We start from the raw sequence: 144,179 nt of genomic DNA, 5'->3' as shown, positions 1-144,179 counted from the left end.
CTCAAAATTGTTGTGAAAATCACGAAGCGCAGTGATGCCAATTTTGACTCAGCATCGTTGTTGGAAATGGCCCTTTTTGCAGGGTTATCCCCAAACTTTTTGCCTTCTTCCTTCTATTTTGTGAGGTCTGTTTTTGCTGGCTTATTGTCTCTGCGCACTTTACCACTGCTAATCAGTGCTAAAGTGCAAGTGCTCCCTATAGAAATTGTACTGTTGATTGGTTTATCCATGATTGGCATATTTGATTTACTAGTACAGTGCACTGGAGGTGCCCAGGGCCTGTAAACCAAATGCTACTAGTGGGCCTGCAGCACTGGTTGTGCCACCCACTTTAGTAGCCCTGTAAACATGACTCAGACCTGCCATTGCAGTGTCTGTGTGTGCAGTTTTAAACTGCCAATTCGACTTGGCAAGTGTACCCACTTGCCAGGCCTCAACCTTCCCTTTTACTACATGTAAGGCACCCCTAAGTTAGGCCCTAGGTAGCCCCATGGGCAGGGTGCAGTGTATGTTTAAGGTAGGACATATACTAGTGTGTTTTATATGTCCTAACAGTGAAATACTGCCAAATTCGGTTTTCCCTGTGCAAGGCCTATGTCACTCATAGGTTAACCTGGGGGCTGCCTTTAAAAAATATCCTTAAAGTGTAGATTCTCTTTGAGAGCAGATACAAATCTGGAGTTTAGGGTCTCTGAGCTCACAATTAAAAAATACATCTTTTAGTGAAGGTGGTTTTTAGATTGTTAGTTTGAAAATGCCACTTTTAGAAAGTAGGCATTTCCTTGCTTATTCCATTCTGTGACTGCCTGTTTGTGGTTTCCCCGTCTGGGTCAGTTTGACAGTTGGGCTGTTCACATCTCTCCTCTAGACAGTGACACAAAGGGGGCTGGGGTGTAGCCTGCATATCTTGATTAGCCATCTGTGCTGGAGGGGATGGGAGGAGTGGTCACTCACACCTGAAAGGACTGTGCCTGCCCTCACACAATGCCGTTTCTGACCCCCTGGTGAGTGTCTGGGGCCTGGCCTGGACAAGGAACAATCTTGCAAACACTTGAGACTTTGCTTTGAAGTTTGCCAACTTCAAAGGCAGAACAGGGTATAAGAAGAAGACCCAAAACCCCAGACTTTTAGAATCTTTCTGGAATCAAGAGGAACCTCTGCCCAGGAGGGCTGAAAGGAGGAGTACTGTCCCTTTGCTGTGTTGCTTTGCTGGACTGGCCTGCAGTTGCTGCTTCTGTCTGAAAAGAGTGCAAAGGGTTAACTTTGCTGTGTGTCCTGCTTGAGAAAATTCTCCAAAGGCTTGGAGTAGAGCTTGCCTCCTGTTGGAAGTCTCAGGGACACCAAAGACTTCAATTTCCTGCAGCACTGGGAACTGTGTGTTTTGTGCTGTTCAAGAGGAGAAACCGCTGCGACACCGCCAACGACGCCGCTGGCCTGCACTGTGACCTGCCGACGCCACACAGAGTCGCATTGCCCCACTTCGCACCGCGACCCTGGTCTCCCTGACGCTGTCATTGGACGACTTCACCGAGCCACTGCTCGCACCGCGACCTGTGTGCCCCGCACTCTGGCATCACCTGCTCACACCGCAGCCTGGGCATCCCCAACGTAGCCGCTCCTGCAGACACCGGCGCCGCTGCCTGTACTGTGGCCTGTGGACACTGCTCGTGAGGTACACAAAGCACCGTCCCATCCCGCACCGCAGCCCCCGTCCACCGACATCAGCACCATTGACTCCTGTGTCGTCACCAGGCATCCTGCCTACACCGTGGCCTGTGGACACCGCTCGTGAGGGTCACGAAGCACTGTCCTGTCCCGTACCGCTGGCTTGGGCTTACCGATGACAGCGCTTCAGCAAGGACAACGCCGCTGCCTGCACCATGACCTGTGGACACAGCACGTCGCACCGCCCCACTTCACACTACAGCCCTGGTCTCACCGACGCCGCTGGACACCGTCACCGAGCCGCTGCTGTCACCGTGACCTGTGGACACCGCACGTCGCATCGTCCCACTTCACACCGCAGCCCCGTCACCATCCACGCCGGCGCACCTGACTTCATCAGCCTGGAGTTCGATCTGCAACGCGTGTGACCTCAAGGGCCCGACGACTCCTGCACCGACTCCGGAACCGACACCGCGACGTCAGTGATGCCGCTTTCCAGAGCTCACCGCGAGGATCACAACGCCCTGCAAATCCAAGGTACTGTTTGAGGGTTCTTCCTGACACCATAGCTGTCCCGCAACGCCACGGCCGGGCTGAAGTGTTGGTTTTGTTGATCACAACACCATCATAGCCCCAGGTGGAGCTATCGACTTTAAGGAACTGAAGTTTTGAGTAAATCTTGCAGAATTCATATTTTTCTTACTGTATGTTGGATTTTTATCGTATTTTGGTCTTGTTTTATATAGATAAATATTGGCTATTTTTCTAAAACTGGTGTGGTGTCCTTTTGTAGTGTTTTCACTTATTATTGTGTGTTATGTGAAAATGCTTTACACATTGTTTTTGAGATAAGCCTGACTGCTTGTGCCAAGCTACCAAGGGGGTGAGCAGGGGTTATCTGAGCAGGTATCTCCCTTATCCTGACTAGAGTGAGGGTCCCTACTTGGACAGGGTGCAAACCGACTGCCAACTAGAGACCCCATTTCTAACATTGGTTGTCAGCCGTGTGGATAGGACTTGCATTTGCACTTGACCTACAGTGATTGGTGCACACTACTACCATATCGCAGACCATTACGTGCCACCTACAGTTTTTTGTTTTTGATTTTTTTCTCTTTGACCTATTTTTGATCTTGAGTTCAAGTGAGCCCCAACGACATCATGTCTCAATCAAGAGCATCTTCAGTTGCATCCCAGGATTTGGTTTTGGAGGAGGATAGGTTGGAAACCTATTCTATGAAGGAACTGAAGGCAGTTTGTAAAAACCTCAAAGTTCACATCAGAGGCCTCACCAAAAAGGAGGAGCTACAGAAGGCGCTGAGGGCCTGGGTAGCAGCCAGAACTGACAGTGGGCAGTCTGAGGATCCAAATGGAGAGTCTACTGACACAAATTCTAGGGAAGATGCACTGAGGGTGCAGGAGCTGCCGGGGAGGAGTTACCCCCTGTGCCAAGCAGCAGTGGTGGATCAAAAGGACTGACTCCAGAGGAGCTGGAGGACAGGAGAGAAGCCAGGAGGCACCAGATTGAGTTGGAGAGATTAGAAATGGAGGCTCAGAAGGAGCAGCAAGCCATGGAGGAAAGAAAGATGCTTTTGGACCATGAGCTTAAAAGTGAAAGAGCTGGATGTGAGGAGCAGGTCCAGCCAGGATGGTGGCAGCAATTCATCAGTGCAGTCATACAGAATTGTGCACATTCCTAAAAACGTAGGGAGAAAGTACAAGAAGGGAGATGACATAAAGAGGGGGTTTCAGGGATATGAGGCGTCCATCCACATGAATTGGGTCCCTGAGAAGAATTGGGGAGCAGGATTGTGGAACCACTTCACAGAGGAGGGAAGGAACACTTTTCTAGCTTTGGGTAAGGGGTACAACCTCACTTACGCTGACATGAAGGAGGCCCTTCTCACTCGGTATGGTCTCACTCCTGACAAGTACAGGGATCAGTTTAGGCAGAGTAAGAAAACTGAGTCCCAGACCTGGTTAGAGTGTGTAGATTCGTTTTGCAGAGCACTGGATGGTTGGGTGAAGGGCAGTAATGTGACAGATTTTCAGGGGCGTACAACTTAATTGCGTGGGAGCACTTGTCTAGTCTGTGTTTTGCAGAGCTGCGCCAGCACTTGACTGATAGTAGGCTGACTGACCCCAGGAAGCTTGCTATGGAGGCGGACCGCTGGGTGAGTACCAGGGTCCACAAGAAGGTTTATGGGGGAGACTCCGCCAAAGGTGGGCAGGGTTCCCAGAAGAAGGAGAGGGAAGTCAAGGGAGACGCAGACAGGTCCCAGGATAAGGAGGGAGAAAAAGGGTCCCAGGTCCCTTCTGACAGGAAGGAGGGAGGTTCTGGTAGGCAGTGGCCCAGGGCACCCCATTTTCAACCCCGGTGCTTTGAGTGTTCCCAGTTAGGACACATGAAAGGGGACTCTGTCTGTCCTAAGACAACCCACATTGGTGGTCCCTCTACAGAGGTGGCTAATGTGGCCTCAGGGGGAGGTAGCCCTCAGGGGCAGGTCATAGACCATGCCATGAAATCCCTTAGTTGGGAGGTTGACTCAGAGGGTGAGTTGGTGATCCCTGAGGGTGGGAGTCGTCACTTCCACCAGGTAACAGTGAATGGGGTCCCAGTCTCTGCTCTGAGGGACAATGGGGCTAGCCATAACATGATGGTGGAAAGGCTTGTCTCCCCAGAGCAGTACACCGGCCAGGTGTGTAGGGTGACACCAGCCCATGGGCAGGACTTCTTCCGTCCTATGGCCCTGGTATCCCTAGAGTGGGGTGGGGAGGTGACCCTGAGGTGGGTCATAGTCAGTCCCCGGATGCCCATAGACTGCCTTCTAGGGAATGAGTTGCCCCAGGTGTCAGGGGAGCTGGGAGGGGTGGCCCCTAGAGGCACCCTCACAGTTCAGTTGTCTAGGGGTACCACTCCAAGGTGGAGGGTACTGGATCCCAGCAAGAGGGACAGGAGGAGGGAGAGCCCACCCCTGTCCTCTACTAAGCCTGAGGGTACAGACCCAAGGGTGAGTGCCAAGTCTCAGGACACCACTCCTGAACTCGTGGTAAGGGAGGTGGAAAAAGGGTGCAAGTCACATGGGGTAACTGTCCCCCACTTTTTAAAACCACAGAGGCTAGAGACCCTAGCATGGCCTGTGTCCTGGCTCTTGACACTGACAGCTGTCAGTGGCCTCTGTTGGTTGTTGTCCTTGAGGTCAGAGTTTTCAATGGGAGGGAGACTGAAGTCAGACCCCAGGGGTGGAATGGGCCACATCACACTGTTGGCCCTGGTGGTACTGTCTGCCTACTGGGATGCATCTGTGAGCAAGGTAAGGTTAGGTGGTGCACAGATGGAGTTCTCAGATGAGGAGAAGAAGTCCCCCAAGGTTAGTTCAGTGGGCCCTGAGAGTGTTGACCGAGGGATCAACCTGGATTCAGAGAGGTGTAGAACTGGCAAGAGCTCCTGCAGTAGTGGACCATTGTCCAGGTTCTATTACCCTGAGCAGGGAAGTCCAGCATGGTATTGATTGGCCGACACTGGCTTTAGGCTGGGAGGGGTTTGTTTTGGAAATGGCCCTTTTTGCAGGGTTATCCCCAAACTTTTTGCCTTCTTCCTCCTATTTTTTTAGGTCTGTTTTTACTGGTTTATTGTCTCTGCGCACTTTACCACTGCTAATCAGTGCAAAAGTGCAAGTGCTCCCTATAGAAATTGTACTGTTCATTGGTTTATCCATGATTGGCATATTTGATTTACTAGTACTGTGCACTAGAGGTGCTCAGGGCCTGTAAATCAAATGCAGCACTAGTTGTGCCACCCACATTAGTAGCCCTGTAAACATGACTCAGACCTGCCATTGCAGTGTCTGTGTGTGCAGTTTTAAACTGCCAATTCGACTTGGCAACTGTACCCACTTGCCAGGCCTCAACCTTCCCTTTTACTACATGTAAGGCACCCCTAAGTTAGGCCCAAGGTAGCCCCATGGGCAGGGTGCAGTGTATGTTTAAGGTAGGACATATACTAGTGTGTTTTATATGTCCTAACAGTGAAATACTGCCAAATTCGGTTTTCACTGTGCCAGGCCTATATCTCTCATAGGTTAACATGGGGGCTGCCTTTAAATATCCTTAAAGTGCAGATTCTCTTTGAAAAGCAGATAGAAATGTGGAGTTTAGGGTCTCTGAGCTCACAATTTAAAAATACATCTTTTAGTGAAGTTTGTTTTTAGATTGTTAGTTTGAAAATGCCACTTTTAGAAAGTAGACATTTTCTTGCTTATTCCATTCTGTGACTCTGCCTGTTTGTGGTTTCCCCGTCTTGGTCAGTTTGACAGCTGGGCTGTCCACATCTCTCCTCTAGACAGTGACACAAAGGGGGCTGGGGTGTAGCATGCATATCTTGATTAGCCATCTGTGCTGGAGGGGATGGGAGGAGTGGTCACTCACACCTGAAAGGACTGTGCCTGCCCTCACACAATGCCGTCTCCGACCCCCTGGTGAGTGTCTGGGGCCTGGCCTGGACAAGGAAGGATCTTGCAAACACTTGAGACTTTGCTTTGAAGTTTGACAACTTCAAAGACAGAACTGGGTATAAGAAGACTCAAAACCCCAGACTTTTAGAATCTTTCTGGAATCAAGAGAAACCTCTGCCCAGGAGAAGAGCTGAAGGAGGAGTACTGTCCCTTTGCTGTGTTGCTTTGCTGGACTGGCCTGCAGTTCCTGCTTCTGCCTGAAAACAGTGCAAAGGGTGAACTTTGCTGTGTGTCCTGCTTGAGAAAATTCTCCAAGGGCTTGGAGTAGAGCTTGCCTCCTGTTGGAAGTCTCAGGGACACCAAAGACTTCAGTTTCCTCGACCTGCAGCACTGGGAACTGTGTGTTTTGTGCTGTTCAAGAGGAGAAACCACTGCGACGCCACCAACGACGCTGCTGGCCTGCACCGTGACCTGCTGACGCCACACAGAGTCGCATTGCCCCGCTTCGCACTGTGACCCCGGTCTCCCCAATGCCACCATCGGACGACTTCACCGAGCCGCTGCTCGCACTGCGACCTGTGGGACCCGCACTCTGGCATCGGCTGCTCACTCCGCAGCCTGGGCATCCCCGGCGACGATGCTCCTGCTGACACCGGCGCCGCTGCCTGCACCGTGGCCTGTGGACACTGCTCGTGAGGTACACGAAGCGCCGTCCCATCCCGCACCGCAGCCCCGGTCCACCGACGCCAGCACCTTCGACTCCTGTGTCGTCATCAGGCATCCTGCCTGCACCGTGGCCTGTGGACACCGCTCGTGAGGGTCACAAAGCACCGTCCCGTCCCGCATCGCTGGCTTGGGCCTACTGCCGACAACGCTTCAGCAACAACGACGACGCTGCCTGCACAATGACCTGTGGACACCGCACGTCGCACCGCCCCACTTCACACTGCAGCCCTGGTCTCACCGACGCCGCTGGACACCGTCACCGAGCTGCTGCCTGCACCGTGACCTGTGGACACCGCACGTCGCATCGTCCCGCTTTGCACCACAGCCCTGATGCCATCCACGCCGGCGCACCTGACTTCATCAGCCTGGAGTTCAATCTGCAATGCGTGTGACCTCAAGGGCCCGACGACTCCTGCACCGACTCCGGAACCGACACCGTGACGTCAGTGACGCCGCTCTCCAGAGCTCACTGCAAGGATCATGACGCCCTGCAAATCCAAGGTACTGTTTGCGGCCCGCAACGCCACGGCCGGCCTGAACTGTTGGTTTTGTTGATCACAACGCCATCATAGCCCCAGGTGGCGCTATCGACTTCGAGGAACTGTAGTTTTGAGTAAATCTTGCAGAATTCATATTTTTCTTACAGTATGTTGGATTTTTATCGTATTTGGTCTTGTTTTATATAGATAAATATTGGCTATTTTTCTAAAACTGGTGTGGTGTCCTTTTGTAGTGTTTTCACTTATTACTGTGTGTTATGTGCAAATGCTTTACACATTGCTTCTGAGATAAGCCTGACTGCTCGTGCCAAGCTACCAAGGGGGTGAGCAGGGGATATCTGAGCGGATATCTCCCTTATCCTGACTAGCGTGAGGGTCCCTACTTGGACCGGGTGCAAACCGACTGCCAACTAGAGACCCCATTTCTAACAATCGTGCTCCGTCATTTTCCCATGTATATGGGCCTTATTATATATCAAACTGTTGTATTAAATTTAATATTTTTATAAACGTATTATATATTTTTTAAACATAATGTAACTATTTAAAGTTACAGTAATGTTTGTTTTGGCTTTAAGAGACTTACAAGAAAATAATCAAATGCTTCCTTTTATTAGCAGGCTGATCAGAAGAGATTGATGGGGAGGAAGTAGGACAACTCTATGCAGTTCGGTCTAGTAGAAAGCAGCAGTGGCTATGCCAGGTGATTCAGGGGTAGAGAGGAGCCAAGGGTCTGGCGTGGTGCTAATATCCAAAGCAGAAGTTGAGTTATGAAAATATTCAGCATAAACACGATGCTGCACACTCAGTGCAATACCATGAAAAACTCTTTACCTTAAAACGATTGTATTTCACTTACGTTAGACTATATCACTGCATTGACTGTGTGAACGTTTCCCCACCTCCAATGCCCTGCAAGCTCTGCCGTGATTGCACCAAGGGATGTCACTTTATCCTTTGTACTTCATATGTGTTAAGCCTTGTTTCTGTATCTGGAGCAACATCATAGTCTATTAAGGGTGTTTTTATAAAGAACATATCCTGAACCGAATTTCTTCAAGGTGGGCCCAGATTTGACATGCACTTGCAATGGGTTACAGTGCAGTATAATGATTTGCGTAGGAGCACACAGTTTGGTCATGCGGGGAAGCTGGGATCTGAATCTAGTTTTCCCAGTTGCACTTTGTGCTATTCAGTCACTCGAAGAATTTCTCCTTCTTTGTCTCTTTACCACCAAAGGACAATGTTTTATGTTCAGTTGTTTCCTGACCTATATTATGCAAAATGCAAACAGCATGTTAATGAGATCTCCCTCGTTATATGTATGATATGTTAAATTGTCTTTCTTGAAGAGAGCTAGTCCTAAGGGAAGGCAGGAGGCTATTTCATGTTAATAACACTGCTTTCTCCTGACCTCCGAGAGATTAATGCGGATGCAGACAGGCACAGCAGAAAAGCACCCATTTAGATTTGGTACACTCATATGTAATGCGTTTAGAATAATGTCTTTTAATGCTGCAATGGGGAGGGGTGCATTTAGGGACCTGTTTACAAGCCGTTAGCGCCACCGGAGAGTCACATTTTGTGTGCCCTTCTACATGTTTACAAGGTGACTTTAGGCCACTTTTTGTGGCTTAACACCGCCTTGTAAATATGGGCCCCCGATGCAGTTTCATGCGGCAGAGGGGCGTGCAATGGGTGTTGCTGTGGGTGTACCCACGCAAAAAGGATTGCTTTTGACACTGCCCCAGGAAACGTAAATCTGAGGCAGCACCAAAAACTAATGCCACCCTAGGGGTGACGTTAGAGTGAAGCAACGAGGAGAAATACTTTTATTTCTTCTCGTTTTTGCTTCTTCTATGTGTGCTGAAGCACCCGTAGAAAGAGCAAAAGGCCATTAATGATTGTTTATTTGCAGGAAGGTGTCCCTTCCTGCACATAAACAATCATTAAATAATGATGATTTGCTACTTCTATGGGTGCTGCGTTCTGCAGCACACATAGGAGCGACAAATCACCATTATTGATTGTTTATGTGCAGGAAGGGACAAGAGCCTAGCCAGAGCCAGTCATTTACTCTTAGCTAGGCTTGGCTTGCCCACTTCTAGAAGAAAACAGAATTATGGAAAAACAGGAAATAAGAATGTATTAATGTGAGTTGCTTGGGAGGTAATCTATATCAGTGTGCGTTCACCATAACACCGGGTAACTGATACCAAATATGACTGGTGGAATACAGAACTTAATGGGGATGTACCACTTCTGGTCAGGGGGTGCAACCAAAGAATATCGGATACAACCATTCTCCCTACCTGAATGGACCCTACCCCAGTCATCCTCAACTATCTGTATCTGCCACCTGTATTATCGCCCTCAAACAACCGAGAGTTTGCAGGCAGTGCCTTTCAAAGTCCAAATAAACCCTTAAAGAATGTAAAAAGCTGAACGCACCAAGCCCCTCCCATAAGTCTGCACCAAATAAGTCCAACACAGGCCCTGGCAGGCTTTGATTGCTTAGTTTCTCTGAAAAGCTTAAGGGATACTTGCTCCTGGCATCCCTGGTTCTTGATCACTTGGACGCACGCCTGCTCGGGCCCACACTTATCAACTGAAAGTCGGTGTTTTGTCACATATGCTTGTTCCAGACACATTATTCCGTTAGATTACTAGGAAGAACCGAATGGTAATAACTCCTGTTGGAGCTATGAAGGGCCAGAGCTTCTTCCTCGCACTGCTTGCAGCTTTTTGTGCCTGTTGGAGACTGAAGGCTCAATTTACAAAACATATGTCATAAATCTGCAGTCAAAGAGTAGCAACTTTTTCCACTTCACAAATGTTTCCAGAGATATGTCTGGAAAGCTGTGCCAATTGCAGCTTACTAGATGTTTTCTTTGGAAGGTTTCATGAACTCCATTTTCTGCACAGGTGCTGATGTTTTGAATAATGAGCAATTGTAGGGTATAGTTGTGCACCTTCGAATATCGGTATCTTTGTGTCAAAGGACATTTTGTGCCTGTAGAGAAGCGCCTTCCTAACCTCCACCACCTCGAGAAAGTTGTCTGATGCTCATTCCCCATCCCACACTGGAACAAGATCTACTACTGCCCTTGCTGTGGAAAAGGATCAGTGAAGAGATTGTAATTATCCACAAATTCACAAGAGTTACATTTCAGAATGTGAAGGACAAAAGCATTTCGGGGCCAAAATATCTGAACAGAAAGGGAGATAAATGCATGCAAATGAAAAAAAAAACCATAATAACTAAATAAAATTCACAGCCAAAAAGTGAGTTATGAATCTGGCTCAAGCACGACAAACCACTAAGATATGGGGTTCTGCTTACTAAAGCACACAATGCACAACACAACTTGCGTTGACTGCCATGCTCAAAACACTAATTAGCAAACGGTACAGAAACAAAGCGAGGGTTAGAGGAGAACTATATGGCTGGTTGCAAATGTTATGTTGTGTGTTGTGGGAGTTGGTAACCATTTCAGTGTGGCTTGTCATGTTTGAGCCACAACCTTAACTCACACCTGAACTGCGTTTTTTCAGTTAATATATATAAAGGCCATGTATAGTTATAATTATGTCAGAGTTTCCATTGGAAGAGTGTTTTTTTGTTTTGCAAATAACTTTGGGCCTTCTGAAGAATGTTCACAAAACTTTCCAAAAGAAAGTTCATCCAGCTCACCTCCTTTATGGAAAGTTTTGGGCAGATCCATCAAGCAGGAGCCAAGAAAAGGAGGGTGGTGGGGTGTTTTCTGGGTCTCAAAGCATTGATTTCCCACATTAATTCCCATAGGAAATTTGGGGGAACCCTTTCAGAAAAAATGTCTGAACAGATTTACACCAAGGCCCAGATTTACCATTTTGCGTCATGGTAGTGCCACGTTTCTGGCACAGCTACAACACCAAATGGTAGTTCAGATTTACAAAGCCATGCAAGGGCCTTGCATGGCTCTGTAAAAACAAGCATGGCAGTCACCACAAGTAAAGTTGGTGTGTGCTGCTTTGCATTACACTGCATTGAGTATGTGTTACAAGGGTGGAGAACGGGTGTTCCTATGCATCCACCTATGTACTTTAGTTGAAACCCAGATTTACTAAAGGCAGTAAACTTGGGTTTGCGCCAAAATGGTGCGCCTCCGTGAGAGAGGTGTAGTGAGAAGCAATATCTTCATTTCTCCTTCTTACTTCATCTTTCCAAATGTGCTATACTCTGCAGCATAGATAGCAAGAGGACTATGCCTCCAAGGACTGCTTTTATGCAGGAATGGATACCTTAACGCTGAAAAATAATCCTGCTCATGATGCAAGAACTCCTGCCCCAAGAGCGGCCGGCGTTGGCACTAGGCAGCCAGAAGTGCGAGTCAGTAGATATATCACATCTCTGCTTTCTGCCTTTCACACCCCGTGGCGCAGGAAGTTGCCTTGGCAACACACACATACACACACACACACACACTCACATATATATATATATATATATATAAATATATATATATATATATATAAATATAAATAAATATATATTCACTTAAAGAGCAAAGATTACAGGGACGTTATAGTGAGGTTTTGCATTTACTCATACAAAACATTAGAAGTTCAGCAGTTATAATTAGAGTTATTTCAAGTAACTATAACTCGCACTCTAAGGTAACTATAACTTGCGCACCTGCCATGCACAGCTTTTTCTTCATTGATTTAACTGCTAATGCTTCGCTGACATTTTCAATGACGTTATAAAAGTTGTCATGATTGCTGTAATATCTGTGGTAATTAGCAGTGCATGGCGAGGGCGCGCGTTATAGTTACCCTAGGGCGCAAGTTATTGTTACTTGAAATAACTATAGCTATAACTGCTGAATTTCTAAAGTTCTGTATGAGTAAGTTGAGAACCTAAGTATAACATCCCTGTAACCTTTGTTTTTTTTAAGTGAATTTCTAATTTTGTTTTAAGACAACGTAATTTTGATTACTACACATTAATCCGACCACCGCCACGCACAGCCAAAGGCTGTGCACAGCGGGGGTTTGCCGCAGCCAACCCCATATAACCACCCTTTCCCGTGACACGCACAGCCTGAGGCCATACCTTGTCATGCAGACCAAAGGGTCCGCCTCTCTGGGAGTGAGAATAGGTGTGAGAACGTGTCCCTGGGTGTGAGAGCGGGTGTGTGAGGGTCTGAGTGGTTCTGTGAGTAGATTTGTGATGGTTTGAGTGGGTCTGTGAGTGGGTGTGCCAGTGTCTGAGTGGGTCTGTGAGTGGGTGCGTCAGTGTCTGAGTGGGTCTGTGAGTGAGTGTGTGAGGGTCTGAGTGGGTTTGTGAGTGAGTGAGTGTGTGAGGGTCTTAGTGAGTTTGTGAGTGGATGCATGAGTGTCTGAGTGGGTCTGTGAGTGGGTATGTGAGTGGGTATGTGAGGGTCAGAGTGGGTCTGTGAGTGGGTGCATGAGTGTCTAGATGGTTCTGTGAGTGGGTGAATGATTGTCTGAGTGGGTCTGTTAAGGGGTGCATGAGGGTCTGAGTGGGTCTGTGAATGGTTGTGTGCTGTCTGAATAGGTGTGTGAGTGGGTGCATTAGTGTTTGAGTGGGTCTGTGAGTGGGTGCATAAGGGTCTGAGTGGGTGTGTGAGTGGGTGCGAGAGTGCCTGTGTGAGTCTGTTAGTGGGTGAGTGAGTGTCTGAGTGGCTCTGCCAGTAGCTGCATGAGTGTCTGAGTGCTACTATGAGTGAATAAATTAGTCTATGAATGAGTTTGTGAATATTTTTTTTGCTGATATTCATGCAGTGTGAACAAAATGTTTCAAGGGCATGATTTGACTCTCAAAGACCTCTATATCACAACCCTGGGGTCAGGGTACCTTCTCCCTGACCCCTTGTGTCACTAAACAAATTTATTTTCAGCCCTGGGGACCATGTCCCATAACATGAAATGGTGGCTGCAACTTTCTATTCAGGTGGAGGCCAGCCAATTACAGCATTCTTGGTGGCGTGCGCATTTGCAAATTCACTGCGATCTGCGTGAAAATGGCGCAATGGATCTGCAGCACGAGATATACAAATGTATTTTCCTTTTAATATCTCGAAAACTACGGAACGTATTTACACCATATAACCAAAAGCACAATCTTTGGAACAAAATCTGGCTTTCTACTAAATTTGGTGTAATTCTGTCCAACGGTTTGGGCTGTAGTCATATTCATTTATGACTGCTCCCTTTTTTTGGGCCCCTGCTTGACGGATCACCCCAAAACTTCCTATGCGCAACAAGAATCACCGGTACATTTAAAAAAAAAAAAAAAATTGTGAAGATTCGGCAAACGGTGCCAAAGAGATAGGAAAGTCAAAAAATGCTTTTTCTATGGAAACCTATCCTAACTATAACTAACTACTGGCGGCCACCACTACGGAGCTCAGCTAGAGCAATGTTACCTTGGTCTCCCTTACTGCATCTCCGCAGGCAGGGAGACAGAGGAAACCTCCGCTAGCAGTGAGGGAGAGCTGATTGACAGCTCTCCATCGCTGCGAGCAGTGTTTGCTGTGAGGGTCCGGGTGACTCTACCCTGGCCCCTTTTCTTACTTTTTTACTTTTTTCCTGGGACTTGCCTTCAGCCCAGTCCAAGATGGCTGCCAACACTTCCTGGTTTGAAGTGTTGGCAGCCAATCAGAGCTCTGCAGCCCCGTGCACGAGCTCATATTCTCTGCAAAGTCATCGAGGAGGATCTGTGGCCCTAGATATACACATTTATTTTCCCTTTAATTTCTCAAAAACTACTGAATGGATTTACACCAAATAAGCGAAAGTGTAATCTGCGTACTGAAAGTTAGCTTTCTACCAAATTTGGTGCAATCCATCCAGTGGTTCAGGCTGTAGTCTTGTCTAAAGGTCCCATGGGTATCAACATGAGAAACGCAACCTTTTTGACCACCCCTTTTTCACATCCCCGCTTGACAAATCACCCCCAAACTTTCCATGCGCATCAAGAATCACAGACACACTCTTTTTTTGGAAAATTTCATGAAGATTCGTCAAACAGTGGCAATGATATAGGCAAGTCAAAAAACACTTTTTCTATGAAAACATGGTCCTAACTATACCTACCTACTGGCGAATATATATATTAATCAAATATTAATCAAAAAAATCTTCACTAAAGATTTTGAGGTATTGCAGTGTTGAATAATGTAGACTATAGAGGTAGTTTATGTCACACTGGTGTTGTAAGAATGGCCATTGTGCCCAGTTCAGGGATGTGTGTAGTGTGAATTACTAAGCTATGGAGGGTTGTCCAATACTGCCTAAGAGAAGGTGTGTTTTCAGTAGCAAATGTATACCTGTCAACCTCATTACTTACAATTGCGGGTCATGTGAGGTCTTTAAGAAGGCAAATTGTCCACCCTACAAGATGGTGTCCCAATGAATGTATAATCTCATCTTGCATGTGATTTGTATTTAGGAGACACCTGCTAGTACATATTTCTACATGCAAATAACCATCAAGGAAAAATCTGGTAATATGCGTAATTTTGTGGAAATTACCCATATTACATATACATAATTGTTTGTGCCTACTTTCATTTGGCACTAGGACTTGGTGCAGCTCCTGTTATAGTATAGATCTGGCTCTGTGTGGAATCTTAGGGTGTTTGTGATGTTCCCACTACACCCTGTTTGCCTACAATCCTGGGAGCTTCTCACTACATGAAACAAAGTTGCTTTGGGTTTTATCATTTCACATTTCCAGCTAGCACAACAATCTTTCATAAGAAAGGTAGCCCAGTTTACACCACTTTGCATGATGCAGCATGATCTTGGAGTCACTCAAGTGCTGGCACAACACAGTAATAAACCTGGACCTTATTGCGCATTCCCCATTTTTCCCAACTTCTGATCATTGTGATAACCTTTGAATCAATAGTCTCAATTGTCTTCAGCCTAACTATCAGAATGTTCTTGGAGTTGCATGCAGAATTGCTTGTTTCATCGGCACAATGTGATTTAAGATTGCTTGTTTGAGGTGTTACAGATTACTTAACTGTTTACCTTTGTCATTGATAATCTGTACTGTGACCTCAATTAAGCTACTACCACCAAAACAATTTGTATTCCTCGCCAAGACCCTTCTGTGTAAGACCCTCTTCCATTAATTCTGGATTTCCTATACCAACACTGACAAACCCTCTTCATTATAGTAAACACCTTCCCCCTCTCCAACTTAAGGCTGGCTAATGATATACCCTCTGTGACACTAGGTGAGTAGTTTGCTATATGGTCTGTTTTTTCTTCATTGATGAAGTCATGATGAAGATCCTCATTTACTGATGTATTCGGAGAGGCTGCCCAAACAGGGGTATCTCTTCCGGTGTTATTTCCACCGGTCAAGCCAGTACGCCTGTCAAGCAACCATTAAAGCCAAGGCAATCCAGTACATAAATACTTTTATGAGCCCTGTAAAACGTCAGTCCTGGAAATAGTCTATCTAGAAGATTTACAGAAGGGACAAAACATTGCTATTCCACTGTGGCATGGCGGACATGCTCTCAAAATCTTTTTTCGTCAACCTGCTCCTGCCATGCTTGCAAGAGCCATGTTGGGTGGAAAATTGCCTATGTCTGTGGAGGCCATCTTTAAATTGTCAGTCACCTGCCTCCACCGCAATGGCTGTTCAGTGTCTGAGGCTCCAACCTTAAAATGGCTCTGAAACTTTTGTCATGTTCAAAGCTTTCACTTCCACCACAGGAAGACATCCATTATACTAGACTTTATATGTAGACTGCTGTTATCTAATGCAACATTGCAATCAGATCCAATGGATAGTGAGTTCCTATTTCAATGTCATATAAGTGAACTTAATTTTAAACCCCTTTTTTGAGAGCAAAATTGTCAGAGTATTCCTATTGCTGAAAACATGAGTAGTGGAAAACATTCTTCAACAGGCCAAAACATGTGGTCTGCAGTGTGGCCAAATGCTGTATTGAGACCATTAGTGGCATTGGTTCAGTGGTGGAGGATGGGGGAGTGGACTTGTAAGGCGAGCAAAGCATGTACATGGTGTGGATTGGGAGTCACTAAGTTATTTTTAGGATCTTTGCATTACTATCATCTAAATGAAGCCCTCAGTCTCTAGAAGATACAAAGCTTTGACAACACTGTGTTATGCAGTATGATGGCTGCTATTCCTCTCCCACTCCCTGGTGTAAGCCTTCTCAATGTGCTATTGTTCTCTTTGGCAAGTCAAGTGCACAAATAAAGTAACTTGAGTATTGAATCTTAGGCCTCACAATCTTCTTATGCCTTGAGTCTCTTCCTTATATACATTAGAAGTGCTTAGAAACAGACTCAGTTAAGGTAACAGGTGCTACAAAAAATCCTTGGCAAAGGCCCCCAAACAATGTGCAATTAACTGAGGTGGACAGACACAAATATCCAACCTCCACTGCCAAGTGTGGTACAGTGGAAACATTTTAGTCATGGCATTAGGAAATCTAATGTTTAATGCAGGCTTTAGCACTTTCAGAAAATGTGCTGGTTGGAAACTCGGTATTAAAGTTTAGGTAGGTTCCACAGCACAGTGGCATTTCTTTTGGTGAGAGTAGTTGCTGAGTGTTGGATTTGGCTCTCTCTGCAGGGTCACCTCCAAACTTTTTGCCTTTACCCTCTACGTTTCTGCTGAATTTGTTTTTGCTGGCTTTAGGACTCTGCACACTTTACCACTCCATACCAGTGCTAAAGTGCTTGTGCTCTTTCCTTAAAACATTGTAAAACTGGCTTATACCCACTGCCATTTCATTTACTTGAACATCCAGAGTAAAGTGACACTACCTGTGCCAGGGCCTGTAAAGTAAATGCTACTATTGGGGCTGATGTACTGATTGTAGACTTTTAAACATGTCTCAGACCTGCCATTAAAGTTTTAAACAGTTATTGCAAATGGGTATTTTGCCAGGGCTAATCCTTCTTTTTTATTACATATATCACCCTTAGGATAGGGCCTGGACAGTCCGGAGGGAAGGATGCAGTGTATTTAAAAGGTTGGACATGTGCTTTTAAGTTTTACATGTCCTGGTAGTACACCAATCTTAAATTGTTTTTTTCACTACTGTAAGGCCCACCTCTCCCAACCAATAACATTGAACTTCCAAGTAATAAGCTGTAACATTCAAATGGGAACAGGTATCCAGTTTGTGTTTGTTGTTCTTGAAAATGTAATGAAGAATCCTCTCTAATGGTAAAATCGAATTTTAAATTACAATTTTAAAAATGCCACTTTTATAAAGTTGGCATTCTCCTGTCGTAGCCACTTAATGCTTGCAGCCTTGTCTATGGGTAACGTGACTGGGTGTAGCTTACAGTTGGGATTATGTATTCTTCCTAGACAGGCAGACATATTAAAGAGCCTAGATTTGCCTGGATGGGCCATCACTGGCAAGATGGGAGGGCGGAGCTGGGCACAGCCCTACTTACATTGATTAGGCTGTGTCCTGCGACCTTACAAAGGGCTGCATACCCCCTAGTTAGTCTGGAGCCAGGGCAGGGGAGGCAGGAAACCTGTGCACGTCAAAGGGAAACATTTCGAAGCTTCTACCAGTCAGACACCAATCTTTCAGTACATTTCCGGACCTGTGGAGACTCTGCCAGGAAGGACTGCCATCCCTGCTTGACTGCTGCCCTGTTGGACTACTGCCTTACTAGATTGCTGCCCTCCTGCCTGACTCAAAGGGATTGGGCTTACACCAGAACCTAGGACTCCCAGAGTGACTCCAAGGGCTGGTATCCTGGCCTCCTGTTCAGAGCCATAGGGACATAATAGGCTCCCAACCACCTGAACCAGCACCCAGATCCAGATGAAGAAAGCCTATGTCCCCAAGTGGTGTTCCCTCAGGTCCTGGACCCTTGGTGTGACCTCAGTTGAGCTGATTGAAGTTTTTGGGCTCTTCACCACCATGTACTGGCACATTGGTGCTAAAGCCTGATTGCTCGCACTGCCCACCAACACAAAGTTCCATCATCCCAACCCTTCGCCCTACAGTATTGAACACTTGGGGCAGTGCCACCACAAAGCTCCTGCTCGACTGCTCACAATGACAACATGATCTTTGTGCTACAATGATGACCGTCCACAACGCCAGGCCTGCTCTTCAGCTACATCGATGACTGTCCGCAACACTATCCTTCTCCTCCCGACCCTCCTCCACTGTGAACAGGACTCTTTGTGATGGACTGGGAAGGTAAATCTTCAGCGTGACTAACCTGGTCCCTGCATCTGACCTGTGCTCCATTGGGGTTGGCCTGAACTTGTGACTTTCTCCCTGTCTCGCATGAACAGATAGCCGTGAGTGGCAATTTGTTCTTTTGGGTGCCAATTTCACTTAAACATTTTAAATTCTAAAATCTCTGGTTATACTGATTGGATTTTTGATGTTTTGGTCATAAGCTATTTAACCCCTTCGCTGCCAGGCCTTTTCCCCCTCCTGTGCCAGGCCTTTTTTTGCCTATTTGGAGCAGTTCGCGCTTAGGCCCTCATAACTTTTTGTCCACATAAGCTTACCAAGCCAAATTTGCGTCCTTTTTTTCCAACATCCCAGGGATTCTAGAGGTACCCAGACTTTGTGGGTTCCCCTGAAGGAGGCCAAGAAATTAGCGAAAATACAGTGAAAATTTCGTTTTTTTCTAAAAAATTGGAAAAAGTGGCTGCAGAAGAAGGCTTGTGGTTTTTCCCCTGAAAATGGCATCAACAAAGGGTTTGCGGTGCTAAACTCAGCAGCTTCCCAGCTTTTAGGAACAGGCAAACTTGAATCAGAAAACCGAAGTTTTCAACACAATTTTGGCATTTTACTGGGACATTTTTGCAATTTTTTGTGCTTTCAGCCTCCTTCCAGTCAGTGACAGAAATGGGCATGAAACCAATGCTGGATCCCAGAAACCTAAACATTTCTGAAAAGTAAACAAAATGCTGAATTCAGCAAGGGGTCATTTGTGTAGATCCTACAAGGGTTTCCTACAGAAAACAACAACTGAAAAATTAAAATATTGAAATTGAGGTGAAAAAAACATCAATTTTTCTCTACGTTTTACTCTGTAACTTTTCCCTGCAATGTCAGATTATCGAAAGCAATATACCGTTACGTCTGCTGGACTCCTCTGGTTGCGGGGATATATAGGGCTTGTAGGTTCAGCAAGAACCCGAGGAACCCAGAGCCAATAAATGAGCTGCACCCTGCAGTGCGTTTTCATTCTATACCGGGTATACAGCAATTCATTTGCTGAAAAATAAAGAGTAAAAAATTGCTATCAAGAAAACCTTTGTATTTCCAAAAAGGCACAAGATAAGGTGTTGAGGATCAGTGGTTATTTGCACATCTCTGAATTCCGGGGTGACCATACTAGCATGTGAATTACAGGGCATTTCTCAAATAGATGGCTTTCTTACACACTCTCCTATATTTGGAAGGAAAAAATGTAGAGAAAGACAAGGGGCAATAACACTTGTTGTGCTAATCTATGTTCCCCCAAGTCTCCAGATAAAAATGATACCTCACTTGTGTGGGTAGGCCTAGCGCCCGCGACAGGAAACGCCCCAAAGCGCAACGTGGACACATCCACATTTTTTAAAGAAAACAGAGGTGTTTTTTGCGAAGTGCCTACCTGTAGATTTTGGCCTCTAGCTCAGCCGGCACCTAGGGAAACCTACCAAACCTGTGCATTTCTGAAAACTAGAGACCTAGGGGAATCCAAGATGGGGTGACTTGCGGGGCTCGGACCAGGTTCTGTTACCCAGAATCCTTTGGAAACCTCAAAATGTGGCTAAAAAAACACATGTTCCTCATATTTCTGTGGCAGAAAGTTCTGGAATCTGAGAGGAGCCACAAATTTCCTTCCACCCAGCGTTCCCCCAAGTCTCCCGATAAAAATTATACCTCACTTGTGTGGGTAGGCCTAGCGCCCGCGACAGGAAACGCCCCAAAGCGCAACGTGGACACATCCACATTTTTGAAAGAATACAGAGGTGGTTTTTGCGAAGTGCCTGCCTGTAGATTTTGGCCTCTAGCTCAGCCGGCACCTAGGGAAACCTACCAAACCTGTGCATTTCTGAAAACTAGAGAACTAGGGGAATCTAAGGAGGAGTGACTTGCGGGGCTCGGACCAGGTACTGTTACCCAGAATCCTTTGCAAACCTCAAAATTTGGCTAAAAAAACACATGTTCCTCACATTTCTGTGGCAGCAAGTTCTGGAATCTGAGAGGAGCCACAAATTTCCTTCCACCCAGCGTTCCCCCAAGTCTCCCGATAAAAATGATACCTCACTTGTGTGGGTAGGCCTAGCGCCCGCGACAAGAAACGCCCCAAAGCGCAACGTGGACACATCCAAATTTTTTAAAGAAAACAGAGGTGTTTTTTGCGAAGTGCCTACCTGTAGATTTTGGCCTCTAGCTCAGCCGGCACCTAGGGAAACTTACCAAACCTGTGCATTTCTGAAAACTAGAGACCTAGGGGAATCCAAGATGGGGTGACTTGCGGGGCTCGAACCAGGTTCTGTTACCCAGAATCCTTTGCAAACCTCAAAATTTGGCTAAAAAAACACATGTTCCTTACATTTCTGTGGCAGAAAGTTCTGGAATCTGAGAGGAGCCACAAATTTCCTTCCACCCAGCGTTCCCCCAAGTCTCCCAAAACAAATGATACCTCACTTGTGTGGGTAGGCCTAGCGCCCGCGACAGGAAACGCCCCAAAGCGCAACGTGGACACATCCAAATGTTTGGAAGAAAACAGAGGTGTTTTTTGCGAAGTGCCTACCTGTAGATTTTGGCCTCTAGCTCAGCCGGCACCTAGGGAAACCTACCAAACCTGTGCATTTCTGAAAACTAGAGACCTAGGGGAATCCAAGATGGGGTGACTTGCGGGGCTCGGACCAGGTTCTGTTACCCAGAATCCTTTGGAAACCTCAAAATGTGGCTAAAAAAACACATGTTCCTCATATTTCTGTGGCAGAAAGTTCTGGAATCTGAGAGGAGCCACAAATTTCCTTCCACCCAGCGTTCCCCCAAGTCTCCCGATAAAAATTATACCTCACTTGTGTGGGTAGGCCTAGCGCCCGCGACAGGAAACGCCCCAAAGCGCAACGTGGACACATCCACATTTTTGAAAGAATACTGAGGTGGTTTTTGCGAAGTGCCTGCCTGTAGATTTTGGCCTCTAGCTCAGCCGGCACCTAGGGAAACCTACCAAACCTGTGCATTTCTGAAAACTAGAGAACTAGGGGAATCTAAGGAGGAGTGACTTGCGGGGCTCGGACCAGGTACTGTTACCCAGAATCCTTTGCAAACCTCAAAATTTGGCTAAAAAAACACATGTTCCTCACATTTCTGTGGCAGCAAGTTCTGGAATCTGAGAGGAGCCACAAATTTCCTTCCACCCAGCGTTCCCCCAAGTCTCCCGATAAAAATGATACCTCACTTGTGTGGGTAGGCCTAGCGCCCGCGACAAGAAACGCCCCAAAGCGCAACGTGGACACATCCAAATTTTTTAAAGAAAACAGAGGTGTTTTTTGCGAAGTGCCTACCTGTAGATTTTGGCCTCTAGCTCAGCCGGCACCTAGGGAAACTTACCAAACCTGTGCATTTCTGAAAACTAGAGACCTAGGGGAATCCAAGATGGGGTGACTTGCGGGGCTCGAACCAGGTTCTGTTACCCAGAATCCTTTGCAAACCTCAAAATTTGGCTAAAAAAACACATGTTCCTTACATTTCTGTGGCAGAAAGTTCTGGAATCTGAGAGGAGCCACAAATTTCCTTCCACCCAGCGTTCCCCCAAGTCTCCCAAAACAAATGATACCTCACTTGTGTGGGTAGGCCTAGCGCCCGCGACAGGAAACGCCCCAAAGCGCAACGTGGACACATCCAAATGTTTGGAAGAAAACAGAGGTGTTTTTTGCGAAGTGCCTACCTGTAGATTTTGGCCTCTAGCTCAGCCGGCACCTAGGGAAACCTACCAAACCTGTGCATTTCTGAAAACTAGAGACCTAGGGGAATCCAAGATGGGGTGACTTGCGGGGCTCGGACCAGGTTCTGTTACCCAGAATCCTTTGCAAACCTCAAAATTTGGCTAAAAAAACACATGTTCCTCATATTTCTGTGGCAGAAAGTTCTGGAATCTGAGAGGAGCCACAAATTTCCTTCCACCCAGCGTTCCCCCAAGTCTCCCGATAAAAATGATACCTCACTTGTGTGGGTAGGCCTAGCGCCCGCGACAGGAAACGCCCCAAAGCGCAACGTGGACACATCCAAATTTTTGGAAGAAAACAGAGGTGTTTTTTGCAAAGTGCCTACCTGTAGATGTTGGCCTCTAGCTCAGCCAGCACCTAGGGAAACCTACCAAACCTGTGCATTTCTGAAAACTAGAGACCTAGGGGAATCCAGGATGGGGTGACTTGCGGGGCTCGGACCAGGTTCTGTTACCCAGAATCCTTTGGAAACCTCAAAATGTGGCTAAAAAAACACATGTTCCTCATATTTCTGTGGCAGAAAGTTCTGGAATCTGAGAGGAGCCACAAATTTCCTTCCACCCAGCGTTCCCCCAAGTCTCCCGATAAAAATGATACCTCACTTGTGTGGGTAGGCCTAGCGCCCGCGACAGGAAACGCCCCAAAGCGCAACGTGGACACATCCACATTTTTTAAAGAATACAGAGGTGGTTTTTGCGAAGTGCCTACCTGTAGATTTTGGCCTCTAGCTCAGCCGGCACCTAGGGAAACCTACCAAACCTGTGCATTTCTGAAAACTAGAGAACTAGGGGAATCTAAGGAGGAGTGACTTGCGGGGCTCGGACCAGGTTCTGTTACCCAGAATCCTTTGCAAACCTCAAAATTTGGCTAAAAAACACATGTTCCTCACATTTCTGTGGCAGAAAGTTCTGGAATCTGAGAGGAGCCACAAATTTCCTTCCACCCAGCATTCCCCCAAGTCTCCCGATAAAAATGATACCTCACTTGTGTGGGTAGGCCTAGCGCCCGCGACAGGAAATGCCCCAAAGCGCAACGTGGACACATCCAAATTTTTGAAAGAAAACATAGGTGTTTTTTGCGAAGTGCCTACCTGTAGATTTTGGCCTCTAGCTCATCCGGCACCTAGGGAAACTTACCAAACCTGTGCATTCCTGAAAACTAGAGACCTAGGGGAATCCAAGATGGGGTGACTTGCGGGGCTCGAACCAGGTTCTGTTACCCAGAATCCTTTGCAAACCTCAAAATTTGGCTAAAAAAACACATGTTCCTCATATTTCTGTGGCAGAAAGTTCTGGAATCTGAGAGGAGCCACACATTTCCTTCCACCCAGTGTTCCCCCAAGTCTCCTGATACAAATGATACCTCACTTGTGTGGGTAGGCCTAGCGCCCGCGACAGGAAACGCCCCAAAGCGCAACGTGGACACATCCAAATGTTTGGAAGAAAACAGAGGTGTTTTTTGCGAAGTGCCTACCTGTAGATTTTGGCCCCTAGCTCAGCCAGCACCTAGGGAAACCTACCAAACCTGTGCATTTCTGAAAACTAGAGACCTAGGGGAATCCAAGATGGGGTGACTTGCGGGGCTCAGACCAGGTTCTGTTACCCAGAATCCTTTGCAAACCTCAAAATTTGGCTAAAAAAACACATGTTCCTCATATTTCTGTGGCAGAAAGTTCTGGAATCTGAGAGGAGCCACAAATTTCCTTCCACCCAGCGTTCCCCCAAGTCTCCCGATAAAAATGATACCTCACTTGTGTGGGTAGGCCTAGCGCCCGCGACAGGAAACGCCCCAAAGCGCAACGTGGACACATCCAAATTTTTGGAAGAAAACAGAGGTGTTTTTTGCAAAGTGCCTACCTGTAGATGTTGGCCTCTAGCTCAGCCAGCACCTAGGGAAACCTACCAAACCTGTGCATTTCTGAAAACTAGAGACCTAGGGGAATCCAAGATGGGGTGACTTGCGGGGCTCGGACCAGGTTCTGTTACCCAGAATCCTTTGCAAACCTCATAATGTGGCTTAAAAAACACATGTTCCTCACATTTCTGTGGCAGAAAGTTCTGGAATCTGAGATGAGCCACAAATTTCCTTCCACCCAGCGTTCCCCCAAGTCTCCCGATAAAAATGATACCTCACTTGTGTGGGTAGGCCTAGCGCCCGCGACAGGAAACGCCCCAAAGTGCAACGTGGACACATCCAAATTTTTGGAAGAAAAAAGAGGTGTTTTTTGCGAAGTGCCTACCTGTAGATTTTGGCCTCTAGCTCAGCCGGCACCTAGGGAAACCTACCAAACCTGTGCACTTCTGAAAACTAGAGACCTAGGGGAATCCAAGATGGGGTGACTTGCGGGGCTCGGACCAGGTTCTGTGGCCCAGAATCCTTTGCAAACCTCAAAATTTGGCCAAAAAAACACATGTTCCTCACATTTCTGTGGCAGAAAGTTTTGGAATCTGAGAGGAGCCACAAATTTCCTTCCACCCAGCGTTCCCCCAGGTGTCCCTATAAAAATGATACCTCACTTGTGTGGGTAGGCCTAGCGCCCACAACAGGAAACGCCCCTAAGCGCAACGTGGACACATCCAAATTTTTGGAAGAAAACAGAGGTGTTTTTTGTGAAGTGCCTACCTGTAGATTTTGGCCTCTAGCTCAGCCGGCACCTAGGGAAACCTACCAAACCTGTGCATTTCTGAAAACTAGAGACCTAGGGGAATCCAAGATGGGGTGACTTGCGGGGCTCGGACCAGGTTCTGTTACCCAGAATCCTTTGCAAACCTCAAAATTTGGCTAAAAAAACACATGTTCCTCACATTTCTGTGGCAGAAAGTTCTGGAATCTGAGAGGAGCCACAAATTTCCTTCCACCCAGCGTTCCCCCAAGTCTCCCGATACAAATGATACCTCACTTGTGTGGGTAGGCCTAGCGCCCCCAACAGGAAACACCCCAAAGAGCAACGTGGACACATCCCAAATTTTTGGAAGAAAACAGAGGTGTTTTTTGCGAAGTGCCTACCTGTAGATTATGGCCTCTAGCTCAGCCGGCACCTAGGGAAACCTACTAAACCTGTGCATTTCTGAAAACTAGAGACCTAGGGGAATCCAAGGAGGGGTGACTTGTGGGGCTCGGACCAGGTTCTGTTACCCAGAATCCTTTGCAAACCTCAAAATTTGGCTAAAAAAACACATGTTCCTCACATTTCTGTGGCAGAAAGTTGTGGAATCTGAGAGGAGCCACAAATTTCCTTCCACCCAGCGTTCCCCCAAGTCTCCCGATAAAAATGATACCTCACTTGTGTGGGTAGGCCTAGCGCCCGCGACAGGAAACGCCCCAAAGCGCAACGTGGACACATCCCATTTTTTGAAAGAAAACAGTGCCTACCTGTGGATTTTGGCCTATAGCTCAGCCGGCACCTAGGGAAACCTACCAACCCTGTGCATGTTTGAAAACTAGAGACCTAGGGGAATCCAAGATGGGGTGGCTTGTGGGGCTCGGACCAGGTTCTGTTACCCAGAATCCTTTGCAAACCTCAAAGTTTGGCTAAAAAAACACCCTTTCCTCTCATTTCGGTGACAGAAAGTTCTGGAATCTGAGAGGAGCCACAAATCTCCTTCCACCCTGCGTTCCCCCAAGTCTCCCGATAAAAATGATACCTCACTTGTGTGCGTGGGCCAGGTGCCTGCAACAGAATAAGGCCCAAAACTTGAAGAGAGAGAAGGGATAGCACAGCGAGTTTATAAGGGCATATTCTTTTATACATCTTTAGACGGACTCTGCTTTGGGGACCCACATAAGTGAGGTGTCATTTTACTTGGGAGACTGAGGGGAAAACTGGGGAGTAGGAATTTTGTGCTGGAGCGGTGATCCTACTAAGAAAAGTCAGGAAAATATACTTTTTTATGCCAATTTTGAGGTTTACAGAGGAGTCTGGGTAAGAAAATGTTGGGGGAGCCACGCAAGCCACACCTCCCTGGACTCCTTGGGGTGTCTAGTTTTAAAAAATGTCTGGGTTTTGTAGGTTTCCCTAAATGAAGGCCGCACCCAGGACCAAAAACATAGGTGGGCCCTCCCCCCCCAAAACAGGTATTTTTGTAATATATCATATTGATGTGTGCACATACGTCCGTGATGTGCCAAACACTAAAATTGTGAAAAGAAACACACTTAGGTTATGTGAAGAAGACCCCTCACCCACCAACCAAGTTGGTGGCATGCTTCATCATCGGGGTCCCACCCGAGGCACCTAGTGTGTCACAGGTGTGCTGCGATGCCTGATTACAGCGGAGCAGGTTTTGTCATTTTTACCACACATACTGGTTGGATTTGGCACGAGGGTCAGTGATGGTTCAGTGGATCAAATTTTATTAACAAGAGATTTCACAAAAATGAAATGCACTGCTAATAACTGAAAGGCAAAAAACGGAACCAATGACTCACAGCTCGTGAGCTGTAAAGCCGCGACAAGGCACCAACCGCTTTACAGTCCATTCACACACCTTTCATACATGACACGCACAAGACCATTCACACCGCCAGCCACGGGCCCAGCACATTACAACACTCACATCAACAGACCGCGCCACTCAAGGGCCCATCACTTACATACGCCCACATGCCTGATACAAGAATCACACCAGCTGATGGGAGTGTGGACTGCCGTTTGGCTGGCACCGCCAGCCAAGCGCCACCCCACGCACACCGCCAGCCAAGCGCCACCCCAAGCACACCGCCAGCCAAGCGCCACCCCACGCACACCGCCAGCCAAGCGCCACCCCACACACACCGCCAGCCGAGCGCCAACCCACGCACACCGCCAGCCAAGCGCCACCCCAAGCACACCGCCAGCCAAGCGCCACCCCAAGCACACCGCCAGCCAAGCGCCACCCCAAGGACACCGCCAGCCAAGCGCCACCCCAAGCACACCGCCAGCCAAGCGCCACCCCAAGCACACCACCAGCCAAGCGCCACCCCACGCACACCGCCAGCCAAGTGCCACCCCACGCACACCGCCAGCCAAGCGCCACCCCGCGCACACTGCCAGCAAAGCGCCACCCCACGCACACCGCCAGCCAAGCGCCACCCCAAGCACAAAGCCAGCCAAGCGCCACCCCAAGCACACCGCCAGCCAAGCGCCACCCCAAGCACACCACCATCACTTTTTTTGTTTATAAACAACAAAGAAACCACTATTTATAAAATAAGCACAAAACTACAAACACAAAAGCTCTAACTAAATACATGACAGAGATGCCAACCGTGAAACATATGAAAATATAAAACAGACAGCTTACACTCACGGTATTTCCCAGAATTTTTTTTTGGTATGGTAACTTCTGTAACAGCCGGGCACACACAGCCCAGGCTTTGAAGGGCATTCGGGGCAGTACATCCGGCTCTCCCTCTGGATTAATCTCCGGGCACATACTCTACATTTCTTTGTGGGCAAGTCTTTTTTGGGAGTGGGAGGAATGTGATCTGGAAAGTGCTGATCTTTCAATCTAGCCACATCCTCCACCACTTCTACTCTAGGAACTCTTGCCGGTTCCACCACAATAAGGCTTTCTATCACCGACTCCTGAAATTTAACAAATGTCATCCTTGACTCAGGTGAACAATCCTTGTATACAATAAAGGCATTAAAAGTTGCCAAATGAAATAAATGTAGGGCCAACTTTTTATACCACACATAAGACTTACGAAGAGCAGTGTAAGGTTCCAACCTCTGATCTACTCTATCAACACCACCCATGTGCCTATTGTAGTCCAAAATGCACGCAGGTTTGCGCACTTCCGCAACCTGACCCCAAACAGCCACAGGGGAAGTACTCTCATCATGGATGGTCGATAGCATGTACACATCCCTCCTGTCTGAAAATTTCAGAGCTAGCAGCTCATTATTCCGCAAGGCACTGCACTGTCCCCTCTCAAGTTTTTTACAGACAAGCTCCCTTGGATAGCCTTTCCGGTTAGAACGGATTGTGCCACAAGCAACAGTGTCCACCCTAAACAACTCCTTGAACAACTGCACTCCAGTGTAGAAATTATCTACGTACAAATGGTGGCCTTTGTTAAACAGCCGTCTAGCAAGTTCCCACACAATTTTTTCGCTAACTCCAAAAGTGGCCGGACAACCAGGAGGGTCAATACTGGAATCCCTACCAGTGTAGACCCGGAAATTATACACATATCCTGCACTGCTTTCAGACAGCAGATACAATTTAATCCCATACCGTGCCCTCTTAATAGGAATGTACTGCTTAAAAACTAAACACCCCTTGAAAAGGACCAAAGACTCGTCCACACTTATCTCTTTGCCTGGAACATAGACCTCTGAAAACCGATCCACAAAATGATCAAGGACAGGCCTAATCTTAAAAAGACGGTCACAATCAGGGTGATCTCATGGCAAGGCTAAAGCATTGTCTACAAAATGCAGCATACGAAGAAGAAGCAAATACCGATTACGTGTCATAGTTGCAGGAAATATAGCAGTTGCCATCAAGGGACTAGTAGACCAATAAGAAGCCAGTGACGGCTTCCTGATCAACCCCATCAAAAAAGACAAACCTAAAAACCTTTTCATCTCTTCCAGATATGTGGGAACCCACTGAGTAGCTCTAGACTGAGGCTTAAGTCTGGCAGCGTTGTCCCGCAAATATTGCTCTGCATACACATTTGTCTGCTCCACAATCTCTTCCAAAAATACATCGTCCATAAACAAGTGAAAGAAATGGACAGGCAAAAAGTTTTCCGTATTAACTCTACACCCTGGGAGACCAGTAAATGCAGGTAACTGTGGCTGCTCCATGTTTGGGGCAATCCAGGTGTCAGGTCTTCTAATGGGAAACCCTTCAGCCGCAGGCTGCTGCACTCTTGGCACATCAATGTCCTCCTCTAACACAGGCCCTTCATCTGCACTGAGAGTAGCTTCCTCATCAGAAGAATACTCTCGGACAGAAAACTCACTTCCTGAATCTCCTGCTTCCTCCTCTGCCTCAGATGCAGAGTCAGTGTCGTAATCATGGTCTGAAGACGACTCAAAGAGCATGCGAACAACCTGCTGAGCAGTCACTTTGCGGCTAGCCATGATCCTAACAACAAATGGATTGCCAACAACAACTAGCACTAAAATAAGTAATAAACAAAGTGTAGCTTTATCACAAAGAGTTATGTACTACAAAAAACTATACCACTCACTTGCCTGAAAAAGCTACTCACCAAGCAACTACTCTGCACAGACACAGCAATCACCAATGATATCCCACTAAAAAGAAAAAAAAAAAGAAAATTAGACATATGACAACACAAACATCACTGTGCTCAAATCTAAGGACAATGTCAAACACACAATACTGCATTTAGTACACCACCTACATACATGTCATTCATGCATGTCAACAATACTCCTTTGGAGTAAATTGCTTTCACTCACCTAAAACATGCAACTATGAAAACCGCAGGACAACTAATGCCAAAACCGCAAAGATCCACAGCAAAGGAAGCAAAAGCGTTGAACTAGAAGAAAAAGAAGAAATAAATTGTTATAATCACAAATACAAATACTTTGCTAGTTGACAAACACCCCACCACCAAGAATTTTGAAGTTGTCCCTGGTACCTAAGTGGATCCTGCCCCCCTTGGGGGTAGATGGGCGTAAACAAATTGGCCAATCTGCCCCCAAGGGGGTCAGAAATGGGCAACACCTCTGTGCCCCCTTTAGGGGGCGACCCTTCCCAAAGGGGGCACACCCAGCACAACACAAAAAAATAAATAAATTCCCTGCCGTATTGGTGGTTTCTGCCCTTCTTGGGGGCAGATGGGCCTACAAAAATAGGGGCAGAGATGGCCAATACGAACTTTCCCCACTTTAGGGGGGCGACCGTTGCCCAAGGGGTGCCCCCAAACACACACCACACACACACATACCACACAATCCCTGGCGCCTAGTGTGCTTCCACCCCCCGGGGGCCAGATCGTCCAAAAAATGGCTGGTCTGCCATCGGGGGGTCAGAAACAGAAAAAAAAAATAGCCCTTCAGGGGAGCGACCCTTGCCCAAGGGGTTGCCCCCAAAATAAACAATAAAAACAAAATCCCTAGTGTCTAGTGGATTTCGCCCCCCCCCCCCCCCCCCCTTGGGGGCAGATCAGCCCAAAAATTGGCAATCTGCCCCCGGGGGGGGCCAAATACTAAAAAAATAGCCCCCCAGTGGGGCGACCCTGGTCCAAGGGGTGGCCCCCAAAATACACACCCAAAATAAAATCCCTGGTGTCTAGTGGTTTTCGCCCCCCCCCCCCCGGGGGCAGATCCGCCGAACAATTGGCGGATCTGCCCCCAAGGGGGGGCGAAATACTAAAAAATATTGCCCCCGGGGGGGCGACCCTTGCCCAAGGGGTCGCCCCCAAAATAAACAACCAAAATAAAATCCCTGGTGTCTAGTGGTTTTCACCCCCCCTGGGGGCAGATCTGCCGAAAAATCGGCGGATCTGCCCCCAGGGGTGGGCGAAATACTATAAAAAAATTGCCCCCGGGGGGGGGGCGACCCTTGCCCAAGGGGTCGCCCCCAAAATATACACCCAAAATAAAATCCCTGGTGTCTAGTGGTTTTCGCCCCCCCCCCCCCCTGGGGGCAGATCCGCCAAAAAATCGGCGGATCTGCCCCCAGAGGGGGACGAAATACTAAAAACAATTGCCCGCGGGGGGGCGACCCTTGCCCAAGGGGTCGCCCCCAAAATAAACAAAGAAGAAAATCCCTGGTGTCCTAGTGAAGGCCCGCGATCGTGGAGCAGGAATCTTGTGAAAACAGGCACAGGGGGAAAGGAAAAACCCTTTCCTTTTCCCCCGTGTCTGTTTTCACCACCCCCCGCCCCCCAAAAACGGAAAGGACTCACCTTTCCTCCTTGCGCGTTGGAAGCAAATGGCTTCCAGCGCGCCCGACAACACTAGATGACGTCGGCGTGCTGTGCGCGCGCTGACGTCATCGGATTGCCGGGGGGGGGTCAGGGGTGGAAGGGGAAGGTCTTCCCCTTCCATCCCCGCCTTGGGGGGGGGGAGGGGGTTACACGGGGGGCGCGCTAGCGCTCCTCCAAGTTCCCCTGTGCCTTGGACGAGGTGACCTCATCCAAGGCACAGGGGAACTGTAGCCTTGGACGAGGTCACCTGGTCCAAGGCACAGAACAGGTTAATACAATTCACTTTCTTTAAATTGGTGTGGGATTTTTCTTGAGGTGTGTTTTCACTTTATTACTGTTTGAAGTGCTGCATAAGTACTTTACACATTGCCTCTAAGTTAAGTCTGACTGCTTTGTGCCAAGCTACCATATGGCTGAGCACAGGTTAATTTGAGGTCTGCTTGTGACTTCACCCTTACAAGGACCATGGTTGCTGCTTGAGTAGGTTTTTACCCCCTCAACCAGTAACTTAATTTCTCACACTGGTGGTCAGCGGTGAGGATTTGGACATGTGTTTGTGCAATGCCATACAGTGATTTTGGGTTACACCATCAGCCCATATAAATAATTTGAGACCATTTTTAGTATATTAAATTCTTCCTCATTGGCATCTTTTGTTTTTCCAAATCTACTCTCATTACAACTACCTGACTGTCTGTGGCCATACCTGCAGCAATGTAGCTCAAGCTCGCCAACTAGGAAAATTACACTGTGGTTGAGCTCAAACAGTTCTGCAAGAAGAGGGAACTACCCATCAAGAAGGGACTCAAGAGGTTGGGGCTTCAGAAAGCTCTGAGGGGCTTGCAGGAGCTTCGCCAGTCACTAACAGCCACAGGGAAGCGGGATGATGAGGATGATATGGATGAGCAGGATCGGGACCTGGATGTCAGCCCTGAAACACATCCTTCGGTGGAGGGGAATGACCCATCTCCTGAGCTGCAACTTCCTGCCAGAGCAGAAAGCAGTGTGTCCTCGCACGCCCTGTCCCCTGAGGAGCTTGCAGACAGGAAGGCAGAGAGGGAGTTCAGGCTACTGATAGGCAAGCTTAAAGTTAACTTCAAACCACACCTACAAGGCCCTTCACAACATTAGACCGGCCTATCTGAATCATCGCATCTCTTTCCAGAACCCCGCCAGACCTCTTCGATCTGCCCAGAAGGCACGAGCCACCATTCCACGCATCCGGAAAACCACTACCAGAGGAAGATCTTTCACCTACCTCGCAGCCAAGAGCTAGAACAACCTACCCACGCACCTCAGACAATGCCCATCACTCACCCTCTTCAGGAAGAACCTCAAGACTTTGCTTTTCCACCAGTGCCTTGAGACCCTCACGGGTGAGTAGTTCAGCTTCATAAAAACTGATTGATTGATTGAAGTGGAGGAGAAGCTGGCCTTGGAGGACAAAAGATCGGCTCATGAGAGGAGCCTCAGAGAGCAGAACCGTAAGCTAGACAGGCAAGCAACAATGGTGGCTGCATACACTCAGGCCTTCATAACGACCCTGACGGTCTTCAGACCGCCAGGGCCGAGTGGCAGTCGGACCGCTGCCAATGCGGCCGTCCAAAATCCACAATTTCAACTGTGGCGATTGCGACAGGGTTGAACCGCCAGCACTGCCACTTTTGGGTCGCCCGATGGCGTGGCGATGCTGGTGGTCCCAATCCGCCAGGGCAGCGCTGCAAGCAGTGCTGCCCTGGGGATTACAACCTCCCTCTCCGCCGGAGTTTACATGGCAGTTGCCTCGCCATGTAAATGCTGGTGGAGACAGGATGCAGGGTGTCCCATGTGAGCCCCTGCACTGCCCGTGCACATGGCATGGGCAATGCAGGGGGCCCCATGGACAGTACTATTGCGCTTTTCACAGTGAAAAGCGCAACGGGTGCTGTTGCTCCCGACACACTGTAACGTTGCTGCCAGCTCAATTATGAGCCGGCGTCAATGTTGTGGACTGTTTCCCACTGCTGACCCAGTAGGAAACTCATAATGGGGCCAGTGAGAAGGAGACCGCACTGCAAGTAACCTGACACCTGGAGTTTGGCGGGAGGGCTTTTCCACCCACCAAACTCTTAATGACCCCCTCAGTGTCTGAAAGAGACAAGAAGGTCCTCATACCTAAAGATCTGGTGCACAACTATGTGGTAGAGGATGACATGGACAAGTGGCTTGCCACATATGAAGTAGGTAATGATTCCAAGGGAGCCCTGGGAGGGTGACTTGCGGAAACATTTGGTTCCAGTGGGATGGGACACACTACTCACACTAGAAGGAGATGACCAAACCAGATATGCCTCCATGAAAGCCATGCTTGTCACCTAGTTTAAACTCACCCCAGAGAAATACTGCATCAGGTTCAAGGACAGTCAGAAGATGCAGAATTAGTCTTAGGTGGACTTCTTGGATTATGCTTGCAAGGCACTGAATGGTTGGGAGCAGGGCAGCAAAGTTGATAATTTTAATAGGCTGTTTAATCTGCTAGTAAGAAAGCACATGCTCAGTACATGTTTTGCAGAGCTGCACCAGCACCTAATAGACAGCAAGATGACTGATCCCAGGAAGCTTGCTCAGCAGGTGTACCTCTGGGACAGTACCAGAGTGGCCAAGAAGGTATCTGGGGGTGACATCAAGAAAGGTTGTTCAAGGTTCCTCCTAGCAGAGTGAGGGATAAGGTTAAAAATGACTCAGACAAGTCCCAGAGTAAGGCGAGGGAAAGGGTTCCCAAGCTCCTTCTGAACCCTTAGTGTGGCCTCAGCGGAGATGAATTGAATTATTTGGGCTCTTCAGAACCTTGAATGACCCACTGGCACAATAAAGCTTGATGCTCGCACTGCCCAGCAATGCAAGGTACAGTATTGACCCCTCACGGGGTGTACCACCACGAAGCTCTGGCCTCACCTCTCATGACAACAACAGGATCTTCACGCTACAGCGATGACCATCTGCAATGTCAGGTCTGCTCTTTGTACTACATCGAAGACCGTTTGCAGTGCTTCCCTACTCCTTGCAGCTCCCTCCATTGCAAATGGGCCTCTTTGAGCTGGACAGGGAAAGTAACTCTTCAGGGGGACTAACCTGGTCCCTGTATCCAACCAGCTCTCCATCGTGGTTGGCCTGAACTTGTGACTTTTTCCCGGCCTCAGACGAGCAGATAACCATGAGTGGCGGTTTGGGCTTTTTGGTGCTATTTCACTTAAATCTTTAAATTTGCATATTTCATGTTCAACTGATTGGATTTTTGTTATTTTGTTCTTGGTTTATTCATTAAACTTTGCTCTATTTTCTAAATTGGTGTGGGTTTTTCTTGCATTGTGTTTTCACTTTATTGCTTTATTGCTTTTTGAAGTGCTGCATCAATAGTTTACATATTGCCTCTAAGTTAATCCTAACTGTGGCAAGCTACAGGAGGGATGATCACAGGTTAATTTGGGGTTTGCTTGTGCCTCACTCAGATATAGATTGTGTTTGCTGCTTCAATAGGGTTTATCCCCCTCAACCAGTAACCCAATTTCTTACACTGAGTCTCATCATCAGAACCACTCAGACCTCAGTTATTGTGCAATGAGCAAGATGGAAACTAGGGAACAAGAAGACATGATTTTGCTAATCCCGGCCTGCCCTTTTGAGAAACTGTGTGCTTTTGGGTAATTATATCTTGAAACTATTTCTCTGCTCTTTTTTTCTACAGAGAAAGGAAGAACCTAAATCAAACTAAGGACAGGTAAAAAGTATGTGAAAATAAAAAAGGACTGCAACCCAACAAACAATTGAGTTTGTCTATGGAGAGGAAACACCCAGTTTAATAATACACTCCTTAAAATGTTGAGTAGTGAGAAAGAAATGGACTTTGAAACAAGGTGCCCTACACTGTGATGTTGGTACTCCTGCTTCAACACATTGTTGATCATGGTCAGTTCACATCCTTCCTATGTCTCAGTTCCTATAATTGCCATAACATGATAGAGGTGAGCAAGCCAGTGCCTGTCTCTGGCTCAGCTTGAGATTCTCTTGGATATTTGAGCCTGAAACAAGCACAGTCATCACACTGATTTCTGTCTGTCACCCATGCTCGAACCTCATGCACAAATATTTAAACACAAAGCATTTACTTTTGATGTTAAATGAGGGAAAAAGAGATACCTATCTAGTGGCTGAATTGCACTATGTGAAACCAGAAAATCAGGGATCAATCCTGGCTTCCAAAGTTGACCAACTTGCGTGATACTAAGCAATTGTTTTCTTACACCTTGACTCCTTTTTAGGGTCTAGCCTGCAGAAGCATGTGCTAGCGCATGCTTCTCGCTTCGGAGACTATGGCCCTTATTATGACATTGGCGGTAAATCCCGCTTACCGGCATTCCGACTGCCGCCAACATAACGCAGCCTCGGCGGATAACCGCCAAGCATATAATGACACACACATACCAATCCATCACTATACAGCCACACACACAAGTCCGCCAGCCCAAAGGTCAGTGATAAACTGGCAGTAGCAAAACCCACACCGTTACGCCACCAGATGTACGCCCACAGCATTATGACCCACGAATCACCGCAGCGGACATTCAATGGCGCTAAACCATTGGCGGTACATACCACTGCGCTCAAAATACACACACACATACAAAACAACACCACATTGGACAATTCAAACTACACACACCTGACACACATACACACCCACACACCCACACCACTATAAAACACACACCCACAATACACACATCCCTTTACAACTTGAAAGAATTGCCACCAGAGAGAGATACAGCAAGAGCACCCACACAACCAGAGCCACATAACATCATCACTTATACACCATCCAGGCACCTTACATCACACACCCCAACACATCACCCCACACACCCTCACCTACACCACTCACACTACACCCATGGCACCACAACGACACCCCAGATTCTCTGAGGGGGCGCTAGGGGTCATGGTGGAGGAAATCATCTGGGTAGAGCCACAGCTATTTGGATCACAGGTGCAGCAGACATCCATTGCTAGGAAGATGGAGCTATGGCGGAGAATCGTGGACAGGGTCAATGCCGTGGGACAGCACCCAAGAACAAGGGATGACATCAGGAAGAGGTGGAACGACCTACGGGGGAAGGTGCATTCCACATCATCAAGACACCAACTAGCTGTACAGACAACTGGCAGTGGACTCCCACCTCCTCCCCCACAACTAACAACATGGGAGGAGCAAGTTTTGGCAATCATGCATCCTGAGGGCCTGGCAGGAGTAGCAGGAGGACTGGACTCTGGTAAGTCAAATCTCTATTACTATCATCCCCCCTACCTGCATGCCATCACAAACCCCCACCCTTACCCTCACTCCCATCACTTCACCACCTCCCACATACCCCACCATCACAACCCACTCATCTCAATTCCAAGCCCTGCATGTAACACCAATGCATGGACACCCCTCACAGACCTGCATGGACACCTATCACTACTGCATGCACACTGGAGAGAATCACCTAGCCCACCAAATAGCAACTCATACAAAGGCAAAACTGACAGGGCAACAACAACCATAGAGGGCAACACACCCATGCACAATATGTCACATGCAGAAACAATACCACTGCATTTACATCCCCACAGGTCCCCCAGCTAATGTCACCGGAGAAGAGGTGCCAGCAACATCCAGTCCCCCGCAGAAGAGGCCCACAGTGATGACAGCAGCTCTGCTCGCCTGGATCTGGGTGACCAACCTGGCCCATCAGGGATCGCCGGACAGTGCAGGGGTGCTGGCAGACATGGCCAACACTATGAGGGAGGCAGCGGCACCCCACCGGTCATCTGCCACTAGCCAAACCGATGAACAGACCTCCACTTCCGATGCCGCTAGTGGACAGGAGGCCCCGCCTCAGAATAGGCACCTGGTGACGTAAGGCAAGGTTGTGCAACATACAGCATCCCACGATGATCTGGCAGACCTTCTTGGGTGAGTAGTACAGGGATCCACCTGTTAGATGGAGGCAACGAAACCTGGCCTTCAGGAGGCCAAAGGTCCTCTCTATAATTCTTCTTGTAGGCCCATGTGCCTCATTGTAACGTTCCTCTGCCCTTGTCCTGGGATTCCTCACAGGGGTCAGTAGCCATGAGAGATTGGGGTAACCAGAGTCACCTGCAAATATCGAGGGAGAACTGTTAGCCACACACTAACCCTTAGGGCCCACACCATACCCATACACCAACATATACTGGGTGGGAACCAGGGCTCACCTATTTGCCACTCCCTGTGCCTCTGCAGTTGGGCCATCACATTTGGGATGCTGCTATTCCTCACGATAAAGGCATCATGCACAGACCCAGGATACTTAGCATTGATGTGGGAGATGTACTGGTCCACCCGGCACACAATCTGCACATTCATTGGGTGAAAGCTCTTTCGATTTCTGAACACCTGTTCATTTCACCGGGGGGACACAAATGTTGAGCAGCTGGTCAGTATCTCTTATTTCCAACCACTACACTTCAATGCATGTTGTGATTGTAACAGTATTATGTTGGAGAGATCCAAATGGTGCATATGTGTACTGTGACACAGTTAGGAGCCATGGCCAGCACCCCCCCCTGAAATGGCGTCCACCTGTCCTGTTTGGAGGGACAGGAGGAAATGAGGTGATTCCGCTGACGTTGTGGGCCGTTGCGGGAGGCAGTCGAAAAACGCTGTGCAACTCCTCATTGGTTAACATTGGGCACTATGGGGAACAGTGGCCAATGGTGATGTACGCCGGCGGTGACGGTATGCACCGCTGTGGAAGTCACCGCCATTTTCTATCTATTCACTCACTTGTTACCTGACCTTCAACAGGAGAGGACCTACACTGCATGTGCTGCTGTGACCTGTGTCTGGAACCGACCATGGCTCGTGCCACTGGGGAAAGAGCCCCTGCCTTCACCTCAGCGGAGTTGGAGAGACTAGTGGATGGGGTCCTACCCCAGTATCGACTGCTGTATGGGCCTTCAGACCAACAGGTGAGTACACCGTGAGTACGATGCATGCGGTGCGAATGCATGGAGTGCTGTGTGAAGGCCTCATGTAGGGGGTGTGTGGTGGATGGGCCCTAGGTATCGTGCAGCATGTATGGTGGGCCATGTGTGTACTAATGGGGATGGGAATGGGCATGGTGGGCCATGAGTGTAACAGGCAGGACGGTCTGACTAAAAGCTTTCCCTATGTCCATTTCCCTGCAGGTCAGCGCCCATCAGAAAAAGGGTATATGGCGTGCCATTGCCAAAGACGTGCGGACCCTAGGGGTCTACGGCAGGCGGAGCACCCACTGACGCAAACGGTGGGAGGACCTGAGACGCTGGGCACGGAAGACGGCGGAGGCCCAGCTTCGGATGGCCTTCCAACGAGGAAGGGGTGCCCGTCGAACCCTGACCCCCTTGAGGGCCCGCATACTGGCGGTGGCCTATCTGGAGCTGGATGGGCCCTTGGGGGCATCACAGCAGCCACAAGAGGGTGAGTACAGTGCCTTCCATTACAGCTTACGCCTGATGGGGTGGTATCCAGGTGGGGATGTGGGCCTTTGGGTGCCCCTAGGCCAGGCCTGACATTGCAGAGTAGGTCCCATGTTGGGCAGGGTTCTGATGTAAAATACCTCCAACCAAGCTAGTAGGCATCCACTACTGGGCAGGGGTCTGTGGGTCTCAGGTATGCTGCAATTGGCATTAGGTGTCCCTATCCATGGCCTGGTGACTAGCATTGTGACTGGTAGTGCATTGATTAGTGCATAGGGCTGTTCCCTGTGTGTGTGTCGTGTACACCAACAGTGGTGTTGTTGCCGCCATTGACCAAGTGTATCCTTTGTCTCTCCCCCCCATTTGTTTTGTCACCCTGTCCTTATGTGCATTAGCATCATCTGGAGGAGGAGCAGAGGTACCGGTGATGGAGGGAGCTGCATCCGACAGGACCCAGGAGGCCGAATCCACTGACGGTGAGGGCACCAGTGAGACGGAGGGCGAGGGGAGCACCACGGTGGAGACAGGAGGGAACAGTTCGGACACGGATTCCTCCTCCGATGGAAGCTCCCCGTACCAGCACCCCCCTCCCAGCAGCCCCTCAGCGAGTTTCCTGTGCCTGCTCACCCAGGAGGGTGGGCATCTCCTTCGCCCCAGGCACCTCAGGCCCTGCCCCCGTTGGCCCTGCTGCCCTGAGTGAGGAGGCTATTGACCTCCTGCGATCCATCTCTGTTGGGCAGTTCACCATTGTGAATGCCATCCAGGGGCTGGCAGCCCAAATGCAACAGACAAATGCATTCCTGGAGGGCATTCACACTGGCATGGCGGCCCAACATAGATCATGTCTCATAGATCAATCCAGGCTCTGGTCTCCTCTCTGATGGCAGCCTTTTTCCCTGTTTTTAGCCTCCCTCCTCCAACTTCCTCTACCCAATCCCATTCCCCTCAACCCCAACCTATCCCAAGCACACAGGAAGACGAGCATGCACCCAGGACAACACCCAAAAGTGAACATGGCAAACACAAGCACCACACTTCATCCCACAGGCTCTCACACAAACACCATCCAGATGCAGACATACCAACATCCACTATTTCCACTGTGGCCCCCTCCTCCTCGTCCTCCACCTCCCTCCCAGTTGCGTCTACACTCACACCTGCATGCACTACATCTTCATCCACTACCCCCATCACCAGCACACCTCCCAGCACCCGCCCCTCACTGGCAGTCACGACCCCCACTTCCATGCACATGTCCCCTATGTCCTCTCCCACTGTGTCCGTCCCCCCCAAGGTGCACAAACGTAAGCACTCAGACACCCAACAGCCATCCACCTCAAAACAGCATCCAGCCCATGCTCCTGCACCCAAACACAGCAGACTGACACCGCCAACCACCACTCCCTCTTCCTCCACTCCCAAACCATCTCCCTCTTCCCCCCCACAATGTCCCTAAGAAGCTTTTCCTCACCAACATTGACTTCTTCCCAGCCCTCCCACCGTCCCTCACGTCAGGCCAGGGTGGTTAAAACCCAGGCAAGCACCTCAGCCACCAGTCCAGGGGCACAGTAGTGTCCACAGCTACACCAGGTGGGAGAGGATCCCGGGTACCAGGCAGCCACACTTATAGGGTGCTTGCACCAAGTGCTGCAAGGAAGGGCAAGAAGGCACCCCCAGCTGCAAAAAGGAAGGGCAAGGAGGCACCCTGAGCTGCTGCAGGGAAGGGCAAGGAGGCACCCCCAGCTGCAAATAAGAAGGGCAAGGAGGCACCCCAAGCTGGTAAAAGTAAGGGCAAGGAGCAATCCCCGGCTGCTGAGAGGAAGGGCAAGGAGCCGTTCCCAGCTGCTGCCAAAAGGAGCAAGGAGCCATCCCCAGCTGCTGCAGGAAGGGCAAGGGGCCTGCACCAGCGGGCAAAAAGAACAAGAGGCCTGGTGCTGGGACTCAGTCGGAGGCCCCACCACCAACCATGGTGGTTCAGCCATCCGAGGCTGCAGGGGATGGGCTGGAGTCTCCCCCCACCAATACTAGTACCGCCAACAGCACCGCCACCAGCACCACTGCCAGCAGCAGCAGTCCCAGTGGGCAGCCATCCAAGGCTGCAGGGGAAGGACTGGAGCCTCCCCCCACCACTGCCAGCACCGCCACCAGCACCACTGCCAGCAGCAGCAGCCCCAGTGGGCAGCCGTCCGAGGCTGCAGGGGAAGGGCTGGAGGCCTCCCTCCACCACTGCCAGCACCGCCACCAGCACCACCACTGCCACCACTGAGCAGCCATCACCGCTGGCGGACAGTATGTAGTCCTGCGTCCATGGGCTGTAGTGCGGCCTGGCCCCAGCAAATCCTGTGGGTCTGACACCCAGGTGAGAGACTGTGACCTTGCACTCCCCAAGATCTGCATCACAGGGCATGTTGCCCCCTCCAGAACCAGTGGAGAAGCCATCCACTCACCCCATCCTTCCCAGGATGAAGCTCACTGGGCTCAATGCCCCCTCCAGAACCAGTGGAGAAAACATCCACTCACCCCATCCTTCCCAGGATGAAGCTCACTGGGCACAATGCCGCCTCCAGAACCAGTGGAGGACCCATCCACTCACCCCATCCTCCCCAGGATAAAGCTCACTGGGCACAATGCCCCCTCCAGAACCAGTGGAGAAGCCATCCACTCACCCCATCCTTCCCAGGATGAAGCTCACTCGGCACAATGCCCCCTCCAGAACCAGTGGGCAAATCACCCACTTGAGAGACTGTGGCCTTGCACTCCCCAGGACAAAGCAGTGGGCAAATCACCCACTTGAGAGAATGTGGCCTTGCACTTCCCAGGACCAAGCAGTAGGCAAATCACCCACTTCAGAGTCTTCAGAGACTGCGGCCTTTCACCCCCCAGGACAGAGTGATGGGCATGTTGCCCCCTCCAGGACCAGTGGCGTTGTACCATCTGAGGTGCCCCCCCCCCATTCCCCATCCCCCTGAGGTGCCTGTCTTTATTCAAACTGGTGCCCCTGCAGTGTTCTCTCCGTGTTGTTGCAGGACTGAGTTTGGGCCCTGGACTTTGTGATGTGGCCCTGTGGCCCACGGACATTGAGGACTGGGCAGTGTCCCTTGCATTGTAAATATGTATATACTTTTTTATTTGGATGCACGTATTTCACCTATATTTATCTTATCATAGCCTTTTTACACTATAGTAGTTGTCCTTGCATTATTCCTGAAGGGTACGTGGTGTATATGTTATGTTACTGCATCTGGTTGTGTGTGTGGTGTTGGGGGTGGGGGTGTTGTGTGTTGCGAGTGTGTGTCACTCTCTTTTTCCTCCCCCCATCCCCTGTGTACTAGGTGGCAGTACTCACTGTGGTCGTCTTCGCCGGCGTTGGTGTTCATAATGGAGCAGAAGGTAGAAGAGCATGGGGAAAACATGCAGCTCGGGCTCCATGGCGGCGTGGTTCTTCCCTGAGTCTCCAGAGGTGAGTCGTTTCCCTTCTGTGTTCTGTTTCCACCAGGCTTTTAATGTCGTTGGTACCGCCCCAGAAAAGGTGGCGGATAGGTGTGTCATATTACTGTGGGCGGCACATTGTCTTCCGCCTGGCTGTTGGCGCTTACCGCCGTGCTGCTTGTTGGGTTTCACCCTGGCGGTCGGTGTGTTAAAGTTGCTGTCTGTCTGAGCAGTTTGCGCCGTGGTCATAATTTCATATTTATTACCGCCGGCCTGTTGGTGGTATTACCACCACTTTATCACTGAACCGCCAGGCTTGTAATGAGGGCCTATGTTTTTAACTAGAAAGGGCCCGTTGCTTACCATTTGTTGGCTTGCATTTTACTCTTCATTAGAGCCTCATAATGTGTCACTGCAGGCCTGGCATCATTTCCCTTTTTTTCTGTGGAGGAGGGACCAAGCACTGATTGATTCAACTTAATCAGTGCCCATCTGCTGCTCCCATCGTGACTGAGGTACTATTTTGTTCTTTTTATTAGCTTCTAGTGCCCTGCAAACAGAAAGCATGTGACTGGTAAAAAACGTGCCCAGCAGGACAAACAAAATTGCAAAGTTTTATTTTTTATAGTTAATGTAGAAGGCTGGACTGGCTTGTAGTGAGTACCAAGGGGTACTTGCACCTTGCACCAGGCCCAGTTATCCCTTATTAGTGTATAGGGTGTCTAGCAGCTTAGGCTGATAGATAATGGTAGCTTAGCAGAGCAGCTTAGGCTGAACTAGGAGACGTGTGAAGCTACTACAGTACCACCTAGTGTCATATGCACAATATCATAAGAAAACACAATACACAGTTATACTAAAAATAAAGGTACTTTATTTTTATGACAATATGCCAAAGTATCTTAGAGTGTACCCTCAGTGAGAGGATAGGAAATATACACAAGATATATATACACAATAGCAAAAATATGCAGTATAGTCTTAGAAAACAGTGCAAACAATGTATAGTTACAATAGGATGCAATGGGGAAACATAGGGATAGGGGCAACACAAACCATATACTCCAAAAGTGGAATGCGAACCACGAATGGACCCCAAACCTATGTGACCTTGTAGAGGGTCGCTGGGACTATTAGAAAATAGTGAGAGTTAGAAAAATAACCCTCCCCACGACCCTGAAAAGTGAGTGCAAAGTGCACTAAAGTTCCCCTAAGGACAAAAGAGTCGTGTTAGAGGAATAATGCAGGAAAGACACAAACCAGCAATGCAACAACTGTGGATTTCCAATCTAGGGTACCTGTGGAACAAGGGGACCAAGTCCAAAAGTCACAAGCAAGTCGGAGATGGGCAGATGCCCAGGAAATGCCAGCTGCGGGTGCAAAGAAGCTTCGACTGGACAGAAGAAGCTGAGGTTTCTGCAGGAACGAAAAGGGCTAGAGACTTCCCCTTTGGTGGACGGATCCCTCTCGCCTTGGAGAGTTGTGCAGAAGTGTTTTCCCGCCAGAAGGACGCCAACAAGCCTTGCTACACGCAAATTGTGCGTTTGTCGTTTTTGGACGCTGCTGGGGCCCTGGAGGGACCAGGAGGTCGCAAATTGGACCTGAAGAGAGAGGGGACGTCGAGCAAGACAAGGAGCCCTCACTGAAGCAGGTAGCACCCGGAGAAGTGCCAGAAACAGGCCCTACAAGGATGCGTGAAACGGTGCTCGCCGAAGTTGCACAAAGGAGTCCCACGTCGCCGGAGACCAACTTAGAAAGTCGTGCAATGCAGGTTAGAGTGCCGTGGACCCAGGCTTGGCTGTGCACAAAGGATTTCCGCCGGAAGTGCACAGGGGCCGGAGTAGCTACAAAGTCGCGGTTCCCAGCAATGCAGCCCAGCGAGGTGAGGCAAGGACTTACCTCCACCAAACTTGGGCTGAAGAGTCACTGGACTGTGGGGGTCACTTGGACAGCGTCGCTGGATTCGAGGGACCTAGCTCGTCGTGCTGAGAGGAGACCCAAGGGACCGGTAATGCAGCTTTTTGGTGCCTGCGGTTGCAGGGGGAAGATTCCGTCGACCCACGGGAGATTTCTTCGGAGCTTCTGGTGCAGAGAGGAGGCAGGCTACCCCCACAGCATGCACAAGCAGGAAAACAGTCGAGAAGGCGGCAGGATCAGCGTTACAGAGTTGCAGTAGTCGTCTTTGCTACTATGTTGCAGGTTTGCAGGCTTCCAGCGCGGTCAGCGGTCGTTTCCTTATCAGAAGGTGAAGAGGGAGATGCAGAGGAACTCGGCTGAGCTCGTGCATTCGTTATCTAAAGTTTCCCCAGAGACAGAGACCCTAAATAGCCAGAAAAGAGGGTTTGGCTACCTAGGAGAGAGGAAAGGCTACTAACACCTGCAGGAGCCTATCAGCAGGAGTCTCTGACGTCACCTGGTGGCACTGGCCACTCAGAGCAGTCCAGTGTGCCAGCAGCACCTCTGTTTCCAAGATGGCAGAGGTCTGGAGCACACTGGAGGAGCTCTGGACACCTCCCAGGGGAGGTGCAGGTCAGGGGAGTGGTCACTCCCCTTTCCTTTGTCCAGTTTCGCGCCAGAGCAGGGGCTAAGGGGTCCCTGAACCGGTGTAGACTGGCTTATGCAGAATTGGGCACATCTGTGCCCAACAAAGCATTTCCAGAGGCTGGGGGAGGCTACTCCTCCCCTGCCTTCACACCATTTTCCAAAGGGAGAGGGTGTCACACCCTCTCTCAGAGGAAGTTCTTTGTTCTGCCATCCTGGGCCAGGCCTGGTTGGACCCCAGGAGGGCAGCTGCCTGTCTGAGGGGTTGGCAGCAGCAGCAGCTGCAGTGAAACCCCAGGAAGGGCAGTTTGGCAGTACCAGGGTCTGTGCTACAGACCACTGGGATCATGGGATTGTGCCAACTATGCCAGGATGGCCTAGAGGGGGCAATTCCATGATCATAGACATGTTACATGGCCATATTCGGAGTTACCATGGTGAAGCTACATATAGGTAGTGACCTATATGTAGTGCACGCGTGTAATGGTGTCCCCGCACTCACAAAGTTCAGTGAATTGGCTCTGAACAATGTGGGGGCACCTTGGCTAGTGCCAGGGTGCCCACACACTAAGTAACTTTGCACCCAACCTTTACCAGGTAAAGGTTAGACATATAGGTGACTTATAAGTTACTTAAGTGCAGTGTAAAATGGCTGTGAAATAACGTGGACGTTATTTCACTCAGGCTGCAGTGGCAGGCCTGTGTAAGAATTGTCAGAGCTCCCTATGGGTGGCAAAAGAAATGCTGCAGCCCATAGGGATCTCCTGGAACCCCAATACCCTGGGTACCTCAGTACCATATACTAGGGAATTATAAGGGTGTTCCAGTAAGCCAATGTAAATTGGTAAAAATGGTCACTAGCCTGTTAGTGACAATTTGGAAGTAATGAGAGAGCATAACCACTGAGGTTCTGGTTAGCAGAGCCTCAGTGAGACAGTTAGGCACCACACAGGGAACATACACATGCACACCTATGAGCACTGGGGCCCTGTGTGACAGGGTCCCAGTGACACATACATATAGGCCACAACCTTATGAGCACTGGGGTCCTGACTAGCAGGGTCCCAGTGACACATAACAAACATACTGAAAACATAGTGTTTTCACTATGAGCACTGGGGCCTAGCCATCAGGATCCCAGTGAGACAGTGAAAACAGTGACAAACATCCTGACATACACTCACAAACAGGCCAAAAGTGGGGGTAACAAGGCTAGAAAGAGGCTACTTTCTCACAGTTAACTCTTCTTTTATTTTGCCAGGTCTTCTTTTCTTACTTTGCACTTGTGTTTTGCTTTTGTTTGTGGGAGCTAGCTGTTCTCAAAAGATGATGATTATCTTGTTCTAAATATTGCAAAGCAACATTCTTTCTTCCTGCCCTTCATTGTCACTGACCATTGTGCGGCAAGTTTGTGACAGGAGTATCGCTGCACTAAACTCACCTGTGCACCAGATCATAATCACACGACTAGACTCATCCTGTGTACACACTCCCTTCTCTGCACCAAGGTACAAGAGCATCACAGGAAAAACTACCCCATGCACAATGCTTCCACTTTTCAAATTCACCATGATTGAGGCTCACTTCAGAATCATTGTACACTCTCATTCACTATCCTATAATGTTGATTCTCTTTGCAACTCTAATTGCAGCATCACATGACAACCTTCACCTATGGAGCATCTTGTTGCCACGCCCTCTGATGCTGCTCCCCTTTGGTGCCCCACACCGCAGCCTCTACCATTACAGCACTCACCCTCTGCATTGGGCCATTGTTACAGGAACTTCACCATCCCATTGTGTGCCAGGCCACACGCACAGTGCATATTAACTGCCCTTTTTTATTACCTTCTCTTCGTCCTTTGATGTCACATCCCATGAGCACAAACTCCAATCCAGTCCAACCCAAGCCAATCCACTACAATCCACCCCACACCAATCCAGTCCACCCCACTCCAATCTAACCCACCACAATCTACCCCACTACAAACCATCCCACATCAATCGAATCCACCACATTCCAATCCAGTCCACCACACATCAAGCCAATCCACCCCACACAATCCAATCCAATTCTCCACACTCTACCCCGCTCCAATCCATCCCATACCAATCTAATCCATGCCACTCCAATCCATCCACCATTCAAATTCAACCCACCACATTCCAATTCAATCTAACCTCCTCCACTCCAATCCACCCCACTTCAAATCAATCCACCCCACTCCAATCCACCACACTCCAGTCCAATCCAATCCACGCCATTCCAGTACAATCCTCCCCACTCCAATCCACCCATCCATGTCCAGTCCATCCCACTCCAATCCAAACCACCTGAAAGCACCCCACCCCACTCCAGTGCAATCCACCACAGTCCAATCCTCCCCACTCCAATCAACACCAATCCACCCCACTCCAATCAAACTCAAGCCAATCAACCCACCCCACTTCTATCCAACTCCATCTAAACCACTCTACTCAATCCAATCCACCCCACTCATTCCAATCCACCCCACTCCAATCCAAACCATCCCTCACCTCAGTGCAATTCACCCCACTACAATCCACCCAATCCAATCCACCGCACCCCAATCCACCCCACCCCACCAATTTTGCAATCCACCACACTCCAGTCTACCACACCCCAATCGAATCTACACACCCAATTTCAGCCCACCCCACTCCAATCCACCCACTCCAATACATCCCACTCCAATACATCCCACTCCAATTTATCCCATATCCCTCCAATACACCCCACTCCACTCAAAACCAATCCACCCCACTCCACTCCACTCCAGCTTCAATGCAATCTGCCCCACTCAACTCCAGCCTACCTCATTCTACTCCAGTCCACCCCTCTGTACTGCAATCTACCCCACTCCACTCTATCTGGCCCTCTCTACCCCAATCCACCCCACCCCACCCAATCCAATCCACCCCACCCCATATCAATCCACACCACTCCAATACATTCCACCCCACTCCACTCCACCACACTCCAGTCCAATCCTACCCACTCCAGTCCAATCCACCTCACTCCAGTCCAATCCAATCCATCTCACTCCAATCCAGTCCAATCCACTCCAATCCAACCCACCGCACTTCAATCCAATCCACCCCACTCTAATCCAGTCCACCCCACTCCAGTCCAATCCACCTCACTCCAGTCCAATCCAATCCAAAACACCCCACTCCAATACAATTTAATCTGCCCCACTTCACACCACTCTACCCCACTCCAATTCACCCCACTCTAATCCAGTTCAATCCACCTCAGTCCTATTCACCGACTCCAGTCCTAGCACTCCAGTCCAATCCAACCACCCCAATCCAATCTAATCCACTGCACCCCACTCCAATGCAACCCACTGCAATCCAGTCCACCCCATTTCATTCCACCCCACTCCAATCCAGTCCAACCCACCCAGTCCACCCACTCTAATCCACCCCACCCCACTCCACTCAATCCACCCCACATTAGCCCAATGCAATCCACCCCACTACCTCAATCCACTCCAACCCACTCCACCCTATTTCACCCCACTCTACTCCAGTCTACGCCACTCCACTCTATGGAACTGCACTTTACAACACTTTCTGCCACTGAACTCTACTCCCCTCTACTCCACTCTACGACACTCTACTCTCCCTACTCCACTCTATGACACTCCAACAAATCAACTCTATGACACTCTACTCCCACAATCCACTGTACAACACTCCACGCCACTAACTTTGAGCCATGCTGAACAGCAGCCACATTAGTGTACAACATGGCTAAACCATACTGCCAATAGGTGTTGTATAGGCAAGACCTATTGGCTTTGCCAATGCTTGTTCTTCTTTACCACGTATAAGAGCACGTTGCACTACAGGGGTTCAGGATTTGAGCTGTACAAAAACATCTGTGTATGGTTTAATAAGGTTTAATGTTGCTCCATGTACAATAACAACTTTGAACCCATAAAGCAAGCACACTGTATCTGACTTGCCTGTTTGTTCACTAATGGCATTGTCGTCAGAGATGGCAGAAGGCGTTAATATTTCTAAGTTCATGTTTAAAAACTACCACTTCTAATAAATGCCACTCAGTGCTAGGGTAACTCTCTTTGACATGTTAGAGAACTACACTTTTTTTCATTTTGAAGAGACTTTATCAAATTTACATGCATGTTGCACAATGTCTTTAAAGAGAAAGGTGTTCCTACAGCTAAGTGATGTAGGAAACCTTCAATTATTTTTTTCCTTTACACTAGTTAATGTGTAAATAAATACTTGCCCATTTGTTTAACATCTTTCTGCTTGTTATTGCTCAGTCAAGTAAACAGTAACCCAGTACTGCTGTTCACCATGGGCCACGTGTAAATATCAAGTCAGAAGCAATAAGCCCTTGGGTTGTACACAGGTACAGCTCCTCCGTTAGGGCGGAGGAGCATCGAACCCCCGCCAGCAGCAGCCGCTGCAAATCACCTTTAATAAACAAAATTATAATAAACCATGTTTATTATCGTTTCGTTTGTTAAAGGGACAGGGCATTGGGGATGATGACGACCCCTCACTGCGCTGTCTCGGGCCGGCCAAACATACATGCGCAGTAGGCTCTGGCTGGAGAGAGCATGCACAGGCTTTTAGTCTGCCTGGGAGCGCCCTCGCTGGGCACTCCCAGCCAATCCTAACTCTGCTTTGAGCAGCATCAGGATTGGCCGCAGGGCAGGCTGGGAGCCTGTGCCTGCAGTGCAGCAGAGGAGCAGCAGGGCGGCGGCGGAGAAGAAGGTAAGTGATTTTTTTGACTTTTTTAAATTAATTCACACCCGACTCTCCCCCCACCCAACCCCCGCCCTGCCCCAACAAAGCCCTGCGAGCCGCTCCTGGTTGTTCAATGAGTATCTCTGGTTTAAAATAATAGTTACTAGAGCATCATGTCTCAATTCAACTGATAGGATTATTATGGAGTCTCATTTTCACCTACTTGCAGGAGCTTTATTTCTGATATTGTGAAGTGATTCAGTCCTGAGGACCACTTCTTTTCTGATTTGACTTTCTGCTGCTACTCAGCTAGTGTCTCAGGAGCCAAGCACCCCACCTTCCCTTAACTATGATTGTATTATTGCCAAATATATTTATCATGTATTCGTGAATTGTTTGCAAAGCCTATCCACACTATTGAAGAGCTGTTTGACACTACTGAAGAGAGTCTTAACAAGCATTGGCAAAGCCAATTGGTCTTGGCTTTGTGACCTATTGGCTTTGCTGATTGCTTTTGGTGGTATTGTATTCCCTGCGGTACCATTAAAATAAGTAAAAAAGATTGAATGGCGGTAGCATCATTTCATTGACAACTGCATGTTTCGGAATACAAGCGCACACCAGTGGAATGATACAGCCATAGTTTACTTTAATTCTTTAATTTTTCATTTACCAGTTTAAGATGGTGACTATCAATTGAATGGGTAAGTAAAAAGTTAAGATTTGTTTTAGCACGTAGGGGTAACGGAGGAGTGGGTGGGAGGAGAAAAAGGAATAGCAGGAAATGGAGGTTGGGGAGGGACAGAGACCCTGGTGGTGGACACCAATGGCAAAACAGAGAGCAGCACTTAACAGTGGACTCGGAAGTGGCCCGAGTGATTACCAGTGGCTGAGATTAATTCAAGCATGCTGTCAAACACATTTTTATATACTTTAAAGAGCAACACAAAGCATGAACTGCCTAGAGATGCACATAGACAAGAGAAGGAGAACAGCATAGGGGGAGAAGCACATGAACGAGAGAGAACAGCACAGAGCAGGAAGAAGAAGATATGAGGGAGAAAGCTGGAAAACACATGCACACTTATAGAGTCCTGAAGCAAAAACAAAAACGTAGTTCTCTAAAACTGAGCAGTGGGTACACAAGTAAAGATGCTATGCTCCAGGGTAGGAACAGACACAACAGGGACAAGGAAAGCCATTGATTGAGAAACAAGTAAATGAGAGTGACAACAATGCTATCCAATTGTATGTAATGAATTGGCTTTAAGCCCACTGTAGTACTTGGTAAAATGACACTAGGGTGGTCATTCTGACTCTGGCGGTCTTTTCCTAAGACCGCCGAAGCCGCGGGCACCAGAAGATCACCAGTGCTGGCGGTCTTCCGACTGTCATATTACGAGTACTGAAGGATTTCCGTCCCAATTTGGGTGGAAATCCTCCAGTAGTCGTGATGGCGGTTGGAGGTGCAGAGGCGGTTCCACCGCCTGCCCCGCCCACCAAAAGGACTCCACCAGCCGTATTATGACCTGTAATATGGCCTGGTGGTGTCCTGATGGTGGGGCGCTGCCGGCGGTTGGAGCACCAGGTCCTGTCCCCTCAGGGAGGAGCACCTCAGCGGACGAGGTAAGGGTCCTCAGCAAGGGGAGGGGTGTGTGAATGGATGTGTGTGTCTGTGTATGTGTGTCATGAATGGAGGGGAGGGGGAGTGTTTGTGCGTGTGTGTGTCTGTGTGTAAATTTGGTGATGGCAATGCATGTGTTGGTGAATGTGAGTGCTGGGTCAGGGTGTGTGTGTGCATGCATGTACACAGGGGTGGGGGTTGTGTGTGTATGTATGTTGGGTAAAGGAGGGGGTGGGGGGATGGAGTGTGTACGCGTGTCAATGGGAGTGAATGTAGTGAATGCGTGTGTGAGTGGGGGTGTTGTGCGTGTGGGCGTGTATGCATTTGGAGCGAGGTGTTGTGTGTGTGTGTGCGCGTGAGTGTAAAGGTGTTGTGACTGTGAGTGAGTGAGTGTCAGGGTGTGCGTGTCTGTGGGTGCGTGTGTGTATGCGGGGGTGGTGGAGGGTCACTACTATGAGCGGGGTGGGGGGGTTCGGGGAGATGGGGGTGGGAATGTTGTAAGGGAAGGGGTGGTGGGGGGCTCTTGGGTAGATGGGGGGGTTTTCTACCGGCGACAGGAATGCAAATTCCTGTCACTGGTAGCCTTTACATCAGCGATTTTGTGGCGGTGCTACCGTCACAAAATCCTTGGCGGAAAGGGGACTTGTGATACCACTGGCGGTATTGGGTGGACCGCTGGGATGGAGATGCTTATCTCCGGCCCGCCGGTCCTACTGCCCTGGCGGTAAGCACGGGAAAGTGGTGGATTGGCACAGGCCAAACCGCCACACTCGTAATGTGGCAGTCTTCACAGCCGGCCCGTCGGCAGTGAGACCACCACCGCAGCCTTGTCGGTCTTCGGACCACCAGGGTCGGAATGACCACCCTAGGTCTTTTACAACCAGATGGCTTGTGCTGGACCCAACCCATAGTACGGAAAAGGACCTAGTGTCCTGAAAGCATTTTGCCACCTGTCTTGCTCAATACAAAGGTCAGAGTCAATTTTCCTTTCACTTTCAGGGTAGGTTTTTGTAATGCTGAATCCATCCTATTTTTGCACAAAGGGTGTTTTATTTACAAGCAGGTAAATAATGATGAGTTTATAATTTATATTATTGCCTGTACGATCAAGCTTCTTTAGGTCTGTCTTGACAGCACAGTTGTTTTCAAGACAGATTATCACTAATTGCTACAAGAAATTCACAGAATGGGCTCTGGCTCCACCTATAGGAGTACTACCTTCATGCTCTTGACTTTTTAGTGTATCATTCCATCTTCCAGGAAGAGCTTCCGCTGTAATGTGTGATGGACTATTTTACAGCTGACAATTACACTCAGTTATTATGCTGTTGTTACATTCACTTCTGAATCTCCATAATGCAGTCCATTTTAGCTACATTTTTACTAGCACTGGAAAAGCCAATGAAGCAAGCTTTAATGCGATAAACAGCATTTGATTACGCAACACATGTAAACAGCATTTTGGAATGTCCATGTTTACGTGAGTTAGCACATTGACCTCGACCTATTGGCTTTGCAAACGTTTGTTTCCAGAAATGGGGACAGCAAATTCCAGGCCAATGATTGCATAGCTTCTAAATAGCCCCAAGTGAAATTTACAAATGTGCGTAATTTTGGCAACTTTCATGTTATACGTTCAAAACTACCATTATGCCACATCATATAATTACTAACCATTTGCAGCAAAATGTTCCTGCAGGATTACGGGAGCAAGGCGAATGGCCAGAACGCGAGCATCTGTGGCTCGCTGCACTTGTGTGTTTTTTGCTCGATATGCGTTCTCAGGTAAAAAACTGACCCAAAGACACATTTGGCCCTAAAATATAGTGCTAAATGATAGATTTTAATTTCATGTAATTACGCATAATTTCCCATCATTTTCCAGAAATGTGTCCTAATTACGCGAAAGTAAATTAAATAAAGTCTCCACACCCCTACTTCTAAAGAGCACCAAAATGTGAAGCGCATCTTTGAATCCTTTTTACCGAAGTAGAAAGACAGTACATTTACAAAGACTCCAGCTCACTCTGAGCTGTAAGTTGAAAAGCGTATGGTCTCAGCAGAGGAGCCATTCTGTCCTAAAAAGGGCGAAGTATTGACATAACTACAAAGGCAAACAAGCAATGGCAAAGCCAATAGGTCTTGATATGTTTTTTAAGAAGCAATATCATTCACATTTTCACTCTATTGAAAAGTTGCAATGAGCGCTGTCCCAAACAGGCTGCAGTGCCTCTACCCCTTCCTTGAGTTGGATGCAAGTGCATGCTGTATTACTTGAAGCCATCACCAGAGCTCACATAGAAATAACTTGCTCTTTTTCTAGAAATAGACACCTCAGTGCATGGGCAACATATATGTACTACTTCAGAGGTAGAGTTAGGATAGGTATGATACATTAGGTAGGGTAGGTAGACAAGTAAGGTAGGTTAGGTATGGTAGGTATAGTATGACAGATAGGTATATTAGGGTAGGCATCCAGGTATGTGAGTAAGGTTGGTAAGTTAAACATGGTGGGTAGGTAAGGTACGGTAGGTAAAGTGTTGTAGGTAGGCAGGTAGAGTTATTATGGGGTGACATGTATGCGAGGTAAGTGTGATAGGTAAGTAGCTATGACAGGTAAGTAGGTATGGTAGATAGGTTTGGTAGGTAGGCATGATTGGTGCAGTATCTTAGGTTAGGTTTAGTAGGTAGTTTAGAGGTGGCAGGTTAGATATATTTGGTAGGTAGGGTAGGTTGGTTATGATAGGTTAAGTAAAGTGGGTTAAGAATGATAGATATGGGCTGTAAGTATGATAGGTAGGTACGGTGGGTAGGTATTGTGAGTAGATTTGTTAGGTAGTACGTTATGATATAGAAGGGATGATAGCTAGGTATTGTAGGTAATATCAATTGATGAGGTGCAGAAAGGAACTACCCAAAGCAATTCATTCCATCCCAATGAGGGCACTGTTCATTCCATATAGCGCTCATTCCAAAACATTTTGAGTAATTCAACAAACAGATCGCTATTTAAGAGAAACGTACAAGCTTTTAAATCTCATATTGGTTCTCTGAGGCCCCCTGAGAGCATGTAAAACAGGTATGATAGGGAGATTAGGTGTCGTTGGCATGTATGGAAGGTTGGTATGGTAAGTTAGATATGGTAGGTAGATATGGTAGGTGTGGTAAGTTAGATATGGTAGGTAGATATGGCAGGTGGGGTAAGTTAGATATGGTAGGTAGATATGGGATATATGGTAAGTTAGGTATAGTAGGTAGATATGGGGGGTGTGGTAAGTTAGGTATGGTAGGAAGATATGGTAGGTATTGTAAGTTAGATATGGTAGGTGTGATAAATTAGATATAGTAGGTAGATATGGTAGGTATGGTAAGTTAGGTATGGTAGGTAAATATTGTAGGTGTGGTGAGTTAGATATGGCAGGTAGATATGGTAAGTATGATAAGTTAGATATGGTAGGTAGATATGGTAGGTATGGTAAGTTAGGTATGGTAAGTAGATATTGTAGGTGTGGTGAGTTAGATATGGTGGGTAGATACGGTAAATATGATAAGTTAGATATGGTAGTTAGATATGGTATGTATGGTAAGTTAGATATGGTAGGTAGATATGGTAGGTGTGGTAAGTTAGATATGGTAGGTAGGTATGGTAGGTGTGGTGAGTTAGATATGGTAGGTAGATATGGTAGGTGTGGTAAGTTAGATATGGTAGGTAGGTATGGAAGGTATGGTAAGTTAGGTATGGTAGGTAGATATTGTAGGTGTGGTGAGTTAGATATGGTAGGCAGATATCGTAAGTATGATAAGTTAGATATGGTAGGTAGACATGATAGGTATGGTAAGTTAGATATGGTAGGTAGATATGGTAGGTATGGTAATTTAGTTATGGTAGGTAGGTGTGGTGAAATAGATATGGTAGGTAGATATGGTAGGTGTGGTAAGGTAGATATGGTAGGTAGGTATGGTAAGTTAGGTATGGTAGGTAGATATGGTAGGTGTGGTAAGTTAGATATGGTAGGTAGATATGGTAGGTATGGTAAGTTAGTTATGGTAGGTAGGTATGGTAGGTGTGGTGAGTTAGATATGGTAGGTGTGGTAAGTTAGATATGGTAGGTAGATATGCTAGGTATGGTAAGTTAGGTATGGTTGGTAGATATGGTAGGTGTGGCGGGTTAGAAATGGTAGGTAGATTATGGGAGGTGTGGTAAGTTAGGTATGGTAGGTATGGTAAGTTAGATATGGTAGGTAGGTATGGTAAGTTAGTTATGGTAGGTAAGTATGGTAGGTGTGGTCAGTTAGATATGGTAGGTAGAGATAGTAGGTGAGGTAAGTTAGATATGGTAGGTAGATATGGTAGGTGTGGTAAGTTAGGTATGGTAGGTAGATATGGGATGTATGGTAAGTTAGGTATGGTAGGTAGATATGGGAGGTGTGGTAAGTTAGGTATGGTAGGTAGATATTGTAGGTGTGGTGAGTTAGATATGGTAGGTAGATATGGTAAGTATGATAAGTTAGATATGGTAGGTAGATATGGTAGGTATGGTAAGTTAGATATGGTAGGTAGATATGGTAGGTGTGGTGAGTTAGATATGGTAGGTAGATATGGTAGGTGTGGTGAGTTAGAAATAGTAGGTAGATATGGGAGGTGTGGTAAGTTAGGTATGGTAGGTAGATATGGTAGGAATGGTAAGTTAGATATGGTAGGTGTGGTAAGTTAGGAATGGTAGGTAGATATGGTAGGTATGGTAAGTTAGGTATGGTAGGTAGATATGGGATGTATGGTAAGTTAGGTATGGTAGGTAGATATGGGAGGTGTGGTAAGGTAGGTATGGTAGGTATGGTAAGTTAGGTATGATAGGTAGATATTGCAGGTGTGGTGAGTTAGATATGGTAGGTAGATATGGTAAGTATGATAAGTTAGATATGGTAGGTAGATATGGTAGGTATGGTAAGTTAGATATGCTAGGTAGATATGGTAGGTGTGGTGAGTTAGATATGGTAGGTAGATATGGTAGTGTGGTGAGTTAGATATGGTAGGTAGATATGGTAGGTGTGGTAAGTTAGATATGGTAGGTATGGTAAGTTAGGTATGGTAGGTAGATATGGTAGGTGTGGTAAGTTAGAAATGGTAGGTAGATATGGGAGGTGTGGTAAGTTAGGTATGGTAGGTATGGTAAGTTATATATGGTAGGTAGTTATGGTAGGTATGGTAAGTTAGGTATGGTAGGTAGATATGGTAGGTGCGGTAAGTTAGATATGGTAAGTAGATATGGTAGGTATGGTAAGTTAGTTATGGTAGGTAGGTATGGTAGGTGTGGTGAGTTAGATATGATAGGTAGATATGGTAGGTGTGGTAAGTTAGATATGGTAGGTAGGTATGGTAGGTATGGTAAGTTAGGTATGGTAGGTAGATATGGTAGGTGTGGTAAGTTAGATATGGTAGGTAGGTATGGTAAGTTAGGTATGGTAGGTAGATATGGTAGGTGCAGTAAGTTAGATATGGTAGGTAGATATGGTAGGTATGGTAAGTTAGTTATGGTAGGTATGGTAGGTGTGGTGAGTTAGATATGGTAGGTAGATATGGTAGGTGTGATGAGTCAGATATGGTAGGTAGATATGGTAGGTATGGTAAGTTAGTTATGGTAGGTAAGTATGGTAGGCATGGTGAGTTAGATATGGTAGGTAGATATGGGAGGTGTGGTAAGTTAGGTATGGTAGGTATGGTAAGTTAGATATGGTAGGTAGGTATGGTAAGTTAGGTATGGGAGGTAAGTATGGTAGGTGTGGTGAGTTTGATATGGTAGGTAGATATGCTGGTTGTGGTAAGTTAGATATGGTAGGTAGATATGGGATGTATGGTAAGTTAGGTATGGTAGATAGATATGGGAGCTATGGTAAGGTAGGTATGGTAGGTAGATATGGGATGTATGGTAAGTTAGGTATGGTAGGTAGATATGGGAGGTGTGGTAAGTTAGGTATGGTAGGTAGATATTGTAGGTGTGGTGAGTTAGATATGGTAGGTAGATAAGGTAAGTATGATAAGTTAGATGTGGTAGGTAGATATGGTAGGTATGGTAAGTTAGATATGGTAGGTGTGGTGAGTTAGATATGGTAGGTACACATGGTAGGTGTGATGAGTTAGAAATGGTAGGTAGATATGGGAGGTGTGGTAAACTAGGTATGGTAGGTATGGTAAGTTAGATATGGTAGGTAGGTATGGTGTGGCATGGTAAGTTAAGTATGGTAGATAGATAAGGTAGGTGTGGTAAGTTAGAAATGGTAGGTAGATATGGGAGGTGTGGTAAGTTAGGTATGGTAGGTATGGTAAGTTATATATGGTAGGTAGTTATGGTAGGTATGGTAAGTTAGGTATGGTAGGTAGATATGGTAGGTGCGGTAAATTAGATATGGTAGGTAGATATGGTAGATATGGTAAGTTAGTTATGGTAGGTAGGTATGATAGGTGTGGTGAGTTAGATATGGTAGGTAGATATGGTAGGTGTGGTAAGTTAGATATGGTACGTAGGTATGGTAAGTTAGGTATGGTAGGTAGATATGGTAGGTGCAGTAAGTTAGATATGGTAGGTAGATATGGTAGGTATGGTAAGTTAGTTATGGTAGGTATGGTAGGTGTGGTGAGTTAGATATGGTAGGTAGATATGGTAGGTGTGATGAGTCAGATATGGTAGGTAGATATGGTCGGAATGGTAAGTTAGTTATGGTAGGTAGATATGGTAGGTGTGGTGAGTTAGATATGGTAGGTAGATATGGGAGGTGTGGTAAGTTAGTTATGGTAGGTATGGTAGGTGTGGTGAGTTAGATATGGTAGGTAAGTATGGTAGGTGTGGTCAGTTAGATATGGTAGGTAGAGATAGTACGTGAGGTAAGTTAGATATGGTAGGTAGATATGGTAGATGTGGTAAGTTAGGTATGGTAGGTAGATATGGGATGTATGGTAAGTTAGGTATGGTAGGTAGATATGGGAGGTATGGTAGGCAGATATGGGAACTATGGGAAGTTAGGTATGGTAGGTAGATATGGGAGGTGTGGTAAGTTAGGTATGGTAGGTAGATATTGTAGGTGTGGTGAGTTAGATATGGTAGGTAGATATGGTAAGTATGATAAGTTAGATATGGTAGGTAGATATGGTAGGTATGGTAAGTTAGATATGGTAGGTAGATATGGTAGGTGTGGTGAGTTAGATATGGTAGGTAGATATGGTAGGTGTGGTGAGTTAGAAATAGTAGGTAGATATGGGAGGTGTGGTAAGTTAGGTATGGTAGGTAGATATGGTAGGAATGGTAAGTTAGATATGGTAGGTGTGGTAAGTTAGGTATGGTAGGTAGATATGGTAGGTATGGTAAGTTAGGTATGGTAGGTAGATATGGGATGTATGGTAAGTTAGGTATGGTAGGTAGATATGGGCGGTGTGGTAAGTTAGGTATGGTAGATATGGTAAGTTAGGTATGATAGGTAGATATTGCAGGTGTGGTGAGTTAGATATGGAAGGTAGATATGGTAAGTATGATAAGTTAGATATGGTAGGTAGATATGGTAGGTATGGTAAGTTAGATATGCTAGGTAGATATGGTAGGTGTGGTGAGTTAGATATGGTAGGTAGATATGGTAGTGTGGTAAGTTAGATATGGTAGGTATGGTAAGTTAGATATGCTAGGTAGATATGGTAGGTGTGGTAAGTTAGAAATGGTAGGTAGATATGGGAGGTGTGGAAAGTTAGGTATGGTAGGTATGGTAAGTTATATATGGTAGGTAGTTATGGTAGGTATGGTAAGTTAGGTATGGTAGGTAGATATGGTAGGTGCAGTAAGTTAGATATGGTAGGTAGATATGGTAGGTATGGTAGTTAGTTATGGTAGGTAGGTATGGTAGGTGTGGTGAGTTAGATATGATAGGTAGATATGGTAGGTGTGGTAAGTTAGATATGGTAGGTAGGTATGGTAGGTATGGTAAGTTAGGTATGGTAGGTAGATATGGTAGGTGTGGTAAGTTAGATATGGTAGGTAGGTATGGTAAGTTAGGTAGATATGGTAGGTGCAGTAAATTAGATATGGTAGGTAGATATGGTAGGTATGGTAAGTTAGTTATGGTAGGTATGGTACGTGTGGTGAGTTAGATATGGTAGGTAGATATGGTAGGTGTGATGAGTCAGATATGGTAGGTAGATATGGTAGGTATGGTAAGTTAGTTATGGTAGGTAAGTATGGTAGGCATGGCGAGTTAGATAGGGTAGGTAGATATGGGAGGTGTGGTAAGTTAGGTATGGTAGGTATGGTACGTTAGATATGGTAGGTAGGTATGGTAAGTTAGGTATGGTAGGTAGATATGGTAGGTGCAGTAATTAGATATGGTAGGTAGATATGGTAGGTATGGTAAATTAGTTATGGGAGGTAAGTATGGTAGGTGTGGTGAGTTTGATTTGGTAGGTAGATATGGTGGGTATGGTAAGTTAGATATGGTAGGTAGATATGGTAGGTGTGGTAAGTTAGGTATGGTAGGTAGATATGGGATGTATGGTAAGTTAGGTATGGTAGGTAGATATGGGAGGTATGGTAAGGTAGGTGTGGTAGGTAGATATGGGATGTATGGTAAGTTAGGTATGGTAGGCAGATATGGGAGGTGTGGTAAGTTAGGTATGGTAGGTAGATATTGTATGTGTGGTGAGTTAGATATAGTAGGTAGATATGGTAAGTATGATAAGTTAGATATGGTAGGTAGATATGGTAGGTATGGTAAGTTAAATATGGTAGGTGTGGTGAGTTAGATATGGTAGGTACACATGGTAGGTGTGATGAGTTAGAAATGGTAGGTAGATATGGGAGGTGTGGTAAACTAGGTATGGTAGGTATGGTAAGTTAGATATGGTAGGTAGGTATGGTAGGCATAGTAAGTTAAGTATGGTAGATAGATAAGGTAGGTGTGATAAGTTAATAATGGTAGGTAGATATGGGAGGTGTGGTAAGTTAGGTATGGTATGTATGGTAAGTTATATATGGTAGGTAGTTATGGTAGGTATGGTAAGTTAGGTATGGTAGGTTGATATGGTAGGTGCGGTAAATTAGATATGGTTGGTAGATATGGTAGGTATGGTAAGTTAGTTATGGTAGGTAGGTATGATAGGTGTGGTGAGTTAGATATGGTAGGTAGATATGGTAGGTGTGGTAAGTTAGATATGGTATGTAGGTATGGTAAGTTAGGTATGGTAGGTAGATATGGTAGGTGCAGTAAGTTAGATATGGTAGGTAGATATGGTAGGTATGGTAAGTTAGTTATGGTAGGTATGGTAGGTGTGGTGAGTTAGATATGGTAGGTTGATATGGTAGGTGTGATGAGTCAGATATGGTAGGTAGATATGGTCGGTATGGTAAGTTAGATATGGTAGGAAGGTATGGTAGGTGTGGTGAGTTAGATATGGTAGGTAGATATGGGAGGTGTGGTAAGTTAGTTATGATAGGTATGGTAGGTGTGGTGAGTTAGATATGGTAGGTGTGATGAGTCAGATATGGTAGGTAGATATGGTAGGTATGGTAAGTTAGTTATGGTAGGTAAGTATGGTAGGCATGGTGAGTTAGATATGGTAGGTAGATATGGGAGGTGTGGTAAGTTAGGTATGGTAGGTATGGTAAGTTAGATATGGTAGGTAGGTATGGTAGGTATGGTAAGTTAGGTATGGTAGGTAGATATGGTAGGTGCGGTAAGTTAGATATGGTAGGTAGATATGGTAGGAATGGTAAGTTAGTTATGGTAGGTAAGTATGGTAGGTGTGGTGAGTTAGATATGGTATGTAGATATGATGGGTGTGGTAAGTTAGATATGGTAGGTGTGGTAAATTAGGTATGGCAGGAAGATATGGGATGTATGGTAAATTAGGTATGGTAGGTAGATATGGGAGGTATGGTAAGGTAGGTATGGTAGGTAGATATGGGATGTATGGTAAGTTAGGTATGGTAGGTAGATATGGGAGGTGTGGTAAGTTAGGTATGGTAGGTAGATATTGTAGGTGTGGTGAGTTAGATATGGTAGGTAGATACGGTAAGTATGATAAGTTAGATATGGTAGGTAGATATGGTAGGTATGGTAAGTTAGATATGGTAGGTGTGGTGAGTTAGATATGGTAGGTAGATATGGTAGGTGTGATGAGTTAGAAATGGTAGGTAGATATGGGAGGTGTGGTAAGTTAGGTATGGTAGGTATGGTAAGTTAGATATGGTAGGTAGGTATGGTAGGTATGGTAAGTTAGGTATGGTAGATAGATAAGGTAGGTGTGGTAAGTTAGAAATGGTAGGTAGATATGGGAGGTGTGGTAAGTTAGGTATGGTAGGTATGGTAAGTTATATATGGTAGGTAGTTATGGTAGGTATGGTAAGTTAGGTATGGTAGGTAGATATGGTAGGTGCAGTAAATTAGATATGGTAGGTAGGTATGGTAGGTGTGGTGAGTTAGATATGGGAGGTAGATATGGTAGGTGTGGTAAGTTAGATATGGTAGGTAGGTATGGTAGGTATGGTAAGTAAGGTATGGTAGGTAGATATGGTAGGTGCAGTAAGTTAGATATGGTAGGTAGATATGGTAGGTATGGTAAGTTAGTTATGGTAGGTATGGTAGGTGTGGTGACTTAGATATGGTAGGTAGATATGGTAGGTGTGATGAGTCAGATATGGTAGTTAGATATGGTAGGTATGGTAAGTTAGGTATGGTAGGTAGATATGGGATGTATGGTGAGTTAGGTATGGTAGGTAGATATGGGAGGTGTGGTAAGTTAGGTATGGTAGGTATGGTAAGTTAGGTATGATAGGTAGATATTGCAGGTGTGGTGAGTTAGATATGGTAGGTAGATATGGTAAGTATGATAAGTTAGATATGGTAGGTAGATATGGTAGGTATGGTAAGTTAGATATGCTAGGTAGATATGGTAGGTGTGGTGAGTTAGATATGGTAGGTAGATATGGTAATGTGGTGAGTTAGATATGGTAGGTAGATATGGTAGGTGTGGTAAGTTAGATATGGTAAGTTAGGTATGGTAGGTAGATAAGGTAGGTGTGGTAAGTTAGAAATGGTAGGTAGATATGGGAGGTGTGGTAAGTTAGGTATTGTAGGTATGGTAAGTTATATATGGAAGGTAGTTATGGTAGGTATGGTAAGTTAGGTATGGTAGGTATATATGGTAGGTGCGGTAAGTTAGATATGGTAGGTAGATATGGTAGGTATGGTAAGTTAGTTATGGTAGGTAGGTATGGTAGGTGTGGTGAGTTAGATATGATAGGTAGATATGGTAGGTGTGGTAAGTTAGATATGGTAGGTAGGTATGGTAGGTATGGTAAGTTAGGTATGGTAGGTAGATATGGTAGGTGTGGTAAGTTAGATATGGTAGGTAGGTATGGTAAGTTAGGTATGGTAGGTAGATATGGTAGGTGCAGTAAGTTAGATATGGTAGGTAGATATGGTAGGTATGGTAAGTTAGTTATGGTAAGTATGGTAGGTGTGGTGAGTTAAATATGGTAGGTAGATATGGTAGGTGTGATGAGTCAGATATGGTAGGTAGATATGGTAGGTATGGTAAGTTAGTTATGGTAGGTAAGTATGGTAGGCGTGGTGAGTTAGATATGGTAGGTAGATATGGGAGGTGTGGTAAGTTAGGTATTGTAGGTATGGTAAGTTAGATATGGTAGGTAGGTATGGTAAGTTAGGTATGGTAGGTAGATATGGTAGGTGCGGTAATTAGATATGGTAGGTAGATATGGTAGGTATGGTAAGTTAGTTATGGTAGGTAAGTATGGTAGGTGTGGTGAGTTTGATATGGTAGGTAGGTTTGGTGGGTGTGGTAAGTTAGATATGGTAGGTAGATATGGTAGGTGTGGTAAGTTAGGTATGGTAGGTAGATATGGGATGTATGGTAAGTTAGGTATGGTAGGTAGATATGGGAGGTATGGTAAGGTAGGTATGGTAGGTGGATATGGGATGTATGGTAAGTTAGGTATGGTAGGTAGATATGGGAGGTGTGGTAAGTTAGGTATGGTAGGTAGATATTGTAGGTGTGGTGAGTTAGATATGGTAGGTAGATATGGTAAGTATGATAAGATAGATGTGGTAGGTAGATATGGTAGGTATGGTAAGTTAGATATGGTAGGTGTGGTGAGTTAGATATGGTAGGTACACATGGTAGGTGTGATGAGTTAGAAATGGTAGGTAGATACAGGAGGTGTGGTAAACTAGGTATGGTAGGTATGGTAAGTTAGATATGGTAGGTAGGTATGGTAGGCATGGTAAGTTAAGTATGGTAGATAGATAAGGTAGGTGTGGTAAGTTAGAAATGGTAGGTAGATATGGGAGGTGTGGTAAGTTAGGTATGGTACGTATGGTAAGTTATATATGGTAGGTAGTTATGGTAGGTATGGTGGGTAGATATGGTAGGTGCGGTAAATTAGATATGGTAGGTAGATATGGTAGGTATGGCAAGTTAGTTATGGTAGGTAGGTATGATAGGTGTGGTGAATTAGATATGGTAGGTAGATATGGTAGGTGTGGTAAGTTAGATATGGTAGGTAGGTATGGTAAGTTAGGTATGGTAGGTAGATATGGTAGGTGCAGTAAGTTAGATATGGTAGGTAGATATGGTAAGTTAGTTATGGTAGGTATGGTAGGTGTGGTGAGTTAGATATAGTAGGTGTGATGAGTCAGATATGGTAGGTAGATATGGTCGGTATGGTAAGTTAGTTATGGTAGGTAGGTATGGTAGGTGTGGTGAGTTAGATATGGTAGGTAGATATGGGAGGTGTGGTAAGTTAGTTATGGTAGGTGTGGTGAGTTAGATATGGTAGGTAGATATGGTAGGTGTGATGAGTCAGATATGGTAGGTAGATATGGTAGGTATGGTAAGTTAGTTATGGTAGGTAAGTATGGTAGGCGTGGTGAGTTAGATATGGTAGGTAGATATGGGAGGTGTGGTAAGTTAGGTATGGTAGGTATGGTAAGTTAGATATGGTAGGTAGGTATGGTAGGTATGGTAAGTTAGGTATGGTAGGTAGATATGGTAGGTGCGGTAAGTTAGATATGGTAGGTATGGTAAGTTAGTTATGGTAGGTAAGTATGGTAGGTGTGGTGAGTTAGATATGGTAGGTAGATATGGTGGGTGTGGTAAGTTAGATATGGTAGGTAGATATGGTAGGTGTGGTAAGTTAGGTATGACAGGAAGATATGGGATGTATGGTAAGTTAGGTATGGTAGGTAGATATGGGAGGTATGGTAAGATAGGTATGGTAGGTAGATATGGGATGTATGGTAAGTTAGGTATGGTAGGTAGATATGGGAGGTGTGGTAAGTTATGTATGGTAGGTAGATATTGTAGGTGTGGTGAGTTAGATATGGTAGGTAGATATGGTAAGTATGATAAGTTAGATGTGGTAGGTAGATATGGTAGGTATGGTAAGTTAGATATGGTAGGTGTGGTGAGTTAGATATGGTAGGTAGATATGGCAGGTGTGATGAGTTAGAAATGGTAGGTAGATATGGGAGGTGTGGTAAGTTAGGTATGGTAGGTATGGTAAGTTAGATATGGTAGGTAGGTATGGTAGGTATGGTAAGTTAGGTATGGTAGATAGATAAGGTAGGTGTGGTAAGTTAGAAATGGTAGGTAGATATGGGAGGTGTGGTAAGTTAGGTATGGTAGGTATGGTAAGTTTTATATGGTAGGTATGGTAAGTTAGGTATAGTAGGTATGGTAAGTTAGGTATAGTAGGTAGATATGGTAGGTGTGGTAAATTAGATATGGTAGGTAGGTATGGTAGGTGTGGTGAGTTAGATATGGTAGGTAGATATGGTCGGTGTGGTAAGTTAGATATGGTAGGTAGGTATGGTAGGTATGGTAAGTTAGGTATGGTAGGTAGATATAGTAGGTGCAGTAAGTTAGATATGGTAGGTAGATATGGTAGGTATGGTAAGTTAGTTATGGTAGGTATGGTAGGTGTGGTGAGTTAGATATGGTAGGTAGATATGGTAGGTGTGATGAGTCAGATATGGTAGTTAGATATGGTAGGTATGGTAAGTTAGTTATAGTAGGTAGGTCTGGTAGGCATGGTGAGTTAGATATGGTAGGTAGATATGGGAGGTGTGGTAAGTTAGGTATGGTAGGTATGGTAAGTTAGATATGGTAGGTAGGTATGGTAGGTAGGGTAAGTTAGGTATGGTAGGTAGATATGGTTGGTGCAGAAAGTTAGATATGGTAGGTAGATATGGTAGGTATGGGAAGTTAGTTATGGTAGGTAAGTATGGTAGGTGTGGTGAGTTAGATATGGTAGGTAGATATGGTGGGTGTGGTAAGTTAGATATGGTAGGTAGGTATGGTAGGTGTGGTAAGTTGGGTATGGTAGGTATGGTAAGTTAGGTATGGTAGGTAGATATGGTAGGTGCGGTAAATTAGATATGGTAGGTAGATATGGTAGGTATGGTAAGTTAGTTATAGTAGGTAGGTGTGGTAGGTGTGGTGAGTTAGATATGGTAGGTGGATATGGTAGGTGTGGTAAGTTAGATATGGTAGGTAGGTATGGTAGGTATGGTAAGTTAGGTATGGTAGGTAGATATGGTAGGTGCAGTAAGTTAGATATGGTAGGTAGATATGGTAGGTATTATAAGTTAGTTATGGTAGGTATGGTAGGTGTGGTGAGTTAGATATGGTAGGTAGATGTGGTAGGTGTGATAAGTTAGATATGGTAGGTAGATATGGTAGGCATGGTAAGTTAGTTATGGTAGGTAGGTATGTTAGGCGTGGTGAGTTAGATAAGGCAGGTAGGTATGGTAGTTGTGGTAAGTTAGATATGCAAGATATTTTAAGCATAGCCAGACAGAAAGTATTGTTCGATAATTTACAATTTCTAGTCTTCTTGCTTACAAATAATAGCATTCTTAACAAAGGCACAAACATGTATTATTACCAATAAAACACAATTTTTTCTTACAAATGAGTGGCTTATTATATTTGATCTTGTAAATTTCTTGTGCTTGTTGCTAATGTTTCTCAGAATGGAAACATACAATCCTGAATCTTTGAGAAGGCGAAAATGACTGGCTTCTTAATACAAATGCTTGTAGGTCCTTTTCTTCACTACTTCTACCACTACTACTAATACTAATTATAATAATAATAACAACATCAGTATTATTATTATTATTATTATTATTATTATTATTATCATTATTATTATTAGAGGTAGTATCCCCATTATTGATAATAATTACTATGATAATGCTATTATTAATAATAATAACAACAACAATAATAATATTAGTAAAAACTGTAAACTTTGCACTTGTATAGCGCACTACTCACCCATTAGGGTCTTTAGGCACTGTACACATACCGCTGTGGAACCCCTCCTAGCTTTTCCCTGTGAGGCGCCCACTCCTGGACAGCCCCAGGGTGAAGCCAGGGATCCAAGCGCTGTGAGGGCCGTTGTGGAGATTAAGCAAGCTATTGCCTAGAGTTACAGAGTGGGACCCATTAATTAGATTAGGCACTGAGGCGAGAATCATCTGCCCCAAGGGAATTGAGCCCAAGAGCTGCTGAGGTGGGAATTGAACCCTGGTCCCGGGCCAGATCGCTGCATTAGGGTCTGCCGCTCTAACCATTGTGCCACACTTCTCCACAAGTGGTGGTAGTAGTAGTAGTATAATCCCCATTATTGATAATGATGACTATGATAAAACTGTTATTATTATGGATCGCGCGCCGGAGCAGCTAAGATGGCCGCTCGGTAACGACGCTCCCGAGTTGCCGAGGATGTTTTATTATCGGAGGGAGTCATTTTTGACGGCTGACTCTTTTGTTTTCCAGAATTTGATGTGGAAACGTGCAGGGAGCGGTATGGTGAGTTTTTTTTTTTGTTAAAACTCTGGTATTTTACAGAGTTTGAACTTTTCAACCTGCTGCTCCCTTTCTGAAAAAAATGTGGCCGCCATTTTGAGAGGATTATTTTTTCAGTACTTAAAAATATTTTCTTTTTTATCTTTTGGCTATTTTAATTAATGTGGCGAACTTAATACTTTTTTGACATTCTTGGATGTCATCTTTGAAGTTGTTATAGACATTTTATTCTGGATTTTCTAATATAATTTTCAATATTTGTCCTCTGAGGTGACCTAATCGACGTTGCAGGAAGATCAACTAAACTACTGTATTAAATATACACTGTGTTGCTGAAATGAAAGTTCCTCACACTTCAAAAATATCTGTATCCTCTGTTTCTAATTCTAATGGTCGTAAAGACTCCGGGGGCCACAAAAGAGTTAAAAAAGACCCATCCTCTCCAACTAAGTCTCCATTGCCTCTCACATTGGATGACATTATGGATGAGCTTAAGTTAACAAAGCCTTTTGTTATAGAGACAAATATTGCGTTACAGCGAATTGAAGAGAAATGGTCACGTCTGGATTCTAGACTCTCTGAGGTGGAACAGAGGATCAGTGACATACAGGATACTACTACTAAGGTTGATAATCTGACTAAGGAAGTCATACTACTTAAAAAACAGACAGAAGATTTGAAAAATCATAATCAGCGAAATAATCTTCGCATTTATGGCATTCCGGAAGGCTCAGAAGGCCAAGATTTGATAACAGTCTTGCAAACTCATATTCCAAAGATTGTTGGTCTACAGAATACTACCACTCTCAACATTCAGAGAGCCCATCGTATTGGTCCCCCTTCTACATCAAAATCAAGAGGAATTATCACCTTCTTTCTACAATACTCACATTTAATGAACGTTTTAACTGCCGCCAAACAACGTAAATAAACGTTGTGGTCGGGCCAAAAGATTTTCTTTAGCCAGGATGTGGCCATGGCGACAGCCAAACGAAGGAAGGAATTTCTGGATCTCCGACCAGCTTTAAGATCTATGAATGCTAGATTTGGCCTTATTCACCCTTGTTTCTTTAAGGTTACCTTCAAGGACTGAACAACTACTTTTGAAAATCCCTCTGATCTGAAACAGTGTATATATACTCACAAAGGGGAGGCAATGGAACTCAGCAAGACTTGATTGGTTAATGTGAAATTCTTAAATTATTTATTTCTTACAGATATTGAAACCGCTGAAATCTCAAGTTGAGAAAATCCCCTTTCCGATTGTGTCTATATTCCTGTATATCTCGACATCATAGTGTTCTTTTCCTTGTTGGTAAGTCACGTTGTCAGTTGTTCATATTGTAATGTATTTATTCTGTTTCATCGTCTCTTCTCCCTCTTGTTATCCAATTATTGTAGTTCCTCGGGGGTACTGTTGCTGATTGGCCTCTTTTTTTTTCTTGCTCCTCCCTTTCTCCCATGCAAAATATTTTTCTTCTTTTTAAGACAATTATGACTGAAGCTTCTTGGCTTTTTATCATTTTTTTTTCTTTTATCAATGGGGTGCTTTTGCTACCTCTTTCTTTTTCTTTCTCTTTTGTATTTTCTTATTCTCCTTCTGCCTTTCTTTGTTCTTTATTATTTTTTATTCCTTACAATGCAAGGTTGGCATCAACAGGTAACCTCACTTAGATATATGTTCATAATTTTCCCCTCCACCTTCTTCTATGATTCACATGTTGTCTGTCTCTTAGGTTTCGGTAAGGTTTTGTTGTCCAAATGTCTTCTATTATTTAAATGACCAGGTTTCATATTATCTCATGGAATGTTAAGGGCTTACGTAATCCAGTTAAGAAACAAAGAATGCTCCAACATCTCTCTAAATTGAATTGTCAAGTTGCTCTTGTATAAGAAACCCATCTTAAAGAGCAGGACTTTAAAGGGCTAAATAGAAACTGGGTTGGTCATGTTTTCGGTTCCTCTGCAGCTCATAATAAGAATGGGGTAATAATTTTGTTTCATAGATCTTTACAAATACAAGTTGTGGAGGAGATGAAAGATGTTATAGGTAGATGGATTTTACTGACAGTTAAAATTAATGGTATGTTGTTTTCCATTTGCAATGTTTATGGTCCAACTGGAGTAGAGCCTCAATTTTGGGTTAATGTTTCTTCTTTACCTCTATCTTGCAACTCTGAAAATCTTGTGGTAGGAGGTGATTGCAATCAATTTATGGATCCTTTTGTAGATCGTCGCTCTCAAACTCATTATATCCCTAATAAAATGCAAAAAGCATTTTATCAGGCAGTCTCCTCCAGAGGTTTACGTGATACATGGAGAATTGCTCATCCAGATGTATTAGAATGTACGTTTTATTCTCCAGTGCATCACTCATATTCTAGAATAGATTATATATTTGCTACACAAAATGTTTTACAAACAATTTCACATGCTGACATTGGGCCTATTCTTCTATCAGATCACGCCCCAATAATTATTGATATGAACCTTCCAGGAAATTCCTCCTTTTCTAATCGCTGGAGGTTTAATAACACTTTATTGCTAGATCATTTATTTATTGAACAATTTACAATGTTTTCTAAAGAATGTTTTATGCACAATTTACTTTCTGACACTCAGATGAATTTTATATGGGATGCATTTAAAGCTACTGCTAGAGGCTTTATTAAAGATTATGTTGCCACTAAAAAGAAAGAAAAAATCTAAAGTTTCCTCTCAGTTGCTCACACAAATAAAGTGTCTCGAACATGAATATTTCTCCTCTAACAAACCAGATACCTTATCCAGGTTGATTGATGCTAAATTACAATACAATAAGCATTCTTGGGAAAGTGTATGTGGAACTCTACTCAAAATAAATTCCACATTTTATGGGGGGGGAAATAAAGTGGGTAAACTATTGGCAAATTATTTAAAGATCAAAAAACAAAAGTCAAAAATTACTGTTATCACAGACACATTTGGAAACAGGCAAACTAATGATTCAAAAATCCTGGAATGCTTTACTGACTATTATACCACATTATATACTCCCCAAAATACTCCTAATATGACTGAAGTATATACCTTCTTCCAATCTATTCCTTTCAAACCTAAAGTAGATTTGTCACTATTAGACTTTGACCTATCTGAAACAGAAATCGAAAATGCCATTACCAAACTTCCTAAAGATAAGGCCCCTGGCCCTGATGGCTTTTCAATTGAATTTTATTCAACCTTTGCATCTATTTTAGTTCCAAAGTTATTAACACTTATACAATATTTCATATCACAAGATCAAGCAAAGAGCACTTTTCCTGAAGCTATGTTGTGTTTGATTCCTAAAAAGGATAAGGATTTATCCAAATGTGGTAATTATAGACCTATATCCCTTATTAATGTTGATTGTAAAATCTTTGCAAAAGTCCTAGCCTCACAGATTAACCATTTTATCCCAGACTTAATAGACATTCATCAGTCAGGTTTTGTTAAGGGGCGATACATATCGGATAATTCTAGAACTTTTCTCAATATTATCCATCTTGCTTCTAAGTCCAGGGACCCTATAGCTGCTATAACTCTAGATGCTGAAAAAGCCTTTCATCGAGTTTGTTGGGATTTTTATGTCTGGAGCATTAAAATGGCATGGTTTTAGTCCTCATATTATTAAACTTATTAGTATGTTATACTCCTCACCCTCTACATCTATTTTAGTCAATGGTAAACAATCCCATTACTTCCCCCTGCACAGAGGTACTAGACAAGGTTGTCCTCTATCACCTCTTTTATTTATATTAGCCCTTGAGCCCCTTCTAGAGAAAATACGTAGGTCATCTGATTTTTATGGTTTTAAGCATAAAGACACAGAGATTAAATTCACATCATATGATGACAATATTTTGCTTTTCATCTCTAATCCTCAAAAGACTATTCCGGATTTTTTTAACTTACTACAAGAATACTCAAGTGTCTCAGGTTATAAGCTTAATGTAGACAAATCAGAGGTTTTGCCATTAAATGCTTATTGTCTACCCAACATGTTTAAAGATACTGGTTTTACGTGGAACTCTAAGCATATCAAATGCCTGGGCATATCCTATTCCAACTCTCTTAAAGACACTATTCGAACTAATCTCAAAGAGGTAGAGTCAAAGATTTTGAAATTACTTGACAGATGGTATCCTCTTTATTTAACTTGGTGGGGAAGATTGGCCACAATTAAAATTTTAAATTTTTATTTATCTATGCTCCCAGTTAAACTTCCTTCTGTTTTTAAAAAAACTATAAATACATTATTTCTGAAAATGTTATGGAACAAACGTAAATCTTGTATATCTTTAATCAAACTGCAGGAACCTAGAGATAATGGAGGTGTAAATTTTCCGTGCCTTAGAAGATATCACTCACTCTGCATTTGTTTTAAAACAAATATGGTCGTCCCTCTCTCCCACTTTTCATAACGGGACCTCTCTATGGAGTCAATTGGAGCACTCACAAATTACACCATTTACATTTAGAGATGCAGTTCAGCTTTCAAAACCTCCTAAATCTCTTTTCTCTCCAATTTTAACTCATTCTATTTCTATTGCCAAGCCATTACTTCTTGCCTCTCACTCCTCATATGAGAACCTTACGCAAACTCCTATATGGTACATTAATTATATTAAATTTCATAATAGAACTTTAGTTTGGAAAGAGTGGATGCACAAAGGCATTATAACTTTAGATCATTTAATTTTAGATAATGCTGTACTTGAATTTCAAGATATTCAACAGACATTTCATATCTCCTCTTATTACGCTGTGCAATACCAAACTCTCTTTGCTATCCTCGATAACTTGTTATCTCAATCTTTGGGGGCTCCCTCTTCTACACAGCCTATTTCCCACCCTCATAAATTTTCCTCACAAGTCCCAGCGTCCTTTATATACAGAACCCTTACAAATACACCAGTCTTGTGAGACCAAAGTGTAAAATAGAATTAGCATGGGAGCAGGATTTCAATCAAAACATTCTTATATCTACATGGAAACAAATATGGTCAAAACTCCATAAAACATCCTGTTCACCATCTACAACCCAAACATTATTTTACTTTTATAATAGGTTGTACTATACTCCTGTAGATCTTTATAAATCTAAACTTACTACAGACAGCAAGTTTTGGTCGTGCTCTAAAGAAAACAGTCATTATATGCACATGTTTTTTGAGTGCCCTTCAGTTCATACTTTTTGGGAACAAGTTTGGGATAAAGTCAATCAGATTTTGTCCATCAATGTACCTTTCAATATATGACATATTATTTTGGGTAGTACTTCATCTCTTTGGCATTCCCAATCACTGCTTGGTAAATTGGCTGATTTACTCATTGCTAGTGCACTGCAAATTATAACTTCTAATTGGAAAGATACCACGAAAATATCTGTTGTAGCTTGGTGGAATCTGATTTGTTATAATCACATAATGGATCGAGCAAGTGCTAATACTACTCAACTGTTAATTAAAAGGGACAAACTTTGGCTTCCTCTCACCTCTTTTCTTTCACAACACAAGACCTTTCATACCTCTGTTAATAGTTAATGGTTGCTTTATTGTAAATATGTGATTTTTAATTTGCATTGTTTACATTTTTATTTTATTTCCTTTCTCTCTTTTCTTTCTTTCTTTACTAAAACATAACAAAAAAATGCTATTATTCTATGGTACAATATTCTATTCCAGTTGTGTATACAAATTGTTTTTATAGGTGCAATTATCTTTATGATTTGTTTTAGTTACAATGTATTTATCCTATTGTACTAGTGTATGCTAACTTATTCAATAAAGCATTATTTTAAAAAAAACTTTTAAAAGACTATTATTATTATTATTATTATTATTATTATGATTATTAATTAAGGTTTACTCATGAAAATCATCCATAGTAGATACTTTTATCAAAGGAACAGCGTTTTTATAGAGTATGAAAGGAAGCCTGTCTGATAATCTGTACTCTCTCAACAAAAATGCTATAAATCCCTGTTAGACTTGGCATCATTGGCATGGTCTCCCCTAACTTTTTGCCTCTACTTCCCAGGTTGTTTCTGTGTGCTGGACTCTGTTTTTGCTGTTTTGTGTGCTGTAGACACTTTACCACTGCTGACCAGTGCTAAAGTGTAAGTGTTCTCTGTATAAATTGTATATGTACATTGGCTTATCCATGATTGGCATATTTGATTTACTAGTAAGTCCCTAGTAAAGTGCACTAAAGTTGTCCAGGGCCTGTAAATCAAATGCTACTAGTGGGCCTGCAGCATTGGTTGTGCCCCCCACATTAGTAACCCTGTGAACATGTCTCAGACGTGCCGCTGCAGTGTCTGTGTGTGCAGTTTTAAACTGCCAATTTGACTTGGAAAGTGTACCCACTTACCAGGCCTAAACCTTCCCTTTTTATACATGTAATGAACCCCTAATGTAGGCCCTAGGTAGCCCCGTGGGCAGGGTTCAGTGTATGTTAAAGGTGGGACATGTACTTATGTGTTTTGCATGTCCTGACAGTGAAATACTGCCAACTTCGGTTTTCACTGTTGCAAGGCCTATCTCTCTCACACGTTAACATGGGGGCTGCCTTTAAATATTATTAAAGTGCAGATTCCCTTTGGGAGAAAATAGAAATATGGAGTTTAGGGTCTCTGAACTCACAATTTAAAAATACATCTTTTAGTAAAGATTCCTCTTTTTTTGATTGTGTGTTTGAAAATGCCACTTTTAGAAAGTAGGCATTTTTTTGCTTAAACCATTCTGTGACTCTGCTTGCTTATGGATTCTCTGTCTGGGTCAGTTTGACAGTTGGGCTGTTTACACCTCTCCTCTAGACAGTGACACAAAGGGGGCTAGGGTGTAGCCGGCATATCTTGATGGGCCATCTGGGCTGAGGGGAGGGAAGGAGTGGTCACTTACACCTGAAAGGGCTGTGCCTGCCCTCACTCAATGCAGTCCCCACCTCCTGGTGTGTGTCTGGGGCCTGGCCTGGGCACAGCAGGATCTTGAAAACAACAGAGACTTCTCTTTGAAGTAGGAATATTTCAAAGGCAGAAAGGGATATATGAAGAGCACCCAAAACCCCTGAAAATCAGATTACTTCTGGAACCAAGAGGAACCTCAGCCAAGGAGAAGAGCTCAGAAGCTGGAGGAGGAGTACTGCCCCTTTGCCTGTGACTGTGCTTTGCTGGGTTGGCCTGCAGTAGCTGCTTCTGCCTGAGAGAGGACAAAGACTGGCTTTTGTATGACTTCCCACTGGTGAAGAATCCCCAAGGGCTTGACGGAGCTTGCCTCCTGTTGTTGAAGTCTCAGGGACAACAAGGACTTGTCTCTGCCAGCACTTGGGCTTTCTGCTGAGAGTCCTGCCTGCTAATTAGTGCCCTAACCTGTCTCTGGGCCCTTGAAAGGTGCAGCTGGTGGAAAAGGCCAGAAATTCAAGCAAAGACTGCTGTTTGGGGAAACTTTCCATGCACCACCAGCCTCGCGGCTGAGAACTGACGCTCCGCCGGCCTCGAGGCTAAAATCAACGCTCCACCTGCATTGCAGCTGGAAGATCGACGCAACGTGGCTGGAGAAATAATGTGCAACACCCGCAGCGGCTGCTGTAAATGACACAAGCCTCCACGCAGCACGGTTTCCTGACACTGTACGACCGGATTTTGATGCAACATCGCTGGGCGCAGAAAATCAACGCAAAGCCTGCCCGGACCCGAGGTGCCCGTCCGGATCGATGCATCGCTCTCTTGCAGAGAGAAGAAACGGCTCATGCTGACCCGACCGAAGGAGGAACGACACATGTTCTTGCTTGCAGGTGAGAAATTGACACATCGCTGGCCTTTTTCGATGCACACTCTACCGTGCGGCTGTATTTTGACGCTACCCAGGTACTTTTGTGCGCTAACAGCATTCTCCCTGTTTTCTAAAGGATTTAAGACTCTTTTTCTTTTTAAAGTTCATAGCTTGACTTGTGTATGTTGGATTTTTGTTGTTTTGGTCTTGTTTTGTTTAGATAAATATTATCTATTGTTCTAAACGTGTGTTGTGTTATTTTATAGTGTTTTCACTGAGTTACTGTGTGTGTTGGTACAAATACTTTACACCTTGCGTCAGAAGTTAAGCCTGCCTGCTCCTGCCAAGTTACCAAGGGGGTAAGTGGGGGTTAACTGAGGGTGATTCTCCTTTCCCCTGACTAGAGTGAGGGTCCTTGCATGGACAGATGGTAACCTGACTGCCAACCAAAGGCCCCATTTCTAACAATGCCACATATTATCATGACAGAAAAGTTAAAAAAAAAAAGATGAGTGATCAAGAGCAGTTCGTGAAAGGCATTGCCTTTATCTTTTGACAGGCTTGAGCATCCAGGCAGCAAGCAGTAAAGCACTTAAATGATGTGGCAACAAAGTAATTACATCAATGAACACACACACAACATCTCCATTTCAAGCTACTGCTCATGTTGCATCTGTGTTTTAACAAACTGACTACTTGATCTCATCATCAAAATCTAATAAGGGTACAAATTAGACAATAGGATCATCCTCAAAATCCCATTGGCTTGATGAAGACTACAATGAGAGAAGAGGGATGATAAAAAAGCCCACTCTCTCCCTTCCTACTTCTTTCTACTTATTTTTGGTGTATTGAATACAAGAAGAACTCAACTGTAACAATACTTAAAAGGGTACCCTAGAGTTGTAAGCTACTGGCTAAACTGAGGTTCCTGGATACAGGAGGGAACCAAAGTTCTAATCTTGATTTCACTTTTTAACATTTTGTGTGGTGATGGATGTATTGCCATATCAGCCGAAAACTGCAGTTATTCAAAACAGTCCTAATGCATGTGTGAATAAATTTATAAAAGCCTGGCTATTGAGCCCAGTTAATGTCATAGGTTGACCCTAATGTTCCTATGCTGGAAATTACATGCAGAACTAGGGCTTGTTTATGAACTTGGCAGATGGGGTACTCCGTCACAAATGTGACAGACAACCTGCCCGCCGTTTTACAACTTCCATAGGATATAATGGAACTTGTAATACAGCAGACGGGACATCCGGCACGTTTGTGACAGAGTATCCCATCCTCGAAGGTCGTAATCACGCCCAAAGTCTCAAAGCCAGAGGACACCTAATGTATCAAACCTTACATGAACACTGCTGAAATCTCAACATAGGAACACACAAGATAGAAAACTATCATAACTTACTACCGGCAAAACCTACCTAGCATGAGCACACATTTATTATTTAAAAAAAAAAAAGTATATATCATTTGTTAGACCCTGGTAGGACTCAGTCCTGCTCCTGCCTGTGTCCCATTTCTGCTTGCCTCGTGGCACCCTCTGCAGAAAATTAGCTGGTGGCTTTGAGGCAGCACGGGGGTGCAGCAACATTGATGTGATCTGCAGCCAGGGTCCTCAGTGAATAGGGACATCACCAGTCTGTCTGTATCTCAGCACCCATGTTGGTTCACCGAAACAACATACGGCAGCCATATACGTAGGCCCTGATTGCTATTTTTGGGAGCAAAACTGCACCAACGCAGTTTTGCACCAAAACGTTTAGCGCCGGCTTGCATCATTTCTCAGCACCAGCCGGGCACCATATTTATGGAATGGTGCAAGCCTGTGCAAAGGGTAGTCTAGCGTAAAAACAATGACATTAGCCGGGTGGGGCTGGCGGTATGGAAGAAGGGGGTTTTGCACCAAAATCTGACATTAGGCAGGTTAGAGTAAAAAAAAAAATGACTCTAACCCGCCTAGAGTCATTTTCTGATGCAAAACAATTCATACCACATGACTCCAGACTTAGAAAAGACAGGAGTCATGCCCACCACCCCAATGGCCAGCACAGGGGACCAGGTCCCCTGGGCGTGGCCATTGCACCCAGTGCCATGTAGGGGGCCCACTTCAGGGCCCCCAATTGCACTTTAAAAAAAAACAATACTTACCTGTACTTACCTATACTTACCTGGGATGGGGTCCCCATCCTCCACTGTCCCTCTGGTATGGGTGGTGGTGTCCCTGGGGCCTGAGGAGGGCACCTGTGGGCTTATTCCATGGTGGAACACCATGGAAAAATGCCCACCGGTCCCCTAACGCCTGCCCTGACCCAGGCGTTAAATAATGGTGCAAAGTGAGCTTTTGACCCCTCCTCCCCTGTGCATGATTTTACCATAGGGGGATAAATATGGCGCTAAGGCCATAGAGTCATTTTTGCACGGGAACGCCCACTTTGCATCTCATTGAGGGAAAGTAGGTTTCCACGTCCATAAAAGGACTTTAACTCCATAAATTTGGTGCTAGACAGGTCTATGGAGTTAGTTTTACACTGAATTCGCGTCAAAATAAATGACGTAAATTCGGCGCAAAACAAGTATAAATATTCCCCATAGTATGTTGGTTCTTCTACCATTAGTGGGAGTTGTGTGGTCAGAAGCAGTTCTTGGGAGCTACTACTGCTACAATATGCATGGCCACAGACAGAGAGAGATGTTTTCAGGGGCCGGACATGTATGGTCTGTAACAAGGTTTTTATGGTGGATCCCCGCAGTGATGTGCCTTAGAAAGCAGTGAGCAAGGAGTGGTACACCTAGTGTAGCTTAGACCATCATTAGCACTCAGGTGCATTCACTCTATCGAGTCCCCAGAACATAGAAGCTGCCAGGTTTCTGGAATGAGCGCTTCCCAGTCCTGTTGCTGCCAGAAATAGAGTTGTCTCTTGAGTTCTGGTGATGCCTTCTGCCACACTCTTCAGGATCGTTCTGATGGTTAGGTTTCTTTGGTCACATTGCTATGCTAGAGGTTTGTCTGTTTTACAATTTTGGTGCTATCAAGACTATGGGCCTGGTTTAGAGCTTGGTGGAGAGGGTATACCACTACAAAAATGGTGGAGTACCCTGTCATCAGACCCTTGGTAATACCACTCTTTTATGATTTGGGTGGGCCATCAAATTTCAAACAGCGATGGCCCTACTGGCTGTGCCATCAATGCCTGACAGATTAGGGGCTCTCAGAATAAGAACATTAAACTACCCGCCTGACAATCTTTTTTTCAGTTTGCGAGCAGCAGGAAAAATCAGGGGAACCTCAAACAGAATAAAATATACTACTGATACCACGCCCCTACACTGAGAGGAAACTCCCAGGGTCAGGAGTTATTTGTGTTCCAAAAACAAACTTTCATTTCATCGGTGTCTTCACAGGATCCCATGTAGCAGTGGCTCCTGTGAATGCACAGAGATCATTCTGCGCAGTCAGTGATCTCCAGATATGATGGGTTGTAGTCCATAAGGGTGGCAGTCATAATGTACTCCAACCCCCTGGTGGTGGGCCAGTGCTGAATTTGAGGCGGTGGTTTCTGGTGCTCAGCACAGGCACTTAATTGTCAACACCATCACTTATGACAGTCTGCCATACAATTTTTATTTATTCAGTATACACTCAAACTGACTAATACCTGCCTCCCAAACCATTCTTATAATGTAGAGACGTGGAGTGGAACTTGTAGATTGTAACTTGCAGGAGTGTCATGGTTAGTAGTTGTGTTGGTACGGTTATTGGCGGCACTGCAGGGGCAATGGGTGGGGCAGGCTGCAGTGGCCTCTTGAAAAGGACCCAGGCACTTACTTTCTTTACAAATTAAGCACTATGGTGTGTGACCCGCCAATCTTTAGATTAGACCCTATGTCGGTGTGTTGGAGGTCATGAGAATGTTTAAATGTGTTTCTTAGTCTATACATGGTTTGAGTTTATTGGCACCATGAGCCTATGTTGGGGTCATGAGACTAAGGATTAGACAATAGCAAGATATATGGACTCCATAGTGAGTTTGGGGGGTTTGAGAGTCATAAGACTTTCTCAGTGTTTCAGGTGTTATCAGGCAAATATGCATTAATAGTAAACTTTCTGCAACCTCTGCAATCATTCGTTGACTGTATCTCTGCCTTTGAACCGGTACAGTGCTACACTGCTTTTTGGCTAAGTGTGCACTACACACATATCACATCCATACACACATACAAAATTACTGGGAATGCCAAAGTACACAGAATAAGGGCTTTATTTGAGAAGGTGTGCAGCCTATTATGGTTCAATTACAAGTGGGACAGTAATGTTGTTTGTTCTGAAAATTCCTGTTCTCAACTGAAATAGGATTTCAAGTGTCCCAGTACAGCCAGGAAAATACCCACCCGCAAAAAGCAACTGGAAATATACCCAGACAAAAATTGGCAAAATTCAGAAAACTTCTAGTAATTAGGCCGGGGTCAAATTTAAATTTGGCTGGCATAATTTGGCTAATTGTGGAAATGTTGTGCCATGCTTGCTCCACAAAATTCCTGAACTTATGCCATTACACCACATCACAGAACTAAATGCCATTCACAGTAAAAATGTACTGTGAAACGTGCAATTTGTGGTAAAAATGTACTGCCAACAGCAGAACACAAGCACTGTTTGTGATTTTGTTAAATGTGTCCTTGTGCTAATTGACTCGAAAATAAGTGAAATGTCGGATTTGCATTTTGCGTAAGGAGGCATAATTTGGCCAACGTTTTAGCATAATTATGCAAAAGCAAATTGCTTTATTTTCGCACACCGCTGCGGCATTTAAATTATGTGGGCGTAATTCTCTCAATTTTACATTGTGCTTGAAATTCCTGAAATTACACTATTACACCCTACTGCGTAATTGTGTGCCTTTTGCAACAAGATTTTACTGCACTTGGGAATAACGTGAACAGCTAGAGTTTGAGCGGTCCTTGCTCACACCACCTTTATTTTTTGTGTGCAGTGTTTTACTGTGAAATACATCCTTGTTTCAGAAACTGACACGGAGACACATTTTGTGCTAAAACATAGGGCTAAATGATAGATTTGCATTTCATGATTGATATTACTTTGTGCAATAATATCACACATTATCACTAACCTACTTATAAACAAATTGGAAAAACCAGCAATTAAATCATTTAGCCTGGCGTGGTTTTCAATATTTTGTTTTTTATTGAAGATTCTACATCCATGGCTAATAATTAGTTTTCATCTATATTTATGTCTTTAATCTTAATTTGTTATTTGGATTTGTAATCTAATTATCATCGGTAAGGAAGAATTTATTGACTTCAGTTTTCATAATTGACTTTCATTTTTGGAATCAAATGGCAACAAAAACATAGATGTAATAGCTTGGAATAAAATATCTCTACATGTTTATGTGATAGTAATAGAAATAAGGAATGACAAAATTAAATATTTCCAGTAAATTGAGGATTGCCCATTTCACATGGGATGTTTTCATGAAAGACGCTAATCCTCAAACATCCCATTATTTGTTGTGCTTAAAAAGTTTGTCCTATCTATCTATCTATCTATCTATCTATCTATCTATCTATCTATCTATCTATTTATGTCCTAAAGTTACAACACGTAATGCCCCGGCCATGCAGTGTTGTCATCAATTATGTCATTTTAGATGTTACAGTGATGTTATCAATGACATAATAGAACATATCACAAGTGATACGATATGTCAGGTAATTAGCAGTGCATGGTGAAGGCACAAGTTATAGTTAGTTGAAATAACTATAGCTGGTGAATTTCAGTGGTTTTGTTAATTTGAACAGTATGTGTTAACTGAAATTTGGACCTAACTATACAGCCCCTTTAAGCTTTTTTTTTCAGTAAATTTCTATGATTTTTTAAATTAATTTAAAGAAAGATAATATTACAATTTCTAACTATACCATCACTATAACTTTTGATTTCTTTCAGTGAATATCTATGTTTTTTATAATGTAAAGTAAAATGTCCATCGTTGTGCATAGCGTGGCATTGGGCGCAGGGCCTGATGTAAGAAAAAAGGGGAAAAAAGAGAAGGAAAGAAAATTGCCTATGAAGAAGAATTGTTTACACAAATGCTAAAGACTGTCTGGTGACCTCCCAAGGAGCGCTCGCGATCGAGGTCCTGCTGGACTCAGAATCCAGAGCACGGCATACATCCAGCATGGCAGATACTGGGTGCCCCCTCTTGAATCCACTTCCCTCCCATGGAGAGACCTTCTCCATGGTTCCTTCCACACAAGGATGGGAGGGTGGGGTAGTGTTGTCAAAGATGGCTCCAAATGATGCAGATTATATAAATTGCCTGACCTCTGGTAATAACTTCCACCTCCCACTTGTGGGATTGCTAATGAAACAAAGAAATGGGAAAATAACAGTCCTTCTGTGTGAGACAAAATGGAGTCTAATTGGCGCTTTCATGCAGCTGAGACTCAGCATCTGTTCCCGCCCAGCCCACTTAATGTCGTCATTGTGAATTGATGCTCTTCTTCAGGACACAAAGCATGTAATGATGCTGCACGGTCTTCTTGTTCAACACAATGGGGATGATTTCACCGAATTTCAAGGAAGTGGTGACCCTTCAGCCTCTTACATGTGTGGAAGGCGCGCGCGATGTTTTGCACTGAGTTATCTTTGCGTATTTTGCATGCGACCATCTTGTTTGTTAAAGAAGAAGTAATGCCTCTGTTACTTACCGGTAATGTACAGCGAGCATTAAAAATATGGAGTCACAGAAAAAATCAAAACCAAAACTTTCTTGCATGTGTTAAGGCCCCAAGAACTACGGTTTGATGTTCTCATTTTATATGGTGCACCTTTGTGGAACTGTGTTTGGGCAGCTGGATGACTGACTTGAGTGCAAACCAGAGGCATAATGCAAAAAGATGGGGTGCCCCTGAGAATGTGATGAGGGGCTCTGGAGTCTCCCATATGTCATAGATGTTCCTTGGTCTTGTGCTCAGTGGGGGCCCTCTGAAGGTCTCGGGCCCCCATGCGCTGCAGGGACCTGCACTGTTCCTCTGGTGCAAATGTCTGTGGCTTGTTGGCAGCAGCTGTCGAGTCGGCGTCCAGTTTCTTGCACTCAGACGTATAGGCTCATGGCCCAAGGATGGTCATGTTCCCACTTCTTGCCTTCATTTTCACTCCCCTAAGGCTTTGCAAGGTGCCCGCCCCATAAGAGCTAGAAGTGGTCATCCTTGTACCATGCAACTCAGAGCATGGAGAATGTTCAATGCAGGCTGGGCTGTGGCGGGCTTCTGTGAGCTTGCCGGAGCCTTGCAGACAGGGCCACCCTTCCTGCACCCCCTGCTTGCTGGCTGATTGTTGCTGCTCCATGACACCACTTGGTTCATGCCTGGTCCCATCTGGCTCCCCCTGGCTCTTGCCCTGCTGCCTGACTCTAGGGGTGAGTGGGGCGAGAGAGGGGGAGGAGCTCGCCAGAGCCTCCACAGTGTCGCCAGATGCCCCTGTAATGTCCAACCTGTTGGTAGTTTGACTCCAGGCCCTGACTACATAGTTACTGGCACCTCTATTACAGAAGAGAACATCCACTGGTTAAGAGGGCAAGTGCCAGTTTTCCTAGATCACCCTTGCTTTGCCCTGTCTTGTCTTCATGCCCCACATCTGCACATTCACATACCTCCACATTCTATGGCATATACCCTAAATATGTCAAATAACACCAGCATGATAAAAAAGACTAAACAGCCAGCTCTTACCTCAGACAGCCACCACTGACTGTAAACACTTGCAGCTCATCGCCAACTGTGAACACCTGCAGCTCACAGCCTACTGAAAACACGTGCATCTCACAGCGAACTGGAAATAACTGTAGTTTACAGACAATTCAGTGCTTAATTTGTGCTTGTTGTAACCGGTGCTAAGCACTGGCACTTATTTTTGAAGGCTGGGGCTTATTTTTCTGCCTCAAACATTTACTGCGTGCAAAAGACAAATATGGGAAAGAAGGAGGAAGAGAAACACGAAAAAGCTTCACAATGGAAGAAAGGAGAAAGCTGCAAGAGTGAGCTGAAGGGGCAGGGAGGGGCTTTAAATGGATTGAAAATGCCCGAGATGGCTTCAGGATTACGCTGCCTCAGTATTCAATGTTCGCACATTTTATTGCAGCAGCCGCATGTTTAACAGGAACGCTTTGAGCACAGACACATTTTTATTTACAAATTAAGCACTGAGACAACTGTAAACACCTGCAGTTCACAGCCAACTGTAGACGCCTGCAGGACATAACCGACTGTAAACACCTGCAGCTCACAGTCTATGGAAACACCTGCAGCTCTCAGCCCAATGTAAACACCTGTAGTTCACAGCCGACTGTGGACACCTACAGGACATAACCAACTGTACACACCTGCAGCTCACAGCCTATGGAAACACCTGCAGCTCTCAGCCAACTGTAAGCACCTGCAGTTCACAGCCGACTGTGGAAACCTGGAGGACATAAACAACTGTAAACACCTGCAGCTCACATCCTACTGTAAACACCTGCAGCACTCAGCTAACTGTAAACACCTGCAGCTCTCAGCCAACTGTGAACACCTGCAGCTCACATCCAATTGTAAACACCTGCAGCTCACATCCAATTGTAAACACCTGCAGTTCGCAGCTGACTGTAGAAACCTGGAGGACATAATAAACTGTAAACACCTGCAGCTCACAGCCTACTGTAAACACCTGATGCTCTCAGCTGCAGTTCACAGCCGACTGTAGACACCTGCCGGACATATCCAACTTTAAGCACCTGCATCTGACACCCAACTGTGAAATCCTGCAGCACACAGCAAACTGTAAACACCTGCAGTTCACAACTGACTGTAGACACACGCAGGACATAACCAACTGTAAATACCTGCAGCTCACAGCCTACAGTAAACACCTACAGCTCTCAGCCAACTGTACACACCTGCAGCTCGCAGCTGACTGTAAACATCTGCAGCTTAGAGCTGACTGTAAACACCTGCAGCTCATAGCCAGCTATAAACACCTGCAGCTTACAGCTGACTATGAACATCTGCAGCTCACACCTGACTGTAAACACGTGAAGCTCACAGCCAACTGTATTCACCTGCAGGTCATAACTGATTGTAAACACCTGCAGCTCACAGATGACTGTAAACACCTGCAGCTCACAGACGACTGTAAACAATGTCAGGTTCCCAGCTTGTGGACGTGCCGAAGAGTCCAGGCTTCCCTGTCCCTCCAGAGTCTCTATGCCAACAGCAAACCAGTGCTTGCTGTCTGCAGTGGAATGTGTGGAAACCACCAGGGAAGTAGAAAGAGAGAGCTGTAAACATTGCACTGGACCCTCTCTAAGGACCTTAGTGATTCTCTCAGGGTGCTGTACCTCACAGACAACTGTTGATGGAGTTTGCAGACTTGGCACAGCTGTACAATAGGAATGGATTGCTAAGTATAATGCAATAGCTATGAAAGATGCACAAACACCTGTACACACACTAGGTTTACCGGTTTCAACATTGGGTGTGGCTCTTATGAGAAAGAGCTGACCTGGAAACCAGCTGTCTCCCCAGAGCACTGCTGATAACACACCGGTCTGACAGTCAGGAGTAAGTTAGGAGAAACAAGGCACAACACAACAGAACTATGCACTAACAAGAGACAGATTCTAGTATCAATGAAGGAACCAAATAGGAGGAAAGCGACAAAGGGGAGGGAACGACACATGGGTGCTAACTAAGCATATGTGAAGAGCCAATACAACTAGTGATTTATTGCCAGGCAAGGGGCATGAATCCTCATAGTTTTATATAGGGCTCTACCTCCCATGATCCGAAAATCAACTCAGACCCTGGAAGTGAGTAGTCCAAGGTTCTGCAGTTAGTCCCACATTTTCACAGTTTCCACTGACTAGTCTTCCGTATCCTCCTGTTCCCCAGTGCAGGTCGAGTGGTGTTTCAGTCCTAAGCCTTAATCCTTACAAACATCTGTAGTCCCCAGCCTACAAAGTATTGCCTACACCCCTCTGTCGCACAAGCAGGAGCAAATTAGCATGCCATGAAAGCCAGTAGCCAGGAGGACCCCTGAACTCTGAATGCTGCAGTACTTCCTATATTTGTACCCACTTACATGTTCACACCATGCTTACCCCACACCTACAAGGTAGGATCCTTGGTGTCTACCAGAGTTTGCCTTGCATGTGCACAGAGTCTCCTTCTGCCTGGTTGGGCCAACTATCAATAACCACTGCACATTTTCATCTGTGCACTAGGACTTCACAAGATTACATAAACTTCTCCCAAATGTCCCACACTAGATTCAGAAAGAGAACATATCTTGGGTGGAGCAGGGGAAATAAAAGTAGAAAGGGCGTAATAGAAGGGGTCGTCAGTGCCTCGGTCAGAAAGGACCTCCCCCAGAACTCAAACAACATCATTCAGCATGATGGAGTAGGAAAAGCCTAGAGTGCGCGTAGGAGAAGGAAAAGATTCACCAGACAAAATCAGGGGCACTCGAGTAACAGGGAGGAATAGGAGTCCTAAGAAGTTCAGATCATCTCCACTGCAAGCCACCCACCTCAACTCCACTTGCTGAGAGAGAGCAAGCACAGGTCAGACCACAAGAAACACCAAAGACATCAACAAATGAGCAAGAGGATGAACCCACTCACCGCACTAACTGAACACAACACAGAGGAGGTGACACCAATACCTGGGTCAGAATCTCAGTTGGCCCTAGGGGCACCAAACCCAAGGGGATACCTCCTTCGAAGTCAGTGTTCCCCCATTACCATATATTGTAAACCACAGCAGAGAGCTGGGAGGGGTACCCAACTCAAGCCCTGAAGCAGGTCCTGCAGAAGCACTGCATATGCTATCTCCTCCCTGTTCTCTCAAACCAGGCACTCCCCTTCAAAAAGGGGGTGAATTAGACCACCAACTTTGAACCATGTTGAAATGACCAAAATTAGGTCATAATAAGAGAACAAGCATTTGCAATGCAATAGGTCTCATATATTTCGAACAAGTTAATTGTCATCTTTTGACAGCAGTGCCCATGATCAAAAACAAACAAAAACGTGAGTGGAAACTGAAAATAGACGAATTAACAAAGTAAAAGAAAATTAGCTTTAAAAAATAAAACTTTGCAATTTTGTTTGTCCTGCTGGGCACATTTACGCCAGTCACAAGCATTCCGTTTGCGGGGCACTGGAAGTTAAAATGAACAAAATAGTACCTCGATCATGTCAGGAGCAGCAGACGGGCACTAATTAAGTTGAAATTAATTAGAGCTTGATCCCTGCTCCACGCAGAGGAACGGAAACGATGCCAATCATGCCTTGATGAATTATGAGGCTTTAAAGAAGAGTGCCACGCAAACCAACACAAGGTGAGCGACAGGCTGGCTCCAAGCCCTTTACTGAACACAAGAGTGTCTCGCATGCGAGACACATGCACTAGTGCATGCACTCGCAGGCTCAATCCTAAAAATGAAGCAATGCCTTGCCACAGACAGATGACCTGAACCATAACAAAAATTGTGGCATTTCAAAGTCTTCCCAGAATAGTCACAGGCTCCCACTTCTTCATATTCTCTATATCCAGGGCTTCTGACCACAAGGATTCTATGACAACTCCCACTCCCTGTCTTGACTCAAATACAAGTTTTAATTGTGTTTTATTAACAAGTATTTTTCAAATGCATTTTATATTTTTCTTGTGTTAGCATAATTGAGGCCTACAGAGCTTATATTTTTAAGTAACGTAAAAGTGATGAATCATTTTCACAACATGAAGTCTTCTTTTAGATTTCGTTCCCATGAGAAGCAAAGTCCCATTCATAAAAAGTCTATTGTTTAACTGTAGAAGAACTGTACCCAACTGGCTTTGCGAGTCCTGTAATGTAGGACATGGACTGAAATTGTAAACAAATTGTTACAGCCGTTTGGAGTCACACGTAAAAGAAGATGCTCCCATGACAGACCTGGGAGAACGCGGAACTGTTGCAACCTGAAGTCAGACAATTGGTCCTAATTGGATGATGCCCCTTTAGTGTAACATGAACTGACCATGGTGACCAATTGGAATATTTTATATGGATTATTTTACCGTTTGCTGATTGAACTTGGAACAGAAGCAGTCTTGTCTTGGCCTCAGACAGACACTTTCCTGATATTTGCAGAGGCCTTGCTGACCAGATGTTTTGCTGATGAAGATTCCCTGAATGCTGTATCCCTTGGAAAGGCATCTTCCTCTCTGCCATTTGTCCTTGCCCCTTGAAATGTTCTTTTAGAGAACTGAGACTTTCCCCCATGCTGACGCTTATTTATTTTTTCCTATTAGTTAGGGTCCTGTAGCGCAAGTTATTCTATTTTTCAAAATTATGTTTGGCCCTTTTCTTATTTTTACATTTCGCCATCATCTATTTCTCCCCACACATGTATTTCCCTAATTTGGTTAGCTGTAGGCTTGACCTATGCCCAGCCAATGATGATTGACTTAATTGAATTTGAATAGACTAAATCAGTGGTTCCCAACCTTTTGACTCTTGAGGACCCCCCATTAAATCATTACTGGAAGCCGGGGACCCCCAAGCAATTTGTACGATTTAAATTTCAAACATTAATTTAATTAGCAAAAAATACACAAACAAGTACACACCAAACAAATACTAGTATTACTAAAGATATGATTATTTTATGTTGAAAAAATGTACAAAAATCGAAAATGTTTAATGGAAAGGTTGGTGCTTCATCTCAGCTACTAACTTTTCAATGTTTGGTTTTATTTAGGAAAGTTGAATCCTTAGGTCAGATTCTACATTTCCCAAGCGATTTCTGCTTTTATTTTTTAGGTACATAAGATCTGAGAAACTTTTTCACATAAATATGTGGCGGGGAAAGGAAGTAAAACCATAAGGGTCTCTCTCCTCTCTATAACGTTGCTATCATATGTTATTCATTTGTTTTATAGCACCTCTCATTCAAGTGTGGGTGTCCGAGCACTTTTCAGGGTCTACAAGGTGTAGGATTCACATGTCACCCACCCTGATAGACATTTTCTAAGAGTGCGTGCTCTGGAGAAATAAAAATTCAGGACTCAGAACATACCACAGTGGTTAGCATTGACTTTAATAATAAGAATATATTTCTATGCAAGCAAACCTTTTTTAGCAGCATAAGGAAAATGAAAGACTGGGAAAAAAACATAACTTTCTAATTTGTGTCAATCAGTTTGCATGCAGCTCTGTGATGGCGATTTATAGCTCACTGTGCTAGATTAAGATTGTAATTTATGAACTGCTCAGTAACAAAAGAATCTCTGTAATAAAAGCAGTAACCCACTGTAATTTGCACATAAAATACTGTTCTTTGCATGATAAATGTTCTTTGCAGCAAGTATATTTACCATCTGTGCTACCTTATATGAATAAAAACTGCCACTAGACAAAACTCCCATTTCTCTCCAGCAGGCACATTAATCAGCAGACTTATCTTGATGCTTTTATTTGTGCCCTAACATGGCTTTGCGGTGCTGTGAAAACTGCTGCACAAAGGAAGTAATAAATATACAAACACCCACTTTCCTGTCAGAGTTCCCAGCTGGAGAAGGGCATTCCTGCCGGCCCAGGCCTGCGGACCCCTTGGGAATGTGTCATGGACCCCTGGGGGGCCACGGACCCCCGGTTGGGAACCGCTGGGCTAAATGATTGTGCAATCTGAGCACTGCGTGGTTTCTGTGTCTCAGATATTTCTATTGACTTTCTGTATTATTCTTCTTGAGTGCTTAGTTCTACTCATGTTAGTACGCCTGGATTTATTTTGTCGCCTTGGGCGACCCCTGGGGATTATGTATCTCAGTAACTTGGTTTTGCGCATAGTCTACGTGACTTTGAGCTTGTGCTTGAAATAAAGCTTTGAACTATATTTCTGATTGGATTTTTCCTTCAGTGACCACATTAATCATGATGTCTAAATTGTTGGGGTGGTGTTGAAGTAATTGTTTATGGTTCACCATACATCTTTCTAGGTCCAAAGGTCCATCAACCTCATTGTGCATTTGATTCCTGCAAAGGATGAAAAATGCGTTCACAATTCTTTCTGACTGTCTTGTCTGAGTGCGACAGTGATGAGCAAGTAATGAGAATTAGCACTCTCCTTAGCATTCAACACTTTTTGTAGTAAGCCATTTTCTTTAAATCAGTTTGATCAGAAAGACTAGTGAAATGGCTCAATACACTTGCAATGCGCCTGGCAGGGTTGTGAGAACACCATTTTCACTGTTTCTAAGAATATTCTGGAAAAATCTTGACACAACAATTAATTTTCCAGCACAATTTACCTAAGAAGCGGCAAATCAAGCTACATGTTTACAAGATACTTAAAACATATGGGTATGCAATTTAATTTTTTAAATGGTAAATAGAAACTTTTCTGACTTCTACATTCCATTTTCCTTCTTCCATTTTCTGTCTTGACCCTTCCAAGTGGATTGTGAGTATATTATGACTAGCGTAGGACTTCCTGTTTATGGTTTTTATTGTTAAGCCATTTCTGTCTATATTTATGCATATTTATTTTCTGCCAGTTTCATCTGAATAAGCCCATATTTATTATGGTATTTGTGAGAAAGGAAGCTGCAGCTAATATAGTTCTAGATTAGTTTAACCACTAAAGATATTTGCGTTAGTAAGACTGATTTTTTACTACTTTAAAAAAACATGTATAATACATCACTCACATTCAATACATTGGTATTGGCATTGTAGTCCAAGCACATGCACACCTGTCAATGTTTAAAACTTCATTAGGAAACTTTATTTACCTACCCTGCCTGCCAGAATGTGCAGCTGATAAACTCAGAAGTGATGACACTGGCTTGTTTTCAGTTCTTTCCACATTTAAAAATAATTACAGGGGCATACATTGTTTTCTGTTTGTATATATCTGTAGAAATCAGTAAAAATGTAAAACTGGGAAGTTAGGGACTCATAATCTACTTGGAAGAGCAGGCTGAAAAATCAATTATTCTCACAGGTTGCAGGAAGTTGGGCCAAAGACTGCTTGCAGCTCATACAGCTGAGCTATCTCTTTTTTAACAGATACCTTACGTGGTCTGAAATCATACGTTACCATATCATAGCAGCTTTATCAATGTGCGTGTGGCATGTCTGTGAATGAAAAAGGTCTTAAGAAATACTTAGGGGCATATTTATGAAAAGTGGCACATCATGTCATGAAGTACCGCTTTTCTTGTGCCCCATCACACCCCCTTAGAGCCACCATTTGTGCGCAATATTTATGATACGGTGCACCATGGCCCACGTTAGGAAACTACTGTCAAAAATGTTGAGGCTAGTTATGTGCTTTGCAGGATTAGTGCCAAAAATGTGGACGCTAAAACTGCAAAGTGGAAGGAGGCCATAGAAAACAATGGGAGCATCATTTTAACGCCTGCCTCAGGCAGGCGCTAAAAATGATGCTAAAAGTGGTACAGTGGAATCTCATAGATTCCACTGTGCTATTTTTCTGGGCCTCCTAACGCTGCCCTTGCATACATTATGCCTGACGCAGACACAATGTGGCACAAGGGTTTACAAAGTGCCATTTTGTAAATATGCTGTGGCGTTTTTGCCAACCTAATGCCAGATTAGCGTAAAAAAATTACACTAATTTGGCGTAAGGTGGCGCTAGGGGCTTCGTAAATCTGGCCCTTGATTTAAGTTAACTTTATTTGGCCAAACATACAAAACCGACAGTCACCACACAAAATGAGGGATGACACAGGGGAGGAACCTCAGATGGTGAAATTAATTTAGACATTTACTGAACATGCTATGGGAGTAACACAAAATGATGGGGTTCATAGACACTGTGGTGAACAAAACAAAGTGAAGTTACAGGAAGTCAGGTGGTGAGCAGAGTGTTTAATTTGTAAAATACTGAGTGCCAGTGCCCAAATCGCTGCACAAAAGCCAAATCAGTACAATTATATGTCACAAAGCAAATGCCAAGACTGTGTAGTGATGAATCCACCTCATGCCTCTTTAATCCACTACTGGACACCACTGCCCCTTTATCTTACTCTTGTAGGGTCCTGCTTAGTCCCTTTGTGATGGTTTTTCTGTCTTTATCTTCCTCCTTCTTTGCCGTTTGTGTGTTTTCCCCTCTCTTGTGCTCAGGTAATGTCTGAGGAGTGAAAATAAGTGGTGATCCCCAAAAATGAGTGCTGGTGGCCCCCACCGGCCACCACCTGCTCAAAGTTTGCACTGGACGATCATGAGTGTATTCTTTTTGGTTCGAGAGTCTTCTAGTTATGGAAAAAAGACAGAAATGGATGTACTTGCAGATGTTAATAGTGAACATATTGAATCGGATGAAATATAGCATTCTAATAGTAATTGTTGACTGAGGATGTTTTAGGTTTTGCTACAGATAGCTTTCACTGTCTGACACAGGCTTCTGCTGCTCAATTTTGCCTGATGCTCTTAGGTGATCACAGCTGATAATCTTGCCCGGGGTGGCCATTAATGTAATCTTGTCGAATGTGGTCACTATTAAAACACTTAGGGGCATACTTACATTCCCCTTGCGTCACCTTAGTGTTGCCATAAAATAATTTTTGGGACGCTAAGGCAGCGCAAAGGTGGCCCTTATCTGTGGAAGATTTACAAAGTGGCGCAATGCATGTATTGCACCACTTTGCAACTCCTTACACCACATTATGCTTGCATCAGGCATAATGTATGCACAGGGGTACTCCCACACAGGGAGACCCCAAAAATGGTGAAGTGAAATTTACTAGATTACCCTACGCCATTTGTTGCATCATTTTTAACGCCTGCTCAGAGCAGGCATTAAAATGACGCACCCATTAAAATCAACGGGTCTCCCTGTGCTTTGCTGCACTAGCATCAACATTTTTGACACTAGTGCAGCAAACCACCACAACAGCATAAAAAATTCTGACGCTTTTCTGGTAACGACCGCCATGGTACGCCATATTGTAAATATTGAGCACCCATGGTGTCGTTAGGTGGTGCAGGGGCGACACAACAGAAGTGGCACATTGGGATCAATGCACCACTTTCTCATAAACATGCCCCTAATAATATTAGTATCTCATGATGATTTCTATTGAATATAAGTAACTCTTATTACAAACAAGCATTTGCAATGCAATAGGTCTCACACTTACTTGAGTTGGATCGCTTGGCGCTGTAAATGCATAACTAGACTTTTTTGCCACATAAATTGGTCAACCTTGCTGCATATTTTGGTCCTTTCTGCCACATTATTCCATTGGCCCTGCATATACCTAAAAGGCTAGTAGGCTTACTGAAAACAAGGCCCCTAAAACAAAAACTGCTCCCAGGGGCAAAACAAAAGTTCCAACTATAAGAAAGCTTAAAAATACACTGAATGGTGGGATGAGTTATTATTTTGGGGTCCCCACTAACATAGTGTGGGGACACAGATATGATCTAGACAGAAAGAGCACATTGTCGTGAATGTTTTAAAGGTGGTCCCACTGACCTAGGACCACCACAGACGGAGTTATGAGCAAACATGTTTTGTAAAAGAAATGCCCTGCAAAGCATTATGGGGCAAGTGCCGCAAATATTGTAGAATGTTGACTGTAATCAGGGCCGGCTTAGCGCTGGTGGTGCCCTGTGCAATAATCTTTTTTGGTACCCACCCACCCCATGACCACCTCCTCAGATTCCCTCACTACCACCTGGGAAAAGTGTCCTAAGTTCTGCATAGCCCCCCTCCCTCATACATTTCATTTGTTTTAAAGCGCAGGTGAAGGCTGGTTTTACTAATCCACTGAGCTTTCCACATAAAATACAGATCTGTTCTTTGCAGCAGGCACATTAACTCTCTGCGCTACTTTATGGTGTATCAAAAGTGCCACTAGACAAAACTCGATCTTGATCTCGCTCTCTCTAGCAGGAACCTTAATCATGAGTGTTACTTTGAAATTTTTATGACTTTCTGAATGCTGAAAGCACAAGTAATTCTGCAGCAGGTGCTTTTAAATTGCACGTTTCGTGAATTATTGCTAAGCCAGCCCTGACTGTAATGCTCAGAACCGCCCTTAGAGGACACCACAATAAAAATGGCATGTCCAAGAAACGTGGTCATGTAACCATATAGTTAGCCCCTAGAGAGCATAACTATATGAAAACAAAATGGCAGAAAGTAATGCAGTGAACCCATATATGTAGCCCCTAGAGGATGTAGTGCATTATATATTTTAAGGGATAGCAGGCCTAATACAACGACATTACAAACAAGGCCCTCAAAACACAAACTACTCTCAACTGCAAAACAAAAATTCCAGCCATGAGAGAAGTTAATAAGACACTGAAGTGTGGGAGGGGTTATTATTTTGGGGGGGCCACACTAACCTAGCATGGGGACCCAAAAATGACCTACACAGAAAGAGTGTGTCGTGCTGAACATTTTGGTGATGTTTTAATTGTCCTAGAACCACCACAGGCTGAATTACGGGCAACACTTAAAAAAAAAAAGAATGCTTGAAAAGCATTATGGGGCCTGTTTCTCCGAGTACAGTGAATATTGTAGTGTTGGTTTGATGATTTCTGACTTATTTAGGTAAAGTATTTACCAATTACAAGGTTATTTTTAAATTCATAGAGCACGAAGGGGAAAAACAAAAGCAAAATTGAAATGACTCCGATTAGGTAACAATGTGAACAATGTGACAAGCGCCCCAATACCGCCGACTTCGTTTGCACAGTTCGCGCTCAAACCGACATGGCTGCCGTGCAGCGAGAAGAGGAGAGAAAAAAGAAAAAAGTAGTTCACCCTCCCAAAAGTATATCGGCATTCGTGCTATAATCCATGTAATAGGGTCAGACTGCAAGGCGTAACAAAAGAGCCTCAAAGTGGGACAAACGTAAAGCATTTACCAATTAAGGGATTGGTGAAAGGCAAGCCCAGGAACGAATGAAAGTGATGGGCATGTTATGGGAGTGTTTAAAGCCCACAGAATAGATTACAACAGGTCAAAAAGCAGCACTTCTGCGTCGCTATGCTCGACCTAAAAAGGTTGGAGATGCCTGGTCTAGCTATACATATGGTACACCGCTGCTCAACCACACATCACACACAAACACATATGTACGTATTGAACAGGTCTTTATTCACTTCTCTTCAGCTATTATAATTTCTAAGCTGATCTCTAAAGTATCTGTTGTACTCTCTGCTCTTTACAGATCAACATTTTGGAGCTTTTCTTTCTTTAAATTTAAATTTGTGCAGATTTCTTTCCATGTAATATTACATCAGCTATGAGTGTAGAGTGTAGAGGTGCGACATAGCTTTAAGTCACGTCCTTGCTGTAGCAGCCTGCAGGTAGGCAACCTGATGAACAGTGTCTGACTTTAGAGACTTCTAGTCATGGTCTAAGGGAAGGTGCAGATTCTAGCTTTGAAAGGGAATGCAAATGTGAAAGTCATTACTGCTTTAAGTATAATGAGACCTGTTGGCTTTGCCAAAGCTTGTTAATATTGGCACAGTGATGCTTAACCACAACTACTGCTAGTAAAAGAGTGACAATTCAAGCAAGAATTGACTGAATGTTACATAGTTCTGCCTTATGCAGACAATGGGGTGCTCCGGGCTTTTACTGGCTGGTAAAAGCCTGGAACATCAACATTCCAATGTTCTTTGTTCACAGCATAAGCTGTGAAAAAAGCCTCACGGAGCCTGAGGGAATTTTAATCCCCTCTGGCTTCGTGAGGAATTTGTTTTATTGTTTTATTTGATAGAGCATTCTGCCCTCTAGTGGCAGAATGTTCTAATAGCCTTAGAACCTGCGGTAGCAGGCTCTACCGGCCATTAAAGGCCCTTTCCCTCGTCTTCGGCTCAGGCCTTTAATGCAGGAGCGGGCCTTTAATGGGCGGTAGAGGCCGCTACTGCGGGTTCTAAGGCTAGAGTAGAAGCCCGGATCTTCAACATTCCAATATTTGTTGTTCTGGAATGTTCTAATAGCCTTGTAGCCCATCTGCCTCGGCCTATACCTGTTGTTAAAGGCCCTCAATATTGGCCCTTACTTGTGGCTCGTGCCTGTAACTTGGGTTCAGGGCTTTAACAACCAGTATAGCCCTCTGCAGCGGACCATAAGGCTATACGAGAGCCCTGCTATGTCAAACTTCCCTTCATTATCTCTAGTTTCATTGATACCTCTCTTGCCTTCCAAGTGGGGGCATTTTGTGAGAATGATAGGGATGCTCCTTGCCTGTAAATCTCACCATAAACCATTCCTAAGATTTAGCGAACCAATATTCTTTATATAGCGCTTCGTGCTAGACTTTTCCTCCACTTCTAAGTCTTGTAAATAACAAGTGTTAGAATAACCTGATTTAAAGATGCTAATTTATCGACCTCAAACCAATTAATGGCCACATCAGTTTTCAACGAAGACAATTAACTCATTCAACCATGTCGCCAGCTGTGTGTCATATCGCAGCCCCAAGTGCCCGCACCCCACCTGCACACCCAGCATCATGGTCCCCTTCCTTCCTCCGCCATTTCACCGCACCTCGCCCTTTAAACTCCACCCCAAAAAAACTTTCATTGTACAAAAGCCAAGTCTGTTGGTTTTGCCAAAACTCTCTTCAGCACGAGGGTAATGATGTAGTCTGATTAGGGTTAACATGCTGTCAGCAGTAATGATCCACAGACCCATCCAGAGTGGCCAATCCCTTTCCTGCTGCAAGTCTAGACTTGTGACCATGCGATCTCCAGCTCAGTCTTTCATCTTTCATGGCGATTGTGATGAGTCCCCAGCATTGTATCCTCGTTTTAAGTCTGGCTACAGACAGCTTCAGTTAGTCAACCTGCTTCATGTAATATATGGATCAGAAGAGACATACGTACATATTCTCATCCATCAGTTGCTCTAGTCAACTGGTTTTCAACAATTTTTGGAAGCATATGGGCACCTCGACCACACGGTTAGGCAATGACGTTTTTTTTTTTTCTTCGTTTTTATTTTTCTTCCTAAGTTCGCAATTAAAAAATAAAAAATATATATCATCGTACAAGCTTCACAAGTTTGCCAAGGCCAGATCCTTTAACTTAGCAAGTGCTTGTTTTTGATTAGCGCACTTTGTGAAAATCATCTTCCTGGCATTCCTTAGTCCCCACCCCCAAATCACGTGACCCCTTGTTCTAAGACCACCCTTTCCCCAGCCACTGTTCTAGGCCACTGTCTCACAATCCTGCATTCTTGAGCAGATACAGCGGTGAGAAGCGGGCTTTGCAGCTCTTTGGGCGTGAGATCCACTCTGCCTTCATTCCCACTTCTCCACAAGCAGCTGGCTGGACCCTTTGTGAATCTTCCAGCAGCAACTGGCAGGCAGTCTGCATCTGCCTGGGTATTTATTTCATTGCTGTGCAGATTGTTTGTAAACTGCATTCCAAAGTGACGACCAGATGACTCTTCAGTGCCCTGCTAAGGGGGAGTAATATGGCAGATTTATTAGGTTTACTTTAAAAATTCCCTTAAACAGCTCAAATTTGGAGCATCTTCAGCCTCTTCAATGGCCCCGAAATGGGGCAGTGCCATATTTAAAGATAAAGAACAAGCAGGCTGCAGAAACACACACGTCAGATGCAAAATGTTAAAGGCACAAATCAGTTTTAGTCCAAGTTTCAAGAACTTGGAGTCAGCGAATGAAGCTGGAATGGGAACAGGATCAACTTCACGCAAAGATTGAGACTCATAGCAGCTACATTACAGAATGGCTACAAATCACTAAGGTTTAATCGTATAATCCATTTAAAGAATATTTTTTTTTAGCTTACAACAAATTTGCAAAACATCTGTCGACCTCCCACCCAATAAATGAGTTAATCTAAATTTGATCTAGGAACATTCAAGAAACGATAGGCAAGAAGGAGATCTGAACTATGTGTAACTGCTGTGGTCTTACAGTGGTCCTCTGCTGCTGAGTCCTGGGTTAAACTGATGTATACTAGTCTCAATTGTTTCTTAATGGTTTCAACTTGTTCTTACTGGTACAGCCTTGTACATTTCACATAACAGTTTCTCCTGGTTTGAACTGGTTTTAGTGCTATAAACCAGTTTGAATGTTTTTTTACGAATATGTGAGTGTTTTGTGGTCATCCTCCTGACTGGCTTTCACTGATTCCTGCTAGTCTGAATTGGTTGCTACTGATTGTTACTGCCGTGGCCTCGAATCATATAACTGTCAATCAATAAAATCATATAAACGCCCCTAATGGTATTTACTGCTCAGATTAGTATGACATTATTCCGTTTCTATCCTAATTCCTACTAGTGTTTACTTGTGTAGTCTAATACTAGTGCAATACTCGTTCATGCTACTTTTAACCAGTTTCAACTTGTTTTAATTACACCTTAATATTTTAATCAGTTCCAAGAGAAATTCATTCGTGCATATCGTGTTTTACTGGTTTTTAGTGCATGGACATTTAGGCCCTCATTACAACCCTGGCGGTAAATGCCGCCTACCGCTGTGCTGACAGCCGCCAACATACTGTGACCGCAGTGGTATTCCGCCACGGGTATCATGACCCACACTGAGAAATCCGCCGCTATACAGACACCCACACAAGTCCGCCCCACCAAAGGTCAATGATAAACTGGCGATATCCAAACCCACACCGTTACGCCAACAGGAATACTCCCACAGTATCACGACCCATGAATCACTGCGGCAGTCTTTCAACCGCGGTAAACCATTGGTGGTACACACCGCCGCGCTCAAAATACACACACACTGACAAAACACCACCACATTGGACAATTCAAACTACACACCCTTGACACACATACACACACCACACCCACACCAATATAAAACACACACCCACAACCCCTTCCACGAAACAAAAAATTGCTAACTGAGAGAGACACAAGGCAGGAGCACCCACTCAATCAGAGGCACAGAACACCATCACCCATACACCATCCATGCACCTCACACCACACACCCCAACATATCACCCCACACACCCTCACACATATAGTCACACCACAACCATGGCACCCCAAAGACACCCCCGGTTTCCGGAGGAGGAGCTAAGGGTCATGGTGGAGGAAATCATCCGGGTAGAGCCACAGCTATTCGGATCACAGGTGCAGCAGAAGTCCATTACAAGGAAGATGGAGCTATGGCGGAGAATCGTGGACAGGGTCAACGCTGTGGGACAGCACCCAAGAACAAGGGATGACATCAGGAAGAGGTGGAACGACCTACGGGGTTAGGTGCATTCCGTGGTTGCTAGACACCAGGTAGCTGTACAGAGGACTGGCGGTGGACCCCCAGCTCCTCCCCCTCAACTAACAACATGGGAGGAGCAAGTCTTGGCGATCATGCATCCTGAGGGCCTTGCAGGAGTAGCAGGAGGACTGGACTTTGGTAAGTAAATTCTTAACTACTTTATCCGCCCCCACCCTACCTGCATGCCATCACAAGCTCATACCCCTACCCTCACCCCCATCACCCCACCACCTCACATGTACCCCACTATCACAACCCACCCATCCCAAAACCAAGCCCTGCATGTTACAACAATGCATGGACACCCATCACAGACCTGCATGGACACCACTCACCACAGCATGCCCATCACAGAGACTCACCCAGCTCACAAAACCACCACAAACACAAGGCCAAGCTTACATGGAAATCACAACCATACAGGGAAACACACCCATGCACAAGATGGCACACGCAGATACATTAACACTGCATTTGCATCCCCAGAGGTCCCCTATTCAACGTTACCGGAGAGAAGGTGCCAGCTACATCCAGTCCCCCCCTGAAGAGGCCCACAGTGACGAAAGCAGCTCTGCACGCCTGGATCAGGATGACCAACCTGGCCCATCATGGACCTCTGGACAGTCGGTTCCCCTGCCACAGTCTCAAACCACCACAGAGCCTCTCCCCTCAGGAAACACCAGCATAGCACCCACCCAGCGGGCCCATGCCACTGTCCCCAGGACACGTCAATCAGCAGTGTGTCCACCACTACAGGGACCCCAGGCAACCCCACAAACACAAGAAAATCAGAGACCTGGGGTCAGTGGCAGTGGGCACACGGTTCAGGGGACAGAGGCACAGGACAACAGGGAAGCTGGGAGGACTGCTGTGCGACAGGGGGAGGACAGGCCCAGGGAACCCACTCTCCACCAGGCACTCTCCAACATCCTGGGAGCATACCACCATTCCCAGGAGACCATGGGCCAGATACTGTCCAAGCTGCAGGAGACCCAGCGGCTGCAGGAGGGACAGTACCTGGGGATCAGGGATGAACTAACAAACATCTACACCATCCTGGTCACCATTCCAGGGGTGGTGGCTGACATGGCCAAGACCACGAGGAAGGCAGTGGCACACAACGGACCCCTGACACTAGCCAAACCGATGAACAGCCTTCCACATCCGCTGGCACTAGTTGACAGGAGGCACCGCCACAGGAACAACAGCCTGCAGAACAAGAACCACCCCGCAAACGGTCCCTGCGATCCAGGCAAAAGCCATAGAACATTGCCAAGACCCCCACCAGGAAATAAGACTCTCCTGATTGTCACCCTTCTGTCCCACTCTGTCACCCTGTCCACCTTGAACTGCCAGTGCTCCACTTCCCATGCCCCCTTGGACAATGCACCTGTGATACCAAGAGACTGGACTCTAGCTGGACCTTCCTCCACCATCACCCCAGCCCATTGCACATCCCCCTCTACTTATGAGCACTTAAATAAACACTCTTGGAACAAATAAAAACTCAGAAGTCTGTCAAATGATTCACAAATGTATTAGTAAAACATAATCAAATCATTGCAACTCAATTCATACTTGTTAATGCCATTTGGATGGGCAGCAGTACACATAGCAGGAGCCAGACTGTGGCACAGGGATCTGACAATAGAGATGGCAAAGGGTACAGTCAGTGGCCATAGACATAGGGTAAGAGGCTGCCTTGTACAATGTCCAACAGATAATTGAAATGTAAATGGAACGCACAATGTCTTACCTGTGTGTCACTGGAAGTATTGCTGAATTATGTTGCTCCTGTTGTCAACATCTTCTTCCTCTGCCTCCTCTTCCTCACTGTCCACAGGCTCCACCGCTGCCACAAAACCATCTCCAGGCTCATCCTCCTGCAGAAAAGGGACCTGGCGTCTCAAGGCCAGGTTGTGCAACATGCAACATGCAACGATGATCTGGCACACCTTCTTGGGTGAGTAGTACAGGGATCCACCTGTCAGATGGAAGCACCAGAACCTGGCCTTCAGGAGGCCGAAGGTACTTTTAATAATCCTCCTTGTACGCCCATGTGCCTCATTGTAACTTTCCTCTGCCCTTGTCCTGGCATTCCTCACTGGGGTCAGTAGCCATGAGAGGTTTGGGTAACCAGAGTCACCTGCAAATATCGAGGGATACCTGTTAGACACACACTCACCCTTAGGGACAACCCCATACCCATACACCAATATATACTGGGTGGGGACCTTGGGCTCACCTATTAGCCACACCTGGTGCCTCTGGAGTTCCCCCATCACATATGGGATGCTGCTATTCCTCAAGATAAAGGAGTCATGCACAGAGCAAGGGTATTTGGCATTCACGTGGGAGATGTACTGGTCCGCCAAACACACCATCTGCACATTTAGAGAGTGATAGCTTTTCCTATTCCTGAAAATGTGCTCATTTCACCGGGGGGTGGGGGGGACACATGCCACATGTGTACCATCAATGGCACCTATGATGTTGGGAATATGTCCCAGGGCATAAAAGTCAGCTTTCACTGTGGCCAAATCCTCAACCTGAGGGAACACGATGTAGCTGCGCATGTGTTTCTGCAGGGCTGAGAACACTCTGATCAACACATTAGAGAACATTAGCTGATGCCATAGCCACTGTTGTTTGGAAGGAACCACTTGCCAGGAAATGGAGCACTGACAGAACTTGCACTAGAGGGGGGTACCTGTGGACTGCCGGATAGCTAACATCAGGTCTGGCTCCAGTTGGGCACACAGTTCCTGGATTGTGGCACAATCAAGTCTGTAGGTAATGATAATGTGTCTGTCCTCCATTGTTGCAAGGTCCACCAGGGGTCTGTACACCGGAGGATGCTGCCATCTCATATTCTGCCTCAGCGGTTGAAGCCTATGGAAGAGAACGGTGAGGAGAGGGTCATATTCCCAAATCTATTGCAGTAATGCTGATTTATTTACTTTACAGAAACAAAATGTGAATCCGAAAATTGGTTGCTGTGCCAATGTCTGCTGTGATGCAGTTAGGTGCCAGGCCATGTGGCCCCCTGAAATGGCAGATGCCTGACCTGTGAGGAGTGACAAGTGGAAATTAGGTAATTGCGCTGGTGTTGTGCGCCGTCACGTAGGCGGTCAATGACCGCCATGCAACTCTGCATTGGGTATCATTGGGCCCTATGTGTTCCAGAAGCCTATGGCGATGTACGCCGGCGGTGAAAGTACGCACTGCCGCAGATGTCACTGCCATTTTCTATCTATCCACTCACTTGCTACCTGGCCATCAACAGGAGAGGACCTACACTGTAAGTGCTGCTGGGACCTGTGTTTGGAAGCGACAATGGCTCATGTGTCTGGGGAAAGGGCCCCTGCCTTCACTGCGGAGGAGTTGGAGAAACTGGTGGATGGGGTCCTACCCCAGTACACGTTACTCTACGGTCCTCCAGACAAACAGGTGAGTACACTGTGAGCATGATGCATGGGCCATGAATGTCTGGAGTGCTGTGTGTTTAAGCCACATGTAGGGGGGGGGGCGGAGACGTCCTGGCCAGAGTGCTGCATGTAAGGTGGTCAATGTATGTGCGTCAGGGGATGGGAGGGATCTTGTGGGCCATGAGTGTGACGGTCCGGACGGGTGACTAATTCCCTTTTCTGCTTTCTCTTCCCTGCAGGTCGGCGCCCACCAGAAAAAGGGTATTTGGCGTGCCATTGCCCAGGAGGTGCAGACCATGAGGGTCTTTGACAGGCAGAGCACCCACTGCCACAAGAGGTGGGAGGACCTGCGCCGCTGGGCAAAGAAGACGGCGGAGGCCCAGCTGGGGCTGGCCTCCCAATGAGGAAGGGGTGCCCGTTGCACTATGACCCCCCTGATATTCCACATCCTGGCGGTGGCCTATCGGGAGTTGGATGGGCGCTTGAAAGCATCACAGCAGCCACAAGGGGGTGAGTACTGAATCTGACTCCTGCTGTGCGCGCGTTAAGAGTCACCTGGTTGGGGGGTGGGGGCTATGGGTGCCCCTAGGCCAGAGTGAAGATGGCAGGGTAGGTCCCTTGTTGGGCAGACTCTGAAGCACACCTACCCCAATAGTGTTAGTGGGCATCTACTACCGGGCAGGGTCCTTTGGGTTTCTGGGGTGCAGCTGGTGGCATTAGGCATTGTACCCCATGGACTGGTGACTATCTTAGTAACTGGTTGGGCATGGCCTAGTGCATAGGGCTGCTCCCTGTGTGTTGTGTACGCCAACGGTAGTGGTGTTGCTGGCATTGACCAAGTGTATCCTCTGTCTCTCCCCCCCTTTTTGTTTTGTCACCCTGTCTTTATGTGCATTAGCATCATCTGGCAGAGGAGCAGAGGCACCAGCGACGGAGGGAGCTGCATCCCACATGGGCCTGGAGGCCGAATCCACCGAGGGTGAGGGCACCATGACGGGGACAGGAGGGAGACCACAGACAGCCACTCCTCCTCCGATGGAAACTCCCTGGCAGTGGCCGACACCTCTGTGCCCACCCCATCAACAGGTACAGCCGCCACCCGTCCTACCAGCACCGCCCTCCCAGCAGCCCCTCAGCGTGTTTCCCGTGCCCGCTCACCCAGGAGGGTGGGCATCTCCTTTGCCGCAGGCACCTCAGGCCCTGCCCTTGTCAGCCCTGCTGCCCTCAGTGAGGAGGCTATTGTTGGGCAGTCAACCATTCTGAATGTCATCCAGGGTGTCGAGAGGCATTTGCAACAAAGAAATGCATACCTGGAGGGAATTCACTCTGGCCTGGCAGCCCAACAGAGAGCATTCCAGGCTCTGGCCTCAGCATTGATGGCAGCCATTGTCCCTATATCTAACCTCCCCCCTCCAACTTCCTCTACCCAGTCCCAATCCCCTCAATCCCAGCCTATCCAAAGCACACCTTCAGACCAGCAATCACCCAAATCAACACTCAGGAAAACATAAGCACCACACATTATCCCTCAGGCACTCACACAAGCACATACCCATGCAGACACACCAACATCCACTGCCTCCACTGTGTCCCCCTCCTCCTCATCGTCCACCTCCCTCCCAGTAGCGTCTCCACTCACACCTGCATGCACTACATCCTCATCCACTACGCCCATCACAACACACCCCTAACGAGCAGTCATCACCCCCACAGCCATACACACATCCCCTGTGTCCTCTCCCAATGTGTCTGTGACCCCTCCTCCCAACGTACACAAACGCAAGCACCCACCCATCCAACAGCCATCCACCTCACAGCATCCAGCCCATGCACCTTCACCCAAACTCAGCAGACAAACACCTCCTACAACCACTCCCACTTCCTCCACTCCCAAACCCTCTCCCTGTTCCCGCCCCAGTGTGCCTAAAAACTTTTCCTGGCAAACTTTGATGTGTTCCCTACCCCTCCCACCGTCCTTTCCCTCGGGCCAGGGTGTCCAGAACCCAGCCCAGCACCTCAGCCACCAAGTCGCCGTCCAATCGGGAACCTGCAACTCCCAGAGGCTCAAAGGGGACACCCCTCAGGAAAGCCAGTGTGCCACCAACCCCTGCAAAGGATCAAACCATTCCGCCACCTGCCAAGGTGAAGAAGGGGCCAGCATGCAGCAAGGGCAAGGAGCACGACCCACAAAGCAAGGCCTCCTCCAAACCTCCAGCTGACAGAGCCAAGGGCACAACAGCATCTGCCAAGGTGAGGAAGGGGAAGAAAATCGAGGGCAAGGCACTTCAGTCGACGGAGGATGCAGGTGAAACCCTGGTGCCCACCAGCAGCACGACCAGCCCTGCCACCTGCACCGCGTGCAGCACCGCCAGCAGCCCCGCCGCAAGCACCGCCACCTGCACCACCACATGCACTGCCGCTGCCACCACTACTGTCAGCAGCAGCATCCCCAGTGGGCAGCCATCCGAGGCTGCAGGAGAAGGGCTGGAGCCTCCCTCCACCACCGGCAGCACCGGCACATGCACCACGGCCAGCAACGCCAGCAGCCCCGCCGCAAGCACCGCCACCTGCACCGCTGACAGTAGGACCACTACCAGCAGCAGCAGCCCCAGTGGGTGGCCGTCCGAGGCTGCAGGAGACGAGTTGGAGCCTACCACCACCACTGGCAGCACCCCCACCAGCACCAGCACTACCACCACTGAGCAGCCTTAGCTGCCGCAGAATGGAGTTTAGGCCAGCCTCCATGAACTATCATGCTACCTGTTCCCTGTATATCTCGTGCCTCAGACACCCAGGTGAGGGAATGTGTAATGGCACACCCCAAGTACTGCATCACTGAGCACCAAGCCCCCTCCAGAACCAGTGGAGATATGCATCCACTCACCCTATCCTTGGCAGGATGAAGCACTCTGGGTACCAAGCCCCCTCCAGAACCAGTGGAGATATGCATCCACTCACCCTATCCTTGGCAGGATGAAGCACTCTGGGCACCAAGCCCCCTCCAGAACCAGTGGAGACAGGCATCCACTTGAGAGACTGTGGCCTTGCACTCCCCAGGACCAAGCAGTGGGCCGACCACCCACTTGAGAGACTTGAGAGACTGTGGCCTTGCACTCCCCAGGAAATCGCTGTGGGCATGGAGCCCCCTCGAGGAGCAGTGGCGTTGTACCATCTTCCGGCTGAGGTGCCCCCCTTCCCCATCCCCCTGAGGTGCCTGTGTATTTTCAACATGATGCCCCTGCAGTGTTCTCTCCGTATTGAGGCAGGTGTCAAGTGTGGGCTTGGCCCATGATTTTTGGCCCAGTGGCCCACGAACATTTGTGAAGGACAATGTACGGACTTCTGTACATATTATATATTTGTGTAAATACTGTTTTTCAAATTCTATAGTATATCTGCCTATTTCTAAAATATCACTGGTTTGACTCAATTCCTTTTGTCCTTGCGTTCTTCCAGGGGGTTATGGGATGTATCTGTAATGTTGTTGCATGTGTTTGTGTGTATGGTGTTGTGGGTGAGGGTGGGGGTGTTGAGTGTTGCGTGTGTGTGTGTCACTCTCTTTTTCCTTCCCCCCTCCCTTGTGTACTAGGTGCAGTACTCACGGTCGTCGTCGCCACCGTCTTTGGTGCTCCTGGTAGATGAGGAGGTAGACCAGCATCGGCAGGACCTGCAGCCTGGGCTCCATGGCGTCCTGGTTCTTCGTTGAGTGTCGCTTGCATTGCGCCAATTTGTAACCCGTTGCACCACATTATGCACCAGGCATAATGTATGCAAGGGGGGCGTTTCCCAGTTAGGGGGTCTGCAAAAATGGCACAGTGGAATCTATAAGATTCCACTGTGCCATTTTTAGCAGCTATTTTAACGCCTGCACAGAGCAGACATTGAAAGGAGGCACACCATTATTTTTAATGGGTCTCTATGTACTATGCAGGATTAGCACCAAACTTTTTGGCACTAATCCTGCAAAGTACAACAATATTGTCAAAAATTATGATGGTATTGTCCCTAAATACGGCGCACACATGTGGCGTTATGTGGCACAATGGGCTGCAAGAAAAGTGGCACATCATGACATGAAGCACCACTTTTCTTAAATCTGGGCCATAGTCTGTGTCCATGCCCTATACACATCGCATGCACAAGTATTAGGCACGTAGCCCATCTGTGATTGCATTAATTGTGGTATCATTTGTGATGTCCATCATAATGTAATTTCTGATGCTTTGCTTTGTCATGAGCAGTTAATTGATGAAGTCCTGGGTGTATAGCTATAACTGGCAATTTTCAGAGGTTGTTAGGTTTTGGTTCATTAACAAAAGACATCCTTTCACCTAAAGCTTTTATAGGGAGCTATTTAACTATTACATCCATGGTGCATGGCGAGACCAAACAAGTTTGGCCATTTCCGTCCACTCAGTAATGTCTTAAAATCTTCCTTCAGCTCTGTCTATGTTTTGCTATAAATTAATAACCATGTGTTCCTTCCAGGATGTTGTAGGTTTTGTCATGGATTTGTCTCCCACTGCTTTTGCTTAAAGACAGCTCAATGCATTCGACATGGTGTCTAGAAAGACTTCCCGTAGAGAGTGTTATCCAGAATGGGACGATCGTCCACCTGTTGCATTCTCCACCTCATTTAGAGGTTGGGGATGGCAGCTTTCCTGATAACACAGCCAAAGCTGGATCATCTGCCAGGTAGGATAAACCTCCTTGGCGAGGCAACGGCTTCTGTACATAGTGTCAGAGGGGTCACTGTAAATAGAACAGCAACTCATATGGCTTGTCTGCTGCCATTTGTCCCTGTATAGGGTTGCCATAGTGTACACAGTAGGAAACATCCTCAAATGTCACCCAGTAAATGGAAGACATCTATTGGTCATCTTCACAAATGGTCAACTGGACAACTAACCAAATTAAAGTCAAACTATTTGCCAATTCCCCACTGATGGCATTGATACCAATGTCCAGAGGAGAACCTCAGATCCAGAGAGGAAAAAGTATGTAAAAAGTTCTTAAGAGCCCCTGATCCCTAACAACAGGAACAATAAATACTTTGGAAAAATAGTTACTGTTCCCTGTCTTCTATGTATAACATAGTCCTTTCAGGTCAAGACAGAAGAGAGAAAGGCACGCCTTGGAGTGAAAAACATACAGAAAATCGTTAGGAAGGAAAGAGGAAAAAGCTGAAGGAACATACAGAAACTTGTTAGGTGACAGAAGAGATTGAAAAAGCAAAGAAAAAAAGAGGGCCAAATATAGGAAATGGAAGGAAGGGCCTCAAGAAGAAGCTAAATGAGTTGCTGGAGGCATGAATAGATGGAGTTGGGGACTCTCTTCTACTGCAAGACAAACAGTTGAGAATAAACACATTGAATGCTAAATTCTAGAGGCAAAAACCTAATCACTGCAAAAGGTTACATGCATTGACAAAGCCAATTAGATGTACTTTAATGTGCTACCATATGCAATCACCGGCATGTACAAGTGATGTTTGCAGGTATTGCATGCACAAATGCAGTTTCTCACATTTAAGGCATAGCTACTGGTTTTGCAACTCATGGAAAATGTAGTAAAATGGTTTCTTTCTATATGGAATGCATGTTGGAAATAAAGGCAAAGGTGTTTATTAAGAGTTTGGCGGTCCAAGGACCACCACAGTAGCGGTGGACCACTGCCGGCCCGGCAGAGAAGATCGCCATATTATGACCATGGCAGACTTCTGAACCGAACACAGCCAATTCCCCACCAGTACTGCCAGTGCGGATGGACTGCCATGGATGGCGGTAGGCATCTCCAGCTCGGTGGGAACCATGTTTCCGTCGAGCTTATTACTGCCAGTGATTCCGCCGAGGTCGCACTGCTACCAAAACCCTTGCGGAAATGAAGCATATAAAAGGGAACACTCATCTTCAGGAACACAGACACATTCGGAGCCGCCATCGAACTAGAACTTGAAGTCTTTCCACTGCTCCTGATCGCCCTGTGTCTTCAGAACCAGCGATGATGAAGAGGACAACAACCATAAGTACATACACCTTGCACACACTGGGGGGGAAGGGATTAGTACACACACACACACAACACACAACACACACAGTAGGGAGGGCTAGCGACCAACACACACACATGCACCCACACCCACTCCAACAAACACACACCAATACACACACACCATACACACACCACGCACAACACACACGTATCTGAAACACACCACCACACACACACATCTCTGCCATACCCGCCATAGGACAACACACAGATCCACAACACCACAGTGTCACAAACCATCAGAATCGCAACTACACAAATGCTTTGCAAACCCATGACACAGCCCACCTACTCATGACAACACATACACACAATAACACACAAAGATAATCCACAACCACACAACACCAGCACACACCCGCACAACATCCCAAATTACACACCATGCTCACACAACATACTGCGCAGATAACCTTGACAACACCACACACACGGACGAACACACAACAAGCACACAATGGCACACAACACAAACACAACACACCAAGTACAATCCACAACAAAGCCACACACATGCCTAGAATCACACAATCATAACACACACACAAAACTTATCAATTGCACCTGGGCCAATGTCCGACCCACACACACACATGCATGCCAGCCACCGTAGCTGGCACAATCAACACACACAACACACACACAAACCAATTCACACAAACACCATACAGACGAGATGAAGGAAAGGCAGGACAATTATGTCACCAACGACTCAAACATAACGTTGGGCAAGATATATAAAAAGTTTAACATAAAAATATAAATATATACAAACAATAAGGCCAATGGCCAGTCCATGATAGTCTGTGCCCAAGGCACATATGGCACATATTATTGCCCCAACTTGACTCCTGACTGCAAGATATACCTCCACATGGCAGGGGCAATAATGGGGCAGGCAGACGCCTCAGGAGTAAAAGGGTAGTGCTGGAGGGAGTGGGTTTGGGTTTGTGAGGTGGGTCCTTGGGTTTGGGTTTGGGGGTTGACTTATTTGTAAGGGGAAACACCGAGGGGAATGGGAGTGGAGGTGGAGGTGGAAGGGCTGAACTTGGGCAGGGACACACAGCACTTCGGGAAGTCACAGGTGGGAGAAGGGTAGGGAACTGGGTAAATTCAGAAAGGAAACTTTTTTAGATACACAACGGTGGTCATGGGAAACGCATTTGGGAATGAGTGCATGGAATGCTTGTGTGTGCTGGGTGTATGTTGGGTGGGTGAGTGCGGGTGTTTAGGTGTCTTAGGAGGAGGGAAGGAGGGGGTGCTGCGAACGCCCATGCTGGATGGGTGACTGTGTGTTGGGGTGGTGGCTGTAGGGATGGTGGATGTGCTGCACATATGGGTGTTGGTGGTTGTGGTGAGTGCGGATATGGTGACTGGGGTGGGTGTCTGCGGTCAGCTACTGTGATGTCTGTGGGTAAGATGGGAGTAGTGGCTGGATCAGGGAGTGTTGATGTACTGCCAGCAGGTGTGAGTGGTGTAGTGGCTGTGCTGGAGGAGTCAGTGGGGGAGTCCATGTAGGTAGTGGGTGTTGTCATGTATGCAGATGTGTGTTGTCTGGGTGCATGCCGGTGGTGGGTCTTGTGGTGCTTGTGTTCTTCATGTGCAACCGTGTCTGTTGGAGTGGATGCCTGCATGTGAGAAGGTGTTCTCTGGATGGGTGGGGGAAGGGGGCTTTGGGATTGGGATGAGGTAGGTGGAGGGGGGACGGTATACATAGGGACACTGGCTGCCATCAGGGAGGAGGCCAGAGCCTGAAAGGATCTCTGCAGGCCAGCCAGAGCACTGTGAATGCCTTCCAGGAATGCACTGCACGGTTGCACTTGAGCTGCCAGTCCCTGGATGGCATTCACAATTCTGGTCTGACCCACAGAGATGGACCTCAGGAGGTCAATAGCCTCCTCACTGAGGGCAGCAGGGCTGACTGGGACAGGGGCAGAGGTGCCTGTGGCGAAGGTGATGCCCAACCTCTCGGTGAGCAGGCACGGGCATCTTGGTGGGGAGCTACTAGGAGGGTGGTGGCAGTAAGGGGGGTGGCGGACACAGATGGTGCAAGGGTGGTCCCCGATGGGTCTGTCACTGGCTAAGAGTGTCCATTAGAGGAAGATTCAGAGAATCGGTCTCCCCCATGGCCCCACTGGGTCCCTCGGCCTCACTGTATTCAGCCTCCTGGGACCCGTGGGCTGCCACATCCCCACTTGCCTGTGCCCCTTCTCCTTTGGCAGATGATGCTGATGCACACAAAGGGAGAGAAAGCAAGGTTCATATATGTCTCTTTGACATATATGAACATCTACATATCACACTTTACATCTCATGTCAGGGAATGCCATTGCCAAGGCACTCAAAGTCTGCCAATACCAATTACACATGCAAAGCTGTAAGTCCTAGTTTATATCATATGTGCACACAGATAGGAATATGGACATGTGGAGGCTGGGACTTTGCTGTACTACTACGATTAGCCTTGAACATATGACAATTAGCATGTAGTCCTTAGGTTGTCACATTAGTGAGGTCCCTCTTCTATCATCGTAACTAGTAGCACTCCATTTTAGTAAGGTCTAGTCCACACACTGATATCTAAATAAGCTGTACTTCCTGTACCATAAGCCCTCATCTTAGAGCAATTAGCAGTATTCCATTGTTGTGTCACAACACATCCCTGAACTCTGACGGTGAGGCATGATTGCATAGTCAGCTGTCAGGCCAATACTCTAGTCCCATTGAGGCCCTTCACATTACTTGCAGATGATGAGGTGGCTGCTGGACCTGTGGGTGGTGATGGACACATGGAGAGTGATGAGAAGGCAGATGAAGATTGTGCAGCTGAGTCCGAGACGGAGTTGATCAATCAGTAAACTCAATGATCTACAGTTATGTTGTCTATGTACGTTTGCAAATGATATCTTAGCACTTGGATACAATGAAATGTCCATCCTGGCCAGGTTTATCTGTGGGGATGTCACATTTACCCTTCCCATATGGAGCTGATGAAGGACGACTGATTGTATTTTTGGAGCAGTGCAAGTGGTCAACACACTGCCATTTTCACCATCTATAGTTTGGCAGGTCTTCATCTACTAAGAACAATCCTGTTTCTTGCAATGTGTCATGTTAGCTCCTGTCCAGAAGTGAGGCAGACTATGGACTGTATAAAGTGTCTCATTACATATCTTACCTTCTGGTTGAAGCATTGATGGCAAGTTGTGTCTGCATACAGTTGGAGGTGTTGTTTACAGCCCATTCTAGATGTCAACTCTATGTTTTAGGTTATGTAATTATTGTGCTTTTGTCAACATCAGGACAGTGCGCGCTCTACGGGCGTAAATGCAAAAACCCAGTCCTTATGCAGAGGCATATTTCATGCATTGTGTTTCTATGCAGTATGTTAACCTTTTGCATTGCAGAGCTTTCACCTTGAAAAGTCATTAATGCTGTTTGTAATTCATTGTTCATTTGCAAGGCTTGTTTGCAGGACTACAGGGTGTGGTCCTTTATTGTAAGACTTTCTAGAAGCCTTTCTTGCAGCATGGTTGGGTGTGGCTCGTGGGCGGGGCTTGTCTCTATATAAGGGAGCCAGCCCAGCTCCACGTGCTCACTATTCAGAGGTCCCGGTGCAGAGCAGCAGCATTTTCCAGAGCTCCTGTCCCGGAGGCCTATCCAGTCATTTCCAGGCCTGCACTCGTTTATTTGGTGATCTTCAAGCAGGGTGGTAAGGCGGAGGTCGGGTTAGGCCCCGACTCCGTTTTCTAGTGACACTCGAGCTTTGGGCCTAAACTTGAAATCGCATGTGCGATTGTTTTCATGGCATTTGTATCGTGAATTCCGAATCAGCAACAGTGTGCGCGATTCTTTCCAGGCATTTACTTCTTGGCATTCAGATCGGCAGTGTGCGCAATCATTTCATGGTATTTGCATTGTGAATTCCGAATCGGCAACAGTGTGCGTGATTCCTTCCAGGCATTTACTTCTTGGCATTCTGATCGGCAGTGTGCGAGATCATTTCATGGCATTTGAATCGTGAATTCCGAATCGGCAACAGTGTGCGCGATTCATTCCAGGCATTTACTTCTTGGCATTCAGATCGGCAGTGTGCGTGATCGTTTCATGGCATTTGTATCGTGCATTCTGAATTGGCAACAGTTTGCGCGATTCTTTCCCGGCATTTAAGTCTTGAATCATAGAGCGGCGTTGTGCGCAATCGTTTCATTGCATCTAAATTTTGATGTTCGAATCGACAACAGAGCGCGCAATTCTTTCCTGGTGTTTAACTTTTGAAATACAGATCGGCGGAGTGCGCAATCATTTCTAGACATTGAAACTTAGATGTGCAGTTCTGATTAAAGTGCATAATATTCCCTGAACATTTGAGTCTTGAAACTCTTAATCAGAGAGTGACGTAGAAGTGTTATTCATGGTACTTGTACAGTTCATTCATGCAGAGAAAAAAACATGTGCTCTTTGATTCTTGCTGCAATGTGAAATATAATATGCTAATTCTGGAATGTTCATGAGAAAACCTTGCAAACCTTTTCTTGATTTCCATGTACCTAGATTCTTGAGGCCTAGTTATAGTGAAGCGTTAGGGCATTCATGTTTTCACCATAAGTGTTTATTTGAGACATAACTTATTGAAAGTCATTGTGATTAGTCTTGTAATTGTGTTGTTTAACTCTTGCTTCCACAAGTCTCCTTCCCCGCTGTTCCCAACCCAAAACCCATTTCCCCTACTTGGCCATTCTTTAACTCTGTGCTATATAACTAGTGGAGTTTGGAGCTGCCAAGAGGTGGACATGTTGGGAACATGCGCAAGCCCCGAGGATCTGGTTTCCTTGACAGGTTTTGATGTAGAGGTGCAATGTGATGTGCCCTGTTTCCTTGGCATATGTCAATGGCCATCACAGCAATTTCCTGTATATGTGCATAGGATGGCACCTTGACTCACATCCTGATTTGTGTCTCTTTGTTGTCATTTTTACAGATTAGATTACTGGATCTACTCTGGTGTTTGGCCGGACTACTGACTCTCTTTTAAAACCACTAATAAGCCATCTGTGGTGTCCTAAGTTCCCCATAGAGGATGCATACCTCTACCGTGATTTGCACTGACTGTGGGTTGATGTGTGCAATGAGACATTTCATTTAAGTTTGTTTACATTTACACATCATACAATGAAGACACATGCATTTTCTATGCTCTACATTGTTTATTGGGCATATTAGGATCAACAGTTGATGTGTGGGGTCATGGTCAATGAAATCCTCAGAGTAGAAGGCCTAGCTGTAGGTGGTACAGGTCCAGTGTCCAAAAGCCATAGGAAAAGGTGATTTATGGCATTGAACAGTCAGCAGGGTGTGTCAGTGGCACGCAAGGGAGAATGTTCAGGGGAGGTTCACTTCCTGGCAGTTGTTTTGGTCTTGGCATCTGCTCCAGCAGAATGCCTGGATGGATGAACATCCTTTCGGGGGGGGTTCTTCAGCTAGAGAGGGAGGGGTGTCAGTGGCCTGTGGGTTCCCTGGCAGGGCCTCTAGCCCACTGGCTGCCGCAGAAGTAGATGGCTCAGATGATGGGTTGCCAGTGAAAGGGGCTTGCTGGTGGGTGGAGGTGGATGTGGGATGCAGTATGTTGGGGAGGTCTCTGAGCACCCCTGCAATGGTGGCCATGGAGGCATTGAGAGCCTGCCACTGCTACATGGCCTCCCAATGGTATTCCATCTGCAGCCTTTGGTTCTCCCCAAGATGGCGATTATTTGGCTTATCTTGTGCTGGGATTGCTGATATGCTCCCAGGATTTGTGAGAGAGACTCCTGGTCAATTGGGTCCCGTGGCTGCCCTGTCCTCTGGGCCACAGGTGCCCTCCCATGACCCGTGCCCCTCTGTGCCTGTGCCACCGGCATGGAGTGCCCACTCCCAGTGTAACCAGGACATTCATTCTCTTGGGTTTCAGTGTTTGACTCTAGTCCCTGTACTGCGGGGCAGACAAGTGATTGACCTGTCCTTGCGACACAGGTCTGGGGACGAGAGGTTGGCTGTGATGTTGTTGCCACTAGGTGGGGGTGGTGGTTGTGGACAGGGTGAGGCTGGGAGTGTAAGACTGACCAGATGTCCCCAATGGGCCAGGTAAGTCCACACTGTCCATGCATCCTGAGGCGTAGTGGTCACTGGCGCCGTCATCCTGGGGAGGGCTGGCTATCTCTGGCATTGACTCCATGGTGCCAGCAACGGGGGTACCTGTGAAAGGAGTGGAAGAGTGTTACCTGGTGAAGGTGTGAGTGGTTGTCTGTTTGTCTGATGCACACAGTGGCTTAACTTGATTCCCACTTATGGCATTGACAGATGCAGCACTGCAGGCATTGTTTGTGGATTGTGAGGGAGATGACATGTTACATTGTAAGATGGGGCATGAGGATAGCATAGCTGCCATTGCCATGAGTATTCCTCATTCTAAGCATCCAGTTTGTGTGGGGGGTGCAAGGGTTGTACATACAGGTGTTGTATTGTGCAGTTCGGTTAGAAGGTATTGCAGTGGATGTGCAGGTGCATTGTGAGAGTTATTGTGTAGTGATTGGTATTGGCAGTGCTATCCATGCACTTGGGAGGGACTGTGTGGGATTGTGGCTGGGTGGTGTTGTGGCATGCAGGGGAGGGGTATTAGTTGATTGGGTGTGAGGTGGAGTAGTAGGTAGGGTGATTTGGGGAGTGATAGGGTGGTGAGGAAGCATGCTGGACAGGAGTAGTTGGTGCCAGGGTAGTGTTAGCTACTTACCAGACTCCAGTCCTCCGGTTATTCCAGTCAGGCCCTCAGGATGCAGTATTTTTAAGACCTTTTCCTCCCACGATGTGAACTCTGGGGGGGAGGAGGTGGAGGTGCATCCCCAGTTTTGTGAAGGGCGATCTGGTGTCGTGATGCCTTGGAACGGGACTTTCCCCATATGTCATTCCTCCTCTTCCTGATGTGCTCACTTGTGTGTGGATGGTTGCCCACTGAGTTGACCCTGTCAACAATTCTCTGCCATAACTCAATTTTCTTGGCAATGGATGTTTGTTGTACCTGTGCTCTGAACAGTTGTGGTTCTACCCTGATGATTTCATCGACCTTGACCCTCAGTTCATCGTCTGTGAAGTGTGGGTGCTTTTGACGTGACATGGTGGTTGTGTTGTGGGTGTTGGTGTGTATTGTGTGCAAGGGTGCAGTGTGTGGTGGTTGGTGGGGTCGGGGGTGTTTAGTTATGTGTGCTCTTGTTATGTGGTGTTTGTGTGAAGTGGTGATGTATGCATTGTGTAGCTAGTGCAGTTGTGTGTCGTGTGATGTGTGTGTAGTGTGATGTGGCTATGGTATTGAAGTGCTGTGTCTTCTGTGTGTGCACTCCTCTCTGTCAGTGTTTTTTTTTTGTTGGGTGGCAAATGATTGTGGGTGTGTGGCGGTGTTATATAGTGCAGTGAGGAGGTGTGTGTGGTGTGTGTATGTGTCTCAGGTGTTGGGCATTCATACTGTCCAATGTGGTATCTGTTCTGGCTGAGGTGAGTTTTTGACCCCGGTGGTTCAGACCGCCAATGGTTTACCACCATGCAAAGGCCGATGTGCTGATTTGTGGGTCGTAATATGGAGAGCGGGATGTGGTTGGGGTGGCAGTGCTGGTTGTGGGACCGCCTCTTTCCCGCCCTCAGTTGTCTTGGTGGTGTCGGATTTGTTGCTGTCTTTTGGCGGGGTGCAGTGTGTGACTCGTAATACGACGGTCTGGTTATCGCCGCCATTACGGTCTTTTGGCAGCAGCCACCGAGGTGGTCTTCGAAAGGCCGCCAAACTCGTAATGAGGGCCAAAGAGTGTGATTATTGAGTGTACTTATTAATGTATAATAGCCCCACATGCATTCCAATGAAGCAGTTTGTAGAAGGCAAAATGTTCTACCAAATAAACAATAGCATTAGATGGGAGGCCAACACTCTTCTGGGTGGAGCAAAAGCCCACTGTATGTATATTGTAAAGAATGCTAACAATAGGTCTTGCAGACAGATGTGTTGTGAACTAAGCCCTAACAAGGCAATAGCAGGTGCGTGAACCTTTCCAGTCGATGCAGGAAAGGCTTGGAATGACCGCCTGAAGGTCTGAGATTGCTACATGAATTTCTTCCATGTCCACTTCCTCATTCCATTCATTACTGGTTTTTAGTGCTATAAACCAGATTGACTGTTTTTTATTAATATGTGCTTTTTGTGATAATCCTACGAACTGGTTTTCACTCATTCCTGCTAGTCTGAATTGGCTGCTACTGATTGACAATCATATGATTCAAGGCCAAGGCAGTAACAATCAATAAAATCATAAAAATGTCCCTAATGGTATTTACTGGTTAGATTAGTATGACATTATTCTGGTTCTATCCTAATTCCTACAGTTTTTAACTAATTCATACTGGGTTTTTCTGTACTAGTGTTTACTTGTGTAGTCTAATACTAGTGCAATACTTGTTCATGCTGCTTTTAACCAGTTTCAACTTGTTTTAATGACACCTTAAGGTTTTAATCAGTTCCTAGAGAAATTAATTCATGCATATTGTGTTCTACCTGTTTTTAGTGTATGGACATTTAGGACCTGATTTAGAACTTGGCAGATGGGTTACTCCGTCACAATGGCCCATAGTGACCAAATACTGGTTCGTACTGCTTTTAGCTGTTATCACTTATTCAGGTACGCCTGCACAACAATCATACCTATATAGCTATATGGCAAAGGACGTAGCCTGTAGCCTTGGTCTTTGCTCTCTACACAGGGATATTGGGCATACAAGGCATGGATTGTCCCTCTCCTGTTTGTTTCATCTACAAGACATAGGCCCAAATTTAAGAAGGGCCTAGCGCCAAGTATCACCACTTTAGCGTTATTTTTTGGACGCCAATGCAGCGATAGTGTGGCAAAAACACCACGTCATTTTTACAAAGTGGTGCAATGCTTGCATTGCGCCACTTTGTAACCCCTTGCACCACATTATGCCTGCACCAGGCTTAATGTATGCAAGGGGGGGGCGTTCTTAGAAGTCCATCACATTCTTAGTAGCTCCAAGTGTTTCTTCGCTGTCAGAAAAATCCATTAATTCACTTGCCTCTTCGTTATCTGAGAATTCTATGATATTGTTTGAAAGGCCAGGCGTATTCCCATCATTTGAAAATTCTGATGTGTGCGTCATTTGAACAGCACTATCTGTAGGTTTGTTCACTGCAGGGCATGAAGTACTGTTATCACTAGATTCAATTTCTTCAACACTGTTGCAAAACTTGCCCTTTATCTCCAGTAAAGTCATATTTTGCTTTCTCACTGTGTTAGCTATTTGAGTCCGCATCAGAACTCTCTTCTTCCTTTGGCTTTATTTTTTCTGGTAGAGGGGCTGAGACGCTTCCTCCCGATGACTCTGATTCATCCTTTGAATCAGGAGGTGTCACATCTCCCAGAGATGTCAGAGAGTCATTCATCTGTGCAGGGATATTCTCTGAAGTATTTCTAGCTAACAGAGCGTCTGAAGAAGAGGCTGAAATATTTGTAACTGGAGCGGTCTTTTGACTGTCATTAATAGAAAGGGACAATCTGCTCTATAGTAGTCTTTGGAGAAGCACATGAAGTAGCATAATGTTCTTTGAGCCAAAGCTGGTGACCATTTTCTTTTTTCAGGTTTTCAAATTACCTTGCAGTAGTTTCCATCAGCTGCTTTGTTACTTCTTCTAACTTAAAGATAAACAGAATGTCTGGTTCTGGCAACAGTGACGTATGCATTGATGAAAAGAGCCCACGTGCAAGATTCCTAGAGTATGTAACAACATATTCATCATAGAAGCCCAATATCTGCCTTTTAATCTGCCAGAACTGCTTTTTTAGTGTGTGTATGTCCATATTGTTATCAAACCCACTCACAATAGAAAAGGGTTTAGCAGAGCTTTTGGGAGTTGAGACCGGTGTACTATCATCTAATTTGGGAAGAGCACAAGCCATTGAGTTGAAAAAAGGAATCCCACAGTCTTTACTGATTCCTTAGATACAGGCACTAGCCTGATGACTTGAAAGCTCTGAATGACTGGTAGGTTTTTATAAGAGTCAGCACAGCACTTTGAATTCTGGGGAACTGACCTAGATGGTCTAAAGCAAGCATCTGAAAACAAAGGAATTCCTTGTGTGGCTTCATGGACAGTGATGGGGTTCCTTGTTACAACAGAGTCCTAGAAGTGAACTTGGGATGCACTAGCATGAGGCCAAGTGTCTCGTACAGAGCTAATAAAACCACTTCCACTGTAACAGAAATTTTCTCCTATTTGAGCTAATACAATCCGCAAACACTCATTATCTCCTTGTAACCTTTCTACAGACAGGGATTGGGAGTCATAATCACAGACGTCATAATAGTTTGTCAATGATGGATCAGCAAGCCACACAGTGTAATCGTGAGCTTGCAATCTCTGGTTTTCTTTAATAAGTTTACCCTTTAAACTAAGGCCTTTCTTAGAGGTCTTCAGAGAATGAATAGGTTTCTTAACATAATAGGAAAACATTTTAGGGCTATGTGTGCCTGAGGAGCTTGACATTTTTGGGTTGTGCATTCTGTCACGGCTCCGGGCCGGGCCTGTCTGGACCCAGGGCAGAGCACCCCTTGAGGTCACAGAATATCTCCCTATGGAGGTAGGGCACCGAAACAGAAGAGCGGCTAAAGGCATACACTGGGAATGAACAGCTAAAGTAAGGCACAGAAACACGATTGTGAAGGCAGAGCAACCTTAGTGTGATCAAACAGGGAACAAATCAGTAATGGACAACCACACTGGGGTTACCACTAAGGTTGTACACAGGTAAGGATCAGAACTTCCCACAGCAACAGGGAACGTCAATGCCTCTCTGCAGATTACTCTTACAGATAGTCACCCCGCAAGCCCCATAGAAAGGAGGCAGCAGAAGTGATTCTGTCTCTGGACCCATAGGGCACAAACAAGGATTGTACTTACATACACGAGAGAAGCCCTTGTGGGTCCAGCTGGAAGCACTGTGACAATTCCTAGAAAACAGCAATAGCACAGTGTCACTGTTAGGCACTTAAGACTACATAAAACACCAGCCAAAGGATGGGGTAGGAATTGCCTCCTGGAAACCAGGAGCCAACCACAGTACAAATGAAAACACTTATACACAGGTGAGGACTGATAGTACACTTACCAGACACAATAACCCAAGAGGAAACAGAAACAGAAGTGACACACTAGAACACAAAAGCAGGAACAGGGAACAGACTCAGGCTGAAGCAAAGCAGGAACAAGGCTGAGAAACAGGGAGCAGACTCTGGCTGAAACAAGGAAGAACAGGACTGGGAAACCAGAGAGCAGACTGGCTGAAGCAGGCAGGAATATGGCTGAGAAACAGGGGGCAGGATCTGGCTGAAGAAGCAGGAACACGGCTGAGAAACAGGGAGCAGGCTCTGGGTGAAGCAAGCAGGTACAGGGCTGGAACACAGGGAGCTGGAACAAAAAGGATCAGGACTGAAAAACAGAGAGCAGGTTCAGGCTGAAGCAAGCCAGGTACAGGACTAGAACACAGGGAGCTGGAACAAGCAGGAACAAGACTGGGAAACAGAGAGCAGGTTCAGGCTGAAGCAAAGTAGGAACAGGACTGGAATGCAAGCCAAAAATATGTCTTGTACACAAAGGAAACAAACTCCAATTCACAATGAGAAGCTTCAGGAAATGGCAGCTTATAAGCAGTTCCAGGCAGCAGCAAGCCCAGGGTGGAGTCACATGGCTGGGCTGCACAAGAGTGATCACAGGTGTGTGCAGTTCCAGCCTCACACAAGTCATGGAGGAGAGAATCCACTACAAAGGAACAACAGGACTATTCCCATAGGAAACAATGGATAGCAGAATTCAGGTCTTACTGACTACCAAGCAGTGCATTATAGGACCTGAAGTTTGTGGCAGCAAATGTACTTCTACAATAGCATACCCTATCGACATGGGAAGCAAACAGGGGTCAGAAAGGGACTCTGGATGAGTAGTAATGGTGAATCCCAGGCTGCAGATAGTCTGATTACAGCACCCCCTAGATATGGGACGACAGAGTCGTAACAGCTTGTGTTTGTCATATGCAACCATGTCTGTTGGAGTGGATGCCTGTATGTGAGAAGGAGTGCTCTGGATGGGCGTGGGAAGGGATCTTTGGGATGGGGATGAGGTGGGTGGATGGGGGGCGGTATACATAGGGACACTGGCTGCCATCAGGGAGGAGGCAAGAGCCTGAAAGGGTCTTTGCAGGCCAGCCAGAGCACCATGAATGCCTTACAGGAACGCATTGCTCTGTTGCACTTGAGCTGCAAGTCCCTTGATGGCATTCACAATGGTGGTCTGACCCACAGAGATGGACCTCAGGATGTCAATAGCCACCTCACTGAGGGCAGCAGGGATGACTAGGGCAGAGGGGCCTGTGGCGAAGGAGATGCCCAACCTCTTGGATGAGCAGGCACAGGCAACTGGGTGGGGAGCTACTGGGAGGGCAGTGGTAGTAAGGGGAGTGGCGGACACAGATGGTGCGAGAGTGGTCACTAATGGGTCCACCACTGCCAGGGAGTGTCCATTGGAGGAAGATTCTGATGATGATGTTTTAGAACCAGTCTCCCCTGTGGCACTCCCCTCGCCCTCTGCCACACTGGGTCCCTCCGCCTCACTGGAACCAGCCTCCTGGGACCGGTGGGCTGCCGCATCCCCACTCGCCTGTGACCCTTCTCATTTGCCAGATGATGCTGATGCTCACAAATGGAGAGAAAGAGAGAGGGGGAGCAAGAAAGAGAGGTATGGAAATGGTCAAAACCTAACTCTCATTGACATATGAGCATGTACATAGCACACTTTACATCTCATGTCAGGGAATGCCATTGCCAATGCACTCCAAGTCCGCCAATACCTATTGCACATGCAAAGCTATAAGTGATAGTTTACATCATACGTGCACACAGCTAGGAATATGGTGGACATGTGGAGGCTGTGACTTTGCTGTACTACTACGATTAGCCTTGAACATATGACAATTCAAATGGAGTCCTTAAGTTGTCACATTAGTGAGTACCCTGGGCTATCATCGTAACTAGTAGCAATCCATTTTAGTAAGGCCTAGTCCACACACTGATCTCTAAATGAGCTGCACTTGCTGTACCATCAGCCCTCATCTTAGAGGAATTAGCAGTATTCCATTGTTGTGTCACAACACATCCCTGAACTTGGTAAGGCATGATTGCATAGTCAGCCATCAGGCCAATACTCTAGTCCCATTGAGGCCCTTCTAATGGAGGACATGTAAAGCCAGACCAACATACAGTCAATGGCAGCAACTGTACCATTCCAATACAAACAAAGATGCAGTAGGGGACTTATATAGATGGAAGAGCATTGACAGCTCTAATACAATAATGTAAATGGTTGGAGCTGGTCAGACACAATGAATAGGTTGCTGAAACAGGCCCACCTATGTCTAGTTTGGAAGTGTACTTCACTTACACCATTGCCTTGTCACATTTACTCCATGGTTATCCTAGCAGGGTCACTGATACACATTGTTGTTGTGCACCTTCCAGTATACACAATAACATGATGCCAGTATGCAGCTACCCAATCCCATTCAAGGGCTGTCAAGTGCCAGTTTACAATCAGTACTTACCCCCTTGTGCTGCTGTGCTGCTCCCAAGTGGCCTTCCACCTCAGGATAGGCCACTTCCAAAATACGGGCCATTAGGGGGATCAGGGTCAGACGGGCACCCCTCCCTCATTGGGAGGACATCCCCAGCTGGGCCTTCACGATTTTCCGAGCCCAGTGTCTCAGGTCCTCCCACCGCTTTCTGCAATGGGTGCTCCTCCAGCTATTGACCCCCAGGGACCGCACTTGCTTGGCGATGGTCCTCCAAAGACCCTTCTTCTGATGGGTGACACAGACAGGAGGATAATGTGATTAGGAGTTGCACTACATTGACAGCAGTGGACTACATACACCATACATCCACATCGCCATCCACATCTATCCAAATGAGTCACACTTCATCTATCCATGTCCACAGCATGCATGCATACCGTAGCCGGTATGGCACCACTACTCACTGCGACAAACCCCTATCACACACGCCAATGGCATGGGGCTCACCTGTTCCTCTGGTGCCCCATACAGCTGTTCATACAGGGGTAGGACCCCTTTCCACCAGTTTCTCCAGTTCTTCCTGGGTAAAGACCAGGGCCCTATCCCCTGCAGGACGTGGCATAATGGCTCCCAGAAACAGTACACAGCAGCCCATGTGGTGGAAGTCTTGCTTGCAGGAGTGTCAGGAGTCAAGTCAGATAATTGGCAGAAAATGGCAGTCACGGGCACTGCGTACAGGACCATTGGCCCCAGTCCCCCATAGGCAGCAATGTCAACCAATGAAAAGTTACATGGTTGTTACAAACGCCTACCGCCATGACGGCATATGCGGCAGAATTGCATTACTTCTAACATTTCTGTGCTGCAGGACAGGCAGCTGCCATTTCATGTATAGTTAATGGGTTCATCAGAAAAATGTAACTGCGTCATGACACTGAAATGTCCCGATTAGTGCACAGGCCCATGTATGTATGTCATACATGGCCACACACAAGTGGGATAAAACACGTATGTAACATGAAGCGAATATGCCCCAACATGCTGGCCCGTTGGCTGTTTTGCTACCTAGATCATTGTCATATGTACATGCATGCCCCGTGCGGGATACATATGTGCACACGACCTGCACCATCACACTTGTATTGGTTGACACAAACCATGTACAGGACCAGATATTGCCAGCACACATGCCATTAATGACACTCCTACATACCCTATGAAGTAACTGTCACCTGTTCAGTCATGTCTGCATTGTTTAGTGTGTCACGATATATTGAACTGATTACATGTTTGAACTGCACATCACATGAAACAATATTTCCTTCTCTATCCTCGATACCAGTAATGAGAAGAAGAAGGAATGCACCAGTGTACTCTCCGTTAGTTGACCTCGCCACCTTGGAGGAAAGACACATCGTGCGGACCTACAGATTGAATCCTGTTACCATCATGGAACTCTTTGCTCTGTTGGAGGCTGATCTACTGCCTGCCATCTGCAATCCCACTGCCATCCCACCCATGGTCCAAGTGTTGTCGGTGCTGCACTTCCTTGCCACAGGGACCTTCCAGTTAACAGTGGGCTTGGCTGCAGACTGTCATAACCCATGTTCAGCATCGTGTTATGGGATCTACTGTCAGCTTTCCTGAAACACTTGGACAGTTACATCCGGTTTCCCCAACCTGCAGATTTGGTCACTGTGAAGGCTGACTTTTATGAGCTGGGATGCATCCCTCACGTAATAGGAGCTATTGATGGCACCCATACTGCTTTGGTTCCGTCAAGTGTCAATGAACAGGTCTATCGGAACCGGAAAAACTTCCACTCTATAAACGTGCAGGTGGTGTGCTTGCCAGACCAGTATATGTCCCAGGTAACTGCCAAGTTTCCAGGATCTGTCCATGATGCCTACATAATGAAGAAGTGCAATATCCAAAACATGACCGCATGTCTACAACTAGAGAGAGCTTGGCTAAATGGTAGGTATCAGTGTGGATGTGTGTCTCTATTGTTGCACCTGCCATCACTATCTTCCATGTGTCTGTATTTGGTTTCTAACAGGTCCTGTCTTTAGTCACACAGGAGACTCTGGATATCCTAACCTTCCCTGGCTGTTGACAACAGTGAAGTACACTGTCACCAATGCCAAGACACATTACAACGAGGTCCACGGTAGGATGAGGTGTGTCATTGAAAGGTCATTTGGCCTACTCAAGGCAAGATTTAGATGTCTCCACGTCTCAGGAGGTGCTCTCCTCCACAGTCCTCAAAAGGTGTGTCAGAGAATTGTTTCCTGCTGCATGCTCCACAATCTGGCCCTCAGACGTCACATCCCATTACTGGCAGATGAGGAGGTGGCTGCTGGACCTGTGGGTGGTGATGGACACATGGAGAGTGACGAGAAGGCAGATGAGGATGGTGCAGTTGAGTCTGGGACGGAGTTTATCAATCAGTGCTCCCAATGGCCTACAGGTATGTTGTCTATGTAAGTTTGAAAGTGATATCTTAGCACCTGGATACAATGAAATGTCCATCCTGGCCAGGCTTATCAGTGCGGATGTCACATGTACCCTTGCCACATGTGGCTGATAAAGGACAACTGATTGTATGTTTGGAGCAGTGCAAGTGGTCAACACACTGCCATTTTGACCATCTATAGGTTGGAAGGTTTACATTTACTAAGAACAATCCTGTTTTTTGCAATGTGTCATGTCAGCTCCTGTCCAGAAGTGAGGCCTGTATTAAGTGTTTCATTACATATCCTACCTGCTGGTTGAGGCATTGATGGCAAGTTGTGTCTGCATACAGTTGGAGGTGTTGTTTATAGCCCATTCCAGATGTCAGCTACATGTTTTTGGTTATGTAATTATTGTGTTTTTGATGTAGAGGTGCAATCTGATGTGCCCTGTTTCCTTGGCATATGACAATGGCCATGACGGCAGCTTCCTGCATATGTGCATAGGGTGGCATCTTGACTCACATCCTGATTTGTGTCTTTGTCCCTTTGTTGTCATTTTTACAGATTGGATTACTGGGTCTACTATGGTGTGGCTGGATTACTGACTCACCTTTAAAAACACTAATAGGCCATATGTGGTGTCGTATGTTCCCTGCAGAGGATGCAAAACTCTACTGTGATTTGCACTGGCTGTGGGTTGATGGGTGCTACAAGACATGTCATTTAAGTTTGTTTACATTTACACATCATACAATGAAGACACATGCATTTTCTGTGCTCTAAAGTGTTAATTGTGCATATTGGGTTCAACAGCGGATGAGTGGGGTCATGGTCAATGAAATTCTCAGAGTAGATGGCCTAGCTGTAGGTAGTACAGGTCCAGTGTCCAAAGGCCATAGGAAAAGGTGAATTATGGCATTGAACAGTCAACAGGGTGTGTCAGTGGCACACAAGGGAGAATCTTCAGGGGAGGTTCACTTCCTGGCTGTGGTTTTGGTCTTGGCATCTTCTCCAGCAGAATGCCTGGATGGATGACCATGTTTTCGGGGGGGTTCCTCAGCTATAGAGGGAGGGGTGTCAGTGGCCTGTGGGTCCCCTGGCAGGGCCTCCTGTCCACTGGCTGCTGAAGACGTAGATGGCTCAGATGATGGGTTACCAGTGAAAGGGGCTTGCTGGTGGATGGAGGTGGGATGAAGGATGTTGGGGAGGTCCCTGAGCACCCCTGCAATGGTGGCCATGGAGGCATTGAGAGCCTGCCACTGCTGCATTGCATCCTGGTGGTATTCCCTCTGCAGCCTTTGGTCTTATACCGGGATGGCACTTATTTGGCTTATCTTGTCCTGGGATTTCTGGTATGCTCCCAGGACTTGTGAGATAGACTCCTGGTCAATTGGGTTCCTTGGCTGCCCTGTCCTCTGGGCCACAGATGCCCTCCTATGACCCCTGCCCCTCTGTGCCTGTGCTTCAGGTATGGTGTGCCCACTCCCAGTGTCACCAGGACCTTCATTGTCTTGGATTTGAGTGTTTGACTCTGGCCCCTGTACTGCAGGCACACAAGTAATTGACCTGTCCTTGTGACACAGGTCTTGGGATGAGAGGTTGGCTGTGATGTTGTTGCCAGTCGGTGGGGCAGGGGTTGGTTGTGGGGAGGGTGAAGCTGGGAGTGGAGGACTAACCAGATGTCCTTGATGGGCCAGGTAAGTCGTCACTGTCCATGCATCCTGAGGCGTGGTTGTCACTGGCGCCTTCATCCTGGGAAGGGCTAGCTACCTCTGACATTGTCTCCATAGTGCCAGCGGCTGGAGTACCTGTGAAAGGAGTGGAAGAGTGTTACCTGGTGAAGGTGTGAATGGTTATCTGTTTGTCTGATGCATACAGTGGCTTAACTTGATTCCCACTTATGGCAATGACAGATGCAGCACTGCAGGCCTTGTTTGTGGATTGTGAGGGAGGTGACACATTACATTGTGAAATGGGGCATGGGGATATCATAGCTGTCATTGACATGAGTATTCCTCATTCTAAGCATCCAGTTGGTGTGGGGGGGTGCAAGGGTTGTACATACAGGTGTTGTATTGTGCAGTCTGGTTAACATGTCTTGCAGTGGATTTGCAGGTGCATTGGGAGAGTTGTAGTGATTAGTATTGGCAGTGATATCCGTGCACTTGGAAGGGACTGTGTGGGCACTGTGGCTGGGTGGTGTTGTGGCATGCAGGGGAGGGGTATTAGTTGATTGGGTGTGAGGCGGAGTGGTAGATAGGGTGATTTGGGGAGAGATAGGGTGGTGAGGAAGCATGCTGGACAGGAGTAGTTGGTGCCAGGGGAGTGTTAGTTACTTACCAAACTCCAGTCCTCCGGGTATTCCAGTCAGGCCCTCAGGATGCAGTATTTCCAAGACATTCTCCTCCCACGATGCGAACTCTGGGGGAGGAGGTGGGAGTCCACCCAGTTTTTATGAAGGGCAATCTGGTGTCATGATGCCACGGAAAGGACCTTCCCCCATAGGTTGTTCCACCTATTCCTGATGTGCTCGCTTGTGTGTGGATGGTTACTAACTGAGTTGACCCTGTCGACAATTCTCTGCCATAACTCAATTTTTTTGGCAATGGACGTTTCATGTACCTGTGCTCTGAACAGTTGTGGCTCTACCCTGATGATTTCATTGACCATGACCCTCAGTTCATCGTCTGTGAAGCGTGGGTGCTTGTGACGTGACATGATGGTTGTGTTGTGAGTGGTGTTGTGTGCAAGGGTGCAGTATGTGACTCGTAATATGGTGGTCTGGTTACTGCTGCCATTACGGTCTTTTGATGGTCACCATCGTGGCGGTCTTCGAAAAGACCGCCAAACTCGTAATGAGGGTCAAAGAGTGTGATTATTAAGTGTACCTATTAATGTATAATAGCCCCACATGCATTCCAATGGAGCAGTTTGTAGAAGGCAGAATGTTCTACCAAATAGACAATAGCATTAGATGGGAGGCCAGTACTCTGCTGGGTGGAGCAAAAGCCCACTCTATGTATATTTTAAAGAATGCTAACAATAGGCCTTGCAGACAGATGTGTTGTGAAGTTAGACCTAATAAGGCAATAGCAGGTGTGAGAACCTTTCCAGTCGATGCAGGAAAGGCTTGGAATAACCGCCTGAAGGTTTGAGATTGCAACATGAATTACTTCCATGTGCACTTCCTCATTCACTCATTACTTCTTGAGGATGGTCCACCTCCTCTGATAATCTCTAGTCTCTTACATATCTTATAAACATAAAATAAACTTTAAAGTCCCTCTAACCATCTGGCAGATAAAATGTCACTTCTGCATCATGTTTAGTGGTGTGTCCTTCAGGCAGGCTTTTGCTCAGTCCATTGAACATAGTATTACTGTTACTTGCCCCTCTTTTATTAGGTTCGAGCCTGCGAGTGCATGTGCTAGTTCATGCGTCTCGCTTGCTAGACTCCGTTGTTTACAGTAAAGGGAGCACATCTATTTCTTACTACTTGTTGGCTTGCATGGCACTCTTCTTCACAGCCTCATAATTGGTCACTGAAGGCAAAGCATAATTTCTTTTCTTTTCTGTGGAGCAGGGACCAAGTACCTATTGATTCAACTTAATCAATGCCCATCTACTTCTCCTGATGCGATTGAGGTACAACTTTGTTCTTTTTAATTTTTAGTGCCCTGCAAACAGAAGGCATGTGACTGGCAAAAACGCGCCCAGCAGGACAAACAAAATTGCAAAGTTGTATTATCTATAAATGACTGTTTCATTTTGCCAAGTCTGCTTTTCTCACTTTGCAATCGTTTTTTCTTTTGTTTTTGCTCATGGCCACTGTTCTCAAAAGATGACAATTATCTTAATCTAAATATTGCAAAGTGGCATTATTTCTTTCTTATATGTAATTTTCAAAATTATGCTTTAACATATAATAATGCAGTACACCCCAATCCTCTCCGCTCCAATTCACGCTAATCCATCCCACCTCACCTCACCCCACTCAGTCCAATCCACCCCACTCCAATCCTGTCCACCACACTTCAATCAAGTCCAGTCTACCCCAGTTCAGTCCACCCCAACCCATTCCTATCCAGACTACCTACCCCAATCCAATCCACTTCACCCTGTTTCAATCCACCCCACTCCAATCCAATCCTATCCACCCCTCTCCAATCCACTCCAATTCACCCCACTCTACCTAATCCAATCCACCCACTACAATCCACCCCACTCTACTCCAATTCAATCCACCCCATTACTTCAATCCACTCCAACCCACTCTACCCTATTCCACCCCACTCCACTCTACTCTACGACATTCTCTGCTACTGAACTCTACTCCCCTCTATGACACTCTACTCCCCCTACTCCACTCTACAACACTCCAACAAATCCACTCTACCACACTCTACTCCCACACTCCACTCAATGACACTCCATGCCACTTTTAGACATGATGAACAGCAGCTACCCTGGTGCACAAAATGGCAAAAATGCATTCCCAAAGCCAATAGCTCTTGTATAGCTGAGACCTATTTGCTTCGCCAATGCTTGTTTTAAGTATAATTGAGTATTTTTTCATTTTGATTTGAGAATTTTTTTATGGTTCTTCTTATTTACTGCAGGAAATTATTTGTTAAACAAGCAGAAGTATTTATGGATTGTTTTACCTGGATTCCTACAGAGCTTGGGGTCGGTAAGAGCTTTTGTTGAGCTCTTGTCTACATATATGGGCCTGGACGGCAGCGTTGCAGACAGGGGCAGCTCCTCCACAATGGCCAAGGAGCATGGTTCAGACCACAACCCCCCGGGATAAGAGCCAGCAGCAGAAAAATAAAACAATACTTAATTATTATTTTATTTTTCTGCTGCAGGCTCAGCCAGCATGTGAAGCGAGGGTCGGGGCTGGGCCATGGGAGGGGGGCCATGTTAGATGGCCAAACACACATGCGCACCTAGGTTTCTCCAACCTGGCTGTGTGCACAGGCCCCAGGGCAGTGTCTGAGCGGCAGTCCAAGCATGAGAGCAGCATCAGGATTGGTGGGGAGCCTGTGCTGGTGTCCCAGTGAATGTTGGGACACCAAAACAGCAGAAGAGCTAGGCGGCAGGAGTCGGTGGCGACGGGAAGGGTAAGTATTTATTTTTATTATTTGTTTCCCCTGTCCCTCTTGTCCCCCCATCCCCTGCCACCCCTTGACATTTGTGACGGCCACCTCTGGGTGCAGATTCAGGATGGTGGTGATACGGGCACTGTGAGGCATGTCGACGTGCACCCATGAGCCGTTTGAATATTTAGAGTGTCACATTTCCATTGTGAAGGGACATGAGTGTGGCAAGAAACCCACTGCAGCGGTTCAGCTGCTTCATTGAGTTTTTCTTTTCTGGGTCCAGTATTGGGGGTTTTCTGCATTTAGACAAAAGGATGGCAGACAGGTAATAATTTAAAACAAATGTATGAGTATGTATGCCTGGTATTAATTTTTCTTAATAAATTTAGTTCTGAGAGTCTGAGATTTGGTGCTATGCTCTCATTTTCAAAATATGTTTTACTGATGGTGCCATTAAGTTAAATTACTACTCTGCATGCTAAATTACTTCCTACAGATTGTCTTCCAATCTGAGTGGGATGGTTGCAAGGGATTAGCCAGAAAATTAAAATACCCCCCACTTTGAACCAAAGTTCTTATGGCAACCAAACAAGTAAAGCATTTCATTGTGCCCCTCCCCAGAAGAGCTCTCTTGACTCTTCCATCCAAGCATCTATCCTTTCATCCTTTCATCCTTTCACTATTCTGTCTTCCCCATCCATATTCAAAGCTATCCATCTCCAAGCCTATCCATCAAACCCATCCATCCATCTTCCCTTTTACTCATCCATCTATCTTTTCACTCAGCCTTCCATCCTTTCACTCATCCATCCACTTCTTCCATCCATCAATTCATCATCCATACTTTCACTAACCCATCCAACCTTTCACTTATCCATCCATGCTTTCACTCATTCATTCACCGTTTCACTCATCCATCATCCATCCATCCAGTCACCCTTTCATTCATCATCCTGTTGTGTAGCCATTTTAGCTATAGCTCCATGCACGTTTTTTTTAACACACTAGGCCAAGTCGCTGTGCACTCTAACCTAGATATATTTTATTCAGCTTTATTTTATTATTGTTACAATAGCCACTTTTATGGTTTGTTTTATTTTCTGTTTATCTAGCTGTTTTGTCTAGGCCAGCACTCTGTTCTCAAACAAGACTTTCTTGCTCAGTCTGTGCTTTTTCCAAGGCTATAGCAAGGTACATTGCCGGTGAATGTGGTATAAGTTTAGTCTCTGACATTCATAGAAAACATCTTTACGTAGGGACATTTTCTCAGAACATTAGCTGTTTTATTATAAAAACACTGTCCTTTCCACGTTAGAGGGAGATTCCAGCCAGAGAACCACGACTGTATGCTGATTGCCTAATTCTTCGCTACAGCTGTTTTGCATACCGCAGGCCTTTGCTCAGGTATGGGGGATGGTGTCTTCTAAGGGGAACCTGAAGGGCAGAATTAGAGCTTAACACGCTGTGCTCTATCATAGCCTAGGTAGGAATTGGTCTACTGACTGTAGTGACAATATTGTAGCGTTATTCTTATGCTTCACTCTCCTTGTCACAATTTTAATACAGTCATGCTGTGTCGTCCTGGTTATTGCATCTCACGCTTTGCTATCTAAGATGCAGTTCCTTCATTAAAAACATTATTGAAACATATACTGCCTCTGTTTGTCATTGTATATATATGAGACTAATGTAACTGAGAGAAACGGATGGGACCTGAGTGACCACGGCTTCCCTGAGAAACCAATTATGTCATGCGCTCGGCTGCCCAGTCATCCCTGCCCTTGGGTAGAGATGAGGCACTGCTAGTTAGCCGGAGCAAAACCTGGATTGGAGCGACAGGTCTCACCTGCAGTGGGTCTGACTCAGTCTCCCCACACTGCGGGCGATTCTGCCGCTCAAAATCCAGTAGTCTCATTAGAATAATGGGAGCCTACGCGACAATCCATCCAACCTTTTCATCTACCCATTCATCCACCCTCCCTCCCATCCATCCATCCTTCCATCCATCCCTCCATCCATCTATCCACCCTTCCAACCATTCATCCATTTACCCTTTCACTTAAACATTCATCTTTTCACTCAATCATCCCTCCATCTTTTAACTCACTCCATCGATCATCCATCTATTCACCCTCACTTTCACTCATCCATCCATTCACCTTACCACTTCCACATCCATCTGTACATACATCATTTCCCTCACACATTCACTCCCCCACCCTTTTATGTTAAATATGAGCCTTTATATGCTGAGTTGCAGACAGAAAAGGCCCATCAAGAACCCCACCCATGCTGTAGCTGCTATCCATTCATTGCCACTGATCCTATGGGAACTTATGTGGTGAGATTATTGAGAAATATTCCTCTGTGTCGTCTGGCAGTAAATAATTTGGGTCCTAAAGGGGACTTGATTTTAATACTGTAAACCCTGAAAGAAATTCTCTTGAGCCTGTGGAGTCTCCTACCTTAGCCTTCCTATGCTGTTTGTTCCATATCTGTTGTTACTGTTTTCTAGATGAGCTGGTGCCATGTGTATACTCTTCCATGTACATTTAAATATTTTCTAGTTAGGCAGGTGCCATGTAATCTACTATGCACATTTTACTGTTTTCCAGTTGGACAGCTGCAATGTACTCTGCTATGCACTTTACAGTATTTTCTAGCTGGCAGGTTCCATGTACACTGCTGTGTACTTCATTTAGGCATGCCATGTATTTTAGTTTGAGTGCACTGTCTCAAAATCTGTTTACCTAAGTGCTGGGGCAAACAGCTGCTGCTGATTAGTAATATAAAAGCCCCCGTTTCTTGCAGATCTTAAGGTCACCTAATCCGTGTCTGGTGTTTCTTTGTTCAACTGCCCTAACAGGTGGTGCTGATTAATTAAAATTTTCTGTTTTCTGCTGACCTCATGGTCACCTAATGCTTGCCTGTTATTTCTTTGTTCAACTGCCCTAACAGGTGGTGCTAATCAGTTAAAAACTTCTATTTCCTGTTGACTTCAGGGTACCCTGATGCTTGCCTGTTGTCTATTTGCTCAACTGCCCTAACCGGTGGAGACTTCTAATTGACAGGAAACACTGAGTAGCCTTTTAGAAGGCTTCAGATCAACACGTGTATGTGTTCTGTGTGAGCCACTCACTTGAATTCCAGGTGTTCTGATGTGGTGATGACAATTCCCCAATCCCGGTGAAGATTAATATGACTGCGCTGAAGAGTACATTGCTTTCTCACAAGTCCTCAAGGGAAGGGGGGCTTTGGGAAGACAAAAAGAGAAAAAAACAGCTTTTGCTTTGTGGACTGCAGAATCGGACTGCTGGACCCTGGACTGCGTGTTGTGTTGGGTGTCAGGACATCTGATTCCTCAAAATACTGGGTTCCTCGTTTTTAGGAATTACTTCAATAATACACTGAATTTGCATAAACTATTGCACATAGCATAATGTCAGTTACTGTTGACACATTGTGCATACGTTTCTATAACGCTGAACAAGTCTCTTCCTCTTTTTACAATACTTTCAGAATCTCAGAAGCAAAGTCCAAACTCAAAAACAATCAACCTGACAAAAGGGCTTCTTTGTGTTCTGGCGTAATCTCTTGCCAATAGTAGTTTTGATAAACGTGCTCTATTTTCAATCTCCTAAATCTCAGGGCAGCGCTTGTTACAGGACATACGTTTTTCCTTGTTGTCTGTTTAGTGGTATCTTGAATTCCCACTCAAACGATAAATCACGCTAGTTCTTATTGTCATAAATTATTTAAAAGACAGCGCTCTGTTTGATTTTTTTAAGCAATTAAACTTTCTTTACCTTGAAATGAAGTTACTTGCTTGAAAGTTTCAAAAACCCAAACTGGCTTTTTTCACCTTTCTTATTTTCTCTCTTTTACAGGAAACATGGGATTGTTGGCAGAAGATGGAAGAGGAGAGCTGGGACTCCACTGAAAGCTGACCGGAAGGGGAGGATCGCCGTAACTCGACTAGACGCTGTCCAGAGGACGAGAAATGCTGGAACTCGACTGGAAGTTGGTCGAGAACAGTCTGGAGAACAAGGAACTCGACTTGCACTGGAACTCGACTGGAGGCAGGCTAGAAGACAAGGAACTTTACTTGACTGGAAACAGGCTAGCAGAGCAATAGGTATGAAGCCAATCAAGGCCTCAGACTCAGAAGCATCCTTAAATAACCAAATGTGCAGATGTGCCTTTTGGCAATTGATTGCTTGTTAAGGAAATGAACAATTATCCTCCTGATTGTAGCACATGTTCAGTACAGATCACATTATGAAGAGCACATGTTTTGGCAGTTACAGTTGGAGCAGGTGGAAAGGCAAATTTGTTGCTTGTTAAGGAAATGAGCAATTTTCCTCCTGATTGTGGCACATGTTCAATACAGATCACACTGTGAAGATAACATGTTTTGGCAGTTACAGTTGGCACACGTTTAGCAGGTGGGATACAGTGTGCATAATCAACAAGCATTGGTTATAATAAATGAGACATTTAACAAGCATTGGTTATTGGAAACTTGATATTCAAGGATGTAATGAATATACCCAAATAAGTCTGAATTTTACAAGCAACAGCATCTTACTGTAATCAAGCTCTTGGAAGTGCCAGTGTACCCACAACAGTATGGCAGATTATAAATACAGCTTTCAAACTCAGTCCCTTCCTTGGCTTCTTTAATCTGTCTTGAGTGAGAGCTGTGTCTCCCGTCACCACCCATCTTGGGTTATGAGCCCCATACCTATAAAAAAGAAATGGACATATTCACATGGAAATTGGGGGCCAACCACACCTTTTGGAACCACGTCCCTTCAAGACAGCTTGCAACAACCTGGAACCTAGTTGATCAGTTAGCAACCCCTCTTGGAAGTCTGTCCCTTCAATACAGCATCCAACAACCTAGAGCACCCTAGCAATTTGAGTTTGAATTAGAAAGCCTTCACTACGGAAAAAGACTAATTGTTTGAAGTAACCCAATGTTAAGGACAGATAAAGATTTCAGAAGCTTCTGAGCAGAGGCTAAAAGATACACACTTGGGGTTCAGCACGGGGTCTGTGTTCGAGGGCCCTGCACAAGGACTTGATTTCCTTATAGTAATTCTGGTTCAGTACAATTCATTAAGGTCTCACATTTCAGGCTGATTGTAAAGCATTCAGGTATGGTTTTCTGAAATGATTGTGTTCTTGTTGTAGAGTCCTTATCCTGACTGACGGAGTGTACCTTCCTACTAGAACTTGAGGGGTCCAGCTCAGAAGGATTAACACCCACCTGCTATCCTTTTCACAGGAGCGCCACATACACTAGAACATCGCCCTTTCTTTCTCTTTCGCTCTCTCTCTCCCTCCCTCCAACCCCCCCAGTCTGGACCCCTCGCCACCAGCATCAGTCACTGGTGACATCCCTTCGGATAATAAAGATAAACCTCAAAGAGAAGTAGTGGAAGATCTTCACTTCCACAGAAGTCCTGGAAAATTGGGTGATTGGCCCTTGGTGTGACATGGAGTTGGTATCTATTCTGTTGTTAACCTGTAAATTGTTCTTCCTAGTGGCTATATGTGCAGCAAGAAGGTTGTGTGAGTTGAGTTCATGGTTCATAGGAATATTCCCTGATAAGTTGGTTGTGAGCATGAACTCATCTTTTCTTCCCAAGGTTCATTCCTCTTTCAGTTATATCTAGAGTTTTCTTCTGCGCTCGTGTCTCAAGAATAAGAAGTGTTCCATTTCTTAGATAGAAGTCTTCATTTATTAAAAAAGAGTCTCTTAGTTCAGAAAGGTGGATTTTTTCATTATAAACTGTGGCCAAGTTAGTACAGGTTTGAGCCCTTCAACTCCTTCTGGTTCGTTCCACTATTACTAATACCTATAAGGAGCATAATTTGACCTAACGTGATGGGGTTTCAGGGAGGTCAACAAGGGGAATCTTTGCAGCTTGGGCAGAGATTTAGAATGGGTTCAGTTTGAATAAAATCTGTAGATTTTTTACATGGGTGATCCCTTTGACTTTTGCTAGCCATTACAATATCCATTGTAAAGATGCATGGTATGGAAAATGTAGCCCACATTCCTTTCAGCTGTGTTACAATAAGAATTTGATTCAGAACTATGTTAAGTAACATTTTTCAGGGGGGTGTATCAATTTTCCTAAATTGCTCTGGGATTAGCTTGAAGTAATGACTGGAAGTGGGCAGACAAGTAATATTTAAATTACTTACATGTAATTCCATTACTCTTACTAAGTCCTTTCTTCTTTGCTCCAGTCATTAATAACTGACCACCTTCCCTTTTGATGGTCGATTGTGGGTTGTTTAGACAGGGGGGGCTTAAAACATGGATGAAGTTCTTACAGTAGAAACGGTCTTTATCCATCAGGTGGATGGGATTTGATTTAGTTTTAGAAAGTGTGCAAATACCCACAAGGGTGTTCTGACACTATCAAGGTAGGGGAAGACATCTGACTTATAACTGAAAGAAATGAGTTTTCAATAACTTAGGAAAATTTACGAAATTAGATTCACACGGATCACTGATAGAAGATTGCTCCATGTCTAGGCAGGAAGAACAGGAACAAGCACGTACAACAGTATGCGTCATGCTGAATTTTGAAAGATATAAGAAGCTGGAATGCAATGATCTGGCAGGAAATATTATAATAATAAAGATGTCACGTAACTGCTGGGAACAGAGCCATTCAGAGCTCCTTGGCAGAAACAGAGAGCCTTGAGCAGACATTATTTCTGTATAGTTTCCCCATGAAGTGTAAGAAGATGAGCTGAAATCCTACAACATTTGCAAAGACCTAAAATGAGCCTGGCTGTTGCATGCTGTATCAGTTGTCACCTATGATAAACGGTAGGTAGAAACTCCTACAAAGAGAGTTGCAGTAATCTAACCGCTTGGTAATGAGGGATTGAACTAGAGTTTCCTTAGAGTAAATGGGCAAACAAGGCATATTTTTAATCAAGACCTTCCTAAAAAAAAAGCAGGTGGATAGAGTTACTTTAAGTTTTTTTTATGTTTATGAACTAGAAAAGAGACAACAGACTCTCAGAGGATGACACGTCTGATGAATTAATGCCTGGAATGAGAAAAAAAGGACCCAAAGTAATGGAATTACTGGTATGATATATAAGCATCCCAACTGTTCAGAATATTCTCCAGACCTTTGTTCTCATGCGTGGATGCATATTCCCAGTTTTATCTGCAAAGTGAAAGGAGGCCCATTGAAAACAATGGGAGCGTCATTTTAAAGCCTGCCTTAGACAGGCGTTAAAAATTAAGCTAAAAATGGTACGGTGGAATCTCGTACATTTTTCTGGGCTTCCTAACGCTGGCATGCCCCTCCCTTGCATACATTATGTCTGACACAGGTATGATTTGGCGCAAGGGTTTACAAAGTGATGCAATGCGTGCATTGCACCACATTGTAAATATGGAGTGGTATTTTTGCCAACCTAACGCCACATTAGCGTAAAATAAATTACAGTATTGTGACAGAAGGTGCCGCTAGGGGCTTCTTAAATCTGGCCAAGGGAGTGTATAGGCTGAAGCTGTATTGCAGTCAGAATATTCCATCTCTGCCCATCGGACAGGGTCCTGTACTATACATACCTTAGCACTCACAATGATGGAGGGCTGCAGGTAACATAGGGCCTCATTATGACCCTGGCGGGCGGCGGAGGCCGCCCGCCAGGATCCCGCCCTCCATTATACCGCTCCGCGGTCAGAAGACCGCGGAGGGTATTATGAGTTTTTCCCTGGGGTGGCGGGCGGTCTCCAAAAGACCGCCCGCCAGCCCAGGGAAAAACTCCCTTCCCACGAGGATGCCGGCTCGTAATCGAGCCGGCGGAGTGGGAAGGTGCGACGGGTGCAGTGGCACCCGTCGCGTATTTCAGTGTCTGCAAGGCAGACACTGAAATACTTTGCGGGGCCCTCTTACGGGGGCCCCTGCCGTGCCCATGCCATTGGCATGGGCACGGCAGGGGCCCCCAGGGGCCCCGCGACCCCCCCTACCGCCATCCTGTTCATGGCGGCTTTCCCGCCATGAACAGGATGGCGGTAGGGGGGGTCAGAATCCCCTCGGCGGCGCAGCAAGCTGCGCCGCCTTGGAGGATTCTAAGGTCAGTGGAAAACCGGCGGGAGACCGCCGGTTTTCCCGTTCTGACCGCGGCCAAAGCGCCGCGGTCAGAATGACCAAGGGAGCACCGCCGGCCTGTCGGCGGTGCTCCCGCCCCCGTTGGCCCTGGCGGTAGAGAACCGCCAGGGTCAGAATGAGGGCCATAGTATCTTGGGAGAAAGGGATTCCCAAATTTGGATGAGGCATTGAATACAGAAGATTGCAACACTATGACCATGAGAAGGTCACGTGGGTACAGCCTGACAGGCATTGCCTTGATTCAATCAGCTGGCTGCACCTTTCTTGCGTGACTCCAGAGGGTCTGGCTCCTGCATTTATGGAAGGGCAGGATAGGGAGTGCAGACTTTCTCATTTTTAGGGTCGAGCTTGTGTCGCATGTGCCTGCACATGCGTTTCGCTTGCGAGACGCTTTAGGAGTCAGAAAAGGGCTCAGAGCCCGTTCACGTCACGTCAGTTGTCTTTCATTGGTTCATGGGCTTGGCTGTTAAAATCTGCTTGCTTTCATTAGTGGAAGGCACGCATACGTCATGCCTTTTTCTGTGGTTAGCCCTCCTCGAGCGCAGTGACCAAGTCGTGAAAACATGCGAGGCTCGCTGATTCCCCTCCAGTTTGTGGACTACTTTTTTTCTTTTGTTCGCAGCGCGATCTCGCTTGGCAGAAGTTGAGTGCTTTGCATAACATCGACAATGTTACATAGTTAATTGCGCTTTTGCCGGTTACATAGATAATTGCACTTTTGCCGATAGGTTTCATTACGAGTGAACTGTAGCAGCGCGATTGCCCTGTTTTTTAATTTCAGTGTGGAAAGAAAAATCCAGTTGCTTTCTGTGTTCGGCCAGCGAGAGGTGAACACTTCCCACTTAGCGTGGCACCTGATTCATGGCTGCCACGCTTCAATGTAGAGGCACATTTAACATGGGGGCTCTATCGGGAACCATGTAATATCTCTGAGCACCCCTAACGTCTAGTGAGCAAGAAGCCTTTAAACATCCACTGTATTGGAGCGCTTGCATTTACGTCATCTGTGGGACATGGGCTTGAAAAACATCGGGGCTCATGCAGCCTTTTATTCTCATTAGGTCAGCAGCAATCATGTACGCCTGTCACAGTTAACACTTTGGCCATCTTGAAATGGTAACTTCTCACTGCATATGTAGGCGCTACCTCCCAGCTGGTCATGGCTCACGCCCACGCGCACTGCGTGCTGAATGGAGCTGTGTCTGCAATGAGAGACGTGTTCCTTTTTATTGCTTCCTGTAGCGCATTAGGCAACATTTCACTCCTTCAAAGCACTGTACATTCTGTGCAAACAGCGATTGGCCCTGACCAGAACACGTTAAATGTCTGATGTGGGCAGAGTGTATTCTTCACAATGCTTCTTACCCCACGCCTGCCTGTCCCGAAGCAAGTACCATGGTTTGTGCATCCGTTCGGTTTCCCAGGGTTGATAACAGGGGTTGAAAGAGTCCAGTGCCTGAACAAGAAATTTAAACATAGTTCTTCTGTGAGAGGTGGTGAACCCTATGTTATTTGAACGTTTTATGTAAAACCATACTGTATTTGCCTCACACATCGCTCTGTACACACATCTATTTCTGAATACTGTCCGGCATGTTTTATGTTGTAATCTAAGGGCAAAATGTCTTTTTGAAATGTACAGGAGGTTTTTTTTTAACCTTCTAATGAGACATGAGTTCTTTTTTTACTTTCTAATGAGTCATTCGTTTTCTTGTAACGTTCTAATGAGACATGAGAAAGGTTGCCACCTTTCCAAGAGAAAACTATCGCCCATTCCAACTGGTTCTAAGAGTCTACAAGGTCCTGGATACTTAAAAGGACTGCAAACAAAATAGTCTTCATTCATTTCTAATATTACTTTCCTGTTGTTTATTTTAATTATTAGGCATGGATCATTAACGCAGGTCTAGAACACATTTAAAACTACTTTCTGTTTATGTGTGCTGTTTGAAGTATGTACAGATACGGGCTAAACATAGCAGCTTTAGTTGATTTTGCTTATTTTTGTACCTGTTAAGACATCCAAATACTAGTAGAAATCCGATCTGGTGGCAAATCTAGATATGAGGCATTCTTGCTGCGAGTTTCTTGTATTTGACACACTTGTGAATCGACAACAGCAATAAAAAGGTGCATTTAAAAAGGGGGCTTTCTCGGGAGCCATGTAATACATAGGAGCACCTCTAACTTCTAGTGAGCAAGGAGCCTTTGAATATCCAGTGTATTGGAGTGCTTGCATTCAAGTCATTTGTGGGACACAGGCTTGAAAACCAGCGGGGCTCACGCAGCCTTTTATTCGTATTAGGTGAATACCAATGAGTTGTGTAACAGGAACGCCTGCCAATTCGAGAGCTACAAAAGGGCAACATCTTTCTATGTCATTTCTAACTGTATATCCCATATTCTGCATTTATTGCCGATTTAGGGGCCCCAGAATTCTTGGGTTCACATCCTGTACTAGGAATAAAAAATGTATATACAACTTGAGGACACAATTGTTGACTAAGTGCTTATGTTTAGGGGTGGCTCATCCTAATGGGAAAGAGGTACATGTCTATCTGACTAAAAAGGCTCCAGTAACATCCGGGTCTGTTATTTCCAGCAGCGTGATGGCGCTGGGGTTTACATAGCGCGATCGACTCGGTTTTCCCGTTTTCAATTTCAGCACGATCGTGCTGCATTTTACATAGTGCGATCGTGCTGCGTTTTTTTTCTTTTAAATTGTGTGGCAAGAAAAGTCCAGTTAGGAGTTTACAACATTAACAGCTCTAACTCGAGCAAACGCGAGACCCGTTGCATTGAAAATGCTTGTTAACTCTGCGTGAACCCTAGGAGCAGTTGCCGAATTGTCGCTGTTTGCATTTCCCCAGGGAGCACCATTGGGCCATCTGGAGAAGGCTTCCGTGACTCTCTCCTGGGTACCAACACCCAGACAAGGCGCCAAAGACACAGGATCCTGGGATGACCACATCATCCTGTGATGAGAAAGGCCTTGTGGCGTCTCAAGTGTAGTCATTTCCTTGTGCTCGTCGCACATCTTTTCCATGCAGACCGGACACGAGGCGTTCTCCACGGAATGCACTTTTTAACGTGTAGAAAAGGAGGTGGAATTGTTTAATTGCCCATCTTATGCTCTTTATAAAAATAAAAAAAAATGTGTTTAAATCTGACCTTAAGGAATACACCCGTGAGTGGTGATGCCCGGAGGGACCAAGAGATAATTCAATTTCTGGTGTGCACCGAAGTGTAATTAATGTCTTTAATATATGGCTTAGAGCTGTAGTTCTTTGAAGCACGTATGACGTATGCAAAATGATTTTCTCTGTAGTGAATCACTCCCTCCCAAGTTTCCAAAATGTATGTTTCCACAGAGAGGTAGACTGTTTTGAGGAGAGTGACGTAGTTTTGTCGAGTGAAAGAAGTAAAGCTTTCTACAGTTTCCCTGGCTTCAAAGCATGCAGTTTGGAACCTCGGTCGTGTCTCCACCTTCCACAGCTTTTACAAATATACACAATATTTTATGAGCTTATCAGTTCTTGTCTCACTGTAACCATAGAAACGGTCTGTACGTGAAACGATATGAAAGTGTCATGTATTTTTCAAAGGTGGATTGCACCGCAAAATGCCATTCTGTTGCGCATTATCTAAAATGACGATTGGGGAAAAACTTTAAACAACTAAATTTAAATTACCTATTCTAAATCATCAATTTAATTTTGAAAAATGTACAAATATGTCAGAATTAAAAACAATTATTTCAGACTATTAAATATATATATATTTAAATAAACAACAGCCCTCCACCCCACAATAAAACATACGGACCTAAAAGAAAAGTGAGAAAATCTGTTATGATAATTAAATATACATTTGACATATTTTACTTTTTAATTAATTATGGTTTATTACTTTTGAAAAAACACAATCTCACACATACTCACAACATACTCTACAACTAACTCATGATAACAATGTCATTTTTGGTTTAAATTAAACAAATTATTGAGTAATGCAATGGGTTTAAATGGTCACACAATTTAATTAAAATATTCAGTAAAAATAAATTAATGAATATAATAATTGATTAATATAAATTAATATGTATTTAATCAAAAACGCACATCACAAACATAAATAATTGTAAAATTATCCAAGATGCAAATAACAATTTCAAATATGACAAATTAAACACATCAAACAGTAGTTAATATTCACTTTAAAAATAACAACCAACACCCTAATACACTGACAATCTATAAAATGTTTTTTCTGTGCTCGTCTCCCCTGTGCTTCATTAGTTTTAAATGTATTCCTGCTTAACCTCTAACCTCTAACCACGTGGCAATGGCACCAGTTTGGTGGTGGCCTCTAGGGGCCAGATGTAGCAAGCGTTCTGCATGGTGCAAACAGCGAATTTCGCTGTTTGCGGCAAGCAAAAAGTACATCGCGATGCTCATTCCCATTTTGCGAGTCGGTAACCTGGTTACCGACTCGCAAAATGGGAATGCGACTCGCAAATAGGAAGGGGTGTCCACTTCCTATTTGCGATTTGCATCGCAATGTAGAATGGCTTTGTGACCGCGAACGCGGTCGCAAAGCAATTCGCAGTTAGCACCCATTTCAAATGGGTGCTAACCCATTCGCAAAAGGGAAGGAATCCCCAGGGGACCCCTTCCCCTTTGTGAATGGCTCTGAAAAAATGAAACAAAAACTTTTAATTTTTCCGTGTGTATTGCAACTCGTTTTCCTTTAAGGAAAACGGGCTGCAATACCAAAAAAAAACCAGCTTTATTAAAAAGCAGTCACAGACATGGTGGTCTGCTGTCTCCAGCAGGCCACCATCCCTGTGAGTGCTGCGAATTGCAAGGGGGTCTTTGCGACCCCCTTCCGATCCGCAGATGGTGTCAGGTACACCATCCAGCAGATGAAAGGCTGGCGGTAAGCCAGTGCTGAGGGCCTCAGCGGGGACCCTGGACTGCACATGCCCATGGCATGAGCCCATGCCCATGTCATGGGAAGTGCAGCCCCCCCGCCTAGCACCATCAGAATGTGTACTGTATGCTTTGCAGATAGTGTGCATTCCAAGGGTGCTGCGGTGCTATGTTATTGGCCTCGGCTTCCTTAATACCTTAATACCCTTAATACCGTAGCACTGTTGCCGCCGGTCAGCCCAGCGGGAACGTTGTAGTACAATGTTACCGCCAGCCAACCCGGCGAGAACATTGCAATACGAGAGGTGGAACGCCACCGGCATGATGGTGGCATCCTCCCCGTGGCTTTGTCGGTCCTGTGGTGGGAACGCCAAAGTCGTATTGAGGCCCTAAGTCACAAAAAGCATGCTTTCTGGCCCAAGATCAAGCTTTCTGCCAAATTTGGTGTACATCCATTCAACCATTTGAACTGTAGCAGTGTCTAAATTTACTATGGAAAAATGAGTGGGGAAAAGATGTTAAGGGGCTTCCTTTTTCTCTCAGCCCCCTCTTGACAAATCACCCCAAAACTTTCCAGGAATGAGCAGAGGTGGATGTGATTTTTTTAGTGCCAAATTTAAAAACAAACCAAAAAAATGTTTTCTCTTTCACACCAGTCTTTTCACCTTATAGATTTTCCTATACAATTAATTTTGCTCTCTACCTTCTAACGTTTTGTTTTTCCACATGTCTCTCTGTCTACCTTTATCGCTCTCTGTATTTACCTCTGTCTAATTCATCTCTTTTTCTAAATTACCTCTTTCTCTGTCTCGCTCCTTTGGAGTATTGTACTCTACTGACTCTCTGTACATTTCCTTATCGCTATCCCTCTCTTGCTCCAATGCTGTACTATACTCTAAAACCTTACCTATTTTTTACCTATATTTCTCTACCTACATCTTCCTCTTTCTACCTCTTTTTATTTTTCTTCTTGTCACCTCACCTTTCGGTATGTACATCTACGTTTTTCCATACATCACATATCTTTCTGCATCACCTATGTCTCTACCTCCTTCTCTTTTTACTTCACATCTCTAGCTATACTGTTCTTTCTATGTTTCTGCCCGTCTTCTGTATCCTGCCCGTCCCATGTCTCTCATTCTGGAGAGTCACAGGTAACTGTCTTGCCGGAGAAAGGTACACAAAAAATTCGGGGAAAAGGCAGAGGAAGAGAAATTAGAAGAAAGTTGTTATATTTTAACCAATGGAATAATGAAACTCTTTAGAGCAGTGCTTTACTTTTCACTGCTGCAGCAAGAACACTTATAGTGGCGGAAGACATTTGTGATAACAAATATATGCAAGTAAGCTACAATTTCAACCACTATGTGCATATGTCTTATTTCAATATTTATGCACTAGTCCACTAAACATCTAACAAGTCACTCCAACTCCAAAGTGGGAGTAACAACCTGGTTAGCCTCTGAGTTCCACATAAAATATTGTTGGTGCAAGTAAACAGAAACTGAGACCCAAACTCACAAAGAAATTACTTTATAAATGCTTATTTAATCTTTAGTTTGGTACTGTTGATCTGGAGGACACCAGGCAGCTTGAGCTTCCAGCTTTTCTGTGTGCCTCCCATTTCTGAAAGTCTAACAAACATTCTATATTATTTGGCATCACAAAGGGTTTGAATGAGCCAAAAAGATGCAATAAATTGAAAGTTGTTCCAAACAGGGGCCCCTGAAATATATACTTGAGTCGACATTGATAGTGATGTGTATTTTCACAAACGATGGTCCTGATTTAGATATTGGGAGACAAGTTATTCCATCAACACGGTGGCAGATATCAAGTTCGTCAAAATATAAATCCCATTATGTCCTTGGGCATTTAGATTTCAGTGGATGGGATACCCATCACCGTTGTGACAGAGTAACCCATCCGCCAATATCTAAATTAGGCCATATATGTTTGTTTCGTACAACTATTTAATGACAAAGGTTAGCACCCTTGCTGTTGCTCCGTGGGTACAAAGAAGTATTAGTCATGGCACCATCTAGACATCTGAAATGACAGTTTCCTCTGGCCTTCTGCAATTAAAGCCCCCTACACTTTCCAGAATAAATGCCTATGTTCTCTAGCCTACATATTCTGTTGATCCTAGGTCAGTACAAAGGTTAAACAATGTTACTTCCAGCTGAGCAAGCCAGAAATTGCTATAGACTTTCGGTCAAGAATGTGGAAATCATTAGGGCTTCTATCCTGACTAGGGTGGTCTAGTGTGGAGCTGTTGTCCAGGATGAGTGGAACCATGTTG

The sequence above is a fragment of the Pleurodeles waltl genome, chromosome 2_1 (assembly GCF_031143425.1).
Source record: "Pleurodeles waltl isolate 20211129_DDA chromosome 2_1, aPleWal1.hap1.20221129, whole genome shotgun sequence".
Lineage (NCBI taxonomy): Eukaryota > Metazoa > Chordata > Amphibia > Caudata > Salamandridae > Pleurodeles > Pleurodeles waltl.
The sequence above is the reverse complement of the archived record's forward strand: the minus strand, read 5'-3'. Positions refer to the sequence as shown.